Source organism: Sorghum bicolor, chromosome 5 (genome assembly GCF_000003195.3).
Source record: "Sorghum bicolor cultivar BTx623 chromosome 5, Sorghum_bicolor_NCBIv3, whole genome shotgun sequence".
NCBI classification, from domain to species: Eukaryota; Viridiplantae; Streptophyta; class Magnoliopsida; order Poales; family Poaceae; genus Sorghum; species Sorghum bicolor.
In genome coordinates, this window is record NC_012874.2 from 69,276,714 (window position 1) to 69,420,892 (window position 144,179).

Here is a 144,179-nt window from a genome sequence, read left to right on the forward strand (position 1 = left end):
GTCTGCATAGTCATCAACTGCTCTATGGTCATGGGCTGATTCCCAGGAGGAGGAGGGTTGGCATTAGTTCCGCTCTGATCATTGTTGTTGTTGTTGGACTGCCCATTGTTTCCTCCATTGGTGTTGCTCCTGGTGTGGACAGGCATCTGATGTATAGAAATAATATAATAAAATCAGATGCAATTCATATGTGTAAACCTGAGCTGTAATGTAAACTGCAATGTGAAAATCTTTCCTCACAGTATGAACCAGCTGATATTCACTTTCCTTTCTCAGTTGATAAACACAGTATTCAGAACAGATGTAATATATAGATACTGAACTGATCATGATAAAGTAAGACTGATAAGATAAAGCGATTATGAAATATGATAAAGCACAAATAAAGGAGACTGATGATAACCCAAACTAACTATCTCATATAAACTTAATACTTAATCTTGTTCTTGATGCGTTGTGGTCATAACCCACAACTCATCGCACTCATTACAAAGAACCAAATCACACCATTAACACAATAATAAATCAAGTTCTCACACAGACCAAGCAAAGCACACTAAGCAAACCACTAAGCAATAGACTCGCATAACTAAGATCGTGCTAACGTTCTAAGCGTGGCACTATTTATTACTAAGCTGGGAATAGCTCCTATTCTATAGTAGTACGAGCGCTGGCATCCCCATAGGCTGGATCTTCACGAGGCGGAGAGAAAGCAGGCCACTTAGGTGAAGGCGGTGGCACTCCAGTGATCTGAGCCTCCAGCTGCGCTATCCTCTTCCTGGCGTCGTCCAGCTCCTTCCTGACTTGCTTCAGCTCCACTAGTGAACTGTTGAGCTCGGTGTTAGTGACCGCCACCAGCTTGACAGTCCTGTGCACGCGGGGGTCTTGCTCATCAGTGGTGGAAGCAATAGTCATTGCCAACTCTCCACGGCGACGGCGAGGGTAGTAGCGACGCTCATCCTGGCTGATCTCCTCGAAGAAGTGATCACGGTATGCGTAGAAAGCCTGGCGAGCAGCATCATTAATGCCCGCCATCTGGGTAGACCTCTCAGCCACAGCTTCATGTATGGACATGATCCTCAGTGCCCTCAACGTCGGGTTAGGCCTGCCGACGTGTGCCCAGACCTTCCAGTACGCCGGGTAGTCTGGGTGACTCCAGTGCTCACTGCGGTACTCCACTGAGAACATGCCATGTCCCAGCTGCTGGTCAAGGAGACGCTTCAGCTCGCTGTGGAAGAAACACTCTCCACCATCCCTGGTGCAGACTGTCACAATCCACCCATCATCAGCAGCAAAAAGTCCATCTTGACCTCCAGGTCCTCCAGGTCCACCGGGTCCTCCGGGTCCTCCAGGTCCTCCAGGTGCATCCTCATCATCATCATCCTCATCATCATCATCCATGTCATCATCACCGAAGGGATCATCTCCTCCAGGTGCCCAGCAAGGCGCCCTTCCATGCACCACCAGAGCTTGAGGTGGTTGCTGTCCTTCATAGGGTTCCGCGTCTTGGAGGTTAGTACCGTCATCAAGATGCTGGTTAGGCTGGAACACGATGTTATCCACGCGACCAGTCAACGAGAACTCCACAGCTTGAACGGGGCGGAAACGGATAACGCTCTTGCGGCAGGTTAGATGGCGAGTCATCTACTTATACAAAAGATCATAGACATGCATGAAACGGTTAATAGATCATGACAATGATGGATAAATGAATAACATAAATGAAGGTAAAAGTGTATGTGTAATGAAGATGAACCAAGATTATACAATGGATGGACAGTATGAACTTTGGTGGTATTTATGGTAAGATATAAAAGCAAGTAATGAAGGTATAAAGTGAAAACAAGGTAATTAAATTTATTGTCAAGGCAGAGATAAAACATAACTCAAGTAATAAATGAAAAACAAGGAACAAGAAGGTAATATGAGTAGAATGATAATAAATGACAAGGTATAAAAGAAAGGTTCAAATAACAAGTAGTGAAAGTTGAAACAAGAATATAAATGCAATATGAGAAATGGAAAGCAATAAATGATAACAAGGTAATAAATGCAGGAAGTAAGTGAATAAACTGAACTGTTAGTAAAAGTAAGTAGATAAGGCTAATAGATAAAGTCTAATGAGACAGGTTAGTAAGGTAGTTAATAGATCCAATGGTGTATTCCACCCAAAAGGGACAATCTAAACGGCTGTTCCTAGCTAGGCTGCGTGATCCTACGGTCAACACGGCTTTGGTACCACTTCTGTCACACCCGGATGTAAGAGAGCATTCGGGTGCCAAATCACATGTGCGCCAGGATCTCAAATTCACACACATGGACCGACTTCATCAATGGTACAAAACACAGTGTTCAAACGAATTACATAAATGAGAGTAAATGTACCATTATTACAAGCCAAAAGTTATCAAAGTGCGGAGGGGAAACATAAAACTAAACTGTTCCATAAATAACGGGGAAACTAAACGTTGACGTAGCGGGACCACCTTGCCACAGGAAGGTCGACGGCAGAACCACACGAGCCTAACAACCGGGAGACTCAGGGTAATCCTCAGGGAAATCACAATTGTACTCCTGATCGTCCGAGCAACCTTTAATGATTATAGCAAGGGTGAGCTCATGTCGAACTCAGTAAGCACAGACGGAAAGTAATGACATGCAAGGCTTAAAACAATGTAAAGCTGACTCGGTTTGACTGCGGTAGCATTTTAGCTGATCACTTTTAAGTATAACAATTACTAGAACAACCTATTACTAAATATGAGTAGCATAAACCCAACCCTTATTTAGTATAAGTAGTAATTAGCATCTTTTAAAAGACTATCCTACTTATTATAGTAATCCAGGGATTAACCCCTATTATTAACACAGGATAGCAATCCTGCCAACACGGAATAGCCATTCCGCCAAAACACGAGGTAGCAACCTCGCCAAGTTCCATCTCCAAGTATCCAGTGAATCCAATTTGCTCATCAAGTGAGGGTCTGGGCCGCTCGTGACCGTGAGCACGGCTGATATATCAGTTTTACACTCTGCAGAGGTGTGCACGTTCACTCCAAGTCGTGATTCCCATTTGCCCGGGGTCGCGACTCCCCAAAACACTGCCAAGGTGAGCAGGCAGGGTTTCACTACGAGACCTTTCACAGGGTCCAACTAATAGGATGCCACTCGTAAGTTTTTGCCGGGGCGCGCGGCAGCCGTGCCCATAGCAATGGGACCCCGAACTGACCGACCTCTTAATATGAATACCCAAGCTACATTCCTTACGCCTACCCGGAAAGTAACACCCTACCAGTGGAGGTCCTGCTAATTAGTCAAGCCAGAGCCCATATAGCTTGGAGCTGCACTGTAAGTCCCAGGGGGCCGCTCCCTGACTAAGTCCTTACGGAGAGCAGAGACGGGTACGCCCGGCAAACCGGACCACCAACGGTACCCGCTCCCCCTGTCACCACCATCTTCACGATGCTCGTAATCATCCAACATCGCCATCACCGTAGTGACCAAAGATTCAGCACAATTTAAGCATCAAGTTGAGTAGAGACTAATACTTGTTTAGGCATGTGTATAAGATGAGTAGAGCAGCTAAGCAGACCTAGTATAGCCTAGTCTACCCAAATACATAACCCCAGGTGAGCAAGGAATAATAAGTAAAGCTAGTCATGTCCTTAGGGTTTGCATTCATTGGACACATGCATATAAAGTAAATGACATTAATGAGTAGGTTCAAAATGATCAAACGGTGTCTGCACTTGCCTTGATCGATGTCGGGTTGCTCGAACTCAGCGGGATCCTGAACCTCTTCCTTCACGAACGTCTCGTTGGCTAAACGCGACAATCATCAATCATAGGAACAATACATGCAAGGAAACAAACTTAATCAGAAGCAGTACACCAAAGCATGCGAAAGCATAAAGCAACTGCGCTACTGTATCCTACTCGATGAAACGAAACCATAGCGACCAGAATCACCTAAATCGGAGTTACGACGCAAAAGTTATGGCTAAAACAAGTTAAATGGCATTCCTGTAGATAAACTGAACTATTTTTCGTAATAAAACTGATTAAAAACTGAATTAAAAAGCATTTAGGATTAAATATATAAATTCTAACGGGTGCAGGGGCTAAACTGTAAAAGCAGGGGCATAAATTAAATAAATCTAAAACTAAATGGAGCGCGGGTTGATTTCAAAGAAACCCAGGGGGTTTTTTGCAAAAACGCAGGGGCGCGCGGGGACCGTGGCCGTCCTGGCCACGTGGCGGCCGGCGGTTGGCCCGGTCCATGGCGGCGCTGTAGACCGGGGGAAGGGGAGCGGTCCACCGGTCCATGGTGGACCGGGGGAGGCGCGCAGGGCGGCATGGACCCGGTCCACTGGACCGGCCGTGCGGGGGCGCTGGGCCGCGGTCCACGGTGGACCGCGCGCCGGAGCAGGGGCGGTGCGGGCGCAGGGACGGCCGGCGGGCGGTGGTGGCGCCATTGGCGCCGCCCGGAGCTCCCGGCGGCGGCGCTACAGGGCTCGGTTGGCCGAGCAGGGGGCATGGGCGGACGCGGCTTGGCGCGACGAACGCGATGGCGTGCATACCTTCGCGAGTTGACGACGGTGAAGAGAAGCTTGTCGGCGGCGCTGCGAGCTTCGGCAAGAACGGCGGCGGCGCGGATTTCGAAGCTAGGGTTTAGGGGCGCGTGCGGGCGGCCGAGGGGTGCCTTAAATAGGCTAGGGTGGTCCCGGGGTTCTCGATCCACGCGCGGCACGGAAGCCGAGAAGGAGGCGGCGCGGCGGTTGCTCACCCCGTCCGAATCGGACGGAGGTTGAAGATGCCCCCCCCCTGACGGGTGGGACCCACTCGCGGGCCCCACTGTCAGCGGCTGCGGGGCGGGAGCTGCTGCTGCGCGGCTTGGGCCGCGGGATGGGCCGCGCGGCCTGCTGGCTGGCGCGAGGGGAAAGGAGAGAGAGGGGGGGAAAGCCGGCCCAGGGCGTTTGCCTCGCTTCTTTTTTTTCTTTTTTTTTTAAAAATAGTTTTCTCCTATTTAATTATTTCTCCAACAAAAACTACAAGCATCAGCACACAAATCAAACAAAAATAAATGCAGCGGCATGAATGCATATGAGCAAGGTTTCTACCTTATATTTAATTTTATTTAATTTTGTAAATTATTTAATATTTCTCAAAAATTCAAATTGAGCCAAAATAAAATTAAATTCAAACTAAATTTAAAATTCAAAAATTTGGAGTGTTATAGACGACGAACTCGTGAGCCAAGGCCGGAGGGTTTTGTTCTTTTCTTCTCCCAGTCGGGTAGTGCTCCCTCTACTGCTCTGACGCCGCCTGCCTAGTGGCACAACCGGCTCCGCCCCCAAAAGAGACCTAGCGGCATCTCTTCCTGATTTTAGGTATGGCATGGATTCTTCCTCCTCTCATTGCTCTGCTCATCTCAGCAACAAACAAGTGCCCTGGCATTGTGAAATCCCCCATCTTTTTTTTTGTTATTTAGCCAGCCCTCGATTGTGTGTGTTATGTGAAATCCCCCATACTTTTTTTGTTATTTAGCCAGCCCTCGGTTGTGCGTTATGATAGATCGAATAGGCTCGATTTTGTCTGTGCTGCTCATACAGGAGTCCTATTTGTTTACTCACCTAACCGTTGTTAACAAGGAAGTAATATCTTTGACGACATATGGCGTAAATAAGATTGAGTCGGTGAGATGAGTCTTAGGTTAAGAGGAGTCTTATATCTTATATGTATAAGATCTTAGATAATGGAGGGCTCATATAGCACGTCGCTTAGATGGAACGGTCATTATGTAATAAGGAAGAGCCTTCTTTGAAAAACTCGCTCTTTTATAGTGTGATGATGATGATGATACTGTATGTACAAGTTCTAAATCTAAACCCGAGCTGACGATATCTAAATCTAATCTATACCAATACGCGTTAATCTTGAAGCGTCTAAAATTTCTGCGCCGATTTTCTTAGTGCATCCAGAATGTATCAAAAAACCAAAAATTGACCGCAAGCTCATGGTCTCTTGTCATCTATCTCTCCTTCACATTCCTTCGTGTTGTTGTTTGGCGCCACCGCCTTGAGCTCACCAGAAGTCCAGAAGAGGCCAAGTGAGGTCCTTCCACCGCCATAGCTGCTTGCACCTTGAAATATAGGACAAGTTAAGGTTGACAAAGAGGTGAATTGACATTACAAACCTCATAAAACTAACAATGTCTCAATGAAAAGGGGAACCACCAATTTTCGCAAGACTAACACCGCCCCATCTCCCCGTGAGGTGGCCCAGGGCGATGCGCCTCCGCTGTCGATAGGGCTCCCGCCTCGGGCTCTTCCTTGGCTGCTGCCGCCGCTTTTTGGCACGCGGTGGTGGTGACAACAATGGCGCTCAAAGGAGTCAGCCCATCCGCAATAGTCTTCAAAAGTTTGAAATGCGCCGCATATTTTGGGTGTATATACTTGCCATGAATTTTTCACTGCCTTTAAAGTAAGTTTAATTTTGAGTTTGAAAAATCATTAAAATGTATTTTTAATATGTTTAGCAAAAAAGTGTTAATTTAAACAATAGTTTCAAAAAAAATTATAAAAACATCCTCTAAATATCTCTAAATTTTTATTTAAAAAGTTTCTGAAAGTATTTGTTTTTTACTTTGAAGATTGGGTTCAAATATGTTCACAAAAGAGTATATTTTCGAAATTAGTTTTACAAAATTCTAAGTTTTTTCACAGTTTCGGTTTAAAACGATTTTGGTTTAAATGAAACCCCTTTTGTTATTCTATTTTTTGAATATTTTTTTAAAAAAAAAGTACACTTTTTCTCTTTTAAATTTTTTAAAAATTTGTTTTTCCTCTCTAAACTTCAAAATCGAACAAACCATCTGTTGTTCCAGTTGGGTCTGGTGGCCTGTCACGGGGTCTTGTTGTTTGGGTGCGGCAGCCCATGCATCGACAAGTACGGAACTGGTGATAGCGAGGTGGGCACACTATTTTTGTCACGTTGCAAGGGTCCGTGTCCCACTTATATTCACAATAATTGTTTGTGTTGTAACTAAATGTAGGCAAAGGCTATTGGTTGGGGGGCTCCCACCTAGAGTTCAAATTCTGGGTGCGGCACTTTATTCTGGATTTATTCTAGGATTTTCTGACGCTATGCATTAAGTGGTAGGCGACGTGCCCGTCGACAGCGAGGCGCCTGTGGTGACTTCGTGAACTTCAAGATTTGCTGGCTTAGTCCTTCGAAGGTGCTCATAGGGATAGGGTTTGCGTACGTGTGTTCATAAGGGTGAGTGTGCGTGCGTGTTGAGTGTCTGCGTTGTACCGTGTAATCTCAAAAAAAAATGTAGTAGTAAAAATGCTATATACAAGTATGGATAGCAGAAACAATATGAAATGTTCGTTCTGACATAAACCAACAATAAGAGCTACTACGACAAAATTGAGAAAAAAAAAAAGAAGGCCTCCAACAAAATTGGTATCAATCTCCAAATTCCCTAGTACGTACAGTACGTCGTGCCCCGCATGCGTGTGCCATGCATCTCTCACGCGTGCCTCCCTTTAGGTCTTGTTTAGTTCACACAAAAACCAAAATCTTTTCAAAATTTCCCGTCACATCGAATCTTACGGCACATGCATAGAGCATTAAATATAGATAAAAATAAAAACTAATTGCACAGTTTATCTGTAAATCACGAGATGAATCTTTTAAATCTAATTACTCTATGATCGGATAATGTTTCTCAAATAAAAACAAAAGTACTACAGTTCTAAAAACCGAAAAGTTTTTCAAACTAAACAAGGTCTTACAAGGGCAGACACGAAGGTGTTCGAGGAGGTTGGAGGGAAGAGTTTTTGCTGCTGCTGTTGGTGCCTAGTAGTGGGCGCGGCGGTGCAGTCAACGAAGAGGTTGTTGTGGCCTTGGAGAGCTTCTGCCAGTAGGGCGGCTAGGCTAGGCTAGGCTAGGCATTGAGGAGCGCGCGCCCTCCTGTATCCGGGAGATGAAGGCCATGTTATCTGACTAATTATTATGATCGACTATTTTATGATCTGACTAATTTTTATGCATCTTTTGTGATGTCAACAATTTTCAAAAAGATTCTAAGAAAAAAAGGTAATTAAGGCCAAGTTGAAGTGAACCAGTTTGATATCAGGTGCAAGAACCTCAAGCTTACTGGAATTATATGTACAAAGACGACGACAACGACGACATCTAAATAAAGGCTGCTGAATCTTTTGTCACTACTACGGAATAGACTTTTGATACACACTTTTAGTCCTGCTCTAAATTGAGCCCGAGATTAATAGATATTTAGTTCCGGTTGGAACCATCGACCGGGAATAGAATCTTGTGCCCAACGGATATTGTAGCAGAGACCTTTAGTTTCGGTTGGTAAGACTAAAAACCACCATTCAGTCTCGTTTGGTGTTACTAACCTAGACTAAAGGTCCTCTAACTTTTAGTGCCGGTTGGTAACACCAATTGGGACTAAAGGGTGACCTTTTAATCTCGGTTGAAGTCACTAACCCGGATTAAAAGTCTCCAAATCCGGGACTAAAGGTCCCCCACATGTAAATTCAAAGGGAGAGTGTCCAAGACATTGTCACATGTAGTACATGTAGTGTGCAGTCGAGTTGGTAAGGAAGATACGTGCGAGACAACAGGTCTTGGGTTCGAATCTCACACACGCAAGAGGGAGGTATGCATGATTTAAATTATTTTTGAGTTCCCAAGATGGGTTTTAATCCCAGTTGCATGACCGAGACTAAAAGCCTGGACCTTTAGTCCCAGATCCCCAATCCCAGTTGAGAAAACCGGGACTAAAGGGGTTTCTCAACCGAGAGGTTTTGGGTTCAAATTTCACACACGTAAGAGGGAGGTCTACAGGATTTAAATTATTTTTGAGTTCTCAAGATGGGTTTTAATCCCGGATGCATGACCTAGGACTAAAGCCTGGACCTTTAGTCATGGATTCCCAATTCCGGTTGGGAAAACCGGAATTAAAGGGGTTTCTCAACCGGCATTACAACCCATCTATCTAACCCATCTATCTACTAGTGTGTAAGGATTTCAATGGACCTTCCAAGATCTATAACACAGAACTCATTAAGGTTGATTGATTTCGTTTGGGTCATCCTTAGTCTAGGGTGCTTGTGAACTTTGCGTGCACGCGCGCGCGCGCGCACACACACACACACTATATATATATATATAGTGTTCGGTATTATTTAAGATGTATGTCATTATGAAACAAGTGTGCTCTTGTGCATTATTTAAATAATGAGCTGGCATTTACAAACGTGGAATTGATACTCAAATCAAATCAGATGAGGGCCGAGCAGATCTCATGGTCCATGTAGAGTCATGGGTTAATAGTAAAACCAATATGAAATGCTTGTTGTGACAGAAACTAAAGCAAGCATAAGGATGAAGTTAAGAGACAAGTGTGCTCTTTTGCATTTTAAAAAACGTGCTTGGTTCATGGAGCCGTGTCCAACGTGAAGAACTGAAAATTAACAATATACTGAGAAATCAAATCAGATAGGGGGTGGAGCTAGCAGATCTCTTAACTTTATTTTGGTTGGAGCCGGTGGAGAGGGACATTATTGTGAGTGCTCCAAGAGCATTAAAAAATTGTGCAGGCGTGTCCAACGTGAAAACGATACTGAAATAAAATCAAATCAAATTAATCAGATGGGGGCAGACACCTCTTATTTTCAATTTTGCTAGCTGGACCGGTGTATAGATGGCAAAACAGGCTGCATGACACTGCACTATTGGGCACGACGGCTTAGTCTGTCGTGTCATCGTGCTCAGGTCGCGCCCCAGCCACAACACTATAGGGGCAGTCCGAAGTGGCTACTCATGTCGTGCCTAACCGTGTGCCAGTGTTAATGAGACAGAAGAAAAAAAAAATAGGTAGCCAAATTTGTTAGGCTAATATAAGTAGGAAGGGAATTTGTTGGGCTAACAGAAGTAGATAGTCCCATAAGCCATAAGTAACGCGTTGAAGGGTGTTTTTTTAGCCTTCACTACCTAAATGTCAGATAGATAATGGGTTTAGATAGCCTAATGGGGTTGCTCTTAGAATATTTATATGCTCTCTCATCTATGTCTAATAGTCCTAAATTTTTGAAGGCCAATCTTAGTGGGAGGTTTCACTTATTAGTATCCAAGACGTGACACCCATCATAAAACAGGGTGACATGGGGTCTATCAGTGCACAGTTTTGTTGCATAGCTTCACAGGGATTTTTTAGCCGTTCGTGGGTCCCATCGTTTCTTCCCCAAGCTCACATCACAGTCGTTACTCGTGCCACGTCCCTTAGAGCTCGTACCATGCCCTGCCCGCGCCTAGCGGGGGAGGAGAGCTCTGCTCGTGGCGGAGGAGCTCCGCCCGTGCTCGGTGGCCTCGGCTCGCGGCGGAGAAGCATCAACCACGCCGCGTTTCCTCACTCGCGGCGGAGAAGCTCCACTTGTGCCGTCTGCTTCGTTCGGCTCGCAGGGGAGGAGCCCTGCCTGCGCCTGATGGCCTCGGCTCACGTGGAGGAGCCCCGATCGTGCCTTGCTTCCTCGCCGGTGCCTGGACGAAACGCCCAAACGTCCTCAATGGTGGTTTCGTCTGGTTTCCAATGTTTTGAAAATGATACTCACTCGTTTCATCCCCATGCATGAAATGTTTCTCTTCTCTCTCTTTCTCAATACATGCAAAAACTCTATTTCGGTTGATGTGGCACCCTATTTAATGTGCATAAAAAATCCATAAAACATACATTAAGACAGGCCTAAGGCCATCCAATGGTCAGGAAAGATCAGGGCACATCGTTACTAGCGTCACACAATTGTTTTCTATGTACTACTAGACTGTACACGCGTGTTTAGATTAACCTAGAGCTAGGGTTAGTACCACACACAAAAATGTCTATAAATATCTTGGCGTGCTAGCAAGCTAACAGCGCACACACAGACACACACTGAATCACACGACAGGATGGTGTTCTCGGTGTTGCTTGCTGCTTACGCACTGGCATTGCTGGCGTTCACCATCGCCACTCTGCATGGATCCATGCAGAGGCGGAAGCCTATTTCCAGCAGCGCCGCCGCCGCTGCTCCCAGCAGACCGCCGCCTCCTGGCCCCGCCGGCCACCCACTCCTCGGCAGCCTACTCTACGTCATCGGCCCTCTCCGCCACAACCCTCACCGGAGCCTCGTCGCCCTCGCCGAAGCCTACGGGCCCATCGTGTACCTCCGGCTCGGCCTGACCCGCGCCATGGCCGTGATCTCCTCCGCCGCCATCGCGCACGAAGCCCTCGCGAAGAACGACGCGGCGCTCGCGGCCCGCCTCGTCCCGGACAACGTGCGCGCGCTGTCGTACGGCGCCACGTCCATGGTCTTCCTCCCGAGCTCCGACCAGCTGTGGCGGCAGCTCCGCGTCCTGATCGGCGCCGGCTTCTCCTCCAGCCACGGCCTCGAGGCCATCCGCCCCGTCCTGGACCGCCGCGCCCAACAGCTCGCCGAGCACGTGAGGGCGTGCTCCGGCTCCGGTGCCGGCACGCCGGTGAACATCCGGGAGGCCGTGAACGGCACGGTGCTCAACGTCGTGTCGAACGTCCTCTTCTCCGAGGACGTCGTGGACCTGCGTGATGACCAGAAGCAGGCACAGTCGTTCAAGAGCCTCGTCGTGCCCGTGCTCGAGGAATGGTCCAAGCCCAGCGTCTCCGACGCCTTCCCTTTCCTGGCGCCGCTGGAACACCTCCTCGGCTCGCGCCGCCGCATCTCCACGCACCTAGCCAAGCTGTTCAGGTTCTTTGATGAAGTGATCATTGAGAAACGGTTAGCTTCCGGCAAGAAGCACAATGACATCTTGGATATCCTCCTCTCCAAGATGGCCATGTCCAAGCTCACGCGCCAACAGATCACTACATTTCTAACAGTACGTATGCACACTTTGACTCTCCAAAATTTTTGGAATGTCTTATAATTTGGAATGGAGAAAGTATAAACTTTGCACGATCCCTGCATCATGGGTGTATAGGATATGTTCATCGCGGCGAGTGACACGAGCACGGTGACGGTGCAATGGGCGATGGCGGAGCTGCTTCACCACCCAGACAAGATGGCGAAGGTGAAGGCTGAGCTTGCTGAGCAACTAGGGTTTAAAGGTTTCGTCACGGAGAGCGACCTCAGCAAGCTGCCGTACCTCCATGCCGTGGTGAAGGAGACACTTCGTCTCCACCCAGCAGTGCCTCTGATACCGCGTGAGGTGGTTGCAGACGACGGCGTGTTTCTAGGTGGATTCCATGTGCCGAAAGGGACGGGCATCGTCGTCAACCTGTGGGCGATTGGAAGGGACGAGAACGCCTGGCCTCGTCCCCAGGAGTTCATCCCGGAGAGGTTCTTGGCTGCTGGCCAGGAGGTGCACTCGTCAATGGTGAAAGAGGCGTATCGGCCGTTTGGTGCCGGGCGAAGGGTGTGCCCTGGAATGGAGTACACCGCCAGGTCTGTGCCGTTGCTGTTGGCATCGATTCTGCACAGAAATGAGTGGAGACTACCTGCTGATGGTGATGGGGTTGGATTGGAGGGCATGGACCTCAGGGACCGCTATGGCACCGTGCTGAATCCCGCGACCCCCTTGCATGCTGTGCTGGTGTCTACCGTGTGATGTGTTGGTCTACATGTAACACATCGTAAGGGGGAAAAATAAAGTGGGAACAAGTATGTATGTCTATATATGTTTTGTACCACAGGCAAATAATAGATGTATATCACGCGTAGGATCCAGGAGGCTAGCACACAAGACGACACATATTAATACTTGTTTATTTAGGTAGATAATATGTGTCCTATATAATCCAGTGTATGATGATGCTTGTATTGCTTATGTGGTGTACTGGTTAGGGAGGGTGTGATTGTGTTGTCCCTTCTTATATAGTTAAGAGGGATAGTGTTATAGATGAAGTCCCTTCTTTATCGCTTTACAGGTTACTTTTGTAATTGGTTATAGTATAATCTCAATCTAGTCGATTTCAAGGAGTCATGATTAGTCAATTTCATCTATATCTATCTATTCCTCGTCCACCAACTAGATGATATGCTATCAGGTGAGATTTGTCCTCATCCAGTTGACCCCGCTACCCTAGTCCTAGGATGCCGGTTATGGCCTCGGTGAGGGTACCCATGGCCCACGTGTACTTGTCAGTGTTGGTATTTCTTATGCTCGAGCAAATTAATTCTATAAACATATGTAAATATATTGTACCATTAACACACTTTTACTAAATTTTATTTTTTGCACCCCATGCATGTATGGATGTAAAAAGATCTTTGTGGTACCTATAACACATTTTTTATTTATTTCCCACTCACCTATGTTGCCTATGCATGCAATGCATGCAAAACAAATATATTGTCACTATCAAGATAAAAAAATATCGTCCAAACTAGTCATGGTGATTATTGACTACATGGGTTCTAGGTATTCACACTGAATGTAAAGTTGATATATAGGTATAGATTTATTTTTTTCAACATCTTATTTAATTTGGTCATCATTAAAGTCTTTTTATTTGTTCTATACGATTCCATAAATTAAAAAAAAAACCTTGTTTTTCTAAAACCCACAAAGCCCTCCTCTGCTCTCCCTCCCTCTCTCACTTTCCCCAACCCCGCTCCAGATCGAGCACCGATCTAGGGTTCCACCTCGTCTTCCGCTCGCCGGCGAAGAACCAGCCGTTCGGGACCCAGACGCAGCCAAGGGGAGATGAAGCTCGCGGGGCTCAAGTCTGTGGACGGCGCCCACGAGGAGTCCATCTGGGCGGCGGCCTGGGCGCCCGCCGCCGACCACCGCCCCACGGCGGTGCTCCTCACCGGGGCGCTCGACGAGACCGTCCGCGCTTGGCTCCCCGACGACCTCGCCGCCTTGGGATCCCCCGCGCGCGGCCACGCGCTCGGAGTCGTCTCCCTCGCCGCCCACCCCGCCGGCGCGCTCGCCGCCGCCGTGTCGCTCGACAGCTTCATCCGCGTCTTCGATGTCGACACGGGGGCGTCCGTCGCCACGCTGGAGGCGCCGCCGTCTGAGGTCTGGGGCGTCCAGTTCCACCCCATGGTGAGCGCGTGGCTGGTTCCCCTCTAGTTGGGACTCTGTTTTTTTTTAAAGGCAAAAATGGTTGCTTTGTTGCGATTTCTGCTCGAATTTAGGTTGAAATCCATAGGAGAATGAGCCAAATGTGCGGGATTTTATTAGATGTGCGGTGATTCTAGTAATTCCTGGGCAGAGTGCTGCAAAAGTGTTGTCCTGGGTTGGATTTTGTGGGTTCTATAGTTATTGTTAAGTGTGGTAGCTCAAATTGATAATGATTGGAGTATTCCTTAGATGGCCTGGTTCATTGTAGATTTCAGGGTTGAATCCCATCATAAAAATGTGGCCTTGAATACATGACTGCCACTAGTAGTGTTTTGTACAGTTAAGGAAAAACAAAATTCTACATATGAATAAGCTCCCTTTAATTTAGTACAATCGCAGGGCAGTAAAAGTGCTGTCCTGTTTTGGATTTCTTGAGTTTGCAATTTTACTTATTGTGAAAAACTGAAAATTTAACAGAGTATTCCTCAGATTGCTTGTATTTTGTTGTATTCAGTTTAAAATGCTAATTCTAGCCTTGGAAGTAAGAAAATTAAGATCTTGCACACTGAAAATAAATGGTCGTTTTCAAGCTTCCCCAACTGTCATTCATGTATTTTTTAGGTGAGGCCTGTGGTTGGTACATAGGGAAGGCAAGTATGTCCTGTTACTTGTTTCTTGCTTTGTTGTTGCCACCAAATCAAGACACTTCTAGCCCTTCACTTGTTTGTTGCCAGTATTTGGTCTGCATTTATTGACATCCCCCTTTTTAGTGTTTTTGCAATCACTTGCTTGTACTGTTGATTCTACATTCCTGTTACATAGCTAAAAAGTGGTCCTTACTGAAAATAATATGCAATTGTCAACTTATATGCATTGATGCAAGGTTTGTGTAGACATCTTTGCGACAGATTATGTGCTTAGATTTCTATGGTCGTGCTGCATCAGGTTCCATTATATATCTGTTTGATAAACCAGTTTGAACTATTTCACATGCTGTCAGTACATTCAGTTGGTAAAAGCTTCAATGTTATCGGGTTGGATTTGATTTGGGAGTTCATTTTGCCTGTGGACTGTTTCAAAGCCCTTACTATATTTAATTAGGGCCTGTTTGGATCCAAGGGCTTATTACTAGCTCTAAAAAATAGCCCAAATTTGCTCTAGTGCATCCAAACAGGAGGGCTAATAGGTGGGCTAATTTTTTAGACAAGTCTTCAACTAATTGTTAGCCAACTAGCCAGCCAAGCTAATTTGGGCTAAATTTTAGCACAACTAGTAACTAGCCATGTGTATCCAAACATGCCCTTAATCTAGTTTTTTGAATACTTCTAATTTGTATTTGTGTTGAAATGTATTGAATTTTCCCCACATTTGGACAGTGTTATACCACTTCAAACAATTGATTTGGAGAAGTAGGAGTAGTAAAGCTGATGTCATTTGAGTTCGATATTATCTTGATGTGATTCAGCTTGCTACACTATAGAAGTATAAATCATTCTGGGATCATGTGCCAGCTTATCCTGAACCTTGTTCAAACATGAAATTAATTTCCCTGCACATGGTTGCCACAAATGCATATTGATAGACATGTTTATGATGTAGAATTTGATGTATACACAGTGGATGTGTGTTAGTGGCTGTTCATTCAGTTCTTTTCTCCTGAAATGCCTCACCTGCCACTGTTTGATAATATTAGTTTGGATATTCTGTTTTGGCTAAAACTTAGACAGCTGATTGGCATATTCTGTTGTACTTGATTCCAGGTAATAAAAGATGATGGCAAATCATGACTATGCTTCTATCCTGTTACATCTGATTTGTCAAATTGGCTGTTCTCTCTTCAGTTTGGTTATTGACAGGTTGGGGTACACCATATTCTTTTCTTTTCAGGGTAATGCTCTAGCTGCAGCTGGTGGTGGCAGTGGATCAGTGAAGCTCTGGGACACAGAGAGGTGGCAGCCAATTACCAGCCTGACTGTCCCACGTCCAGAGGGAGCTCGCCCTGACAGGACAGGCAGTGGCAAGTTTGTCCTTTCAGTTGCCTGGAGTCCTGATGGGAAGCTCTTAGCATGTGGGTCCATGGACGGCACCATTGCCATCTACGACGCTGTCCGCATGAAGTTCCTTCACCACCTCGAGGGCCACCACATGCCGGTGCGGTCCATGGTGTTCTCCCCAGTGGATCCCCACGTGCTCTTCACGGCCTGCGATGACTGCCACATCCACATCTACGACGCCAAGGAGAAGAGCCTCATCGGTGCCATGTCAGGCCACGCGAGCTGGGTGCTGAGCATCGACGTGAGCCCCGATGGCTTGGCGGTGGCTACGGGATCCAGTGACCGCACAGTCCGGCTCTGGGACATCAACATGAGGACCTCGGTGCAGACCATGAGCAACCATTCTGACCAGGTCTGGGCTGTGGCCTTCCGGCCGCCAGGTGGGGCGGGAATCCGGGCTGGGCGCCTAGCTAGCGCGTCGGATGACAAGAGCATCTCCCTGTATGATTACTCATAGGTTTTCTTTACCATTGCAACGCCTTTGTGGTACTCTGTTTCCAACCAGAGATTCGAATTTGGCCATGATGGTTGGAAGAATTGTTGTAGCGTACTGATTGAGGTGCTAATTGCAAGCGAAGCTAATGTGTTCCGTGTTTGACGTAATTGTCCTGGGGTTGTTGAGTTGCATGCTTGTCTCGAATTTTTTTTACAGGTGATCCATTTTCGTGGTTCTTGTCTGAAGGGTGATTAAGATGAGACTCTATATATTTGCCACGGTTATGTACTTCTGTGTATTTGCACTGAGTTTCTTGCTAAGTACATCTGGAATGCGGTTTTCCTACCATCCCCAGGTGTTTATCTCGACAAACGATTACTAGTTGTTGTCAAAGAAAAAAAAAACCCCCACTATTCTAGTCCCTTATTGTGTTACCTAAAAGTAACAGGCTAAAAAAACATTAATCCCTCATATGATGTATTTCCTAACAATAATTTAATTCCCGTCATTATCTTTTTTTAGCAGAATTCCCGTTATTATCTAAAATAAATTTTATTTAATTCCACGTTTGCGCAAAGGAGGCCTCCGATCGGCCCGCAATCAGATCAGTTTCCATCCGGCCCGTATGAGCTTCTGGAGGCCCAGAACACGATTATCTGCCCCAGTTTGGCCGGTTGAATCAAACAACATTGTTTTGTCCAAACTTTGGCACTGCCCTATTTGGTTATGGCCAAATTTTAGGCCTTGTTTAGTTCACCCAAAAACCAAATTTTTTTCAAGATTTACCGTCATATCAAATCTTTTACGGCATATGCATGGAACATTAAATATAGACAAAAATAAAAACTAATTACATAGTTTGCCTATAAATTATTAGATGAATCTTTTGAACCTAGTTAGTACATGATTGGACAATATTTGTCAAATAAAAACGAAAATGCTACAGTATTGAAATTCAAATTTTTTTCAGAAATAAACAATGCCTTGGTATCGTAGTCTATGACCCGCAAGATTCGATGTGATGGAGAATCTTGAAATTTTTTTGGTTTTTAAGGTGTACTAAATAAGGCCTAACTTCTTCTATAACAATCCTAAAATTTGTTTAAGGACGGAGGGAGTAAGTGACGATCAAACATGTTCTAAAAAAACCAATCGGAAAACGAGAGTCCAACTTCACACAACAAATAATCCGAGTCTGACTCGGACCATAATTCACCCAGTATATAGGATTTGTAATAACAACATGATCTGGCCTTCTCCCCGTTCCGTCTGCTTCGACTCGGTGCAAAGAGCGCAGCGTCCCGGAGGCGAAGGATAGGCCACCGCCGCAGGACAGGAAGGACCTCGATCGCCCCCGTCCTCGCCGGCGGGAGAGCATCAGTTTCCCCGCCAGAGGAGCTCACGCCGCTGCCATACTGACGACGACGGAGAAGGTGATGGTGCCAAAACCCTAACCCCAACCGAGCTTTATTTTTCCCCCCCATTGATTGATTGATTGATCTAGATTTATTGATTGTTCTGATCAAGCTGAAAGCTTATGCGGATGGAATTCTACGGATTGGACTTACATAAATGTTAATTAGGCTCAAAACTTGGATTCAATTTCCTCCAGCCAGCCTGAAAATTTCGAGCCCACATCTATTTCTGCCGAGAACGAAGAAGAGTTGAAATTGAATCGAATTTTAAAACCTTCTGAATCGAATTTTAAAACCTTCGGATGTCACTAACAAGCAAAGCACCCACCTTTTTTTTCAGGGTCATGAAGGTGCTGCAGCCTGGAGAAGCTGAGTGCCTTCCTCCCGTGCCGCGATCAAGTTGCAGTTCCCATCTGTGGTCAAGCTTGAGCACAGGCTTAGAAAATTCCACACCTCTCCCTCCCCGAGTTCGCGACCTCCTAATAAGGCCGAGCACCAGCTCAGATACAGAGTCAGGAGATCCTGGATGCCTCTCGTTCCAACACCGCTGCATTGTCAACCTGGCTAAAACTTACCTCCCTGTTCCGCCTCCGCCGCCGCCTGCTCGGTAAGACAACAATCCATCTTAATTTATAGTGTAATCCTCATCCGGATCACACATTTATTTGTGGTTGGTGTGAGTATATTGACATAATTTGTCGGCTTTGGGACTTGTGAAGTGAGTTAACTAATTCGTTAGTGTCCTTTGCGTTGGGCACTGCCTGCCATTAGTCTGTGCCCTTGTGCTACAGTTAGTTATCTCATTTCTACTTTAATTTGTGCGCCATGAATGTAGTCTTAATTCCACTTGAAATACCCAACTTTTGGGACATATATACATGATGGTTTAGTTAGTTAACCTAATGTACCTTTGACTATCAAATCTTAAGATATTTAGACTAAACATAAGAATTCTTATTTCTTCTCAGGGCAAATTTTATAAAATACCAGGTACTTTGTCATTAGCAGAAATACGCCCCACTCTCTTTGCAAACTGTCACTCGCTGTCTATTACTGGGTATTGTTTGGATTTAATGTTATGCTATCTGTCATCACCAATTGAACACATCGGCATTAGCATGGGAAACTAATGAGCTGGGAAACTGTCAATTATAGTGCCTGTGTGCGATGGCAAGGCAGAAAGTAGTAATGATTTGGGCCATGGAAAGAGAGTTACTGATGATTTGTGCAATGGATTGACGTCATAATGGTTATGTTTTGTAATTCTGTATGTCAGTATGTGTTTATCTCGTCATGCACTCATAATAGGATGTAGTTGATCATCGTACTCCATCTGTTTTTTATCAAGTGTCACATTTGGTTTGTCTTAAGTCAAACCTGTGTATCTTTGAACATCGATTTCAAAATTATATATTTTCATGTCATAAGATCTATATATTTAGATTTATTATGAGAAATACTATCATAATATGTAATTCATGTATTTTGAAGGATTTTTTAAAATGGTTGGTCAAAGATTGCAATGTTTGACTTAGGACAAACCAAATGTGATGCTTAATAAAAAATAGAGGGAGTATCAATTCAGGACGCAAAATTGTCATATTACCATGAACATCTGTAGCTGAGCCCCTCCTAATCCACTTTGGAAGCACCCTATTTGCATCTGGCATTTATTTACATGTGAGTGGATAACTGATGTACCCACTTCAGCAGAGATCCCTCTAATCTCATTTGTTAAGATAACGACAACTGTTAAAACTGCTCTACTCTGTACTCTTCTGATCAAATGAATTTTGCAAAGTACCAGTTTTTCTTTAAGCTTATGCATCAGTGCCACTAATGCCATAAATAGTACCAAGTAAACAAGGCACAATGTTTGCGCCATGGGTACCATATATATACATTCTACAGCATGTTTTCTATCATTTCATTACTGTGGATGGGAAAGTTATATATTTTCATATTTCTCTGACAAAAAAATATTTACTTGCATGTTGATATATATACTAGTTCATTAACCCTTATTTAATGTATATCTGTCTATTTGTTTGTGTTTCAATTTGACATTGTTGTTGGTGCAGGAAAATCAATCCTCACAAAAAATATCAGTACCTTCTCACTGCACGTCCAGATATTGTTCTCGAGAAATCAAAGAGATTAGGAAAGGATGCCTTGGCACATTACAACAGAAGGAAAAAGGTGTGCTGCTCATTCTATTCACTTTTTTCAAGAGAAAGAACATATGAGTATTATCTATATTGATTTGGTAATTTGTGATTCATTATCTGCTTAAAAATTTCTTGTGCCCAGATCAAGTTTGAGATGTTGGATGTCATGCCTGTGGTCCAGATGCCCGAGTCAGGTCGTTTGTATACACATATTAACTTCACAGCAAGGTCCAGCAAGGAGGGTTCGAAGGAACAGCTTTTCTTTGCTGAGCTTTACAACTGTAGCAAAAGGAGGGATCCAAGTGGCTTCCTTGTGACTTGTTGTGAACCACTGGGTTCTGATGCTACTGGTGAGTTTTTTCTTATTTCTTACTTTGCTGCTTATATTTAGTTCAACAGTTTTCTGTGTAAACTAGAAAGTGTTTCCTCTAGAGCCTTAATTAATAGGCAGCTTCAGTAACTTGATATAAACTAAACTTAGATGCGAATATGCAATCTGTATTGTTTTATGGAAGATAGGGGTATAGTAGTGAATTCTTAGCAGTTAGGACGTGCAGTTTTTTGATTGATCTGTACATGTCCTTGATTCTGATATTGGCAGGTTATCTGTCTTACGTAATATATGGCCTTTTAGATTGATATGCTAACTTACAGAAAAAAGGATTAGCGCGGTTGGGTGCGTGTGGATCTTAGACATGAAGTGGCTAGAATTCTGAGAAGAGATGAACTGCTAAATTCATAATGTGTCATGTTGTGGTACTGAACTCTTGGACCAACATAACAAAATTGAGATCACAATCAACATATGCATGGTTTTCATGTGTCGTAACATATATCTCAGCAGGTCAGTGTACGTTCTGAATAGGAGGTGTTTGTTTTCGTTTGTTTGTAGTTGGACACAAAGGATTTCAGCTTGATGGTTCCACGGTGGTGAGGAAGAACACTGACTTCGCACGCTGCTTTGCATGCGGTCCAAGGATGCTGCATCCCAGGGGTGACAAGTACATTGCTGGGCACTGCAACGTTGCTCACATTTACACCAATACATGCTAAAGAGACGTTGTATTTGTATATGCCCTTGTTTTGTCCTTGTACTGGGTGATACTGACCACTGTTTGGGTACTGGTGAAGCAACAATTTTTGTCCCTACCGAATTTGCATGCTATCTGTATGCATGCATTTCCCGTCCTCTTTGTGTATTTCCCAATACTATTTATTTAAGATGGTGAAACAGCATGCTGGTGGACCTAGGATTTGATAAATACTAGAGCCAAATTCTTATTTTTGCGAGACCGCACTCACATACTCAATCCTAGGAATGCATGCACGTGCAACCGCAACCCCTATGAGCCTCTCCGAAGGAATTGAGCTAGACCGACAAATCTTAAAATTGATGAAGTCACCAAAAACGCCTTGCTCAATGGGCACGTTGCCTAACACTAAAAGATATAGCACCATGTCAATTCAAGGACTTAAACCTAAAGTGGACAAGTTTCACCACAAAGAACCTAACCTATACTCTGTTCACACTAAAGGCCAAATTCTAGCATGAAAAAGCTAAAAACTACACCATATTCTTCTCTATATAACATACTAGTATAATGTCCGTGCTAACGCTAGAAACATTTCACGGGTTCAATGCAAGAATAGATGGATCAATGTGTCCATCTCCCTCCCCTAATTCTTCAACTCTAGTAGCATTAGTTAACCTTGCTCAAGCAAAATCCACAATGATGATTTTTCTATCTACTCTTCCAATGCAAATACCCTGTGTACACTTGTAATACCCAACCTGCATGTACATAACACAAAAATGTCAAATGAATTAAACTCTATCTCAAACCCACATTAAACCCAAAGAAAATAAACCCACATGTCACAATTACTCACGTCATTTGGCACTTGAAGAACCCTCGACAAATGGAAGCCAGTCTCCATACTAGTGAGCTTTGGCCTCTGCATTGACCTCACCTCCCTACTACGTGCGACTAAAGGTTCACCCCAACGAGATATATATGCTACCAGGAAAGGGGTCAAGCTAGCCTGAAATAGCATATGCAGGTGGGTAGCAACACGCGGAGGAAAAAAAAGGAGAGAATCAGATGGTAGATGGGGGAGAAGAAGGGAATGGCGACTGGGGTTGGTGTGTAGGCTAGCACAATGCAAAGGATAATGATGATTCATCAAAAAAATGCAAAGGATAAAGGAAGGGCAATTTGGTCTTTTTGTGTGGTGTCTCCATGCTGGCAAGTCTAGTAACATCATAATATTTGGCAAGAAACAAAGAAACCTATGCTCCCACCGATGGAAAATATGTATGCGTTATTCTAATAAAAGCTTTTGAATGAGCAACGACTGTAAGAGGGGAAAACATTAAATATCTCAACTGATGCCCCTCTTGTTGGATTTTGGGTGGGACAAAAATTATTGTTTCATACGAACATAACATCAACTTATCAATTCAATGAAGTGGTAGTCAGGTACACAAATTTTAAGAAGTAGAACTCGGAGAAAACACAAATTTTTGGTGGCAATAAGAGAATCCATATAAATTATAACGGCATTCACAACATTTGTGTCGACTACATGGGTTCCGGGTATCCTCACCTTAAAGAAAATCACCCAAACATGAGGAGGTGGCTGAATCCAAGGATTCACTTTGTGTGATATGCTGATTACTAGTCAAATGTAAAATCCACCGACATTTTGCTTCTTTTCCCCCCTTTCCTCTAGTATCTTGCAAATCCTCTCAGGAAGTTGCTCCTATGTGGGCTTGACTATATATGTTTATAGGATTCTTGGGGTTGGTGTGGTTGCCCTTCCTACCAACTATGGTAACCATGCATCTTTCAATTTTGGGCAATCCTTAAAAAATTATTTATTCAAATCTGATCCCACAACTATAGGGATAATAGAACGCTTGGAATGTACAAGGATCAACACATGGAGAAACTAAAAAACCATCCTAGTTGGTTTCAGACTGTGTAGTCTGATTTCGGTAGTAGATTACCTCTGAAAAAGCAAAGAATGCCTCCTGGGAAGGAGCACGCCAAGGAGATGAACTCCACAAACATTGCCAAGGAGAGCTTGTAGAATAAATATAATGGGTTTGAAAAAAATCTCAGGTTTATAAAAGATAAAACTAGTATATTTTTATGCATTAGATTGTGTCATGGACCATCACTATATTTATAAGGTGGGCTGAATTTATCCCCTTTAGAGTCATTTACAAGTCAAGTTCCATATGGTTCTTCAAGTTACACTCATACTAGGCAAAACCAGTCAGACCGACTTGCCCATAAACAGAACATAAGGCCAATTTTAGCAGTGAACAAGAGGCCACACAGGAGATGAGGCTCCTTCCACAATGGTGCATCATTTGTCATGTTTGCGCGAGTTTAGTGTTGGCAATGGGTAAATCCCCATCGGGTATGAACTCCCCAGACCCATCCCCGTGACAACAATATGACACCACGGGTATCCCCATATACAGTGATGGGTGGGGGAATTTCCCCAGACCCATATCCGGGTGGGTAAATTAGACCCGGCGGGTCACCCATACCCGCCAAACATCAACAATTCACAAGCACCAGTCACATAGTAGCAATTCACAAGCATCGTCACATAGCCATTCACAAGCATCGTCACATAGCCACCTCACCATATACCTAGCAAATAGCAACATAATAATTTCTGCTACAACCACTAGTCACAACACCATAATAGTTCATTGTCCATACAAATCACGTAGTAGAGAATAGTACTTTGCTAGCACTACATAGGGTTTCAGTGTATGGACTGCCGGTGGACTGGTGGCTGGTGGGCTTCTTTAGTTTTGAGCTGGGTATTTTTCACCCATGGGTAAATGGGTATGGGGACTACTAGAACGTCACCATACCCGCGTACCCAATGGGTGAAGAGTTTGCTCCGTTTGTGTACCCATGGGTACTGGTTTCACTCCATATTGGTACCCTAATAGAGTAAATACCCATCGGGTCGCGGGTCATGGGCCCCCATTGACATCTTTACGCGAGTTGGAGGATAGTCGTCTAGGAGTGGCTTTGATCTCATGCTGCTGTGCTATTAGCTCGTGCCTGGCTTAAACACTACCACTACCGACTGATCTACTGCAGTAACATATAAGGAGACCTTGCGATCAGGGGTGACAAGCATCAATGACCGTAAACACGACTAATGACACAAAGGCGTGAATGCGACGGGAGGATAACCTATTCCCAATGCCTCTCACGCCCATCAATGTTGAGTTACTGTATATTCTAGAAAGAAAACTATACATCTGCAACTAGGTATCATCATCCACTTCAAGTTTCATATATATATCAGAGAGAGCTCCTGGAGCTCCAAATGTCCTTGCGAGTTCCGAAATTTTTGGTTATTTACTTGTGTTTATTATTCCTTGTCATATCAACTTCATTCAATACTTTTTTCTTCATTTTAATGAGCACATGGCTAGTAGTATATACTCTACCTGTATATTAACCCTTTTCTAAGTGTATACGTTTTTGGTGTTCCTTTTTTTTCGATGGCTTCAATGCTGGTTCAGTAATTGGTAGGCTGTACAAACTTCTGCCATTACTAATGTGTGAATTGGCAGCGCACCTCTCCCTTTTTCTGAAACAAAAAAGTACTAGTACCCTGGTATTTCTATGGTGCTTTGTAAACAACAATATTGAAACTGAAAACAGTCAGCTAGTGATACGTCAGTTCCTATTGCATTCTCTCTTTCCCTCAGCACCGGTAGTATATGTTCTTTTTTCAACAGCACTTTTGGTCATGTTTAGAATAGGGAATTTCTCTCCGAATTCGTAGCGTTTTCTCATCTTTATTTGTGCTTACAGCTTGTTGTATGAAGGGTGATTGCTCTAGGAATTTCCATGACCATTTACATCAAATTCTGATTAATTCATAGCTATGTGGATCCCAAAACTCATTCGAAGCATATACTGATTTACTTTTCAGATGATAAACATGCCTTTATGCTATGCAATTTATTAGTGATTACTGATTACATTCATCATCTATATTAATATGTGAGCTACTTAGTCATGTCTACCACAGATAAGTTACTTGTTGAGATTCAACGGAAAAATGCATACTTTAGCTGTCCATCATCTCATCAATCAATTGGCTCAAAAATGTCGGTAACCTGCTCCCCATATAAAAAGTTGACTGCAGTATATATTTGCCTAAAATGATCAGAAGCATTTTGAATAATAATTATGTCTTTCTTTATGAACTTCTACTTCAAACAAGTTAGATGGTAGCTTCCATCTAGTTGCTGCTTCTTTTCTAATTTATTAGCATCACACATGAAGAGCATGGAGGCACCAGCTCCAAAATGGCTACTCGTGCTTCTCAAACTATCTGAATTTGTATTGATTGGGGGAGGATCATCATGATTTGTCAGCTGTGGAGCCCTGGCAGCATGAACACACACAGTGGTTAGTGGTGGCTATGCTCGCATAGTATATATAGAGGCTGCATTATGGTGTGATGTCAAGCATTGTCTCTGGCAGTCTGGCTGAGTGGTAGAAACATGATGGCGGCCATGTGTTGGCTTTGATTGTAGTAGTGGCTTGGGAGGGCGTTTGGAGCTATGACGACAACGTGTGATTTGCAATATTTGTGAAAGTCGTGCTTGGTTTTCAGCCGGGCTGACCACAATGACGTTCTTGAAACAAGCCGCAGTTCCTCTTGAGGTCCTTGTTGAAACACCGCCATCCCTTGCACATAGTTTTGGGCAGGTAACCCTTAGTGCCTTTTGGGGTTGCTTTTCCTCATCAGGTGTCGTTCTAGGGTCCAGTTTTGGCCTCTCTATACCAAGAAGCCCCAGCTCATCCGCAGCGGTTGCAGTGCTCTTGGTCATCTCTATGATGGTGGGTTGGTATGGGGGATTGGGGGTTGAGTAGATTCATCTCCTGTCTTGCACTCTCCCTTTGTGCTCCCAATTTATGTCGGTGTCTGGTGTGCAGTTTGGCCATGGGCCTTACAGTGATCGGTCACGCTTAGCGGCGGCCAGTGTGGTGCTTGTCTTCTTCCCCGGCTGTGTTGTTGAGTTGTTTCAGCATACCACACAATGTTTACTTGTTTTTCTATTATCAGTTTTTTATTATTAGTTGCCTTGTCTCTGAGAGGGATGTAATCTTGTTTTTTCATGCCATTTCAATAGAAACACACATTTCGGCTAGCTAGAGTTCCTTAAAAAAAAAGGGAGTAGATGATCAAGTGTTCAAGTTCCTCCTTCTTGGTCTCTCGGGCTCCAGCGTAGTCGGTGGGGCTGGCCTGGGATCAATCACCGTGTCACCGATCATGAAATTCCATGCTTCGGAAAACCCTGCGTTCAAGGGTAACAGAGCACCAATGATTGTCTCACCAAGCTGCTACTGCACTCTAGTCCGCCTCTCCAAGCTGGAACAACACTAAGGCGTGGGCACGATGGGAGGATAACCAATTCCAAATACCTGTCATATGCCAATGGATCATGTATCCTAGAAAGAAAACCATATATCGGCAAGTAGGTATCATGATCCTGTTGAAGATCATATATAAAGAGAGGTCCTGCAGGTCAAAATGTTCTCATAAGTTTCGAAATTGTTGGTTATTTATTACATGTGTTTAGTAGGTTCCTTGTCCTATCAAAATCATCCAATATTTCTTTTCTTGCATTTTAATGGGTACACATGGCTAGTAGGTTCCTTTCTTTAATCTTCTGTTGGTACTCGTACATGTGTATTTGTCCTTTCTAAAAGTAGATACTTTTTTGTATTCCTTTTTTCTTTTGCATAGATGGTTTTCCAGTCATGGTTCGGTGATTAGCAGGTTTTACAAAGTACAATAAACTACTGACATTCTAATGTCAATTGCCCGACCACCTCTCCCTTTTTCAGAAAGAAAAATACTAGTACCGTGGTATATCTTTGGTTCATTGTAAACATCATATCCAAACTGAAAACTGTCAGTTAGTGCTACTTGGGTTCCTCTTCCATTCTCTCTTTCCTTCAGCACTGGCAGTATATATGTTCTTTCTTCTGGAGCACTTGGGTCATGTTTAGAAGAGGGGTTGCTGTAGGAATTTGTAGCATTTGCTCATCTTTGTTTCTGCATATGACCTGTTGTAAGAGGGGTGATGGCTGTAGGAATTGAATTTCCATGATGATTATTTACTTCGAATTCAAATCAAATTCTAGATGTACATGTTTGGATCCCAATACCTCCGACGAAGCAAATTATGATTTACTTTTTGGATGATAAACATTACTTTATGGGATGCAATTTATTATTGACTACATTTAACTTCATGTCCACCACATATATATGTTACATGTGCGAAGTGGTAAGAATACACTATGATTGTTCATCATCCCATCAATTCATTGGCTTGAAAATGTTGGTTACATGCTCACCATATATGAAGTTGACTGTAGTTAATATTTTTCTAAAAGGATTAGAATATTGAACATTAATTATATGTTACTTTCCATACTTCTACTTCAAACAAGTTAGACGTTAGCCTCTACTTGCTGCTTTCCTAATTCATTCACATTACACATGAAGAGCATGGAGGCAAGAGCTCCAAATTAAATGACTACTCATGCTTCTCAAACTACCTGAATTTGGACATGTCTTTAGCGAGCATTGGAGTTAACGTAACCTTTTTCTCCAGAACAATTATTTCAGTTTGGAAGAAAAGCTTGCTTCTCTAGAACCCAAACAATTAATGAAAGTGGAAGAAACTACCTCATATCTGTAGCTTTCACCCTTGTGGGAACCCAACCAAGAGGCAAGAGGATGTATGATACTGAGATGCCTAATATGATAATGCAATTGTGTTGGTAGCCACCTCCTAGTTGGCGAGGAGATCAAGCTAGTGCTGGTGAAAGAAGGAAGACTGAATTAAGTGAAATTATAGTGAAAAAGGCATCTGCAGACTGAAGTCCACCACCTGATGTATATTATTGATGGGGCATTCAAAGCATAAACAAAATTAAACATGGTGAGATGGTGGATCGGGTGCAGTGGAAAATCACATGACATTTGACTTGTAGCACGCAACCATGCATGTCTTACTTTTTTTGCTATTCCTCTCTATTTTCTCTGATTTTTGTATAACATTTCTAGTGTCAGGCCACTTTACATACTCCATCCATAAAAAAATGAATTCTAGGGGAACTAGGTTGCTGACTCATAGCCTAGAAATGCTTGATGTCTAGAGGCTGTTTGATTTTGACCATGGTTATAAATGGTTTAGATAGTAATGGGTTATCAAGGATACTTGCCAAAGTGGTACTGGCAATGTGCTGAAAATATATTTCAGATAATAATGAGTGCTTCATGCGGTATATGTTTGCAGGGTGACATTACTTCACACTTCTTCAGCTTGGGCTGTACTAGATGTACAATGGCATTAGTCTCACTCGCCATGAGAGAAACATGGTCTCGGGACTAAGGACATTATTCACAGATCAAAGGCATTAATATGTCTACATTTACTGTTGGGCCAAACTACCTCTAGTGAGAAGACAGTGCAAGAAAGATGAAGCATTATAGACAGTACAAAGAGTCGACCAGTAAGCAGCAAGTGGCACTCAAACATCACAGTGGCACGCAAACAGGTCCTTGACATGCTTCTAAGAGCTTAGCAGTGAGCGGCAGTGTGTCACTGTCGCACCCAAATAGGATAATTTGATAATGGCAAGTTGCACATCTATCCATGTGGTCCTAAAAAATTAGTCGCTCACAGTTACTGCAATATGGTAAGCCTATACTTTGCATAGATTTGGAATGCCAAAGCAGATACCAAGACAAAGTTCTTGTTGCCTCTCATGCTTATGCTCATATATCACGGGTGGTATGACCATGCTTGTATATATATGGTCTTGGTATATTGGAGTTTTCCTAAGCTTGGTCCTGGTACAGTACAAACTGTCTCAAGTCTCAAAATGAATTTGTAATTTTGTACCAACTCATGGGTGTGGTAGCTACACATATATAGGGTGGCTAGTAGCAGAGTTGATATGGCATATTGGGAGTTAGATAGGTAAGGCTGTTTAATGATTTAATTCACAAGCTTCTGTACCATAAATTTTGTACAGAACAACAAATAAACACTGTATTAATTCACAAAGCTTTATTTTCATTAATTCATAAGGTAGGTATATATGACCGCCCAATCAACAAGTACTAATTCACAAGCTTTATTTTTCATATATTAGCCTTTTTTAAAAACTGGTTGTTACTCATGTGTACTACTGTGTCCCCATCTAAAATGTTTTTCTAATGTTCGATGACCACTTTATATTGCTAGGTACAGACCACATGATGACTTTAACGTCCTTATAAAGACCATGGTCCTTTTCTTGTTTTCTTGGTGCTCTTTGTGTGATACGTAATTGGAGATTCAGGACTGATCAGGTCAATATATAGGTGGCCTGCTCTAATGTTTTTGGCTGTAGCGATTTGACACTGAATGCATGCAGTTGCATACACACGCAATGAATCTTCTATTGATCAACAGAGGTGTAGTATGCAATAATGTAGTCTCTAGGAGAAGGACGCAAACAAATATATCAGAGCTATCTAAAATGTGGATTTTTGTTGCCATCCAAAGCGAATTGAGTGGTGCACCTAGAAGCATATGGTGTAATGGTGACGTCAGGCAAGACATGTTGCCAGGCATGGAACACTGAGTCTTGCTCTCACAACAAAGACTAATCATATAGGGATTCTGATTTTTTTTTTCACGGGAAGGTTAATTATATAAATAAATTACACGTAGAAAAAACTAAATTAAAAAGATATTCTATCAAGATTCTTCATTTGTCTTCTTTTCTAGTGACTTTCCTTGACGTATCCAACGATCAACCCCAGTACATTGGGCATGCTGCAAGATCAAATGTTCTGGTACCAGTCAAAAATGCATCTCAATTGATGAAAGAACATCGGCAGCTGCATTGCAAGGTACAACCTAAGCTGCAGATTCATCAATCCAACCCTTTATTCATCATGTTGAATGCCTGATTTTCTCTATGTGGCCATCAATGATGAAATCAATGACCTGGAGTCATTGTTCTTGTGATAAATGCCTAGAAGCACCCCTCCCCTTTAGATAATAGCCACAAATTATATAGCCTCTTGCTGACAAAACTAACACGTGTAATGATGATCTCATTGTGGCGGTCACTAAAGTCATAACAGCTAACAAGTTGTCAACTAAAATCATTAATTTTTTCGTTTATATTTATCTAGATAAACCTAAGAAAACTAGTTCTAAAGAAAGGAGGGGTGGGTCCTCTCTCCTTGCCACTCGTGGGTTGCTAGAGAGGAACAAGTAGAAAGGCCCTAAGTAGCGATAGCTTCGGCAGCAAGGAGCAAAGGGAAGCAATGACTTTCTCCTGGGGAGATGGTGGCTATATAGGAAGAGAAAAATTAAGGGCCTATTTTGGATCCACTAGTACTAATACCTGGCTAGCTAATCGCTACTAAATATTAGCTAGCTAATTAGTGGTTGGCAACTACTGTCACGTATTAGTAGCCCAAAATCTACTAGTGGAACTAATAGCTAGCAGCCCCATTAGCTAATAGTCATAATAGCATGTCAGTTTGGATCTCCTACTAGTAAATTTAGCTGCTAACTATTAGCATTAGTGGACCCAAACAGACCTAATAAAATTGTGTGCCACAAAAGGATTCTAAAGACCGTAGTAGAAGGTTCTAAATTATGCACCAGATGTACACACTACTACACATGAACTCTAAAGATGAATATATAGTTACCAAATCACTATATGATCTAAGTGGTCAAGCATCTCCGTGGCCTCTCAAGTTCTAGTGTAGTCAGCATGGTTCTCCTGTAATCCATCACGGATGAGGAAGAAGCATGTGGGTGTGCCTCTAGACTCACCGGTGGGTTGGCATTGGGGATAGGAGGCACCCGTAGCATTTGTCCATCACTGGTCATGCGTTCACACGTACGAGGACAGTCGTCTCGTAGTGGCCTTGGCCTCATGCTGTTGCACTCTCTTGACATGACAAGCATCAAATGACCGGCTAGCCAAGCTGGTACAGGTGTAGGTGATGGGGCTGTCTCTCTAAGGTGGAACGACACACAGGCATGGACGTGACAGCAGGATAAGCTATTCCTGATACCTCTCATGCTCAGCAATGTTGATGGTATATCCTAATTTCTAGAAAGAAAACCATACAAATGCATAGACTATAGTAGGTATATATCATCCTTCAATTCACAAGTATGATATATATAGAGAGCTCCAAATGTCCTTGTGAGTTTCAAAATTGTTGGTTCATTACTTGTGTTTATTATATCCTGTCCTATCAACATCATTCAATATTTATTTTCCTGCATTTCAGTGAGCACATGGCTAGTCGTAGCATCCTTTCTTTTTAACCTCTGTTGTTTCCAGCACATATGTACCTTGTCCTTTCCTAAGCACATTCGTCTTAAGTGTTCCCTCTGCTTTTGTGATTATGCATGGCTCCCAATGCTTGTTTTATATAGCAGGTAGTACAAATTTCTGCTGTTTTTAATGTTAGCACTTGTCCCTGTACAGAAGTGGCAAATAGTAGTACATATATATATATATATATATATATATATATATATATATATATATATATATATATATATATATATATATATATATATATATATATATATATTCAAACTGAAAATGGTCTTTCCAGTGCTCTGTTGGTTCCTATTCCATACTCTTAGACTAACTAGGTATCGCAATTGTGCATCACAGTAGTAGTATAGAGATTTATCCAACTTAAGTACTGCATAGTTGGCAGTAACTGATTCTCAATCTTTCTGAATTTGTATTGACATGTCTTCACCGATTCACCAGAACATTGTCCCAGTTTGGAAGAAAAGCTATCTTCTCTAGAACCCAAGTGGAACAAAATACCTCTTATTGGTACTTGCTCCCATATAGGAACCCAACCAAGAGGCTGTATGATACTGAAATGCCGGCCTGATCACGCAATTGTGTTGGTAGCCGCCTAGCCAGCAAGAGCGAAGCAAAGTGCAGGTGAAAAAAGGCAGATTGTGAATTATTAATGGCATGCTTCGATCTTTTGTCGGATACTGTACAGCCTTGCTGAGCTAGGAACTAGAACGAGCAGTGTGTTTGGATATCTTGCCAACCTTGATTTCTGTGTATGTAAGCTTTTCGTTGCTGCCTTAGGTGAGCTAAAATGGCTCTCCTGGGCTGGCAAGTGCCTCCTGGATCAAAATGGGATGGTTTGGTTCGGCCCAAATGGTCTTCGAACTGGCCCAAAAAATAATTCAAATGGGCTCCATTTTTGATCCACTAAGGCAGTTAGGGTTATTGGTTCCCAATCAATCGAACCTTTGGATCGAGTGGTTCGATCCGCTCCCGTCCGTCCGGCATCGGCCCCGGCCACCACCCTAGTTCTTGGCGACCGTGCCGCCCACCACCACCCCGGCCACCCTAGCTCCGGCCGCAACTCCGCCCGCCCCCCGCCTCCCTGCCTACCAAGGTCGTCGATGTCCCCGCTCCCCGGCCTCACCGCGGCGCCTCTTTCCTCCTCTTGCCTTTGTTGCGCAGGCTGAGAAGGAGATCCAGGCAGCCAAGCTCCACATTCTCTCCGCCAAGCTCGCCGCCACACGCCGGCTCGAGTGCCGCCGCCTCCTCCTCGAGCGCCGCGCCACCGACCTCGCCTCCTGCGCTCTCGCGCGCCGCCCGCGCCGACATCGACGCCGCACACGCGCGCTGCCGCCTCATCGCCCGCGACCTCAGGTAGGCAAAGGCAAAGCCACCCACCCGTGATCCGATCCGATCCGCCCATCTCACTTTCTCTTCCTACACCCTGAGACTCCGGGCATTTCGTTTTTGGTTGTTAAGATTCAAACATCCGCATGCTCTGATCGGGCGCGTAGCTCGGTGAGGGGCGAGATCGAGGAGGCCGAGAGGAGGGAGCAGGACTGGGACCGCTTCTACGAGGCCAAGAGGAAGGAGATGGAGGAGTTCCAGGCGGAGTCGCGGCGGTTCGAGGCGGAGACTCGCGAGGAAGTGCAGAGGCTGAGGGATTCGGCATCTCAAGTATGGTCCTGATACTTGCATCCATAAACTATGATCTATTGAGCTCATCACGGTGTTCCTAGCTTGTTTATCCTAATTAATTGCAACTGGTTGCTTGGGATCTGGGTAAAACAGGTAAATTGTTACTGGTTCTGTTCGCTTGGGCATGCTCAAATCAAACGGCAATAATGGTGCAGAGGTGTTTAATATGCTTTGGTCTGATCTATCTGGCCAGTAGCCCATCTTATCCGTTCTATTTTTATGCCGGCCGGCACGGCCCTGCTACTACTATGTAGTTTATGATACACTTTCTTGGTCCATACATGCATGTAAAAGCTTCATTTGACAACAAATATGTACACATGGGTGGGTTGAACCATGATATTCATTGGTGCACCGCGGGTTAGAAATTTATTTAAATGGTGCAGCTGCTGGTGCTCCATTTGACAACAAATGGATCAGTGGATTGGTTGCGGTTCGACCCAAGGTTGAACCACCCCCATGTTTACTCCTGGATACAACAATTATAGAGCCCCTTCGTTTTATATTTATACTGGTAGAAAACCCCCTATGTCACCAGGATGAGTGCTGAACTGGTGCAATACAGCAGCACGCAGCGCCTGTGATGCCCGGGCGCCTCGACAAGGATGGAGGGCGCCTGTGCGGGCCAATTGTGCATGCAGCGACACCTGAACCGTGAGCGACCATGAGTTCCACAAGAACAGCAAACTGCCCTAGCTACCATGATCCTGCAGGAAACATTTAAGTTGTGCCGGTTGATGTTGTAGTTCCGGTTGCACTTGCACGCATGGATGAAGTCACTGCAAACGCTGAAGTAGCCCGTGCCTTGGCGTCAGGAATAGGAGGCACCTGGTGTGTCAGTCCGTCACTCTGCGTGCATGCTCACCAACGAGGATAGTCGTCTCTCTGTGGCCATGGACTCATGCAAGTGCCCTCCCGCTTGTAGTGACATGACAGGCACCAATGGTCAGCTGGCCAAGCTGATAGTGGCAAAACATCATGGACCGTCTCACCAAGTTGCAACCGCACAGATCCGTGGACGTGGCAAGAGGATAACCTATTCCTGATGCCTCTCACGCTCAGCAATGCTTATTTGTGTATCCTAGACGAAACAAAACCATACATACATGTAGGTAATACATGTATCATCATTCAATTCAAGTATGACGATATTTATAGAGAGAGAGATAGCTCCTGGAGCTCTCAATGTCCTCATGAGATTAGAAGTTGTTGGTTCTTTACTTATGTTAATTACACCTTGTCCTATCGACATCATTCAATACTTCTTTATCTCCATTTTAATTAGCACACATGGCTAGCTAGTAGGGTCCTTTAACCTTCTGTTGTTTACAGTACATGTGTACCTCCTAAGTAGATACGCTTTTAATATTCCTTTGCTTATGTGATTATGCATGGCTCCCTGCTGGTTATATCAGCAGGTTGTACAAACATCTGCCACAGTTTCTAATGCTAGCACATGTCCCTTTTCAGAAAGGACAAATGCCAGTACAATGGTATTTAATTTATATAGCCTCATTTGCTGCGGCTCCTGCACCGGCTTCTCCTTTGGATCCACGGATGGAGTGAGTAGTAGCACACCAAACAGTCTCACACAGAGGAGCGTTGGCCGGTAAAGAATGGAGCTGAAGCCGTTTTCGTGGATACGGAAACTGGCTCTGCATGAAGTGCTCTGGCTCTGGCCATGGAGCTTTGTGTGGAGGAGCCACACCAAACAGGCCCTATATATGGTGCATTGTAAACATCAGATTCAAATTGTAGCATTACTGCTAAATTTAATTGTTCCTATTCCATACATTTTGCCTAAATTTTAGAAGAGGGGTTGCTCTAGGAATTTTTGTAGTATTTGTTGCTTGCTGGTTTTCTTAGTGGCTAGCCAGATTTTAAGAGGGGTGATTGCTCTAGGCATTTCCCTCACCACTTATTTCAAATTCAAATTAAATCCTAGCTATTTAAATACCAATAACCCTTAAAAACATACTTTTGGAGGCTCCCAATTTTATTTTCAGAGATGCAGTTCATAAGAAACCTTGTCCCATACGCACATGACCTGCCTATAAAAAATGTGATTGTTAGAGACGATTGCCTGCCTATGTGTGCTGCCTCTGAAAACTTGCCTATTTTTAGAGGCAAATCCTTACGTGATCCATCTCTAGAAATAGAGGCTTCATGCCTATATGTAAACAAAACTTAATTATCTACCTCTAAGCTCCTCTCTCTCTCTCTCTCTTCCTATGATTGTAGAAAATTCACATTTTATGGAATGGCTAGTTCAGCATGCTCGGACTATTTCTACACCTCCAAATTAGATTTCAAGTGAGTTGTAGACTGGGGAAGCTAGACGGATCGGACTTGCTACACCTGAAAATACATTTTAACCATATCCAGGATTGAAACCATCGCTCCATGCCTTTGTGGGCTTTTTCCAACTTGAGCCCTTATACATACCATCGCGTCACAAGCTAAGTGATATCTTTTCTGATATTCCACAAAGCATATCACACTTGTAGATTTGGGCTGGCCCAAATAAAAATTTCAAATAAATCCCAAAGACCCACTCATACATAAATAGTATGGTGAAGGACTTTAGTAGGAGTGAGGCTAATTAAAGAGTTGAGCTGTCTTCATCTAGTTTTTTTTTTATAAATGTAACTGTATTACCAGTTAAGGAAAATGTACAAATACACGTACAAACACAGGTACATACGAGGAGGATACATGGACAGTTGTCTCACCCCGACTTACACAAAGGCCCTTGGAAAAATAGCAAATTGCAAAAAAGTCCATGGACCAGTGTTTCCCGTCATCGCCAGAAGCTTCCGCCATCGACCGCTGCCGGATCCCGCCGTCGAAGAAGCCGCCACCCTGGCAGGCCTAGATCTGGAGAAGCACCATCACAATGGAGCTTTGAGAAGAGCCGTAGAAGCCACCCGACGCGGACGCCAGGATGATGATGATGAAAAAGCATCGGCCGGGGACATGCCCCGTGCTCCTCCAGACTTGGATAGAAGCTCATCGACGACACGCGTCGCAAGAACACAAGCACAATCCACTCTCAAAGCAACCACTTCTCTCACAGCTGTCAAAGCATCCTTGATGAAGGCCACCACCGAAGCCATCACCATCGAAGTGACGAAGCCGCCGAAATGACACGGACTCCTGTACAGACGACCTCCACGCACTCTTCGCCGGCATTGGAGCGGAGCGCCACCAAGAAGGAGGAGTGTGAGAGGACCTTATTCCAGCAAGGCGTCGCCTCGCCGCCGCCGCCACCGGACACCTAAACCTAGACCTCCTAGGACCATCCCCCCCCCCCTCAACCAGCGAGGGCACAGCAGTCTCTACCACCTCCAGAAGGCCCGAAGGCCGACAGAGGCAAGGAAGACCGCCGGCCTCACCGGCGGAGACCGGCACTCTCCTTTTTGCCTCTCCCAAACAGTAGCGGCTAGAGAGTTCGAGAGGGGTCGTGCATCTGTCTCCATCTAGTTGAAGTTATTGGGGAGAGGAAAATGAAGAGATACATGCGCTCACTCGCCTCACCAGGCCATGATGATGGGCGTGGACGCGCAATATCTGCGTGAATGGTCTAGGGATTTCTTGCTTTGATCTTCCTTTTGCTATTCGATAGTTTTGCATGCATGGAGAAATTTGTGCTGGCCTACAACTATTCTCGCATTAATGGTGACTGCACTAATTGCTCTAGTCGACTAACGATAGGTCAATCACCTTGGTGTTTTGATTGTGCGGCTAATTACTTTTCTTAGCTGCGACGCATGTATAAATTGGGACAAGACATCGTGCTCAGAACACACAATTCATCTCCTCTTTTTCCCACTGTGCTGTGCTGCCGCCGTCTTCTCCATCCCGTCGCCAACGTGTCATCGGCGCCAGAGAGCATGTAAAATTCATCTGTGATTCTCGTTTGAAGTATATTGATGGTATAGCTGTTAAAAAAAACTAATCTCCCGGTGCTGTGGTTGGGCCCAACAAGGTTTTTGCTGAAGTTAATACACCATATGTATGGACAAAAAATTACAGATGAATGATGAGATAGATGACAACAAAGGGGTATCATTACAAGATAGCTAAGCCATATTGGGACAAACCGATGCCTCACCGGGGGCTCAATGATCCTTCTGACCAGGCAGAAGGACTGTCAGGAATAACCCATTCTCCATGCAAGTTGGTGTGCGTTGCAGAATGGTTGCCAGGAGGAATCCATTTGTCGTAGGATCCAGTGTAGGTTGGCTTCTTTGGGGTCGGCAGCTGTTTTTTGCCACTGAGCATCTGAAGAACATCCGCCATGGTGGGTCGATCAGTCCGATCTTGCTGAGCACACAGAAGCCCCACCTGCACGTGCCTTCTAATTTCCATTAGCCGGGGCTCCTTAAACACTACCCGATCAAACTCCTCGTCTATTCGTCGAGATTCCCAAGCCGTCCAACCCTGACATGCATGTGAAATAAACACATTCATAACATTTTAATGTCTTAGAGGCTCCTTAATTTGTTATGCATTACCATGTATTTCTTAGGTGACTTAACAAATAACCTTTATAATAGGGTGCCTTTTTAGTTCTCTTCTTAGTAATTTTGTATGCTCTTAATCAATACGTAGAGAAAATGGATGTTATGAGTAGCATGACAACATCTAATGCAACGTGTAGTCCTTATGTTAAATTACGGATTGATATTTCCGAGACAACGACAACTCCTTTCTCTATACTCATCATCTCTCTCTCCACCATGCCTTTCAAAACTTTATATGTCAATATGCAAGATCTATATAAGGTAACCACTGTCTATGTTCTTAGAGCAACTCCAACTCCAAGAGCTTGGTTATTCTTGTTGTGGAGGCTATTTTAGAATTTACGTAGCAAAAAGTATGCTCTAATAGATGTATTATCTGGTTTGTAAAATATAAAGTTGGCTATCCTTTAATTTTTGGTGGCTATATATAGCCAACCACTGATACTGGCTATCTGATTTTATAACTGGATATCTGATTTTGTAAAATAGCAAGACTGTTATGGACTTCTTTTTTAAGAAGTTTTTTAGTTTACAAAATAGCTAAACAATAGAATTTGGGATTATTTGGCTACTAATTTTAGCCAAGCTCTTAGAGTTGCTCTTACATAAGACTTCATTCTATCTTTGGAGGGCTCACTAAGAAACAGTGACTGATCCTTTTTTTTTGCAAGTAATAGCTTATCATCCAAATTACAGTGACAGTCAATATTTACCCATCGATGCAAAGGAAATTCACTACGTCTGCGGATACCACTGATAGCCTCCAGGAGGATGATGCCAAAAGCATACACATCACTCTTCTTTGAAATAATACCATCTGTTGTATGCTCTGGAGCTATGTATGGACTGAATGGTTAAGTAAAAAACGAAAGACATCAAGAAAGATAAATAAGAGAACATAATAGACATATAGAATATGATAAGGAAAAAGAATGGACCAAAAGAATATGCATGAAATGTATTCACACAAACAGAAATATTTATGTGGAAGAACCCTTACAATGTGCCTGCTATCTTGTTGTTGTCAATGGTTTCTGTATCATCTTGGTGGGTACACCTCGAATACGCTTCGGGCCTTGTATGGCTTTGGTGCATTTTTCGTAGAATGTTGGTATCATTCAACACTTTAGATAGATCAAAATCAGTGATCACAGGATTCATCTCTGAATCCAAGATGATGTTGTCTGGTTTCAGATCCAAATGGACAACGTGTTGCTCATGTAGGTAATGTATGCCCTGAGCTATCCCCTTAATTATCCACATTAGAGAGAACCAATGATAAAGCAGCTGGGGTCCTGCATAATTCAAATCTATAGAACAACATGAATGAGGAGAGAAGTCCTTTTTTACAGACAAATGAAATGGCATTGTATTACAAACTCTGAGTAGAACAGACCCTACATCATGAGCACAGCAAGATATGTGCAAATTACATAGAATTGCATCCAAGTTCTTGATTTGTCCTCTCTCATCTACAACCTCCTAAGTTGCTTGACAGGAGCTGAAAGTTGCAGTTGCACATTGAATCAAATCCAAGGGTCCATGGTGCTAAACCCCAGGGCGGATTTCATTCTGGCCCATGACAATTTTTGAGTTCAGCTAAGCCCACCCAGGGTTCTTACCCAGTCCATTGAACCCCTCACCCCAGCCCAGGAATCACCTCAGAAAGTCAATAGGCATGGAAGAAATCCTTATCTAACGTGAGCGCACATCACAGTGAGGATTGTTTTCAATTCTTGATTGTGCTAGTTCAAACTTCTAAAACAGCTTTAAGAAAAATAAGAAATAATCAAAGCATTTGGTGGGATTCTCGGGTTTTCAATGATAATCTGATTGTAAGCACAAACAAACTAGGCCATAGTACAGTGTTACATCAAGCACCAGATACTCAATGGTGATCAAGCCATTAAAAAAATGTTACGTCAAGCATCAGTCACTCAATCATCAGCACTAGTGCTTAACTACTGATGATACATATATATATAGATATAGATTACTTTTCTTTCTGCAGCTTGACGCAAAATGTTTATTCTGTGAGCCCCTACTTGAATGACATCATCCATCATATGCTATATTTCATCTGAATAATGATTTCAGTTCTGTTCAACTGGCAATGATCAAGTCAATAATCTGATAGACATGATAGCACAACAAATGTGGAATGATTACTGATATGTTTAAATGCTTCTCTGTTACCTGAAGATTGATTGATGTATTAATTCAGAAAATCAAATTCATTTCTTTTTATATAATTTTCTTGATCATTAATCTTTGCATCCGCATTAATCTATATATATTTCAAATTGTCCTGTTGATTTTGCTTCCTATCTAGGGGACACAACATCTTCTATTGCAGTAAGTACTAGTGTTCACTCCACTAATGCACTGAACATTTTTCTTTGAGAAACTCGAAATATAAGAATGGTTGCAAGATCCAGCACCTCAGAACCAAATCAAAAACATGTTTGGAGAAGAATAAAATCCAGTGGCAGCATCCTAGAAACAGTCAAACATGAAGCCTGACCCCCCCCCCCCCCCCCCCTTCGCCCCCATTGCCCCCAAGGGACCAACAAGATGACTTGGAAACCAAACCCTCACCAAGGGACGACAAAAACTCCCTCCCCCGCTTTCAAACAGATATGCAAACAATAAAAGTATTACTAGCTTTCCAAAGACCTCATCAAGGCTTGGAGCTAATCCAATCATCAAACAGGAAAATGGAAAGTTGAAGCCCTACTTGGTTGCCACGTAGAAGAAGTCACCAACCAAATATAAATTATTTGAACAGAGGGCAGGTCCCTGTTCCTTCTCACCATTGTGAGGTCATTAGATTAGGAAGAGACAGGTATCAAATATAATGGGTGGGGTTGATGAAGGGCCTCAGAGATGGGGGCTTTGCCGTAGGCTGTTGCAGCTTACCCGGAAAACATTGTGTAAGTACATCTTAATAATGATGATATGATTTCTATTAAGCTATTTCATTGATAACATACCTTGTTCATAAATAAATTTGCGCAAGGTTCCCTTTGGAATGTATTCTTCGATCAAAATGTATTTTTGTTCACTATTTTGACCAACTCTGCCTTTTGTGTATCCCAAAACTTTTGCTATATTTTCGTGCTGAAGCTTTGAAGCAAGAACATATAGACTATAACACTTGTTTGCACATTCCAAGGAAGTATCATGAAAAATCTTAACAGCAATCATGTTCCCATCATCCAGTACGCCCTGAAAAGTGTTATTCGTGTTAGTAAAAACAATAATGAAACACTTATGTATATACTGATAAAACATAAAATCTTACTATACAACCAAATACAAGCTGAGTACAACCTTGCATCTATGGCACCCATTTTAATGAACTTCCATCCAAGTGATTTACTATTGGTTCCTACAATTAATATCCTTTTTTATTATACAAAAATCTCTACAATTAAATGTTTAAAAGTTAAAATAAATTTTGTAGCTCGTAGGTTATAATAGCTCAAACCCTTTTCAAAATCAAAACTGAACTTCCAACTATTTTGCAAATGTCACCACGTGCATTTTATGAACTTCTCTATTCTTGGTGTCTCTCTAAAATCTAGAAATGCCGAAAAACAAAAAATTGGAATGGCAGAACAACCAAGCCTTGGGTTGTAGTCCGGTCTAACACTCTATCCTCTCTCTCTCTCTCCCTGACCTTTTTCTTTTGGGAAAAATCCTTCTAAGCCTATTTGACTATACCAGTGTACCCAAAGTATGATATTCCTTAATGGATTAGAAAACCAAATGTTCAAAGTCATCTTTTTTTACCACCCTAAGTAGTTTCAATTGTGATTTTATCCGACATAGCGCCACAATTGTTTTCCAAAATGCTAAATAGAATGTAGTCGACTAGTTGTTTAGCCATTATTCATGTAAGTGAGCTAAATTGCTAACTAAAATAGGATGAATGGCTGAATGAATGAAAATGGTGTACCATCATGTTGCGTTTATGTGGTATACATTAGTGCCACATTGCCTCTCCATACTAGTGCAGAGGGGTGTTTAATTTCTTTGGGCCTTGAGCAGAGCAAGTCTGCCCAGGCATGAAGCTAGACCCTAGGCATATGAAATCCAAGGCTTATGTGATGCCTTTGTGGGCAATGCTGGCCAGCCATAAAGCAAACTCGGACATCCTAAAAAAGGGGAAGTCCTCTTCTCACCTCTGCAAGCCTTTAGTATCCAAATCCTATCCACTACAAATGTAAGCTTCGAAGTCCATGGCATTTTGTCTAGTGCATGGTGGGTGCATTATCTACTCAACCAATTCAATGTGGCCACCCTGCACAACTCATAGCCGATCTCTTCCATTACGAGTTGAGCACTACCTAACCTCCGTAGTTGCACCACATCGTTATCTACAACAAAACACTCAACCTTAGCTTCATACCAAGCACCTCTTCCACTCAATATGCTTGGGCTCCTATCATGGCACATGCATTGCCATTATGGATTGGTGACTCCACTACCCTTGTGTCGATTAGACCTATGCATTGACTTTGCTACCCAAAAATTACTCTCAAAGGTAATTATGGCTAGAAAATTGACCAAGTGCCACCATCCTCTAGTGTTATGGCCAAGCCCAACACTCTTTATCCTATTCAAACTTTGGTGGGTCACTTTATCCCCTTATCAGCCTAGGGATGCAATCGCAACTTAAGCCATGGGCCACTTATGGGTTGGCCCCAAGAATTATATCCTAGAGGCACCACACATTTGACATTTAGTATTGCAGGCACTAATTGTGGGCCCTACTAGTAGTAGCACACAAAACTAGGGAATGTTGACTGCACCTAGTTTGTGTTTCAGAATGCTGGCCATTTCAATTGTATTGGACTACCTTGAGGCTGCAAGAATCTAAGGCAGGTAACTCTACACTTCATCCATCCTCCGAAATCACATTGATCACATCCAAGGCATAGCATAGCACTTAGTCTTCATCTTTGTGAGATCTAGGCCTTCTAGCTTGATAGCTTGACTATTGGGCTTAGTGACCTTGTAACCTTGGTGGTGCTAGAGCACTTATGTTCTTGGTGATTATATGGAAATGTCTGTGACACTTTGAACATGGCATGGAGAGATAGAGAATTGGTGTGCAGGAGACGAGGAGACCCCTTTCTTAATTAGTTCAGAAGCTCCATAGTGAAGATGGACTTCGTGACCAAGAGAGTCAGGCAACACATGGTAAGCCTTTGGCTTGTCCAACACTACGACAAGAGTAAGGCTTGGTGACTACGAGCACTACGAGCATATCCTTTGTCGAGGTCCAACATGTACTAGAGGTTGCATTAACATGAATAAATGCTTGTCTTATGACTTTGCCCTTCTAACTCATCCTATTTACTTACCATGTTTATGCTTCTGCTTGTACTGGTCTAGTGTGATAGTTACCTTCTAGATTAGCTTAGGCTAATTGTGTAATGTCATATATAAAAATTACTTAGTATTAGAAGGGCTAGTTGGCTAAACATGGAAATAACATAATCCTCATTAGAGTGCGCTTAGGGAAGACAATGATTTAACCCTAATATAACACATAACTAGCCATTTTGTTTCTTGGATTATTTTGGCTTTGAGGGATGTCAGTGGCGGTGTTGCACAACCTCATATACAATGTTGTCTCCTTGGCAATCAATGTGAAAAAGAAACATTTCACTTACTATGAGAAATCTTTGGAAGTATAATTTTTCTAATACTTTTTACACTATATTTTTAATGGTACAAAAGTTGTATGATAATGTAAAATAAATCTTTAAAATGAGGGAGTATTGAAGCAATAGGAGATAGATCAAATACCAAGCAATGGTCTATGTGTGTGTGCGTGCATGCGCGCGCGCGTGTGTGTGTGAAAAAACTAATTGCGGTATTAGAGCTCTCATTAAATATGGTTCTAGACATGGGATTAGTGCTAGTTGCTTGTTGTTCACAGATTAATTTATCACATACAGTTTTCAAGATCTGTCCATGTTGGCTCTAATGGGTTGGTTTCGGCAGTGTGGCCCATTAGTGTTATGGTTACTTATAGATAAGGATCTCTTGCTTAGAGTAGCATCTAATTATGTAGTGTTATTGTCTAAAGGTGATTATTGGAAATAATCATCTAAACAACTCAAGAAAAAATTAGAATAACAAGTATATGGAGTACCTTGTAGACTGTGCAAGATCCACCTCGGCCAATGATGTTGCTGGTTGAGTATCCATTTGTTGCAACCCATACTTCAGATGGCATAAACTTTCTTAAGGATGCTGAGGAACCAACATACATAGCGCCAAGGTTGGTTAGAATTTAGACTATTCAACAGTGCAAGGAGGGTAGGTTTCTTTTTTTATGAAGCAAAGTGTAAACATATATAACAAATATCCAATAGATACCAGTGGCCCTATATGGACACTTGCATATCTAAATGAGGGCAAAAGGAGCATATATAAGGCCCATACATCCTTTAAGTTACTAATTTTACTGTGCATAGATCATATCTTACCTATAACAGAAGTAGTCTGCTCGCTTCCTCCAGGTACATTGCTTTGCTCAACGTCCAGTGCAGATCTGCAATTGCCATTTTTATGTGGCAAAAGGTAACACAGATTTTGGAAGCTGCTTGCCAATAGTTTCGTTAACTTCTACATCCATTTGGAATTATCGGAAGATAATGTGTACACCCTCATCCGAGTTATATATATTGTTCAAATTATGCGGTTAGCTCAATAGAAAATTGCAATCTCATTAGCTTAAATTTTGATAGAGCCGCTGCATGTACACATTCATTTGAATATGATTACTCCTTTCGGTTTTCTAAAGGATGTTGTTTCGGACAGCGATACAGTCTCCAAAAAACAACTTTGGCCATTACTTTTTGCTATAAATTAATTATAAAATATAGTCTATATATTTTTATGAAACTATATTTTGAGATGAATCACTTTCATATTTTCAAACTTAACCTAAAAAAAATTATTTGTAGTCAAAGTTTAAAATGTTTGACTTAAGACAACCTCAAAACAACATCCTTTAGGAAACAGGAGGAGTATAACCTTATATATTAAATAAATATACACTATTCAATGTTTCCGACCTACCAGAATCTACACATGAGGGGAAGTATAGAATATAAGAAAATTGCTCTCTTTCCTATATCAGTTTTTTTTGTATTGTTTTCATATATGGACAGATGGTTTCTGAAAATCACTAGCCATTTTTGGATTCTCCTAACAGCATTATTTTTGTAGTAAAGTGTTAGCATTTTAGTATTTGGTAGTAGTGATAACTCCAATATTAACATACCCATATGCTTTACTTCGGTTTCTTGGATCATATATAGTGCCAACAAATAGAGGTATATATATATATACTTGCACGGTAAACATCTGACCTAGCATCATTAGTTGAATGCCTGCTATGTGAATGTGATATCTCCACCATTCCTGTATCCTGAAATGGAAAATATATAATATGCTTATGGTATCACGGTGAAGTTTAGACTGTAAGTCAGTTTTTTTAGAGCTATGTAACAAATGAAATCGTGTGCATCCCTAGATGACTAGATTCACCACAAGTTATTAGCTATGTATTTCCACTTAACAATGTTGATTTACATAGTTTTTACGTTAACCCTATTCTCTTCCCCCCTACTCCTCATCCACCAATGGCAATGTTAGGATTTGGGGCTGGTTGTTAGGGTTCCGGGCTCGCAGAAGTCCCACTGCCTCAAGCAAGAGGGAATGCCAGCAGCGGAAAGGTTGGATCAGGTACAATAGCAAAAGGTGGTAGGGTTTGCTCGGGAGGTAGGCACACGTAGAAGATACTGATGGCAATGGTAGAACCACTACAAGAAGTTTCATATTTTTCTACCAGTTTTTACATGTACCCTAGAATTTTAGAACCTAGTGGTGTGGACAGTTTCATCATAACTATAATTTGTAGCGTCTTGTCGATGGCCAAAAATGGTGTAATGAATTAGGCAAATTTTCTTATGGGACACTGAACAAAGGTGGAATTGGTCAATCTACACAACCAACACCAAAATTTCCTAGGTCCTATAAAATCATGATCATTTGGTTTATGACCACTACTACAAAAAAGATTTACCGAACCCTTTGAAAACACCCTCCGAGACAGACATGATTTTCAACCGCCTGGCATTAACCGAGGCAGTCATTTTTTACTAACCGAGCTCACAAAATTGATTAACCGAGACAGGCACCATAAAAATGTCTGCCGCGGTTAATACATATTACTGAGGCGGACATTATAAAATAACTGCATCGATAAATCATTAACTGAGGTGGGCACTGTAAAATAACCGCCTTGGTACATCAGGCCCAGCCCACGAGCCCATATCAGCACACAACTATCTCCATATATAAGTAGCACTTAGGGTTTCTCACTCTCTAGTCATTTGTCTCCGTCCCTCCCCGTCTCCATTGCGAGCGCCCCGGTCTGTCCACGACTCGCGAATGGCCCCCCTCCCACGCGGTCACCTTCTCCACTACGCGTGATCGCCCCACTCTTCTCCGGAGCTAGCGGCGCGCATGCGGTGCCCCTCCTTCTCCCCATGGTCTCCCCCTCCTCTCCGCACGTGGCGCACAGGCGGTGCACCTCTTCTCGAGCCCACCCTCTCCGGCGTGGTGGCACTCTCCTCCATCTCCCAGCACAATAGCGCTCTCCCTCTCCCTACGCACATGGAGGCCCCAACAGCGAAGGGTGGGCTCACGTGGGTCATGGGCACGCGGATCTGTGCAGCAGCAACTGCTGCTTCTTCTTCAGTAGCAGATCCGGTGCCACCACCTCCACGCCACCCACTGCGCGCATCGTCATCAACAACGCAGCAGATCTGGCAGCAGTTGCTCCTCCCCCATGCAGATCCAGCGAGCTCCCTCCGCCCTCCCTCTCCCTCGGTGGATCTGGTGACCATGGTGGTGGCCGGCCTCGAGCGGATCCGATGGCTGGCTCCCTCTGGTGGCTAGCCAACGAGCGATGGCAGCAGCGGCGACGGTGACGACGACGTGGATGGGCTTGGCGGGTCCATAGATGGGCTCGCCGGGCCTATCCATGGATTTTATCTTTTTTGTATTTTATTCGATTAACCAAGATGGGAAGCAAAATGCCTTGGAAAATACCTTCATTTACCGACATTTTTGTTTCTCGCCTCGGTTTAATCCAAAATGTCTGCCTCGGAAAAAGTTTCTATACTTGTGGACGCTGCAACTAGTAGTTATCTCAATACAAGCTATTATGGTGGCCCTTGTCTACGTGTGACCGGTCAGCTAGCATTGGGGGAAGAAGATAAAGACTTAGACAAATGACATTTCACTAACTTTCCCTCTTCTTTTATCAAATTAATAAAATAGTTGTTGTATGTCCAACAGTAAATGATCACAATTTTATAATGGTACCTAGTAAATTTTGGTGTTGGCGGCATGGACTAGCCAATTCCACCTTTGATCAGTGTCCTAGAACAAAATTTGTCAAGGAATTAAATATGAGTGTGAAAGGACCAAATTTGAATCAAATGGGACAGATTTGGATCAAATTGGGCAAAGTCTAGACAAATTTGCCTAGGTCAGTTTCCAAACTGGCCTAGGCTGGTTCAGTATGTCGTGGGGCCGAGGGCTACCAAAACCCACCCAAGCAGATTTCGGCAGCTTAGTTGCGGGGAGAGGGTCATTTGCAGCAGCAGTTCTAGCACTCAAATAGGGATCCTAAACATGGTCCCTACTCTAGTTTTAGAACCAAAGCACAATATCTTAGGGAAACAAGACCCTAACTCAAGTCCTTACTTTATGGAGCCCCCCTTCCAAATCTCCTCCCTTAGAGTATTTCCAGCAGTTCCTCAATACAACTCCCTCAATAAGATCACCAATAATACTCCCAATATGTGGGACCCATCTGTCAGTAACAATTTATTTGTTTCTTTTTTCTCTTCCCTCGGTTCGTCTTCTCCAGCATCGCATAGGAACGACATTGCCGCCATGCAGCGTCGCCTCCACTCCCCACCACTGAAAGCCCTAGTTTGGTTTTGGATAATTGATGAAACTCTAGTACTAACCTCTATACTAAGTGTGTGTAGACTTAATGAGGTTGGTACATGCCAAGTGATGGAGCAAGAGATGATCATGGTGATGATGGTGATGACCACAAGATGATCAAGTGCTCAACTTGGAAAAGAAGAAGGAGAAAAACAAAACCCTATGGAGTTCAAGGGAAAGTATTGCTTAGGGTTTTGGCTTTAGTGATCAAGACATCATAGAGGGTGTGATCACATTTAGGATAGATAGCCGTACTATAAAGATGGAAATTCTTTGGCTAAAGCAGTTATCAAGTGCCACTACGTGTCATTGTTCATGTGCATGTATTTAGAACCTAGTGAGCTAACTTAACTCCTTTGAAGAAAATGATTGTGAAAATGCTAACACACGTGCACTTGTTGGTTTACACATTGTGGTGTTGGGACACTTTGAGAAGGAGGTGGAGTTTGAAGGGTAGAGAGAGGATGGGTTCCTCTCTCCCTCCCGCCGATCTTGCGAGGCAGGATTCGGCACTTTTTAAGAAAATGAAGTTCATATTTTCTATTGCGCCGGTGGGAAATTTGGAGAAGTCACGGGAGTCTCACCGGACGCTGGCCCGGAGGCACCGGACGCAGTGCCTGCACGTCCGGTGTGCTATCTGCTTCAAGGCTGTTAGGGTTAGGCACCGGACGCAGGTCAAACCCTGTTGGCGCGTCCGGTGCTGCCTGACTTCTGCGGGAGTCTCTGACTGAGAGCACCGGACGCTCAGGGTGCGTCCGGTGGTGCGCGTCCCGTGTTTGCGCATTTTGCAGTGCTCTACGCTCAGGAGCGCGTCCGGTGTGTGGGTCCGGTGACCCCGCGCGTTTGCAGACCTCTCTGGGTATAAGACAGGTGTGCACCAGACGCGTTCGGAGCCAACTTGAGTGCGTCCGGTGGTTTGCAGGTGACCGTTAGAGTTTGACGCGTGAGATTCAAAGAGCTGACATATGGCTGTTTCTGGAGCACCGGACGCTCTGTTCCAGCGTCCGGTGCCTCACCTGCAGCGAGTCCGGTGACCCCGATTTTAGCCCAGTGAAAGAGCCAACAGCTCTATTTGTTTGAGGGGCTTATAAATATGTGTTGGCCGGTTTGGGGTTCACTCTCTTGGCATTCTAGCATACTTGACATCCTTGTGAGCCTAAGCAAACACCTCCCACTCATCTTCTTCATAGATTAAACATCTTTGTGAGATTGGGAGTGATTCCAAGTGCATTTCCTTGAGTGATTGCATCTAGTGGCACCTGGGGATCGTTCTAGCTGTGGTTTTCTTATTACTCTTGGTGGTTGCCGCCACCTAGACGGCGGAGGAGCATTGGCACGAGTTGGTTATTGTTCGTGGCCATCTCCCGGAGATTGTGAGGGGTATTGTACCTTCCCCGGTGGAAAGCCGAAAGGTAACTCTAGTGGATTGCTCGTGCCATTGAACTACCTCACTTGTGGGTAGGTTCTTGCGGTGTTCTAGTGAGGATGAGGTTTGTGCTATACCTCTTAGCCGTCGAACCACCAAGTGTTGGTCGACACAACGGGGACGTAGCGTGCCGGCAAGCACGTAAACCTCAGGAGAAAAATCGGTGTTTCAATTGTGATTGATTGACATTCTCCCGGTGCTTGTTTATTGATATATTGGTGATTGGTTCATCCCCTACACGGCGGTATAAATATCTCTTCCTCTCCTTTTACTTACCGCAAAGTAGTGTAACTAGTTTAGTTGATAGTCTTGCCTTGTGTAGTTAAGCTCACTAGTGTAACTTGTAGAGACCTAGAGCTTGTGTGCATAATGATCATAGCAACTAGAATTGTTGGATAGGTGGCTTGCAAACATCCCTTTAGAGCTAGAACAAAAAGCTTCACTTTGTTATTTACTAACCTCTTGCTCTAGTGAGTTTGTAGAAAGTTTAAATAGGCTATTCACCCCCCTCTAGTTATATTAGGACCTTTCAACCACGCAACTTGAAGGCCACCATGCAGTTCCATCTCCCCCACCGCGTAGCTCCACCTCCCCACTGCCTTCATGCAGCTCCTCCTCCTAGCACCTCTGTGCAGCTCCTCCTCCGGCCCTGTCCGCAGCGAGGTCCATCGAGCTCTGCTGCATGCTGGTGGCGAGGTCTCTCGGGCCAGGTCTCCTACGTACTCTCCTAGCTCTGCTCCGCCGAGGTCACCTAGGGCTCCAGCACACGAGGTCTCCATCGGCGCAATAGATCTCCGGCCATGGCGAGCTGGAGCCATAGTGCACGGCATGATGGGCACGACGAGCTGGAGCTATGGAGTGTCAGTCCTTGTAGCCATGGCGAGCTAGAGCCACGAAGTGTCTGTCCTTGCAACCATGGCGCACGGTGAGCTCCGGTGTGGGCACTAAGGAGAGAGGTGGAAAAAGTGACAGTAATTGTGGAGCCCAAGTTATTGGGGGAGCTACAACTCCCCTTCATTTGAGGGGAGATGAATAAGATATTAGTGGCCACCAAAAAAAGGAAGGATTATTGGGGCACTACTGGAGAAGAAAAAGTAAGTTGTCTCCCCCAATATGATAGTTTTATGAGATGATAGATGGGATTGGAGGACTACTGGAGATGCTCTTAGCCCCATCTTCCAATGGTGCTCAGGGAGCTCCCTACTTTTTAAAAAGAAATCCTGTGCACCAACACATTCTCGTGTATTTTTTTTTATCCCAACTCTCTCATGTGCCATCGTCCTATTCCTTCCCCCCCCAACTCGGCTCCTCTAGAGAAACCCCTCGGCCCAGCATGACACTCCCCTCATTGGTGTTTGTCCTATCCTCAGCTTGCCGATGACCATCCTAGAGAGATCCATTCAATGTGGCTCCTCACCTCTCATTGAGGCACTTATCCCCGACATGGCTCCCTTACATGTGGCTCTCCTCGTGCCTCAGTGCTCCTCCCCTCCTCTCCCCTGCTCCAACAGCTCAGCCAATTGGAACGACGTTGGTGGATATGATAATGATAGGTAGGTCCTATATACCAGTTTCTACTGAAATGGATTTGGCCTGATTTGAGGGCTCATGTTGATGTAGATGCAAATAAAACAAACCCTCAAGTGAAGATCCAGCAAGCTTCCTCCTCCCTCCCTCTCCCTTGGTGGATCTGGTGACCCTGGTGGTGGCCGGCCTCAGGCAGATCCGATGGGCTGCCTCCGTGTGGTGGCTAGACAACGAGCGATGGCAGCAGCAGCGGTGGCGAAGACGACGTGGATGGGCTCGCTGGGCCTGTCCATGGATTTTATTTTTTGTTTTTTATTTGATTAACCGAGATAGGAAGCAAAACACCTTCGAAAATACCTTCATTTACTGACATTTTTGTTTTCTGCCTTGGTTAATCTAAAATGTCCGCCTCGGAAAAATTTTCTATAATAGTGGACACTGCAGCGATTATTTTAGTAGTTTTCTCAAATACAGGCTATTATGGTGGCCCCTGTCCACGTATGACCAGTTTGCTAGCATCGGGAGGAAGAAGATAAAGATTTGGACAAATGACATTTTACTAACCTCCCCTCTTCTTGTATCAAATTAATAAAATAGTTGTTGTGTTGTCCTACAGTAAATGATCATAATTTTATAATGGTACCTAGTAAATTTTTGTGTTGAGGTACGGACTAGCCAAACCTTTGATCAATGTCCTAAAACAAAATTTGCCAAGGAATTAAATATGAGTGAAAGGACCAAATTTGAATCAAATAGGACAAATTTAGATTAAATTGGACAAAGTCTAGAAAAATTTGCCTAGGTCAATTTCCAAACTGGCCTAGGCTGGTTCGATATGTTGTGGGGCTGAGGGCTACCAAAAGTCCAAAACCCACCCAAGAAAGTTTCGGCAGCTTAGTTGTGGGGAGAGGGTCATCTGCAGTAGTAGTTCCAACACTCAAATAGAGATCCTAAACATGGTCCCCACTCTAGTTTTTAGAGCCAAAGCACAATATCTTAATCCAGCAAGACCCTAACTCAAGCCCTTACTTTATAGAGCCCCCCTTCCAAATCTCCTCCCTTAGCCCAAGGTGGTCAGGGAGCTCCCTACTTTTTTAAGAAAATTTCCTATGTACCAACTCATTCTCTTGTCTTTTTTCATCCCAACTCTCTCTTTGTGCCACCGTCCTATTCCTTCCCCCTCACTTCAGCTCAGCTCCTCTAGAGAAACCCCTCGGCCTAGCATGACTCCCCTCATTGGTGTATGTCGTATCCTCAGCTCACCAATGACCATCCCAGAGAGGTCCATTCAATGTGGCTTCTCACCTCTCATTGAGGCACTTGTCCCTGACATGGCTCCCTTACCTGTGGCCCACCCCGTGCCTCAGTGCTCCTCCCCTCTTCTCCCCTGCCCCAATAGCTCAGCCAATTGGAATGATGAAGGTGGATATGATAATGATAGGTAGGTCCTATATAGATCTGGCCTGATTTGAGAGTTCATGTTGAAGTACATACAAATAAAACAAACCTTTAAGATTAGGTGAGCCTTCAAATTAATAGTAGAGGCCTTGATTTGAGGACTCCTAGTAGAGTTGCTCTTAGTTAATGGAGACAATATAGATCAAAAAATGGTTCATGGAAGGGGGCTGGGGCTGGAGCAGCAGCCGATTGTCCTAGGTAGAAATAGTCTCCTATACGAGCATTTTCAACAAGGATTCTAAACACAACTCTTACTCTACATTTTGGTGTCATAGAAAGAAAAGAAAATCCAAGAGACTCCAACTCAAGCCCCTACTCTATGAAGACCCTCAATCATCCCCTCAGCAACTCGTAAGGTGCCTATGGAACTCTCTACTTCACATGAAAATTTTCTCTCCTCACAAACTCACTCCCCTACCTAAGACAGCTCTCTCGGCGTTTGCCGACACTCATCATACTCCGGCGAGTCCCATTCAAATCTCACGGTGAGCCACCCAATCCCACTACGGCTCCTGCCTTGTGATCTGTTCGGTACTCTATGCTTCTCATGGCACATGCCCCCATAGTTCCACCGATTTGAGCGACAGAACAATAAGAGAGCAGCCCCAGTGTAGTGTATGGAACTAAGGCCTTTGTTTTAGATGTGAATTTTTTTTTTTTTGGATTTCGCTACTATAGCACTTTTATTTGTTTGTGGTAAATATTGTTCAATCATGTACTTACTATTACTAGAGTCAAAAGATTCGTCTCGCGATTTACAGGCAAACTGTGTAATTTAGTTTTTGTTTTAGTCTATATTTAAGTCATCATGCATGTGCCGTGCGCAAGGTGAACTAAACAAGGCCTAATTAAGGCATAGAACTAAAAGGCCTCGTGAATTTGACAACCCTGAGTTACTAAGGACTCTGTGGATCGAGTAGATCTATCTATCTAAAAAGAAAAAGAAAAAAACAGAGCTTGAGCAAAGCAGGGGAGCCTTTGCAATGGTACCTGTCGAAGCCGAGGCAGAAGATAACCACCGGTCTGCATGGTTAGCAGCAAGATGGTGGTGTGAGCGTTGATGGCGAAGGACGCGAGCATGACCTTGTTGAGGATATCGTCCTTCACCGCGCGCAGCTGCCTCGCCAGGTTCCTCGCCCCGAGGAGGCGGCGGACGATGCCGCTGGTGGTCCGGCGGTCCTGGTCCTGGCAGGCCGTGACGAGCTCCAGTGCGCGCTGGAGAGTCTCTTCCAGCTCGTAGAGGGCGACGCCCATGGCCGGGCTGTCGTCCATGGCGCCCGTCTGCTGCAGCTGCGAGAGCACGGCGCTGAACCTGAGCACCCGCCTCCGGATCTCCTGGCACACCACCGCGTTGCGGCGGACCGTGTCCACCGCCGCCTTGATCCTCAGCCCCACCTTAATGATCCTCTCGAGGCTACCCACCGGATCGGCCATAGTAGCTAGCTAGGGTGCATGCAGTGCAGCAGAAAGAAGAATCATCGACAAACTGCGCTCACACCTGCTCCATCGGTTAGCAGCAAGCTAAGCATGATGCTTCCTGAGACTCGAGATCCTCCGAGTGCTGCCTAAATGAGCACTTGTATTTTGCCTGGAAGGGTCGAAACGAAGACTTGCGGTCGTCGCATATTATAGTTTCCGCGTGGCCCCAGCCACTGCAAATTTTTCGCTTATCTGTAAAAGTCATGTCTGATAAATCCGGTTTAGGTTTTATTCAGTTCGTAAAAATTTTTGTCCAATCATAGAGTAACTAGTCTTAAAAGATTCGTCTCGCGATTTACATATAAACTGTGCAATTAGTTTTTGTTTTCATATATATATTAAATGCACCATGCATGTGCCGCAAGATTCGATATGACTGAAAATCTTAAAAAAATTTGGAAACAAAACAAGGCCTTATAAGACAAGTAAACGGAGCCTCGAAGCTAAAAATACTGGCGAATATATATGGTTTATAAGACAAATGAGGTGGCCTTGTTTACTTTCCGAAAATTTTTGAAAAATATTTAAGATTTCCTGTTACATCAAATCTTGCGATAAATACATAGAGCATTACATATAGATAAAAAATAACTAATTTTACAGTTCACATCTAATTTACAAAACAAATCTTTAAAACCTAATTAGTTTATGATTGAATAATAATTATAAAATATAAATAAAAATACTACAGTAGCATGTTGCAAAGTTTTTCAAGAAGTAAAGAAGGCCCTAGTCTCTATCAGACGTGTGGAAAAACCATACCTAGCAGCTGTGGGGGGCCGCACGAGTCAGGGACCCATGCTTCCCTGTCCAACACGACGACGGCCACGATCTTGCTGCCTGCCCTCTTGAATTCAATGGTATTTCTAGAATATCCAATTTTTTAGGAAAAAATTGTATATATAGTGTACTCCCATCATTATTTTTTAAAAAAAAGTAGTTTTAGAATTTCAGACAACTTATTTAATCATTCGTCTTATTGATTTTTCATAAATATTATATATTTTGTTAAGATTTATTATCATTAGAGATACTTTACAAATAATTTATTTATTTTATAATTTATAAAAAAATAAAATGAACGGTCAAATATAATCTCTAAAAGTAAAAAATGTCCACTCTTTTTGGAAGGAAAAGTATACATGTATGTATATTAATTTGGAAAAAGAAAAGAGAAAATGAAGATAAAATAAAAATCCTATGAGGCTATTCAACCCAAAATCGTACATTCTTGAACCCATTTCCCTCCCCACCCAAGGGCCCAACAAGGCCCAATCTCCCCCCCCCCCCCACCTTCATTTGATAAGAGAGGGAAATTTTGAAGGAGAAATTCCAAGCTATGAGTATCTTTTTAGCCTTGTTTAGTTCTAAAATTTTTTTTGTTTTGAGTATTGTAGCACTTTTGTTTTTATTTGGTAATTATTATTCAACTATGGACTAAATATGATCAAAAGATTTATCTCGTGATTTACAGGCAAATTGTGTAATTAGTATTTAGTTTCGACTATATTTGATGCTCCATACATGTGCCATAAGATTCGATGTGACAGGTAATCTTGAAAAAATTTTGGTTTTAAAGTGAACTAAACAAGGCCTTAGATTCACTAAACAACGTACGTTGCAAAAGTCTTTTGTAACCCAAATCGTAGCACCTTGCGGTTCCCAACTTACCAAAAGGCAGAAGATACTTGACTCTGAAAAAAGCACCCACCCATCCGTCTCATGCTTCCCTGTATATATACGTATTAAATTTAAAACAACAAAAAATATTTCAAAAATTTCAAGCTTGCATTGGTGTTTATTTCGGAGTTAAGAGTAACATGACACATTCAAAGTTTAATAAAGCTGATGCTTGGTAATCAATTTCAGCCTACCGTAATATCAAATACAACCATATAGTGTGCAGAAGTCCAGGTTCAAATTCAAAACTTGACTACTTTTCTTGTGTTTTCAAGACCTAATAACAAAGATAGTCAAAGCCCAGCTTCTGGAACCGACATTTGCATTTCGAAGGTGTCCTCTGTCCTGTGAAGATTTTGTTTCTTTTGCTAAAGAACATCACATGTTATTGGTCGGCATCACTTTGGGCTAAAAAGGGCCTAATCTCTTGGATGATGGCGCACCAACGAGCATTTCTAAGAGCATCTCCAAAGGTTTTGCATTTGAGGTTTGCATTTGAGTAATTTGCTAAAAAGCTCCAAAAAAGGTATCCAACGGTTTTGCATTTGGAGTTTGCAATTTGGGCAACTTGGCAAATGAAGGAGCAAACTTGGCAAAAATGCCAAGCTGTGGACGACTTTGCAAACCCGATCGCACGAGCAAAATCACGCGCGAAGAAAGCGCGCGCGCCTGGAGACCTTCTATTTTTATCCTTTGTCAAGTCCATATGCCAATTCCCTTGGAGATGACCTACTTTTTATGCTTTGCATTTTTTTGGGGAGTTTGTAAATAACAACAAATGTCAAGTCAATTTGCCAAAACCTTTGGAGATGCTCTAAGGTTTTGTATAATTGACTTGGCATTTGTTATTGTTTATAAACTTCCAAAAAAATTTAAAGTCTAAAAATAGGTCATCTCCAAGGGTTTTGGATAATTGACTTGGCATTTGCCCAAGTGGACCCGGATGTTATTTTTTTCTGTGTGGCGCGCGGTCGACTTCTTCGCGTGCAGGTACCCGCGCCGCCAGTTGTACCAGCGGCACATGGGGAGGGAGTTTTCTGCGTGATGGAGTCGGTCACGATCGGCAGCGGACGACGGCGCGTGGAGGGCCGGTGCTTGCGATGGAGTCCCTCGCGACTTCGATCGGCTGCGGACGGCGGCGTGTGGAGGGTCTGGGGTTTCTGTCGCGATCGATGGAGCATATATGGCGCGAAGAAAAGTCCGGATCATGCAGGGGACCGTGAGACGGCGCGATCGGGCTTTTGCCAAGCCGTCCGCAGCTTGGCAATTATGCCAAGTTTACTCTCCCATTTGCTAAGTTGCCTAAAATGCAAACTCCAAATACAAAATTGTTGGATACCTCATTTTATGATTTTTGACAAATTACAAGAATACAAACCCCAAATGCAAAACTGTTGGAGATGCTCTAGCACTAGTGTCTAGCTCTGCGTACGCAGTTGCTTGCTCAAGAAGTATAATTTTGAGGATTCTTTTTTACATTTGGCATTAGCTTTGTTCTAGGTAAAATATTTCTATCTTGGCCATCAATTTTTTCTTTCAAAAAAATTACATATTAACAACACAAGATTTATGTTTTTAGGTTCACTGTAATAAAATTTTTTATAATATACAGTTTGCATGTTGTGAAAAGTACATTAATTTCTTCAAATTCATGGTCAAATATGGAAACATTTGACTTAAAACTAAGCTAATACAAAATGTAAAAGAACAAAGAGAGTAAACACAGAGAAGAAAATGGACGGTGATTATTTTTTTACTTTATTAATGATATACTTCATGCATGTTTACTTGCTACGATGGTGTGTCATATCTTATCTTATACTCTTATAAAGGTAAACCCCACTAGAGATTTCTTTCAACATACACGCTATCCACATCAACAATCCACTAAAACTTGCAATTACCACCAACTAGCACATGTAATTATGATAGTCATATCTTCATCTACTAGCATGTATTTAGCTATGTTTATATTGATGTGTCAAACCATTCAACAAAATTAATTTAAGATAGTTTCATTCATACCACTAGAGATTTCTTTCAACATGCAAGCTATTCACATCAACAATCCACTAAAACTTGCAATTATAACTAACTAGCACATGTAATTATGATAGTCATCTCTTCATCTACTAGCATGTATTTAACTATGTTCATATTGATGTGTCAAACCATTCAACAAAATTAATTTAAGATAGTTTCATTCATATAACTATAATATAAATAGTCTACTTTATTAAATTATCTAAAATTTCCGCAGCAACGCATGGGGTATTCTCCTAGTATATTATATACATTAATCATTAGTAGGATTTGAACTTAGTTACCATATATAAGCCTTAATTCTTGCACACATGTTAAAGTTTATACTGTTTCCCCTGAATTTGCCATGTTCCGACCCCCCACCCAAATCACCATTTCAATAGCCCAATGTGATAGCCCATAGGATTCATCATGTTTTTCAGAAATAAAAAATAATTTATGGTTGTGTCCACAATTATTACATGTTGATATATTCCATGCCTTGTTAGATGAATGATTGAAATTATCATAAAAATTCATTTAATACACAATCTAACAAGCCTATGCTTCATATGGCTGATCATACATAATAGATGTTTGGACAGTAAAAAAGAAACCAGAAATATTGATGGCCAAATACTTAGAGCAACTCAAAGACTCTATTTATATCATCCTTAATTAATTAATAGAAACAATGATTTTAGTAAAAAAAAAGTACGCTCTAACACATCGCTAATTTGGTCTCAAATGTAGGTATCTTTTATTTTAGATTTTCTCGCTAGCCAAAGATGTAAAGTGATGTTGGCTCTCCAGAGTGCGCGCAAGATATCATGATACTATAAAAGGGTGGATACAGAGAGTGATCGATATCTATTCAAATGACTTTCAAAATGATAATTTAGCGAGTGACTCTTGAAGATGCTCGAGCTTGTTGTTTTAGCTTTTTAGTGGTTTATGCTAGTTCAGAATATAAAACAATCAAGCCAGCTATTGAGTTGGTTTCTGAAAATTTGTTTTGGGGAAGTAAATTAAAAGATAAAAAATGCTAAGGGAAGTTTTCTAGGATTTTCGTGTGCTGAAAAGCTAAAAGATTATTACAAAAGTTAAAAGCCAGTAGCCAAAAGTTAGAAAAGGTAGCTTTTAAGCCAAAGGCCTAAAAGCTGCAACTCAAACAAATAGACTCTTACTATCTCGTATATGGTCATCTGTGACTTGGCATCATTGGCAAAAGCACAGTGTGATAGCCCATAGGTTAATATGAGGATTCATCATTTTTTCAGAAATTAAAAAATTATGGCTGTACCTAGGGTTATTACATGTTGATATAAGTCAAAAGCCAGAAGCCAAAAGTTAAAAAGGGTAGCTTTTGAACCAAAGGCCCACATACTGCAACTCAAACTAATATACTCTATCTCATATATGTGGTCACGTGACTACGCATCATTGGCTACTCGACCAATATGAGTTTGGGAGAATATTGCTCAATGGATTTCATGCCCACAATATTGAGCTACGAAACTAGACTCATTTTTTAGATGGAAGTGCATAACTGGTAAGAGCAGCTACAGTAGCTAATCAATATATCCCTAATATAGTGGTATTGGTGGTCTGTTTTTTATTTTAGAGGAGATATGCAACATATCACCAATAATCTCTCCTAATACATGAGACCTACCTATCATATTACAATTTTTTTTCTTTTTCTTTTGTCTCTCGAACAGACATCTTCTTCCTCACCCCATGTTACATCCTCTACAACCTAGCCACGGACATGATGCCTCTTCTCTCCACCCCCTCCGCCATGGCCGCCTCCCACAAGTTCCTCCTCTCAGCCATCACTGCCATGGCTGCCGCTCGTAAGCTCCTCCCAGCCATGGTGTCCCAACATCACCTACCTGTTGTTGTCATGCATGCACCTCTAAACCTCGTCGCGCCATGGGGACTAAGCAGCGTATATGAGGTGGACCTTAGATGCTTGGTGGAGGAGAGCCTTGTGCCTTAGTGCCAATCTCGTTGCCAATAGCAAGCTCCACATGTGGATTTGCATTGCTCCAAACCTTTGAAGGTGGCAATGGTTGTGGGCTTAGAGGACAGAGGGCATGGTGGTGTGATGCGGGAAGAGAGCAGGGTATATGAGGTGGACCTCAGATGCTTGGTGGAGGAGAGCCTTGTGCCTTAGCGGCACTCTCGCTGCCAACAGCAAGCTCTATTGCATTGCTCCAATCCTTTGAAGGTGGCGATGGTTGTGGGCTTAGAGGACAGCGGGCATGGTGGTGTGATGCGGGAAGAGAGTAGGGTAGGCAAAGTGGTAGTTATTATCGGCTCCATGTTGTTGTGGGAGATGTAACCCCTTTTTGAGAGGAGATGAAAAGTTTTTTGTTGGTAAACAAAAAAGGAGAGCTATTGGGAATTATTAGGGCAATAAAAAAGACAATCTTTCTAATATGTCAGATTTGGGAAATGAGGGATGCTACCAGGGAAGTGGTGGAGATGCTCTAACTTACCCTCTTGTGAGTGAAAAATGGATGTGTACCATTATATTTTCATTAAAAGACGTTAAGTTTAGCAATATATCATCAAATATAACTTCTTGGTTACACCATAGACCTATTGGATGTCTAGAGATTTGCTTTTCTTTGTTGGAGTCAACTCCATCGGAGCTAAGTCTCACAAGACCCAGATGGGAGCATTTTATTTCTATAATTTCTCAGCGATTGGTAAATTCAAAACTAATTTAACAACCTTCTTAATAAAAAATTATTAAAAATATACAAGTTTTTTTTTTGCCGTGAACAAAAAATATATAAAAGTTTTCTTTGGGAAATTATAAAAGTTATCAGAAATTCATCATTCACATGCCGGTAGCCCAGAAGGGGGGAAAAAAAAAGTGTTTGAAAATGTGTGTGCCAACCTCCGCGGCAGCGGTAGGGCCCACCGCCATACACCCAACGAGGCCAGCCAGCGAAGAAGGGAGAAAGACACATCACCGCCCTCCACTTGCTTTCCTCCTCCCACCGCGTTCCTCCTCTTTTCCCTGTCCCCGACCCGATCTCCCATCCCACCGCGTCGGATCTCTCTCTCCCTCTCCTCCCCGCCCCACCGGTCACCGGCGCGGCCGCCGCCGCCGTCCCGTTCGCGAGAACCATGGACGGCATCGAGGGCCTCCTGGCCCGCGACTTCGGCGTGCGGCCGCAGGGCAAGGCCGCCCCCATGGCCGGCGCCTCGTCCCGCTCCACCGGATCCGCCTCCGGCGCCAGCGCCAGCGCCAGCGCCGCCGCATGGGCCAGCTACGGCAGATCCACCCCGGCCCCCTCCGCGGCCCCGTCCTACGACGACCTCTTCGGCGCCCCCGCCCCCACCGCCTCCGCCTCCTCCTTCGACTCGCTCTTCGACTCCTTCAAGGGCCCCACCACCGCCACCAAGCCCAGCGCCCCCGCGTACGACGACGACATCTTTGACGCGGTCCCGGGGCTACGGTCCTCCAACTCCGCCTCCTCCGCGCCGCGGTACGACGACGGCGTGTTCGGCACTTCGTCCGCCCCGGCGTACGACGACGTGTTCGCCACCAGCGCCCGGTCCGCGGCGGCGGCGCCGCCGCCGCCCGCGTACGACGACGACCTCCTCGCGGGGTTCGGGAGCGCGCCGCCGCGGGCCGAGGAGAGGAGGAGGCCGGTGGCGGACGACGACGACGACCTGCTCGGGGCGTTCGGGAGGACCCCGGCTGAGGAGAAGAGGAAGCCGGTGGCGGCGCGGGAGGACCGAATGGGGAGTGCGGGGTTTGATGATCTCATCCCTGGGTTCGCTGGGAGCAGCAGCCCGCCGAGGAGTAGGTGAGCAGGCTCTGACCTTCCTACATTTGGATCTGCGTTTGGTGTGGTTGCTAGTTCAGTTGGATCGGACCATTTGGGCAATGTGAAGGTGGATGGATTAAAGTGAAATGTGCAAGCTAGATCTAGTAATGTCTCGAGCTGCCTTTTACAATCGTAGAGCTTTTGCTTGTCGGTGATTAGATTAAGGAACTTTAGCTTGTGTTACAAGCTTTCGTGCATCAATTAGAACAGCTGAGATAAAAGAGATCTGTGTACTATAACATAGTGAACTTGTCGGTGATTAGATTGAGGAACTTCAGCTTGTGTCACAAGCTTTCGTTCATCAATTAGAACAGTTGAGATAAAAGGTATTCTGTATACTATAACATAGTGAGCTTGTCATGATGGAACTTGGAGAAGGAAGCGGAGAGATCAGTGCTCACTTGCAAGTACTATGGCAGAGATCAGAGAAAACCTCACATTTACCTGATCTATATCCTGATATTTAGACTTGTATTTGTGGCTTGGGTGATAGTTCTTAATTTCTAGTCTTATCACTACACATATTTTTTCATCTTTAATTATGCCCCCTTAAACAATTTGACCCAGCACCCATATGTTTATGATGTTGAACCAACTACCATTCTTTTGTGCCATAACATATCATTACATAGGCTAGTGTCAATGTATGAGAAGCGTTAGAATCAATATAGATTGTGCTCAACTCCTGCTCATGGCACTTCACCACTTGAAACGTGAAAGTATTCCTATGGATTAGAGAATCCTGTGACAGTTCCTTGGTAATTTCCAGAAAATCTTATGATTGTTAGAACATATCGGCACAACTCATCATAATCTGTTCAGTAGGAAATGTTGTGCCATTTGTTTCATGTCGTTAAGTATAGCTGTATAAGCCCAGCGTACCCTGTGTTTCCCCATATTTCGCCCATTGAATCTCTTTTGTGTTTACATATCCATGGGAGTATTGAATAAGGTGTGCTACTGTGCTGTTGTGGATATCACCACTAACTTGCCAGGTTTATGCAAATAGTAGCTCATTTCTTCTAAATCCTATCAGTAATTCGTTTTAGTCCTGACAATTTCTTCTGATCACTATATTTTTCAGGAAGTCTAATGACGATAACAAAATGAAGCCACCAATTCCAACTTCTAAACAGACAGCTAGCATGGCAGATGATCCATTCGTTGTTCTAGAAACAGCCTCTGCTTCAGGCTCTTCATATACATCCCCAGGAAGATCCACAGATACTGTGGAAGATCTGGATAAGTCTGCAAGATTTGATGGCAAAGCTGCCAATAATATTGCTGATGACGATAGTTTATTCGAGGAATCAAGTGCTTTTGATCAGGCTCCAAAATCAGACCCTTTGTTTACCTCTGAATTCAATGGTCATGCCAAGGACACAGACCCACCAAGCGTAGCTCGAGATTCCAGTCCTCTACACCATTCAATGGACAGAAATCCAGCACGTCAATCTTCTATGGAAGACTTTAGTAACACCATGCCCAATTCACAGTCTGCAAGGTATTCTGACATTCGTGGTAATGATATGGAGGATCAGTCACCAAGGTCTACTGAATCTGAAGATGATATATGGCTTACAGTTTCTGAGATTCCCCTTTTCACAGCGCCAACTACTGCTCCACCACCCTCCAGATCACCACCTTTTCTTAAACGAAAGCCACTGGGAGCAACTGCAAATGGAAAGGAGAATGGACATGCTCGTCAGTCTAGCCAAAATCGCAACTATTACACGGATTTGCCAAAGCAACCAGAGGTTTCTTCTATAGATGACGTGGAAGGTTTTGCCATGGGCAAACCTCAAATGCCTGCTTATGACAACAATGCTTTCGATGAAGACTTTGAAAGAAGCTCATCAGATCCTGAAGAGAGAGACAGGCAGGAAAGATTGGAGAAAGAAAGGGAAATGAAGCAGAGGGAGGAAATGGAGAGAGAGCGGAGAAGGCTTGAAAAGGAGAGGGAGTTGGAACAACAGAGAGAAAGAGAGAGAGAACGGCAGGCAGTGGAGAGGGCTACAAAGGAGGCACGGGAGAGAGCAGCTGCTGAAGCTCGTGCAAAAGCTGAAAGAGAGGCACGCCAGCGTGCACAGCGTGCTGCTGTGCAAAGGGCTCAACAGGAAGCCCGTGAGAGGGCTGCAGTTGATGCGAAAGAAAGAGCAGCTAGGGTTGCTGCAGAAGCAAGGGAGAGAGCCGCTGCAGAAGCAAGGGACAAGGCAGCTGCAGAAGCCAGGGAGAAGGCAGCTGCTGAAGCCAAGGAGAGGGAGCGGACTGCTGCTAGGGAGAGGGCTGCAGCAGAAAGAGCTGCTACTGAAAGAGCTCAGCAAGAAGCAAGGAAGAGAGCTGAACGAGCTGCAGTGGAAAGAGCTGCTGCTGAGGCTCGAGAAAGGCAGGCAGCTGCAGCAGCTGCCGCCGCCGCTGCTTCAAGAGAAAAGCAGAGCACACCAGATGATCTTGAGTCATTCTTCGGTGTAGGTGCTCGTGCCAACAGTGCACCAAAGCAGAGGGCTCCAACACCTACAGTGGTAATTATATCTGTCAAAATATTCACATAAAAATGATTGTGTGCAGCTCAGCCTGTTACCTTTTGCTAACATTGGATGTTATAGGATTCTATGTTCGGCTTTGGAGCTCAAGGCACAGGAACCACTAATGGATCACAGAGAGCAGCATCAACTTCGGCTCCTGTGAGAAAAGTGGCATCAGCCACAAGTTTTGGCGATGATCTGTCTGACTTATTTGGAGGTATTATATTATCAAGTCTTCCCCAAGTAGCATTAATTTTATGGTTTTAAGCTTCTGATGATGTTGTGCTCCTAATTTACTGCCATACTTATCTGTAATCCATTATTTTTTTCTTTTGTATTTCCAGCTCCTGCATCTTCTGACGTATTTCAAGAAGTTCAGGGAGAAAGTGAAGAAAGAAGACGGGCTAGGTTAGAACGTCATCAGAGGACTCGTGAACGAGCGGTAATGTTCTGCAATTTCAGAATACAAACAAAAAATGTTCATTATCACCTATGCAATAAGTGCATTGCCTATGGTCTAGCTTATTCCTATGCAATCTACCTCTCCCTGTTATTACAAGAAACAATAGCTACTCCATTCTCACTTCTGGTTGTTGTTTATTATATCTCCAGGCTAAAGCTCTGGCTGAGAAGAATGAACGAGATATGCAAGTACAGAGGGAGCAGGCAGAGAGAGATGTATGTGCTTCTCATATCTGGATCAGCTTGATTATGCTTATTTTAGTCCAAGGCAACACTCAACTGTCCACATTATGCATAATTGTTTTCACTTTTTCATAATCTTATCATCATTTTCTTAGTCAGTGATCACAGCACGCCTTGGCCCTTTAGCTACACTTGTTTGGTTGCTAATAGTCCACTTGTTTGTTTGGGCATTCTGAATTACAGAGAATTGGAGACAGTCTAGACTTCGAAATTAAGAGGTGGTCTGCTGGGAAAGAGGGCAACTTGCGTGCTTTGTTATCAACTTTACAATATGTGAGTGGCTGATACTTTTGCTACTAGAGTGTGAAGTAAGCTACATTTGTTTTTGTGCGGTTGAATGTTCTTTTGGGCCTTTTTTTTTGGTTGGTTGGTTATGTAAACATGCTCGATATTTTCTTTTGTTCTATAGATACCATTGTTACTTTGAGTCTTTCACCCCCTTTTTTTGTTATGGTTTACTTAGCATTCTTTTGGTATTAGGTATACTCAATATGACCAAATGGTCCTTGACTAAAATGGTACAATTATTTATTTTATTGTTGAGCCAACCTAATTCATGTATTGATTTTGATTCAAGACCAACACATGGGGACTGGGTTTGGATTTCTGGGGGTTTTCCTTTTGGTTAATGCTTTTGGTGGCTTGATATAATGTTTTGATGGTCTACATTACAATGATAAATTTGGTGAAGTTTCCTAACTTCTGAAAGCAATTCATTTATCTGTTTCATTTGTCAGCAGTTTATTTGAACTCTGTTAGCATGCAAGTCTGGTAAACCTAACATTAAATGGCAAGAGCTCTGAAAAAATGAACTAATGAATGCCACATTGTCAGAAGGGTCATAAACATATTCCATTTACTAATATATACCTTCTTCTGAAACAGATACTTTGGCCAGAATGTGGATGGCAAGCTGTATCCTTGACTGATTTGATTACTGGAGCTGCTGTTAAGAAGCAGTACAGAAAGGCGACGCTATGCATTCATCCTGATAAGGTGCAGCAGAAGGGCGCAACACTTCAGCAGAAATATATTGCAGAAAAAGTCTTTGACATTCTTAAGGTACGTGTTCAACATCTTTGGCAACATTTATAATAGTATAAAAGGGCCAAGTACAAATTCTTTTGTATAGGAGAAGTATACTTACTGTGATATCATAGGGTCATTGGAACTGCTTGTGTTAACAACTTAACAAGAGTGTCTTATCATGCATGGCGGTTCCTGAAATAATTTAGCATTGGATTTACCATTGGTGATTAGGAGGGGTTAGTGTCATTCCATGATAAGTTGTGCATTTGTGACCAAGTTCTGGGAGTCCAGTTCTTACATCTGTGGTTCACATCACTGTGGGTCAGTGTCCACAGCCAATCGAATTGTTAATTCCTATTATCCGACATTTCTAAATTTAAGTAAAACCTTGCACCTTTTGTATTAACAGGAGGCATGGAATAAATTCAACTCTGAAGAGCTATTTTGAAGCAATCTCTGTGAATATAAATATATGGACAGCTTAACTGTAATACGAACATGAATTGCCGGAGTGGCCAAGGCACAGATGAACAAAGTGAAAGCTCCACCTCAATTACCTTGGATTCTGTTCAGTTGCTCGTGTTGTTGCCCTGATCTGTACCTGTTCACTCCAAATGTATATGCAGCCTTCTACTCATCTGAGGGCCAATGGCATGTCTTTTTTTTTGGATAGTTTTTACAGGGTGGTTTGGACCACATTGTAATGTCTTCTTAATACTATTTTGTGTACAATGGACCACAGAAATTCAAACTACACTTGCTCTCTAGCCTTGTTGATTTTCTACCAAAAAAAGGGATGTACAATGTACAGATTGTACCATAGTTGATTGAAATGTGATTTGGTTTACTTAACATGTATCTCCAATGTATAGATGTCATATGATGATGCCTCTGCAGAGTGCACCCATTGCTGCTCCCGTATTACTGGGACCGGAACAAGGACGCGACGGAGTGCGTGTGCAACCCGCCGTTTCGGTTTCGCACAGTACCAGGTGGTGGCATGAAAACGGATCGGATACGGACGGATATCACGGATATCATATTTGTTTTTATATTTCTGGTCGGATTCAGATTCGAATACGTATAATATCAATAATGTCGGATAAGATATGATTGGATGTCGATATCATAAATATACGATTTAAGTATTCGGATATGGATACAGTATCAGATGTTGAATATTCGGACTCGGATATTGACAGATTTGATACTCTCTAAACAAATTTGATCTCGAATACGGTTAAACAAATTTGGTCTCGAATACGGTTAGAAAATATTCGTACCGTTTTCATTTCTAATGGCGACCCACGAGCCGGCAGCATATTTTTTTCCCCCCAATGTTTCACCTGCCACAGAAAGCGTTTTTAGAGCATCTCCAACAGTTATGTAATTGGACTATGCATTCTAGAAATTTATCAAAAATCTTAAAAATTGCTCTCCAATAGTTATGCATTTGACTTATGCATTTTGGCAAACTTGGCATTTGATGGACCAAACTTGGCATTTTTGCATAAGCACAATGGCTTGGCAATTTTGATATCCTGAGTTTCTTAGACTCTTTGTCGTGCGCGACCTCCCTACGCGCTGCGGTAGTTTTCCGCGAGGACTCCTCCTCCCCGCGTGAACTCGCGCGACGTGAACTCTGCGACCTGCGACTTCGTGGACTACTGGCGCGCGACGGAACTCTAGCGAATTGCGACTTCGTGGACTGGCGGACCGGGAGGCCGCAATTCACAGAAACGGCGGTGACTTGCGACTTCGTGGATTGGCGGCGACGGGCGACGGAAATTCCCGCGTAGAGGAAAAATCTCGCGTGAAGTGCGCCAAGCAAAAAAAGATCCCGGACAAAAATAGTTGGGTCCACTATTTTAGGAAATGCCAAGTCAAAAATGCCAAACACTTGGAGATGGACTTATTTTTTCTTTGGCAAAATGTTTAGAGACTTGGCAAATTCCAACAAATGGCAAATTCTAATTGCATAACTGTTGAAGATGCTCTTAGGAACCGCCAATCAAAAGCCATCGAAAATTAATTAGCCAACTTCACTAGCGTCATTTCTAATAAAAATATATCTGATTGATGGCATGAAAGATATGGTCACGTTTTGCAACATCGTCCGACATATCTGGATCCAATCACATCGATGGTTTCGTTTATTTATTTGCCCCAACATATCTCGTGACGTTGTTGCGCCTGATCCGTTGCGTTGCATGCAGTCCGCGTCCATGGAGACGGCGGCGGCGGCGGCTCTCCCCGACGACTTGCTCGCCGGCGTCTTGGGCCGTCTCCCGGCGCGGAGCCTCGCGGCGTCGCGTGGCACCTGCAAGGCGTGGCGCGACCTCATCGACGAGCGTCAGCTGCTGGTCCGGTTCCGCCGCCTCCTCCCGCACACGGTGCGCGGCCTCTTCATCAACTACCAGGACTACTACAGGCCGCACTTCTTGTCCCGGCCGACGCCGACGTCGTCGCCGGAAGCTGCAGCCGACGGCGGCCACCGCCGGATCGACGCCAATTTTGATTTCATCGAGCGAGAGGACCCCTACAGCTGGTACGAAGTCGCGGATCACTGCAATGGCCTCGTCCTCTTCACGGAGGGCCATGGGGAGGTGCTGCACGTGTGCAACCCCATCACGCGGTGGTCGGCGCGCCCGCCGCCGTGCCCTGCTGGAACCTACGACTTGTACTACAGTGCCGGGAACTATGGCCGCCGCGCGTTCCTCGTCTTCGACCCTTTGGTGTCGCCGGAGTACTACAAGGTAGTGTTGACCCCAGCGGAACCAGGGAGGGAGCAGATGGAGAAGGACGGCGCATGCCGCCGGACGGAGTGGCCGCCGTCGGCATGGGCATCTTGGCATGAGTTCTCGTCGGCCACCGGGAGGTGGGAGGAGAAGGTGTTGCTCCGGGAAGGTGAGGCGGCGGCAGGGACGGCTGGGGACTTGCTGCTGTACAAACACCGATGGGGCTTCCATGTCGACCCGCCATGCCGCTATGCTGCTTACTGGAAGGGTGCACTCTACGTACACTGGCATGGTGAATTTGTAACGAGGTAAATTAATACTCCCTCCATTTCAAATACTTTTGGAGAGTCAAAGTATTTTTTTAAGTTTGACCAAAATTATAGAGAGAAATACTAAGATTTGTAACATAAAGTTAGTATATTATAAAAATATAATTAAGAAAGAAACTAATGATACTTAGTTTGTATCATAATAATAATAATTTATTATATAAATTTGGTCAAACTAAGATAATTTGACTCTCAAGATTTTTAGAATGACTCAATTTGAGATGAAGGGAGTATATATATATAGGATGTGTTTTTTCTACACGTGCGTGTAGTTACTCTCATGTCTATATCTCTAGATTTAAAGTGTATATGACCGGACGAAATGTATATAGACAAAGTATATGATCATACTAGACCGTCTAGGGTGATATGTATGTTAAGTATGCATGCATACATAGAGCATGCAGTTATACTTATTGTATATAATATAGTAGTGACATTTTAGTAATATATTTAAAAAATGAATTTCTTTGAAAAAAATTCGCGTGGTGAGATCTAGAGTAACCGATAAACAAGTATGAACACATACACAATATGGTTTATTGAAGATGAGAGTAACTACACGTACGTGTAGAAAGGAATTTTTATCGATCGATGTATTAATTTTTTTCTTTTTATATATATGTATGTGTGTTGTTTTGCAGAGTATCCTTGGTGGATGATAAGTATAGAGTGATTAAATCACCACTACAACTTGCCGAGTGCAAGAACGATGGTGTACGGTCTTTTCTAGGAAGATCAGAGAAGGGGGTGTACATGGCAGCTATTACTCAAGAATGTTTGCCCATACTTCGAGTTTGGACTCTCAGTGAGTCATCCGGTGGCCATATGGAGTGGGTGCCAAAGCATCAAAGCAACCTGAAGATCAATGCACACTTTTGGTGCGTGCAAAACAATAATTTCGATGAACTGAAATATTGGAATTTGGATCTTGATCCAGAATATTCGATGTTCGGTCTTGATAATGGAAGGAAGAACCAAGATGTATCATTAGAACAAAATGTTTCCTGGAACTCCGACGACGACAACATTGTCGACATTTCAGATGACAAACATGAGATTCACCCATATGTCAACTTCCTTGGGTTTCATCCCTACAAGGAGGTTATTTTCTTAAGTAGGGACAGTTACGCAGCGGTGGCTTTTCACTTGAATAGCCCCAAGATTCAGTATTTAGGAACAGTACATCTAGCGGGTACCTACAATCGTGGCATTCGTGAATCCTTTGTGTATACACCCTGCTTAATTGGAGATTATTAGCAGTCATGTGTCTTACTGGCCTTATGTTCTTCTGAATAATCCTTTCGTGATATCTATCTATGTAGTTTATTTATTTATTTATCATGTGAGTCCTTCAATGTAATTGGTCGTTGGAACACTACTCCTTAATTTATTTTTAATACTGATACTGAATTACTGTTGTGTCTTGGAACATTTTGTCAAGAACTGCTATTTTCGTATTTTTGGTGTGTCTAACCTCTTCTCTCTACTTGAGCATCAAGGCGACAAACATACCTACCGCAATGGTGATGGGCATTTTGGGATAATTAGGCCTTATGCTTTGCCAAGAGCTTGAAAGATTAAGGAAAACTAGAATTGCTTCTTCATAATTCATTGCTTAATTCCCAAAGAGTCTAATTACACGCCTATATATAGTCAAGAGCCCAAACTAACTTAAGCAACAATACTCCTTTAATCTAGGAACTAAATGGAGCCAATTGCTCCTTAATCTTAGAGAACTAAAAGGAGCCAATTGCTCCTTAATCTTTTGGAACTAAAATCTAAACTTCCTCTTTAGCCACTGGTTGCCGGCCGGGCCTGCTCCTGGACACGCCTCTGCGCTTGACACCTACATTCAGAAAAGGGATCTTATTATAAAAAATAGAAATTCAGTCAAAAATAGAAAAAAGTTTAAACAACACTAACAATTGATTTATTTAGTGACCAAGGGAGTACATATTAGAGAAATAGTTCGACCTCTACCAACTGAAATCCTACTCAAAATTTGGATTTATCTTGGGAAATAAGGCCATTGTCGTTATCATTTTAAACGCTATTTGCTTTAGTGAAGTGTGAATCCTTGCATAAACTGATTTTCTGATGAAAAAAAAAAAAACCCCAAGGATTTCAAACGTCCACACTGTCTGTTGGTAGCTTTACCTCATCCACGTCAGGTGTGAGCACATCTTCTACTACTCCACCGTGTCCCCACATCTTCTTGGGGGTGTGACCATTATTATAATACGCATATCATATCTCTCCCATTCTCGTTACTTGCCATGGGCCCGCGTGTCCCGCGGCGGCAGGGCGGAGGTCGGCACAAAGAGCCTGCAACGCGCCCCGCAGCGGCCGCGCCGGAGGTTGCCGCGCACAGCACACAGCGCGGCGGAGCTCGACCGCGCTATTGGCAATCGAATCTTCGCGCAAACATTAAATATAGATAAAAATAAAAACTAATTAGACAGTTTAGCTGTAAATTGCAAAACGAATCTTTTGATCGTAATTTGTTAATAATATTTATTACAAATAAACGAAAGTACTACATTAACGAAATCTAAAAAGTTTTCACATCTAAATAAGACCTCAGTGTGTGCTCGTGCAGGATCCGCATCCTTTCTCCAGCTAAGAAGACGACTTTTACGATGCTACTTCAGACGGCCAGCGATTCAGGTCTTGTTTGGTTCCCTTGCTAAATTTTAGCTAGCTAAATTTTAGTCACTTTAGTAGCTAAAGTTCTAAACACATTGACTAAAAGAAGTTAAAATTCTATTAGTCATCCAAGAGTAACTAAAATAATTTTAGCTAGCTCCCCTCGCTCTAGAAGCACGAGCCAGCGATTCTCCGACAACAGTGTACTATTAGAAAAAAAGTAGTTAGCGCTAGTTTCCTTTTATGGATAGTGTTTACGCGTCTCTCTCTTGTACATTTCAGGCGGATGTTGCACGTTCTTTTTTTTTTTTGTGCGCCACCGCGATGACGCTACTAATTGACGAATGATCACTCAAGCTAAATAAAGCAAACGATTTTCTCACCAATTAAAACTTTTCATTTTAGAAAAAAAAATCCACATCTTTCCCTTTTACAAAATACTCATCCCGTGCACCTCTATTGCCTCTCCCGCTCAAGTTCTTTTTTTTGTCTATGATGTTAAAATGCTATAACTTTTAAATGGTGTTTCTATTTTTAATTTTGACTGGATCAATGTGTTCTACCCTATGAGACGAATAAAACTAAACTCCACTTACATATGTTTCAAAGGATTTTTTTTCTACTAAAAACTTATATGTACTAACTTAAGATATATAATTTAGAACATATAGAATACACCATTTACATGTAATAGCTTATATGTACCAAATAATCAGATATAACTTAGAAAATATAACATAGAACATATAACTTATAATGTATAAAATCTTGAAAACACAAGAGTTATGAAATACATCTTATTTATAAAAAGTTATTAAACACAAAGGAATGAACTTAGTTATAGCTTATGACGAAACTTCCAGACACAAAAGTTATTAACAGACAAAGGAATGAATTAACTTATAACTCACTTTTGGTGACGGGTTTCTTATAAAGCCCGTCTCACAACAAAAAAGGCTAAGGCCCAGATGGCCCATACCAGGTTTGTAGGCGCGACCAAGTATAAAATGGAAACTTAGGGTTTCCTCTCCTCACATTCCTCTCTTCTGCCTACCACTCCACGGCAGGTCTCCCAACAGACCAAGTGCCCTCCCCGAGCCTCTCGCACACACATACACCGCTCTATGCCTCCCACTCCACGGTGGCACTCCTCCCTCCCCTTGGCGCAAAGAGGCCAGATTCGGCCCCCTCCTCATCTCCAGTGGTGGATCTAGTGATCTCCACCACGTCCACCTCTAGGTCCGGTGATCTCCAACATCTCCACCACCTCCAGGTGTAGATCTAGCCTCGGGGCTCGCAGATCCGGTGAGCTCGTCGGTGGAGGACGCACCCTAGTGGTGGATCTAGTGAGAGGCGGCGACAACGTGTGGATGGGCTTGGTGGGCCTATGGATGGGCTCGCTGGGCTCAACCATGGGTTTTTCTTTATTTTGTTGTTTTTATTTTATTAACTGAGACAGTCATCAAAATGCTTCAAAAAAAGCCACAATTAACCGTGACCTTTGGTCGAGGCGGCTGGCCTTCCTGCCTTTGTTAAAGTCTTTTGCTTGTCTCCGTTAAGTTTTACATAGTAGTGACAGTAGGGCGGTTTGCCAGAGATCTTTTACCAGCCATCGTGAGCTTTCGTTCCTATCTGTTTGTGCGGGCGCACTCGGGTGGGAATATTTGAACAGGGAAGGCGGCAATAGTGGGAAGTGGTTAGGCATAGTGCTTCATTGACCTCTGGGGAAGAAGGAGATGACAACTAGGGGTCCACTTGTCGGTGAGAGAAAGGAAGAGGAAGGGATGGATGCTGTGCTGGGGTCTTGTTGGGCCAAAGGCCTAGCGACGACCTATGTGGGAGAGGTATGGAAGAGGATGGGCTGTGCCTACGGGGCCTTGTGCCTGGTTGGGGTGGCCCATATCGGGAAGAAGGGAAGGGGCCCACGGCTAGACGCCAAGGAGAGTGAGAGGGAGGAGCTTGAGCCTGTGGGGTTTCTTCATTTATGGAATTGTTTTTCTATTTTTCTAGAAAATTAAACTAGGGCATTTGACGTGTGGCGATGTTGGCACACCAATGTGAACGTGCTAGAGCAGCCTCGACGTGCCGCGTGATAACCTCGGTGCAGGAAACTATGGTGCGATGGACTTGCTACTTCGGTCAGGGCCGACATGGCATGGTTCAAGCCTTCAAGGGGCTATATATAGTGTCATGTTTGGGCCATGACCTTAGCACGGTGACATGGCACGACACGGTATGGCAGGGCCGCCGTGCATGATAGTGCCATGCCACTTCATGCCGTGCTGTGCATGGGCGATCCGTTTGGACATGTATACAGTCCGCCACCAGAGGCGAAGCTACATGTTAGTTAGGGGGTGCAGATGCACCCCCAAAATTTGTAAAAACAGTGATTAGGTTCAAAATTTCACCATATATGCACCCCCTATGGAAGACGTCTATGCACCCACAAGCTAAGTGCACCCCCCTCTAATTTGCTCTAGCTTCGCCACTGTCCGCCACTGCCACTCCATGTCTCACACCTGTTGTTTGCACAGCACTCACCGACTACGCAAGTAATGTTGACTTTGTCCCTGGTTATCTAAAGATGAGGATTACTACTATATAGTTTTTTAGAGTGCGAGAGCATGGCAGTTCGTAATAAATTAAATGAAATTTGTGCACCGTCATCAGAAAACTACACCGTTATCTGGTGATAAGAAACACAGGAAATGGGTGGGATTTGACTCGACCGTGTCGTTAGACTTCCCATGGTACATACGCAAAATAATTGAGATAAGAAACACGGTGACTTCCCATGTTAAACACTATTCTTCTCCCATCTTTTGCTTGGTTATCACGTAGGTGAGCTTCACAGAGTTTAATTTTCAGCCAACACACAACCACCTTTATATATATATATATATCATCTTGCAAAGCTACAGCAGGTCCAAGCACACATCAGCCAGACAATGGCAATGGCAGCTCCTCCTCTTCTTCCCCTTTGCCTCGTCGTCATCCTCCTCGCCGGCACCGCCACCTCTGCAGCCTCGGCCAGCATATTCCCCAGAGAAGCGCTGCCAACAAAGTCCGGCTACCTCCCGATCCCAGTAGCCAACGCATCTCTCTACTACGCCTTCTACGAGGCCACCAGCCCGGTGACGCCGCCGGCCTCCACGCCGCTCCTGGTCTGGCTCGAGGGCGGCCCAGGTTCTTCCTCCATGGCCAGCAACTTCTTCCAGATCGGCCCCTACGTCTTCTCCTTGTCCGGCTCCGGCGACTCCATCTCCAACACCTCCTCCTCCTCCGCGTTCCCCTTGTCGCCCAACCCCTACGCGTGGAACCGCCGCTTCGGCCTCCTCTTCCTCGACAGCCCTCTCGGCACGGGCTACAGCGCGGCGCCGTCCCCCTCCGCCATCCCCACGTCCCAGCTCGCCGTCGCAGAGCACGTCCTCGCCGCGCTCCAGTCCTTCTTCATCTCTTCCCAGTCGCCGCCGTCCTTCCGCGCCCGCCCGCTCTTCCTCACCGGCGAGAGCTACGCCGGCAAGACCATCCCCACGGCCGGCGCGCTCATCCTCGCCACCAACCCGACACTGCCGCAGGATCAACCTGCGCGGCGTCGCCATCGGCAACGGACTGGTGCACCCCGTGGCGGAGGTGGGCACGCACGCCGACACCCTCTACTTCGCGGGCCTCATCAACGCGAAGCAGCGGCGTGTCGCCGAGGCGATGCAGGCGGAGGCGGCGGCGCTGGCCGTCGCGGAGAGGTGGCGCGACGCGGCGGCCGCGCGCGGCCGCGTGCTGTCGTGGCTGAGGAACGCCACGGGGCTGTCGTCGCTGTTCGACGTGACGGTGGACACGCCATTGGAGCTGCAGGCCCAACTGGCCGCCATCGCCGAGGAGTTCATGAACAGCGCGGAGGTGCGGGCGGAGCTAGGCGTCCGGGGAGACGCGCCGGCGTGGGTGCTCAACAGCCCGGCCGTGGCGGCGGCGCTGCACGACGATGTGATGAAGAGCGCCAAGCCGGACGTGGAGGCGCTGCTGCGGCTGCGGGGGCCGGCGGCGGCGGCGGCGTCCACGCGGACGCGGGTGCTGCTCTACGAGGGCATTCGCGACGCGCAGGACGGGGTGGTGTCCGTGGAGGCGTGGCTGCGGGAGCTGGACTGGGACGGGCTCGCCGCGTTCCAGGATGCGCCCCGCGTCGTGTGGCGGAGGAAATCTAGCAGCGCCGCCGGAGCCGGACAAGCAGAGAAGCTCGCCGGGTACGTGCAGAAACATGGCGCGCTCGTGCACGTGGCCGTGTACGGGGCCGGCCACTTGGTGCCGGCGGCGCAGCCACAGGCGGCGCAGGAGATGATCGAGGACTGGGTGTTCGACAAAGGCCTGTTCGGCGCAGCGGAGTAGAGCGATTTGTGATGCGTGGTGTCCTTGTGCAATTATGTCTTATATATATATATATATATATATATATATATATATATATATATATATATATATATATATATATATATATATATATATATATATATATATATACCGAGTAGCTACTCGCACCCGAGAGTATACGCACGCGAGGGGAGCTAGTCCCGCGCGGATCTAAGTTAACGGGGCGGTGCTGGAGCTAACGGGTTTGGATACGAATGTGGAGCGTGACTGTATCTACAGGAATTAGAAAAATGAGGCGCTAATCACGGGATTTGTTGCGTGGGGCTTTCTTGCCCGTAGTTCGTTTAGATATGTGTATATATCTAGTTTTTTAAAGTATGTATCGACGATTGGTATGATATTACTTTATTTAATCTAACCATGGTCAGGTTTCGTAAATGATGCTCATTAGCGTATTTGTACGAAGGTATTGCACACACGCTCTTTGTTAAAGTAGTATAAATAAATACTACTAGTCCAACATAGTACTATGGACCAATACTTTATATTAAAATAGTATGAACAAATACTGCTTCAGAAAACAAGTACACGCGTGCTTTATACTTTTAGTATGTACACATACCTCATACTCTGGCATACTTTTTGACATGGGTATCAGTACATACACCTTAAATTAGTGGTGTGCATTACTAATTAACAGAGTTTTGAGGAGAAAAAATGGTATGGTAGCATGCGTGCATAATTTTGAAAAGAGAGTATGCACAGACAAACTGATGCAATTCTCGAGGTGATTGCAGTAGCTCTATTTATAATGTACAGGCAAACTGATAATGCAATTCTGCTACATCTAGCGCATCAAGTATGAAGTGATACATACTCCAATCTGAAAAAAAGGGATTAAATGGTATTAAATACAGAAAAAGTATCAAGTGATACTCTAGTGATTAGTATAGATGCAGTATAAAGTGATACTCCAACTAAAAAATGAAGATCAAATGATCCAGAACATAAAAAAGAGTATCATGTGGTACTCCAATCTGTAAAAACTATAAAGGGATCAAGTGATACTCCAAGCATTTATGCTAAAGGAGTATTAGTATATTCTGAACACAAGCATCAAATTAGTATCATCTGAATTTTCTTTGATGTATTTTCCATTAGCATACAAGCATCAAACTCAAGTATATAGGTATACCTATAAAAGGAGTATGAGCGCATACATATATAGTGGGAGTATGAGTATATACATGTTTATGAGTATGAAACCATGCATGTTTATAGGGAGTATGAGTACATACATGTTTACTGGGAGTATGGATACATACATTGGTGGCTCAAGAATCATAAAAATAAAAAATAAATTGCACATGAACCTTGCTGCAGCTGGCATCAATTCCATGAGCAAGATGAGAAATATAGGCAACAGAAACTATTAAAATTTGTGGGCATGAACTATGATTGTGAAACATCCATCTATACGGCCAGCATCCAAAAGGCAAAAAGAAGAGCATAATACATGAAAAAAAAAATCCAAAACACATAAAAACTATAAGAATCGGATTGTATCTAAAAGGATCCTTGAACAAACCATGCAGGAGTATATGTAGATGAGGTGTATATTCATACTTGTTGCAGCCACACGATAGCATAGGAAGGCACCTGCATCAAAAAGACCTTGGCAGATCTAAAGAAATTGCTGGCCATGACAAGATTACTTGAGAAAGGTCGCTGCCGTAGCGACCATTGCCTAGGGAAACAGGGCCGCCGTGCAACAGCCTGCAGAGGAGGAAGCCTGCCATGGATCGTGGGAGAGGGTCGGCGCCACCAGATCTACCCTTAGCCGCAGATGGCCGCGTCGTGGCCCAAAGGCCGTCATACCGGCCGATGCTGGAGCCACCATGGTGGGACGGAGCCCCAACACCATAGGTGACGCAGGGGTCGAGCCTTGAGGTGGATCCGCTAGGGGAGGTGGAGGGGCGACCACGTCGTGGCCTTGTAGTGCAGCTGCACCGCCGACGGGCCGCATCCTCAGGAGGCGAGCCGCTTGTGGCTAGATCTGCTAGAGGAGGGCCATCGAGCGTGCTGAACCTGGCTGCGCCGCTGCTGTTGGGGGGAGGGCGTGGAACGAGGGGGAGGCTCGCCGACGCCGGAGGGGAGAAGGTTGACGCTGCCGCTGGTCGACGGGAGGTGCGCCGTGGATGGTGAGGACGAGGCCGGTGGATGACGCCTAAAAGGAAACGGGAAATTAAAATGGTTTGGCTCATGGGTATGCGGTTTGGCCAAAGTAGTGGACAGGTACCACAGCTAATGGGTTGACCCGGTATGAATTTCAATCCAGTGCCTGTCATCTGTGTACGGGAGGGAAGGATTCACGTGTGAAGGAAGTCGGAGTAGATACTCGTGCGCGTAGAACGCAATTTCCATATATATATATATATATATAGAGAGAGAGAGAGAGAGAGAGACATATGTATTTAAGAGCATCTCTAAAGGTTTTGCATAATTGAGTTGGCAATTAGCCAAAGTGGATCCGGCTGTGATTTTTTTTCCTTCGCGCGCTCGCAATCATCTTCCCGCGCGACTTTCCTTCACGCGCGTAAAGTCGCTGCCGGTTCTCGCGTTTTCCTCATAGTCGCGTCGCCAGTTCTTGCCGCTCCCCACCGCTCGTTGCAGGTGCCGCCGCGACGACTCGAATCAGACTCGTTGCAAGTGCCGCCGCGGTGCTAGCCCGACGGATGCGACCTGCCTAGGTACCCGGATCCTCTTCCTGCTCTGCTCGTATCGGGAGACGTGCCGCTCTCTCATTTGCCAAGTTGTCCAAAATACAGACTCCAAATGCAAAACCATTGGATACCTCTTTTACGATTTTTTTGTAAATTATAAAAATGCAAAATCCAAATACAAAACCTTTAGAGATGCTCTAAGACTGTCTCCAACAGCGTGACCCAAACCCAAAAAATAGATCTTCACAGTGTTTTGCGTCCCAAAAACGAGCTCCAACAGAGAAGGCAAAGAGAAGATGCATTTTGCGTAGCTGCCGACCCAGAAGGCAAAAATGCGTCACCGAGATGGACGACGCAAATCAACAGCATTCGTAGTGGTGGGCCCGCGGCAAGGCGTTGCCCGCGATGGGGCGCGGCCGGCTCAGCTCGGCGAGCCCGCGACGAGGAGCCGTAGCCGGATCCGCGGCGGGCAGACGCCAGCACGACGACGAGAGACCAACGACGCGACGAGGAGCGCGGAGCAGGTCGCGGCGGCGAGGCAGACACGGCAGATCTGACATGGTGGAAGAGCTCGTTGGCGAAGGACATGGCAGTGCTTGCGAGCTGCTGCTGCTGGTCCGGGTCTCCAGGACCGCCGCCATCTTCGCCGACGGCAGCGAGCTGCTACTGGTCCAGGACCGCGCCTCTACGACGGCGAGCCGGGGACCGCAGTGCCGGTGGGGGCCTGCGGATGTGGGCGCTTGGCCAAGGGCGCTCGCCGGCTTGGTGAGAAGAGAGAGCCGAGCTCAGCGAGGAGACAGGGGCAATGCGGCAAGCTTGGGGAGGTGAGTTTTCTTTTTGGGTTGGCTGTTGGAGAAGCCAGAGATTTAGGTAGCTGAGTCCTCTACTGTGTATGACCCAAACATAGAATGGGTACTCTATTTGCATGAGCGCTGTTGGAGATAGCCGAGATTCTTATCGAACACGGATTCTACTTTTTCATCTAATTAAACTCTCAACTTCCTATATTAACAAACTCTTTCTAAAACAACCAAGGGCGACAGCAAGGGCGGTAACGCCCCTTGCATGGGCCCTAGCCAGCCCGTTCTCGCCGCTGACAGTCATAGCCCGCATTGGCTGGGCGTGTGACTGTAGGGCTTCAACATTTTACAACTTTTGTCTGGGTCCTCCGAATAAAAAGGTGATTTTGGGTCCTCCATCCCAAAGTTAGACTACTTTGTTGTTGAGAGTTAAAATTATACTTAAACCCATAATATCAGCACCGTTTGGCAGGGCTCTGGTTACTTGCCACCGTTTAGCAGGTCTCCGATTTCTTGCGGTTCCTTGCAAGACTTGGGCCTTGTTTAGTTCCCAAAAAAATTTGCAAAATTTTTCAGATTCCCCGTCACATCGAATGTTTAGACGCATGCATGGAGTATTAAATATAGATAAAAATAAAAACTAATTGCACAGTTTGGTCAAAATTGACGAGATGAATCTTTTGAGCCTAGTTAGTCCATAATTGGATAATTTTTGTCAAATACAAACGAAAGTGCTACAGTGTCAATTTTGCAAAAATTTTTGGAACTAAACAAGGCCTTGGGAGAGCTGAAGTCGTTTCTATTTACACGATTTCCTCATCAACCTAATACAAATTATCCTAATATAAATTATTACAAAACTATCACCGGAGGTGTTTTTGTCAAACAATTTTCAAAACAGCTATAACTCCGCTAGAAAAGCTGCTCTACATAATGAACCTAAGATGTAACCTTTTATAAACCAGAGAAGCTCTACCAACAAGAGCCTAAGTGCAAAAAAAAAAAAAAGCATTATTTAACAGACCCACAAGTTCACGGAAAATTCAGCTCTACCTCGCATTTTGTTGTAATAAAATGAACTGTAAACAAAGTAACGGTAAGTTAATTATGCCAGACGTTTGCTCCCTTGAATTTCGCAATTTGAAGACAACTGGAGACGCATAAAAATTCTTGTGCTGTTATGCCATTCATCTCAATACCAAATCAACTCGACATACAAAGAAATTTCGGCGGCAGGAAAGGCACCTTCCATAATTCTTATGTTGGCACCGATCCAATTCATCGCCAGTCAACTATGAAAAAAATAATCTGTACCATACTGTCAACAACAGGATGAAGATGTTCTTATTTCATATCCCTTCATTTCGCATGTACAGGGGTACATAAAGACCTATAGCCATAGTCCAAGGACAATGGCCGCAACAAAGTTAAATTTGGGGAGGAAGAAAGGGAGGTTGGAGGAGGGCAATGGCGCCATTTTAGTTTAAATCTTAACTCTGGAACCTCAAACAGCTGGTAAACGAACTCTGACTCGGTACAGTTTTAATTACACCAGGGGGAGGGGACGACAGCCGGCCGGCCACGGCTACTGAAGGGGGAGGAGGAAAAACCCGACTGGATTTGGGGCCGGCCAAGTCGCGCAGACGCACATGCCATGGGGGTGTACTATGGCGGCTGTACAATATGGCACAACTCTGATCCTTCTGATTAGTTTTATGGCACAGTTGTGATCCTTCAGATTTTAAGCTCTCACCATCACATGAAGTAGCTCAGCGCTTTCTTCTTCCTTGACCCGCCTTCACCATACAGGTCATTCCATTGAAGAAGCTCGTTCATGTTTGCTGAATCAGACGAAACGCTAGCACAAACCTGCAGTGAGTAAAAGAGGTTAGGATGCTGCTCTAGAAACAAGAATGTAGGTTGTAGTTGGTTGCGGCTCTAGAAACAAGAATGTAGGTTGTAGATTTAGTCAGGAGATACGAAATGGAAGCAAATTTGGTGTTCTCACCTGCTCATGGGCAGATTTGAAGTCATCTATGCTAAGAGGACGGATGTCCTCGCTTCCATACAATGCAGGCTCTGGCCTACCTTCTGTTTTAGCCAAATTCTTCTCCTGCACACAATGGAATTGAACCCAATATTCATGATTTAACAGTAGAATGCATAATTCACACATCACTGCTCCACACTGCAAAGGATAATCGTACTGCCAAGTGCAACCAGAGCAACAGAGACAACATTGTGTACCTTCTTTTCCTTCTCCAGAATTTCTCGAATGGGATAATGCGCTGCGGTCACACACAGATTCTGAAAGCACAAACTCAGTGACAACCATGCAAAGGGTTCCTAGCAATTGCATGCATAAAAGCAAACATACCTTAAGGTCGCTTCCTGAATAACCATCAGTCATATTGGCAAGTGAGTCCAGATCAACATCCGATCCCAGCTCTTCTTTTGCCAAAATTACTTTTAGAATTTTCTCTCTATTTGATGCATCGGGTAAGTTTACCATTAACCTGAAACAATGAGTAAAATTGATGATAAATATGCATCCAACAACAGCAAATTGATAATCCCACCCAAGCAAAGAAAGTATTGCTACCCAACAGCAATAATTAGATAATCATGGCCCACTGAACAAAACTACAGTTACCAACTGGATAATCCCGCCCCATTGAATGGAACAATATTCACCTGCGGGGGAACCTCCTAATCACAGCCTCGTCCAGATCAAACGGTCTATTTGTAGCACCAAGAACAAGCACACGCTCCTTATCTTTAGTGCGCAACCCATCCCAATTTACCATAAATTCATTCTTCATCTTGCGCATCGCTTCATGCTCCCCTGGATTTTCTCTCCTTCCTAGCATACTATCGACCTGCAGAAAGTCAAAACAGTTGGTATACACTGTACCGATAGTGGTTTCTAATGTAAACTTGTGCGCTTGCATACCTCATCAATAAATATAACACTGGGGGCTATTTTACTTGCTAGTGAGAAAACAGCCTTTACATACTTCTCTCCTTCACCAAACCACTGAAAGTAAACGAACTACTGGTTAGCCTCAAGACACTAGTGAACCTCATCAGTTGCCCATTAGGTGAAATAATACCTTCGATGTAATGCTCGACATTGATATATTGATGAAATTAGCACCTGCTTCAGTTGCTACTGCTTTGGCAAGCATAGTTTTCCCAGTGCCAGGAGGTCCGAAAAGCAATATTCCCTTGCAAGGCTGCAAAGAATGAATTGAAGAGGCAGTTATAAGATCATGACCATAATAAATCAAGATAATCTACAAATGAAGTTTTAAACTCAACATATCTCAGATTAACTAATATACTAAGTAATAACACATTATTAAATACAGTATAGAAAATAAAGTGGCAAGGAATCACTGGAAGCCAAGAGTTCATGTAAAGAGTCAGCTCGTGACATTTCCATCAGCACACCACTAATCCATAAGCCTCAATCTTAGTCTCCCCAAGTATTTTGCCGCTCTTTAGAAAGATGAAAAACCTTATAGAAACAATACTGCCAAATTAACTAGAGGACTAGTGTATTCAGTTAACTCTGGAAGACCAAAGAAAACTGATGCTCCTTGGAGATTTTTATCTTGGCATTCATGCAAATTATTTCACAAATATTCAAGTAATACTATGAAATGGTAAAAAGGCATGACTATCTTAGCTCAGTTCAAAGCAAAATGTAGTAAAAATGGTTCCTAGATCGTGGATGCCACGCTTGAAAAAATATCAACCATATGGGCAACCCTAGTTGGGAACACTCTGACACCCCATGTAAGCGATTTCAAGCATAATTAGGCATGATGATGCTACCTTTGTTAACTGGCCTTTGCAGAACAATTCAGGTCTTTGTAAAGGGAGCATCACCAGCTCCTTTAACGTGTCCTTTACATTCTCCAGGGCTCCAATATCATCAAAGGTAACTCCAATGTCATTAGGTGGTATAACATCTGCCAAAAGCCTTTTCTCAAATTCATTCTCTGTGACAACATCCTGAGAAAAAGGACTTATAAGTAAAGTGTTCAGCAACTAAGTTGAGGAATCACCAGAAAGCATGCCAATAAGTGGGAGAGTGTACCTTCAGTGATTTTTTGGAGCTCTTGTTATCACTTTGCATGCTTTGCAGCATGTTGAGCCCATGCTTAAGGCTGTCAAGAAAATGATTCAAAAAACCACTGAGAACTTATTTGAAAGGAAACATAGGACAAATAGTTTTCAATAAGAAAAAACTTTTTTTACCTTTCACTTGCGAGTACAAGTTTAGCATCCTTGGAGTTGGACGTCTCAATTTTATTGTGCTTAAGGTGATAACTCACTGCGTACCCAACAATCTTGTCCACATCTAAGAAAGGTTGGAGTAACGAAGTTTAAATTGAAATTCTTTAGATGAAATGTAAATAAACCAAACAAAAGTACTCACTTTCATTACTCAGTGATTGGTCTTTGATGAATAATTTTTCAAGATCATTGCATTCAATTCCATTACGGCTCAGAAACTGCATTTCAGAGAAAGTGAAGAATCATAAAATGGTCTGATTAGCTAATCATAAGTGACCACGGAAAGTAGAAGCTTCAAGTAACCATGATAAGCCCAATGCCAGAAATGTTGGTTAAATGGCTACATCAAAAAGTTACTTCTATGAGGATGTTTGATGCTTTCAACCATAGTAACAGCAAAAGCATATATATATATATATATATATATATATATATATATATATATATATATATATATATATATATATATATATATATATATATATATATATATATATATATATAGGCATAAAATAATTGCATAATCATACAAATGGTGAAAATATGCATTCATACAGAAAAAGGCAACAAAGTATCAAACAGAAGGAATACCATCAAACACATGTAAATGGTCATTTGAGAATAATACACTCAGGTCATATTAGACAGGCATCACAGGCCCTTCAGTTTAAAGAAAGATACGCAGTTGACAGTGGGAAATATTAAGTTCCAAGGGGCAAGTATAATGTTGACTTCTATTCAGCAGCTTACCGTGCGAATGCTACCAATATTTGATTTGGCTTTAAGTGTTTCAACATCACGATCCAACTGCTGCTTCCAATCTGTAAGTAGAGCTTCATCCTGCAAATTTAATTCTTTAGTCTTTAGATAAAAAAATATACTTAATAACAACTAAATAATATACTTAATAACAACTAAATGAGTGTAGCAAGAGATATAATCACCTGCGGAAGCTGGATTGAAATTTTGTTTGGGAAAAGTTTATTTAGATGTTTCATTGCCTTTGGACTTTCTTTGCTTCTTTCATGCAACCTGCTACCGAAGCTATCCTGCATTTTTAATAAAAATCATATTAAATTAAAACAGTGCAAATCAGGGAGATAAAATCAATATCATGGTTCATCAGACTACAAAATTTATCCATGTATGTACATATAAAAAACTTCAAGAAGTATAAAGAGTAAGACAAAGAAAATTTACCGGGAAAAGGTCAAAAAGTGTCTGGCTGCTACTGGCAAACTTTGTGAAAAGAAAACCTCCAGGATGCGCCTGCAAGAAAGATCACTTCACTATCTTAGCAAACTTTTGCTAGAACTGAAGAGAGGTAACTGATAAAAATTAAAGAAGGGTTAACAGGATATGCCAACAAAGAACCCCTGGTGTGAAATCACAGCAATGCAAGGTAGAAAAAATAACTCAGCCTTGTTCATTTACAAAATGAATGCAGGAACCAATATGCCACAATACCATCACAACTTGAACCCCCCCCCCCCCACACACACAGTGCAAATTTGTTTAGTTTATCAGGAATAATGCATGTACCTTCTCTTTGCGGCTGTCCATCTGGGTGTGGGATCCTATAACAAGAACACCAGATGGAAGTGATTCAAGTTTGCTCCTCAAAGATGAAAGTGACTCTGTAACTCCAGTGAATGATTTCTCTACATCCTTAAGTAACACTATCAGAGGTCCAGATTTGTTCTCTTCTGAAATGACCTGACAGGAAATGAAAATCATACTATTATACAGAGTGCTAACTTCATATTCAACAGGATTCCTTGTCCTAAAAAGCAGCAGTACCTCTATTAACTCGGTCATAGCTAGCCTCTCAACTTCTTCACCAGCAGAAAAGTCTGGCCGCAGTAATTCAGCTGTGGAAATAATGTGTCCTCAGCAACAAATAAAAAGTTCAAATAACTGCCAAAAAAGTTTGAAATTCGGAAGTTTGAGCTAACCAGAGCAGAAGAAACCGTGATCTTCCTCGCACAAACCACCAAGATCATTACCATCAGGGATCTGCTTGTCAAATCGGACTCCAATTTTTGAGGATCCATTATCTTCAAAAGCAAGCATCACTCTGCCTCGATAACCATAACTTGGTCCCCTGGAGATCAATCAAATAATTTATAAGAATAAATGTATGTATTGAATGAATATGGTTGCTAGAAGAAACATAATGTCATCAGGAGAAAGAATATCTCATTTTCCAGAATTGTAAGTACAAAAGCAATCTCATAACTGGGTTCCCTATGAGAAGTCTCATATTCGAGTTATTCCTCTTCCTATAAAGCATTCCAAGTTAACAAAGTACCAAAGAGTATGAACATAATTGTATTGACAATTGGCAAGAGAATCCTTCCTGGTTAAGAGGCCTACAGAGTACAGACACGAATTCCATGGGAAAAAATGTTTCATCCAACCATAGTAAACTATAGTTTGTAAAGACTATCTGACAGATGGACCCCAAATAAAATGTTTCTTTCAAAAATGATGATGTGTCAGGTGCACAAGCATAATTGGTGGACATGTTATCCTAAACAGTGACGGTCACTTGTCATTTAGCCATTATTTGAGCGAACAGGACCTTTAAACTAGAACAACGGCTGTTTAAACAGGCAAAACAACCAATTAAACAGAAACTGTGTACCACCATATATCGTTTAAATGGTTTGTAAATGGGCTAAAAGATTGTTCGGGCGAACAGTATTTCACAAACTCAATCATAGTCCGTCAATATATGGGCGGCCCAAGCAACAGGTGGTCCCGCTTGGAATAGCTTTTTGCCAAGTTCAGCTTGATAAAAGGAAAAGGTATAGTGGGATGGGGGAAAACCCATCTCCAACTTGTAATACCAAGATTGAATCCAGAGGACAAGATTTTGTGCAAATGTCAATTGATCTCAGTTTGTAGCGCAATAGTTCATACCACTAAGACTATATAAGACCATAAAACATCTCTCGTCAGAACTCATACCAATAGAATGACAAAGGTCATTAAATACCATTTTATACAAAATTTAAGGCACAGGTTATCTGTCCCTGAAACTCTAATACCACCATGATAAACTTCCTTGCAGTACTAAAGCATGGAAGGCCTACTGGAACAAAATTCCGATGATAATAATGTAGAAGCCTAAGGATCAAGCATTGGATACATCAGAAGACAGGAATAATATTTGCAATCAATGTACCTTTGTGGCAACGTGGTTGGCTGAGCTGGACCCACATAACGCACCCTATCACCTACAGAAGATGGAGGCAAATCATGTTTTGAGAAAAATATAACTCAATATGTTAAGTAATAAAGAATAGCTAACAAAACCTTCTCTGAAAGTATAGCTCTTGGATGTAGCTGTTGACGACTCCTGTTTCGGTAGAGATGCAGAATGCAGAGTGGATGTTCCCACAATATCAGCATTCACACTGGAAGTTGGTGCAGCTGGCCTCCTGAAGTGAACAGTGTCTGCCAACGAAGAGCGATGCTTCTGATATATTGCAAACTTCTCGGCAGTTGTCTTATCCCCTGATTTATCAACCTTCCCAACATCTTTCTGGGATTCTGGATCCTTTGAAGGTGCCTACATGGATTTCTTGTTCAGAATTGATAAAATGATAATGGAACATGCAAAGATTCAAGGCTTCTTAGCTTCATATTCTTTACCAGTAAATAAATACACATGATGAGCTTACCCCAGGCAGCAAAAGTGAATCCACGACAAGGAGTCTAGCACCAAAATGTTTGGCAAGTGCCTTTACCAATGTTTCCTGATAAATCTCGGAACCTAAATGCATTGCCACAGAATAATCAGAGGAATACAAGAGCACAAGTACTGGGATAACTATCAAACAAGTATGGTCACTAGCATTATTCGAGAAAAGTATGGCAACAGCCATAACTCAAGGCCTAGTGACTCCAGTTTAAATCAATGGGAAAAGGTAAACAACAAAGTACAGGTCTCCAAACAGAGACAAAGTAAGTACCTGCTGGACCAGATAACAAAATTCGCTGATTTATTGATGAAATCTCAGCAAACTGCTTGATGAATTCCTTCTTTTCCAAGTGTATGAATGCACATGATAAGAGCACATTCTTTGTATTCTCACTGCATGAGATGAGAACCAATAAAATACAAAGATATGGACATGTGACAACTAAAAAGACATATCATGCTGCATCCCAAGGTTGGTCTGCAGACTAAGCATACACCATTGTTGGCAACCTCAAAACTAACCAAAGAAGAATAGACAAGTTGACTTAGATTTTTATAATGTAGCATATAAATAACAGATGCATATGCAAAAACTTCAAATAGACAGCATGATAAGAATATTGCATAAACAGAATAATGTCAAAGCAGCAAAGGAACACAAATCCAAAGCATGTCACCTGAGATAATAAGGAAAATTCTCAAAGGTAACATCAATATCACTTGGATTAATAATTCCTTGTTTCATCCCATCCTTAAAGGCTTGACATCTACTTGGAGGCACACTGGTTGAAGCGTTAAGATCCCTGATGAGATCCCTCTGATCTTCAAGAGCTTTAAAAAGATCACCAGTCAAATCGAACTCGGATATAGTTGATCCTGTAATCATCCTCAGAACTGGCCTTATCTTATAGGTTGCAATCTTACCGATTTCCGCACCAAGATGAGTATCAGGCCCAAAGCCATTTTGTTGACAGGTATCGTTCGTAGCATCATCAGGAGATATAGGGGCTGCAGCGACATCCATTGGAGAGTCTTCAATGTTAGAATTTACCTCATTAGCATTTTCCCCATTCTCAAATTCCTTCTCAGGACTCACAGCACGCCCTTTTGATTTATCAGAAGCAGATGATGCCACTGGCCGCCCTACTCTTTGGCTGTTCTCTCCGGCTGCCGCGGGAGGTACTGCTGCTACATCCTTCGTCTGATTAGATGTAGATGCCAACATCTCTGTACCAGCAACAGCTGAAGTGTCTCCTGTTCTCTTATCTGTACGGATGCGCTTTACGCTAGCAACAGGAGGTTCTAGAAGGCTAACAGCAGATGATGGCACCGTTTTAGGAACTTTTTCATTCAAAGGATGCTGAAAAATCTGTGAGTTGGTAAAGGAAAAACAGGTAACATATATGACATTTCTCCATTCTCAAAGTGCATACTACAGTTATGAAGAAAGAGATGTAACTGAAGAAAAAAATGTATGACTGAATGAACCAGAGATGCTAAAAGGATACATAAGCATGCTTGCCGCATGAACTGAATATGACTTCATCCCCTCCTGTAAGGGGAACTTTTGCGCCTGGACTTATGGACCTTCCATTTACTTGGACCATACCCTTCTTCCCTAGAACTTCTAACTCACATGGACCTCCTTGCTGAAAATTAAACATCAAAGCCAATGAAGTACTTGCAGACTAAAACTTGAGAATGTTCATGCACCCTGTGGAATGAATATGAACCATAAAAACAAGAACATACCTCAAGGCGCCGCACCTTGCAAAGCACTTTGCTAACAGGTTGGTCTTTCAGCCACAAATTGCAGCTTTTGCTTTGACCAACAGAAAACTGAGCCACACTGATGGGATGGTGAGGAGTCTGTAGTATAAATATGTTTTGTATCAGTATTTACAAATAGAATGTTTCATGCATTTTTCTACATCATGAACTGAAATCATAAACATCGACAGAAAAAACATATATGCTAAAAAAAACAACCAACAAAGATTGACCTACTAGCTACTTTAAATGTGAGGCCTTGACCAACTACTAAATAGTTAAAGTAGCACCAATAGATCCAGTGGTAATTGCAAAGGAATTCAAAAGATGCATCCCGTCAAGTGGATACTGATTTCTAAAAGTTCAGAATATCAACATTGCAGAAAGACATGTCAAGTTGTCAACGAAGACAAACAGCAGTGATTTCAAACAGATCGGATTCAGCCAACTAGGTAACCTTAAATATACATGTCTACGATACATGTGAATATTTATTAACTGATGACAAAACCTTGAACATATGAACGTGTAGTGAGAACAGGTAGCCGCTATGTCGGACAAGTTCCCTACAAGCTACAGAACAGAAAAAAGAAATTTCAATGGATCGCAAATCAGATGCCCATTGAACAGCTAAAAGTAGGCCCTAAATGGAGCTAAGCATCAAACCAGGCAATCTGATACCATGAATTGCAAATTCCCACAATCAAAAGCCTAGGCATAACAAATAGTGCAAGGAACTAGTATTGATTGGCTCCTGCTTCTAATGAGAGTACGCTGACTGAAAGAGCACAAGTAAACAGTATATACGGTAGCTAATATGCCCAACCTAAGACAATCAAAAGCGTAGGCATAACAAATAGTGCAAGGAACTAGTATTGATTGCCCCCTGTTTCTAATGAGAGTATGCTGACTGAAAGAGCACAACAGTATATATAAGGTAGCTAATATGCCCAACCTAGTAAGCCGACTGTTACCCCTTTTTCCCTCCTCCCGAAAGCACCTTTTAGAACCCTGCCTAGCTGTACTCAGAACCAAGCTCTAAACAGCAAGACTAATAATACTCCGTACTAAATAATCTAGCCAAACATCAAGTTGCCATCCAAAGAGCAAAATTTCATCCCTAACGTCTTAAAAATTGAATCTTTACGAAACCCAGCATAAAAATTGTGATCTTTAACTTCGACTCCTACAGCGTATACACCAAGATTATCCAATAATCGGATGCTGGCAGGTTGCCATCAGGTGACCGCACCTGTGAGCACTGGGAGAGTAGCTTCGCCCATGGCGCTGCAGGTTGCTGTTGCTCCGGCTCCTTCCTCCTCTTCGAACTCTCGGCGGCGGCAGAACAAGGCTTATCCGCTCCTTGATCTGCACCAAGACATCAAAACCCCATGAGCTCAATTCCAAACCCGCCTCCACCAAACCCTAGGATCCCAAAACACCCGAAAGCCGCCCACCTTTCTGTGCCACGGCCGCCGCGTCCTCGGCCGAGCCGGTGCTCCTCGCTGGTGCCGCTCCCGCCACGGAATCCTCCTCGGCCCTCCCGGGCGCGGACGCCGTCGGTGACCCCGGGGACTCCGCCTGGTCAGGGGCAAAGGTTCAGATCGGTTAGCCGACAGGTCAAATCGGGAGGCGACGACGCGAGATTCTTCGATCCGTGGGGGGGCGACGGTCTCACCTTGGGCCGCTTCGGGGGAGGTACGGACGAAGAGGATGGCGACGGGGAAGGGCGCTTCCCGGCGGCCGCGGCGGCGGAGCTCCGGCGAGTCTCCACCATGGCGTGTGCCGGAGGCGAGGGTTTCCTCTCGTCTCCTCTCCCCCTTCCGCTTCTTTCCCACCCCTCGAGCGAAAGGAGTTCTTTCGGCTTTTGGAGGTTTTTTTTTTCGTCCTCCGGAAATGGTTTTGTTAATTTTTTTGGTGTCAACGAGAGGAGGGGAGAGGAGGGGCCTCTTATAAGATTTTTCAGATTTCTTTTTCTTGCTGCCGAGGTGATATATGATTTGTACCGTTGTACTATAGTAATTTTTTATTTTTTATTAAAAAAAGTAATTTTTATTTTTCATTATAGAACGCATATTTTTTTCTCAGTTTTAAATTGTAAGATGTTTGGTTCTTCTACATTCGTAGATTTTACATGCACTTAGCTATATAATATGTCTAGATTCATAGTAAAAATAATGTATCTAGATGATTTGGAAAGTTGTGTATAGATTTGAGTAGCTTTGTGATTAAGCCTTGTAGTTAAGATATAATCGTATCTTTGGGATATTTAAAATATCTTCCATAATATTTTAATATTTTTTAATTGAATTCAGTTGTCGCGAATCTATCTCTAGCTTTCAAAATCATCTATCCTTTATTTTTGATTTTTAATTGGATACAGCTGCAAAAGGGCATCTACAATGAACCACCCGTCAAAGTGTTGTATTCCACATTGGTAACCAATAGACCTCTAGCCACGCATGCCCGCCAAATGTGTGATCTCTATGTGACACTTACTTATCAAACCATGAGTGTTTTACATGGCGCTAACCCGAGGAGTAAGATCCATGCACTACCTACGAGTAGAGAATGATGATCTCCACACGGCACTTGTCAATAGACAGCTAGATCTTACTAATCGAGCAATTAACAATGCAAGAATATCTACACATCCAGTCACCTAGGATAGTGAATAACAGATCGATCTCTAGACAACACTTACCGTAAGACAACCTGTATAGCATGTAGAGGCAAAATGATCATCACATGAGATTCGCAGAAAAGAACAAACTACATAGGTCACTTGCCAATGGTTGATCTATACATGGCACTTGCCAATAGAACAACATCCAAGTGGCACTTGCCGACAAACAAACTTTATGTAGTACGTACTAATGGAAAATCTTTACCTACAGCCAGCCAATAGAATCAACTCCAATGGAACGATCATCATGACTCTTGCATAGTACAGGGATATCCATCCGCCCATGTTACAAAGGTAGTGAATGCAAAACAAAATGATCTCCGCATAGCCCATGCTGAAAGAAAACCTCTACATAGTGCATACCAATAGAATGTCCACACCTCACATACCACCAGTGAAATCATTGTATGATACCTACCAATAGAAAAATATTTACATGTAGAATGGTCTCTACGAGGCACTTGCCAATTGAAAACTTTATACATATAGGAGATACTAGTGGAACAATCTTAGTAGGAGGCTTTTGAATTGAACAAACTCCATATTGTGTTTAACATAGAAAATGCCCACATGACACACTAATACAAGAATATCAATGTGCCCACTTCATAAAAGTAATGAAAAATAGAACTATGTTCATGTTACACTTCTCCATAGACAATCTATGTTCAGACTATAAGCCACATTTTTGTTACTCCCTCTGTTACAAAGTATAAGATGTGTTTGTCAAAACAAAGTATAAGATGTTTGGTTTTTCTACATTCGTAGATTGTGTCATGTAGTTAGCTAAATATATGTCTAGATATAAATAATGCATCTAGATGATTTGAAACAAAGAGAGTATATTAGTTTGCGTATAAATTTGAATAACTTAGTGATTAAGTCTCATAGTTAAGATATGATCATATCTTTGGGATTTTATTAGAAATGACTTCCATTAGATTTTAATTTTTTAATTGAATCCAGTTGCCATGAATCTATCCCTAGGCTTTAAAAACATCTATCTTTTGATTTCAATTCTTTATTGGATACAGCTGTAAAGGGTATCTACAACAAAGCAACCGCCAAAGTATTGTATTGCACATAACCAATATACCTCTAGCCACGCCTACCTATGAGATACATATTGGCACTTACTAATCAAATCACGAATGTTTAACATGATGCTAACCAACAGAGTGAGATTCATGCACCACCTACCAGTAGAATGATTATCTCCACACAACACTTGTCAATAATAGACAGCTAGATCAAACAAACTCTATATGATGCTCGTCAGCAGGACAAATCATTACATGACATTTAACAATACAAAAATATCTATGTGTCCAAACACCTAGCATAGTGAATGAACATATCGATCTCTAAGCAACACTTACTGTGAGACAACATGTATAGCATGTAGAGATAAAATGATCTTCGCATGAGATCCGCAGATACAAAACTACATATGTCACTTGCCAATGAATTGATCTATATATGACACTTGCCAATAGAATGATCTCCAAGTGTCACATGCCGACAAACAAACTTTATGTAGTATGTGCTAATGGAAAGATCTTTACCTACATCTAGCTAATAGAATCAACTCCCTAAGACACATAACAATAGAACGACCACCATGACTCTCACATAGTACATGGATATCCATGTGCCCATGTTACAAAGGTAGTGAATGCAAAACAACATGATCTTTACACAACACATGTTGAAAGAAAACCTTTATATAGTGCATATCAATGGAATGTCCACACCTCACCTACCAATGGTGAAATCACTATATTACACCTACCAATAGAAAAATATCTACATGTACATTCAAAATATAGTAAATAATTGAATGGTCTCTATGAGGCACTTGACGATTGAAAACTATACATATCAGATATACCGGTGGAACAATAATGTTCGTAGGAGACTTTTGAATCGAACAAATTATTGCCTTTAACATTAGGAAATGCCCCATATGACATACTAAAAGAAGAATACCAATGTACCCACCTTCATAAACGTAGCAAAAATAGAACTATGTTCATGTTACACTTCTCCATAGACAACCAGCATTCAGACTATAGGTCGCATATTTTGTTACTCCCTCCATTGTGAAGTATAAGATGTTTGGTTTTTCTATATTCATATATTTTGTTATGCACTTAGCTATAGAATATGTCTAGATACATACTAAAAGTAATGTATCTAGATGATTCAGAATAGAGAGAGTACATAAGTTTGCGTATAAATTTGAATATCTTTGTGATTAAACCTCATAGTTAAGATATGATCATATATGTGAGATTTTATTAGAAACTTCTTCCATTAAGTTTTAATTTTTAATTGAATCCAACTGTCATGAATCTATCTCTAGGCTTTAAAATTGCCTATCTTTTGATTTTATTTTTTAATTAGATATAGATGTAAAAGGGTATCTATAATGAACCAACCGTCAAGGTGTTGTATTGCACATATTGGTAACCAATAGACCTCTAGTCATGCGTCCCTACCAAATGCATGATCTCCATGTGCCACTTACTTATCAAACCACAAATGTTTAACATGGTGCTAACTAGTGGAGTGAGATCCATGCACCACCTACCAATAGATTGATGATCTCCATGCGGCTCTTATCAATAGACAACTAAATGTTATTAATCGAACAAACTCTATATGACACTCGCTAGCGGGACAAATCATTAGATGACACTTAACAAATACAAGAATATCTACGCATCCAACACCTAGAATAGTGAATGACAGATTGATCTCCAAGCAATGCTTAGTGTTGGACAAACTATATAGCATGTAGAGACAAAATGATCCTCGCATGAGATCCACATACAGAACAAAATTACATAAGTCACTTGTCAATGGATTGATCTATACATGACACTTGCCAATAGAATGACCCCCAAGTGGCACCTACCGACAAACAACCTTTATGTTGTATATGTACTAATGGAAAGATCTTTACCAACAGCTAGCCACTAGAATCAACTCCATAAGACAAATAATAATGGAACGATCACCATGACTCTCACATAGTACAAGGATATCCATGCGCCCATGTTATGAAGGTAGTGAATGCAATCCAACATGATCTTTTACATAGCACATGCTGAAAGAAAACCTCTACATAGTGCATACCAATGGAATATCCACACCTCGCATACATAGGTGAAATCACTATGTGACACCTTCCAATAGAAAAAATATCTACATGTACATTCAAAATATAGTAAATAATAGAATGGTATCTACAAGGCACTTGCCGATTGAAAACTTATACATAAGGAGATACCGGTGGAACAATCTTTGTAGGAGACTTTTGAATTGAACAAACTCCATATTGCCTTTAACATTAGAAAATGCCCCACATGGCATACTAATAGAAGAATATCAATGTGCCCACCTTCATAAAAGTAGTGAAAATAGAACTATGTTCATGTTACACTTCTCATCCATAGACAACCTGTGTTCAGGTTACATTGATGGAACAATCTTTCAATGAGATATGCAAATAGAACAAATTGCACAAGAGTCACTCGCCAATGGATGATGATCTATACTTGATCTTGAGATAATGAAAGTTCATCTAGGCCTCCTAGTAGATATTTGTTGTTGAATGGTAGAGCTATTAAAGTACTAACGAGTTTGGTGCACCTTGGATATATGTTTCATTGCAAATAATAGTATCAAACCTTTGTCATTTCTCAAATTGAAGAAATGGTGAGCAAAGTGAGAAGGCAAAAGAGAGAAGGTTACAATGGCTATTAATTAGCCCCAATGGTGGCTTGTTTGCATGAATGAAAAAAGGTTGATGTTCATTGGTATTGATCAATATTGAAGGATGAATCATTAGTGCATAATTGAGGAAATGACAGTGCAAGCAAATACAAGTGGCAAATGAGGCAATATGAAATTCATATGGTTTGGTATCAAAGATATCTTGCTCACTTAGACAAAGGAATTTTGAAAATGCATTGATATCGATCAAGTTATCTTGGGTCTGCTTACGCACAAGTTATCTTTTTGACACCCATGTGTGTAGACCCATCAACTTCCGCTATAAAAATTCTATTATATATGATAATCTTGTTTTATTCTATAAGGATAAATGACATGCATGTTTCCTCTATAGGATTCTTATTAAGCTAGAACATTTTTCTCTATAGGACTTTTTTTCTACTGACGTCAACTTTTTTGTTACCCTAAAAGGTTTACGACCCATAAAAAGAAGAATTTTGTAGTTTTTTTTGTAGATTCAATTTAACATGAAATCTATTTTAGTAAACAAGTTATGACTAAAGTACATTTTTAATTTTTTATTATAGGATACAGTTGTTGCAAAGTACTCGTATATGTTCCAATCTTTTGCACTCAATCCTATACACATGGTCATGGGTGTATGTATAGATCCCCTGATGAAGAGATGATATTGCGTACAAGTGTACAAACACTCTCTTTGCAGCTGCGCATGTGCATAACTACATACATAATTAAAAATGGCAAGTTTCCACTAGTATACAAATATCTTGATAGGTGTAATGAAATAAAAAACTATCTTGTGGGTGCCTACTAAATATCTGATGATGTATTTCCATCCTCACGGTAGTACCTGAATATGGCAACACCGCAACAAGGTCAAAGATCCTCTTTTGATTGCACCTACTTCATCTTCTTCTTCGTTGTGATGTGAGATGTGACAGCTTTATATAGGCACTGGCTTTTTAATTTGCACATCAACCCTCCACACGACACGTAGTAGCATAACCACCCTCTAGTGGGTACAAACATCTCCAATATAGATATAGAGCATCTCCAACATTTTTTAAATGAACTTGCTATTTATTGTTAATTTGGCAAAACTAGAAAATAATCACTCCAATAGTTTGGTAAATGGGTTGCCATCTTTTGGCAACTTGCCATCCAGCAGCACCGCGCGCCCATATTTGTTAAACTTGCTATCCAGCAGATTAGTTGATTTGGTTGTTGGTTGTGGGTCTTCTTTTTAAGTTTAGCAAGGCCAATTGGCAAACTAGTGGAGACAGAAGAAAATCTCACTTGTCATATGTTTTAGCGACTTGTCAAATCACAATATTTGACAAGTGAGTTTTACCAAACTATTGGAGATGCTCTATCAAGTAGAGATACCTTTTTCCAAATCTGTATTCCAATACGGATGGTAAGATACGAATGACGTCAGACATTATATGTGTACTCCTCTTGTCTTGTACTTAAGGATCCAATAGTAAAAATAAGGTCAATCTCAATGAAAGTTTTATGTAAGTTTCATTTGTATTAAATAGATTACCACATAGGTTTTTATGACATGGCGGTGTATTTAGAAAGAGATAGAGAAGAAATGAGTTTCATCTAGATAAAACTCTCTTGTCAAAAGACACAGGAGAGATGAGGTTGATGATTAAAATACCTTATCTTTTGATAAAAGATTTGAATCGCGGATCCTTTATATTATAATAGGACTAAGGGACTATATCTAAGTATCAAATAGATTTAGTTTAGTATTAGACATTGAGAATGTGTTTGGGACTGCTTCACAAATTCTGGTTCACAAACTTCACCATAGAGCAGCTTTAAAAAACTTAAGAGTATGTGGAGCACCCCTTGGTGCTGTTAGAACTCCAACTTTTTCCCCTTGAGCAGAGTGCATGGAGTTGAACCTATGTCTGGCTAAAAAAAATATGGAGTGGAGCTGGAAAAACATAGAGTGAAACAGTTTCAAACACCCCTTGAATATCAATACTCAAATATAGATAGGTCTAATCTCTAAATGGGGACCGAATGAGTACATATGGATTTTATCTATAAGGGCGTGTTTGGTTCCCGCACGTCAATCTCCTTGCATTGGGCCGTGCGTAGATTCCTAAAGAGAAGGTGTAAGAGCAATGAGCAACTATAATAGGGCCCTACTTGAGTCTTCAGAACCAAAATTAAGGGCTAAAGCCAAAAAAAAAACAATCTCCTAGTAGGCCCCATACTAGAGCCCTCAAATTTGAGCCCCTCCTCAAATCTCTCCCTCGGTCCTAGTTTTCCATGGGGGTTTGGAGGGATGCTAAAAGCCCAACCCGTAAGGGTCCATCCCTTGCGTTGTCGGGGAGTAATGCTTCCTCACTGTTGACCCTCCTCCTGCCCCGCATCACAATCCCGACAACGTCCCCTTCCTCACTAGCATGGATTCCATGGTGTCGGCCACCATCGCGACACTCACAACAACAATCACCATTGCAATGCCCATCCACCACCCAACGGCGGGCACACCCTATATATATATATATATATATATATATATATATATATATATATATATATATATATATATATATATATATATATATATATATAAAATATTTGAGGGCTTTTGCTATAGCCGATGCAAAGAGCTAGATCCTACAAAACGAGGGGAACCATCAAATCAAATCTAGATGCCCTGATTTGCGGGTTGAGCTCAAATTGCTCTTAGGTTTGTCACATGTGTGTTGTACCAGCTTGGCTCCGTTGGTGCAAATATAAGTACATACCCTACGTTCGCTCATATGTGACCAAATTGGCGGGCTTCATTGTTGAGGCAGGCCCAACCGATATATGTTTGTACTATAGACTGCATCCTAAATACTAAGGCCGTGTTTAGTCGTGAAGGAAAAAAATTTGCGACCTTATAGTATTTTCGTTTGTTTGTGGTAATTATTACCATAGACTAACTAGGCTCAAAAGATTCGTCTCGTAAATAACGACTAAACTGTGCAATTAGTTTTTATTTTTGTCTATATTTAATACTCCATGCATGCGATTCGATGTGACGAAGAATCTTGAAAAATTTTGAGTTTTTGAGTGGAAGTAAACAAGGCCTAACATCTTAGTTTTTTTCTTCCACTCATGCTACTCCACTAAAGATTCTTTTTTTTCAAAAAAATATGATTTCACTCGATGTGCTCGTCTTCTCATCTACTCTCTTTGTCCCAAAATAACTGTCATTCTCACTTCTCGAGAAATAACTTTGATTAAATATATATTAAAAATATTAATATTTATGTTACATAATTAATATCATTGGAAATATATTTAAATCTAGTTTTTTAATAAATTTATTTAAAAATACAAATGTTGCACGTATTTTCTACAAATTAAGTTAAACTTGTGACACGAAAATAAAAAATAACACTTAATTTAGGACAGAGTGAGTAGAATATATGATACAATTCCATCGTCCAATCAAACACACTCTCTTCACATACCAAGTGGAAAGCGTGGTGCACAACTCGAGTGAGATTGTTTTTCCCTTCTTAAATTTTAGCTACCTAAACTTTAGTCACTTTACTGACTAAACTTCCAAATACACTAACTAAAAAAAGAGCTAAAATAGTTTAGTGTCATTAATCACTCAAGAGTAGCTAAAATAGTTTTAACTGACTAAAATTTAGCAAGAAAAATCCAATAGACCCTAGGTAACCACAGGAACTCTCTGTTTTTTCTTTTTCCATTCCTGGAAACAATCCGTTGGATTCGGTTTCCTACGTCCGGGATGTCTGGAGAGAGAAACAGAGTTCGTTGTAGTGTCTTCGGTGGATTGAAAAAGTTCATGGGCCTTATTTATAGTTCTTAAAAAATTTTGAAAATTTTTTAGATTTTCTGTCACATCAAATTTTATGGCATATGCATGGAGCATTAAATATATATGTAAAAAATAACTAATTACACAGTTTACCTGTAATTTGCGAGACGAATCTTTTAAGTCTAGTTAGTCCATAATTAAACAATATTTGACAAATACAAATGAAATTGTATTCATTTTGCAAAAAGTTTTAGAACTAAACAAGGCCATGATTGCATCATCCGACTCTGCATGCACGTGCGAGAGAGAGAGGGAGCACGTTGACCTTAGGCATGCCGTGGCTATGTCCACTGCACCGTGCATGCCCCATATATACGTAGTACAATAAAAGATTGGGAAAAAATTGAGAAAAAAAAGATGTTCCTCCAATAATCCATATATATATGCTTAGGTCTTGTTTAGTTCGCGAAAAGAAAACATCTAAGTGACACATCAAATATGTTGAAAGGATGTCAAAAGAGATTTTCAGATACTAATAAAAATACAAATTACATAGTTCGTCTGAAACTTCGAGATAAATTTATTAAGTCTAATTAATCCATCATTAGCACATGTTGGTTACTATAGTAGTTATGACTAATTATAGACTAATTAGACTTAAAAAATTTTATCTCATGATTTATAACTAAACTATACAATTAATTTTTTATCTAGATTTAATGCTCTATATATATGTCGAAAGATTTGTTTTTTTTTTCTAAGTGAGAAACTAAACAGTGCCGTATTCTTAGCGCTTGTTCGGCAGTGGCCAGGCCAGGTTTGATTCCTAGCGGTACTCCAGTCAAGCGTCTCCGCTCCACCCGGAACAACGGCCCGAAACGGCCCGTTCCGGGACCAAAAAAACAAACAAACTGGGCCTTAGGAGGATGTTTTGTGTGGTGATGTGCGTGCGTGAGTTTATCAGCAAGATCACGAACCTTCAGCTACAGCGACTGGTTAAATTAGCAATAGAGGAGTATATTCTCTCTCTCTCTCTATACACACACACACACACACACGAGAGCCAGACCTCCTCGGTCGGTGTCCTGGTAAGGCAAAAAAGGTTCCGGTCTATTTTTCCTCATCTACTCCGTAATTAATAAGATAATTATCTTAGGTCTTGTCGAATAATTAAAATAGCATTTTTTTGTTTATGTTAGTCTTTTTTCCATTAGGAATTAACTAACAGAGTTGATGTCTTGAGCGGAGAAAACACAACAATATATCTATCTATATTTATCTCGTACTAATATATATTAAAAATCTATATCTATATATTTATATTCATATACTACATAATCTTTATCAATATCTATATATATCTCATATATCTAATATTAAAGATACTAGCAAACATGCTCATGCATTGCAACGGAAAAACAATATGTAATATTTATAGAAAGGTGATGGGAAAATGGTACCTAGTATCTGAGTTTGTATTCTCCCCCTATTTGTGTGTTTGTTTATTCACTTAGGTAGTTTTGGATTTTTTCTATAATAAATAAACATAGAAATAATAAATGTAGCATTACAAGTCAAATAATGCACAACTATATTGTTATTGATGGATCCCTAGGTTTCTTTTTTTAAACATAAGTAAATAAATGAGTTCTAGTTATTGAAGCGTGGAAACCTCTTTAATCATACAATTTGAAAAACAGTGGGATCCTCTTGCCTTTTGATCCCTTCGCGAGCATTTTTTGTTAATTATATAGATATAAGGGAGATAGCATTTCCTATATACAGTATATACATGCATATAAATAGAAACATATAATCCAGCCCCTACAAACCAACACTAGTCTTTTCGACACACTTTGTCCTCACTCATGTGCACCCGGAAAATACTTTCCGGTCGGTCACTCATCCCTAAATTTCTCTAGGTCAAGTACGTTTAACTTTAGAGTTCTTTGGAGATAGCTTTCGGAAAGGAAGTTGCAACTTATTGGTATGAGTATCATATTAATTCTATTAAACTCTGGACCGGGATGTTACAATATTATATTGCCTAGCCAAACATGCAGTAAACGTGTAGGTGCAGCACTGACTTGTCCATGGCTAGTAATATCGGACTCGAAAACAAACTAGAAAGTCTAGAACTTGAACTTGAAGAGAGAAAAAAAATCAAAAATCAAAAGGAAGCATTGATCCATCGATGTGGAATAGGATTTGGACTCAAAGACACCACATTCGCAATGGCCTAGTGACCGAGGCTTCTTCTAGATTCAGTTCCAATTTTTTCTATTTTATATCTATACTATTATTTCCTCTAAATCGAAAACAGCTGAAAAAAACAGTTGCAAAACATAACCTTAAACCATCACATATACCTGTTGATGCTCTTAAAGATAAATCCTGCAGCCTCATTCTATCTTTACTGGTAAAAGTGCCCGTGTGTTGCAATGGGTGAAAAGGTATAGCGTCATCCGGACGCATATGCTAGGAGGACATGCTGGTATGGCTATCTCCTACTCCGAACCAATCAATCGCCTCCAACACATCTATGTCCTTCCATAATATGACTTACAAACAATGCCAATGTGTATCCGTACGCCTAGCAGAAGGAAGGAGAAAGAGTCCAGCTGCATCACGCCTGGATAAAAGGATTATATCCCAAATGCTAAGTGCATCCCGTCGCTTGCTTTGGGTGTACGTGCGTCAAAGAAAAGAGCTTGCACATGATTTCGGTTAGGTCTCGTGTTCCTATACATGCCCGACAAGATAGCAGCAACGTATCTGCGTACATAGGTCTCTTGCCGAATGATTTTGTTCCGTTTTTGGGAAAGACCAGCCTCCTCCTGAGAGGCGCACACACACAATGTTTGATTAATTGTAATCATAGTCATATACAGAACCTAATATCTGGTGGACATATAAAGATATGGTGAACTAAAATTTTCACAATTTAATTTTTTATTATATTAGGTATATTTATAGAGGTATAAATATAGATATAGACTAGAGAGTGCCACGTCAGCCTTTTAATCCCAACCCTTGCTGGTGGTTATCCTGTTAGATGTTTGAGCCATGAGCCAAATAATTTCAAATAAATCTCAAAGACCCACTCACATATGCATGTATATACAAAAAGGTGGAGAACTTTAGTCTTACCTTGCTACTTTAAAAGGAGTGAGGCCAACTTAGTTGAGCTATCTCTATCTTGTTGAAGCTATTGGAGAGAGGAAAAGGACGCGCCTCACCTTGCCACGCCGGGCGGGGCTAATGGATGTGTGCAGACAACATGCGCGTGAATGGTCCGGCGATTTCCCACTCCGACCCTTGCGGGTGCGCGACTTCCTTTTGCCACTATGTTTTTTTGCATGCATGGAGAAAATTACGTTAGTCTATTTGGTAAACAATTATTCTCGTATTATGGTAAGTGCACAAACAACATGTAATTACCATAACGCTGTGATTCAGCGGCCAATTGCTTTCCTAAGCTGCACAGCGACGCGTGTATAAATATGGGGCGAGACGTTGTCCTCAGTACCAGGAGATTCATCTCTTCCTCGCCACATTGCTGCGCTGCCGCCGTCTTCCCCATCCCGTCACCGACATGCCATCAGTGTCGGGGAGAGCAAGCTCTGAAGCCTACGTCTCATCGCGTCCCTGCACGGGGTAGGGGGCGTATCAGTTTTTTGGAAAGCGCCATCGCAACTGCTCGCTGGACGTTTTCTTCCCTCTACGCCCGGCGTTCGCCGATCTCGATCGATGGTCTCTTTCTTCTTCCTCCGCGCTGACAACCCCACTGTAAGGATGTGTATCTTCTGTTTGTTGTTCATTCTCGCATCCTTTTCTGTTGCTAGCACTAGATACTATGACTTTGTCTCAGATCATAATGCTAGTCTTGATTTATATATCTGTGATACGTATTGTTGATTTTTTTCTGGTTGTCAAAATTAATCTATGTATCGCTAAATTACTTTTATTTCCAACATATCCTAGTGTTTGATAGTGATTAGTTGTAATCACGGCATTGAGAGGGCCTGGCTTCCAGCCTTCCACCGATAGGTCACTTATTATTAGCCACTGCACGTCATGCACTTCGTCTCCTACCTCTTGCACTGCCCATCTCACCACTAAACCTATTTATCAGGACAACAAGTGAGTTTTTCTCAGAATTTTTGTTTCATATTCTCCCAAGTAACGCATGTGTTGTCCTTTCGTGTCTCACACTGGTAGGCAGATGAGCAACCACACGATCTCTTCCATTTAAACCATCATTAGTTTTTGACTATGTAGTAAAAAAAAATGCGCCGTTCATTCACATGCTACAGTGCGGCCTAACACTCCCACCGTCAGTACGTACAGTCCGCATCTCTCCATCAAGGAACATACGGAAGACTTGAAAAGCAGCTTCAGGTTCTCCCTTAATGCAATATATACCATGTTACTTTTTCTGCACGCACTATCTGTAAAGTTTCAGAGGCGCAGGATAGTGGAACACCGAGTCCCTATCTTGGGATCACGATGAGTGCGTGTTAATTGATCGGTGAAACAGCCCCACCGGTGGCAGTACATATATAGATTACATTGTACCCGAATGTGCTACAAGTTAGGATCCCTAAGAGCAACTCCAAGAGAGTTGGTAAAAAGATGGCTAAATTCAAGATTTAGCCAACCTCTAAAATTGAAAATCATATAAAAAAACACAAATCTCCAACAGTCTTTCTATACGGCAAATCATATGGCTAACGGGACATGCAAGCTATATTTACCATGCGAGAACTCCGGAATAGATGACTTGCTATTTTAGCAAACCAAATACCATAGCTGTTGGACTCTCTTTTCTCTCCCAAAATAGGCAAATATAGAATACATAACATGGATAGCTCTTCTCTTGGAGTTGCTCTAACAACCTTGATATGTATAATAACTAATTCCTAACTTGTAGCTCAATCTTGGTACACGTCTGGTTTGTTACAACCAATTGCATGCCATGCAAGTCTATCTATTTTACACTCCTCCTCAATCACAACTTGGTCATGTTGAGATTGTACTTAAAATTCTCAAGAAGCCGAACTGACAATGGTTTCGTGAAACCATCTGCAATCTGATCACCTGAAGGCACAAAATCTATTTCCAGTAGTCCACGAGCAACTCTTTCTCTGACAAAATGATAATCAACTTCTATATGTTTGGTTCTTGCATGAAAAACAGGATTTGCAGACAAGTATTTTGCACCAATATTATCACACCACAGTTTTGCCGCTTTTGGAGTACTGACCTTCAATTCTTGAAGTAGAGTTTGTATCCACATCACTTCAGCTGTTGCATTAGCTACAGCTTTGTACTCTGATTCTGTGCTCGACCTTGACACTGTTCCCTGTTTGCGTGCACTCCAAGACACAAGATTAGATCCAAAGAAGACAGCAAAACCTCCTGTTGATCTCCTATTATCTCCACTGCTAGCCCAGTCAGCATCAGAAAAGGCACTAACTAAGGTAGAAGATGACTTGGACAGTTTTAGACCAAGTGATGTACATTGTTTCAGATACCTTAGTATTCTCTTAACAGCAGCCCAATGCACAGTGGTCGGTGCATGAAGAAATTGGCATACTTTGTTCACTGAATATGATATGTCAGGCCTGGTAAGAGTTAGATACTGTAATGCACCAACTACACTCCTGTAGTATGTTGCATCCTTAGGCCCGAGTGGAGATCCCTCATAGAGTGATAGTTTCTCACTAGTGTTGAGTGGAGCCGCCACTGGTTTACAATCAAACATCCCAACTCTTTTGAGTAAATCGGAAGCATACTTATCTTGTGTTAGCACCATTCCATTCTGTGTTTTGTTGACTTCAATACCCAGGAAATAGTGAAGGTCACCAAGGTCTTTTAATGCAAACTCACTTTGTAAATCTTTGAGCAAAGCATTTGTAGCTCTTTATGCAGAACTAGCCACAATAATATCATCTACATACACAAGCACAAACATGGTCAAATTTTCTTTGTTCAAAAAGAATACGGATGTGTCAGCTTTGGATACTTGGAACCCTAGACTTGTTAACTTGTTACTGAGTCTAGCATGCCAGGCTCTTGGAGCCTGTTTTAGGCCATAGAGTGCCTTATCTAATTTGCACACATAGCCAGGCTTTGTATGGTCTTCATAACCAGGCGGCTCCTGCATAAAAACTTCTTCTTCCAAGTAACCATGCAAAAAAGCATTTTGCACATCAAGCTGTCGCAAACTCCAATCTCTAGAGATGGCTAGTGACAAAATAATACGAATGGTGGAATGTTTTATGACTGGACTGAAGGTATGTTCATAATCAATTCCATACCTTTGCTTGAACCCTTTTGCTACAAGCCTTGCTTTATACCTGTCCAGGCTTCCATCCTTTTTCCTTTTGATTTTATATACCCATTTGCATCCTATTACATTCCTCCCTTTTTGAGGTGGAACCAGGTGCCATGTCTTATTGTTCATCAATGCTTCATATTCTGCATCCATCGCCTTTCTCCAATCTTTGTTCTCCAGAGCTTCCTCTGTGTTCCAAGGTTCACCAGATGTAGTTAGAAACGAGTATCTAACGGTACCATCAGTATATGCCTTTTCTTTCCGTATGCCGCTGCGAAGTCGTGTTTGATGCTGGTGGTGTGAAGAAGATGGCGCAGAAGGTCCAGCAGCTGCAGATGGCACAGAGACGACACCGGATCCTGTCCCCCCTTGGCTAGATGCAGGGGCTGTCGGTTCAGATGCGCTCGGAGTAGGCATTGTCGGGGCTGTGGCGACGGTACCATCAGGAGTAGGAGCCGAGCCCCCATTGGCTGGTGCATGGACCGGAGTCGATCTGCTGAGCGAGGTAGGAGATGGCGCAAGGTCAAAAGAGTCTGCCGAATCATCCCCGTGACTGACGCTTGGGGCCTGATATTGCATGTGCATCGCATCTGCTGTTTCGGCCGGTTCTTGTCCTGCATTTTCTACAGGACTGACAGAAACATGGTGAATAGTATTAGTCATATTGCCAACTACAGTTTCTGCCCCAGAGTTTGTCAAAGTTGGATGAAGGAGATCAATCTCTGAATGAAGACGGGCACCTGCATTTGGATGTAATTCAGAGAAGGGAAAAATGTTTTCATCAAAAATAACATCCCAGGATATATAGACCCTTCCAGTGGAAATATCTAGGCACTTGTTACCTTTGTGAAGATGACTGTAGCCTAAAAAGGCACAACATTTGGAGCGGTATTCTAATTTGTGGGCATTGTATGGCCTGAGGTTTGGCCAACATGCACATCCGAACACACGTAGGAAGGAATAATCGGGATCATTTTTGAATAGACGTTTTAGTGGCGTGGAATTATCAATGACAAGGCTTGGAGTGCGATTGATGAGATAGGTAGCAGATAGGAAAGCATCGTCCCAAAATTTGAGGGGAATTGAGGCGTGAGCTAATAGCGAGAGTCCTACTTCAACTATATGCCGGTGCTTGCGCTCAGCAGCACCATTTTGTTGATGTGTGTGAGGACAGGAAACTAGATGAGTAATACCTATTTTTACAAAAAAGGAATTGAGCGTTTGATACTCGCCTCCCCAGTCAGTTTGCATGGCAATATTTTTCGATTGAACAATCTTTCAACTAGAGCTTGAAACTCACAAAATTTTTGGAAGACTTCAGATTTATATTTTAGAAGATAAATCCATGTGAACTTGCTGAAATCATCAATAAAGCTAACATAGTATTTTTTCTGCCAACGGACTCCATGGCAGGACCCCAAACATCTGAAAAAACAAGTTCTAAAGGAGCATTGGAAACACTAGATGATCTAGAATAAGGTAGTTGATGACTCTTTGCCTGTTGGCAGGCATCACAAACTGACTCATTGGGTGACTCATCTAAAACATGAAAATTATTTGAACTAATAATGTGCTTCATGACACTTGAGGAGGGATGTCCTAGATGATTGTGCCATTTGGATATGGAGACTTTAGTAGCGCCATGAGCTTGTTTTATTCGAATGGCTGGAATGGGATAAAGACCCTGACGACATCTCCCTTTAAGAATGGTTTTATTCATAGCCTGATCCTTGATAGCAAAAAAATTAGGGTGAAATTCTAGAAAGGCAGAATTATCAGATGCTAGTTTGTGAACAGAAACAAGATTCTTAGTAGCTTGAGGAACATGAAGAACGTTATTAAGATGAATGTCACGATGTGGGGTATGAAGTGTAGTATGACCAACATGACTAATATGCATACCTGATCCACTAGCGGTGTGGATTTGATCCCCTCCATGGTACTTGTTCCTGAAGGACAACCTTTCAAGATCACTTGTAATGTGATCTGTGGCACCTGTGTCAGTATACCAGTTGGTGTCAACTGAATACGAGTTCATGGCGGCGGCTACCAGCTTCGGATCTGGCATGTAGTTTTCGTCAAATCGGTGCCAACACTTCTCAGCTGTGTGACCCCGCTTGTAGCAGACTTGGCACAGGGGGCGATCGTCATCTTCAGCAGGTGGTGACACGCGGTGAGTGTTGGTGGTGTTGAACCCACCGCGACCACCTCCTTTGTTGTAGTTGCCACGACCACGCGAAGGACCACTCCGGCCACGACCGCGTTGAGTGTTGTGGCTCCCTTGACCACCTTGGCCGTGACCTCCTCCTCTAGAGAGTCCACCACGGCCACGACTTGCTGTATTTGCCGAACCCACTCCAGGAACACCTCCACCATAGGTTAGATCCATACGAGTCTCATAATTTAGGAGCTGTGAGTAGAGTTCTTCAACAGAAACGAGTTCAACCCTAATTGTTAGAGCTGTAACAAAAGAGGCGTACTCTTCTCCAAGACCGGTGAGTATGTACTCCACCAGTTCTTCATCCTCGACGTGGCGTCCGGCCGCTGTCATCTCGTCGCCGAGCGCCTTCATCTTCGCGAAGTAGTCGGCGGTGGAGGAGTTGCCCTTCTTGGTGTTGGCGAGGGCGATGCGAAGGTTGACGATGCGAGCACGAGTTTGTGATGCATACATCTTCTCGATGGTATTCCATACCTCTTCTGCAGTCTCGCATGTGGAGACTTGATTCGCCACCTCCTTGGAGAGCGACGACAGGAGGAAGCTCAGGACGGTTTAGTCCCTGGCTTCCCATTCTTCATATGCCGAATTTGGCGCCTTGACTTCCTTCCCATCGGTGGTGGAGACCAGCTCTTTCTCTAGAGCTTTTTGGTCTCTGTTGATGTACCGATGGAGGCGAGCACCACGTATGGCGGAGCGAACTTGTGCCTTCCATAGTGCATAGTTCGCCTTCCGTAGCTTTTCCGTGATGACATGGCTGGAAAAGGGATTGGAGTTGTTGGAGGAGCTAGAGGAAGACATGGCGCTGTGATTTGGTGGATAATGGCTCTGATTACCATGTAAAGTTTCAGAGGCGCAGGATAATGGAACACCGAGTCCCTATCTTGGGATCACGATGAGTGCGTGTTAATTGATCGGTGAAACAGCCCCACTGGTGGCAGTACATATATAGATTACATTGTACCCGAATGTGCTACAAGTTAGGATCCCTAATAACCTTGATATGTATAATAACTAATTCCTAACTTGTAGCTCAATCTTGGTACAAGTCTGGTTTGTTACAACCAATTGCATGCAATGCAAGTCTATCTATTTTACACTATCGACATCTTAATTTTGTTGCATCCATGTCTTCTTTGCTAACAAGAAAAACAATATTTCCAATCCAAGATGCAGCTAGAATCCATGTACGGTCCTTTCCATCACTTTTCCGTAACGGTAATGATATGTGACGGCCGTCTGGAATGGACAGACGCACCCGAACCAACTCATGGTACTTACCTGCCTCTCTCGATCTTCCTTATCCTATCCTCGAGTCGTAACGCTCGTGCTCCCATTTTCTGCAGCACTCGCTCGCCCGCTGTGACGAACACCGTCCGCCGGCCGCCTCGCCTGTCCGCCGGCCGCCTCGCCCGTCCGCCGGCGCTTTCTCCCTCTTTCCCTCTCGCGACTTGCTACCCTATGCCCCCAGTGATCCGGCTCCCTCCCTCCCTCCGTCCCTTGCCCCTCTATGACTGTTGACGGTGGTTATACCCTATAAATCCACACTCAAAACACCGTCAACACGCCTCGGTTGCAAGAAAGATCAACATGTCATGAGCATATTTTATCAATAACCAGTTCCACTTGTACTCTTAGCTTGTTTATGCAGGACTTAGCAATTTAAGGACAAAACTGTACAAAACCAACATCATAACATTGAAGTGGAGATCAAATTGAGTAGGGCTGACGCCCTGGACCCACCAAGTGGGGGTCGGCCGACCCCTGAGTTGTGGGACCCAGGGGTCCCACCTACTCCACCGACATAGCCATGACACAGGGACCCTGTAGGTGGGCCCACCCTGCCAGAAGTGGGGTCGGCCGACCCCTACATGTGGGCCCCACTAGGTCGGTTTGCTCCCACCGACCTTGCCCACATGTTGCACGTGATGGTTTGCCCCTGCCGTCGATCATATGGCGGTTGTGAAGTCGGTTTGATCCAAGGGTGGAGAAGCAATGTCACGCGGATCAATGACGTGGCGATGGAGTAGCCCCTACTCCACCTCTCACTATAAAAGGCAGCCTCCATCCACCATTTCAAAGGGTGTATTCCAAGTCCAAGGTTCCAAATGTAGTCCCAAGCATACAAGCTTAGTGTAGTTAGTCTAGAGTGGGAGTTAGAGTCGAGTCGAGCGAAGCTCGGGGTCTCCGGAGTCGTCTTCTGGAGAGTTTGGTATAGCTCTTGTACCTTTTCTCTTTTGTAAGACTTTCTTTTATCAATATAGCATTCTTACTTTACTTTACTGAGTACTTACTTAGTGCAAGTCTTTTATAGTCTTGTTGTGCTCTTATCTTAGTAATATAGTTGTCTTAGTTAGAGTGGCGACCTGTAAACAACTCCTTGTGTGTGCATCATCGTCCGAAAGGAGCTTTAGCTATCAGCGCGTTAGCTAGAGTTGTAAGAGTAAGTGTAAGCGTGGTGCTTATACTTAATCTTATCTTTGATTACCGCTGGCCTGGACGGAAAGTAGGAGCGCACAGTAGGTGACAGATCGTGGGCGGCATTAGGTTCTCCTCACGTACAGGCTAGTTCTTAAAAGGTAAGGCGTCCATAAGCCCAATAGTCGCTTTCGGTAAGGGGTTAGGTGAAAAACCTTTTAAGCGTCTTACCAGCTCGGCTATCCCTCGCACACAGTAGTAAGGCACTAATCTAGCTAAGTCAGTTATCTATTAAGTTAAGTCACAGAAGTTAAGTTAAGATAAATAGGAGTCCTTTACTCACTCGTTGTCCTCCCACCTAGCTAACACTACCAGTTATCTTTAGGATCTTGGAATCACCACTACCCTTCCAATCATTTATTCGTCACCCCTATTCACTAGTTAAATACTAAATCTTAGTAGACACAAGGATCTCATTCCCCTTTTGTTAAACACTCTTAGTCGCTTTCCCTTGGGAAAATATAAATTACGATACCTCGGAATACTCCTAGGTGAAGTGCTACAGCGGTATATTCTGTGCGCTTGCGGAATCATCCAATAGTTAATAGAGTTACCCCTAACGACACTTCTAGCGCCGTTGCCGATTTCCGGTGGTTGCGTTAAGAAGTGTCAACAAGCATTTCTGGCGCCGTTGCCGGGGAGAGCGTCTGTCTAAGAGTTTTAACAAAAGAGAATCCGGAGTCTACTAACAATTTAGTTATCAATCAGTGTTAGGGGTTATCCCCGCCTGTCTTGTTTTGTGTTTTCATGAAACTAGCAGGTGAAAGAGCGGTTTCCAATCATCATCAAACTTTGTTGAAGATCATGAACAATTGATGAGGAGAACCAGATACCGTCAGATTTCACCTTAGAGGTTCACCTCAGATTAGAATCCGCTCCAGGAAGGATGTCCAGCACCCGTTATTAAGGAAGCTGTGGCCGCCCAAAAGGCCAGCTCTGAGTTCTCTGCGCCGTTGGCTGACTATGTCGCCACGGGTCGGCAGATTTACTTGGGGATGCGACTTTTGAGCTTAAGCCGATGCTTATCAATATGGTGCAAGCAAATCCACTCCATGGGAAGCCACATGAGGACGCCAATACTCACTTCCAACACTTCTTCGAGGTATCGACAGACATCCATCTCGTCTTTTTCTCCTATTCTTGTGATTGGGACAGGCGGAGCAATGGTTCGACGTCAACAAGAGTGAAGTCACCACCTGGGGGAAGTATGATAATGCGTTCCTCAAGAAGTTCTTTCCGATGGGCAAAACCAGCGCCCTTCGTAGAAGGCTTTCGAGCTTCCAACAACAAGCATTTCTGGCGAAAACACTTCAGTTGGAGAGAAGTCGTCGTCAAGAGGAAACCATCCCATCACGCATGACAGAATGACTACCTTTCAATCACAAATTGTGATGAATCAATCAAGGTATGTGAGAACCAACCCAAAACATTTTATGCATTTCAAATTCACCACATCATATTTCTTTTCCATCATATATCTAGTGCTTTCTTGGGTAGCTCCTAGCCTTGAGCGGTATTCGGGAGCCGTACCTGGTCTAGGTAGACAACAATTTTATTGTTATCTATCTATTCGCTGCTCTTAGTCTAGCTTTGTGGTAGGCGAAAGTTAAACGGGAACAGCCCGGCTCATATATCGGCTTTGTAAGTCGGTATGATGATGACCTTTGGTTGGGCCACGCTACAAGAAAAAGCCAAAGCCTAGAGTTGCACACATATCACTTGTTCAAATTCCAGCATTGAAAACCATAGCATGTTTGTTTAATCGCATTCAATCACATCGCTTGCATTGCTCGCATATATATAAAAAAATGGTTCTCTGATTTATCATTCAATATTCATACATCCATTTCAAATTGATCTCATGTCCCTCATGATCATGCTATTATTATCTATAGTAGTATGGTAGGGACTTGGACTAATCCCTGCAGGAATTCCTCAAAAATCTATGAGGGCAAGTCTTTGAGATAAATTTACAAATGAGGTAAAATTCTATTTGGTGAACCTTGAATGATACCTTGATCAAAAGAAACAAAATGGACCTCGACGGCATAGTGCAAACATCCATATCCATCTTCAAGATTGGATGATGCACAACCAAGCTCAATTGTCAATGGAGGGGTCCTGCTCCATGGACCTAAAACATGGAGCCCTTGCTGAAGGTAAATCAGTAGTTATCCCATATTTACTTTTTGCATTTCTTTACTTTTTCCAATTGCATGTTTACTTTGAATTTTGCATATTTCATTTCAACAAAATATTTAGCCATAGTGAATAAAATCTTGAGAGAAGCTTGGCATAAAAATTTGAGCTTCTGGAGCCTCCAGAGTGGGGTCGGCCGACCCCACTTTGGACCCATCTCCAGCATTTTTCATCTTTGCTAGCAACATAGAGTAGCAACCAGCACTTGGATGCTCATGGAGCTCCAATGTGGGGGTCGGCCGACCCCCATATTGGCCCCACTGGCATCCTGCTGGCCACCACTTGAATCACACTGAAAATTCTATGCTTGTTGCACCATCAAAAGTTTGAAAAAGAAATGGTCCCTTGATTTATCACTTTAATCATAAGATGCTCTTTCATCTTGGGGCCACCACTAGCTCAAATTTCAGAAAAGTGGTCTCCTAGACATGCTTTAAATCACTTTAAACACGTCTCCACTTTTTGCATTCATCTTTCACCTTTCACAAAGCACTAAATATGAGAATCTCAGAAAGCATTTGGCAACTTTTGGTCCACACTTAGGCTTTACTTTTCCAGACAATCAATAACATAATGTTTAAAGCTGAAAAGTGCCTAGGTTGGGGGTCGGCCGACCCCCACTTTGGACCATATTTCAAAAATTTTCAAACCATGCTGCTAGATTCCCTGCATAAAGCTAAAAGCAACATCAAGCAACTTGCAAAGTGCTTGAAGGGGGGTCGGCCGACCCCAATATTTTGGGTCCACCACTTGCCCTTCAAACCCTATAAATACCCTTGCATTGTGAGCTCAACTCCACATCCAAAACCACCAGAAACATTTCGAGCTCACAAGCATCCATCTTTCTTCTTTGCCTCAAGTCCTCTCTCAAGTTTAGTTTAGTAGCTTTCAAAACCCAAAAACCCCAAAAATAGTTTCCCTTGCATAGTAGAAGTAGGAGTTTGGTTGTTCTCACTTGTAGCAAGATGAAGAAGCAATTCCTCAAGGCCTACAAGAAAGCCATGGGAGAGAGAGCTCATCCCATAGCTCTCACCATAGAAGAGCGGAGGGAGAAGGTCACCATGGGATGGTACCTTATGCTCCTCCAACGAGGACAAGGGAGCCTGAGAGCGGCTTAATGCTGAGTCCAGATGAGATGCAAAGGTATCTCGCCCTCCGGGGGAGTTCCTTCTTGCACACCAACATCATCGACCCGGACCTTTTGGCCCACTCAGGTATGGATATTGAATTTGAAACTATCTTTAATGAAATTGGATGGACTAGTTTTTGGCAAGTTCATGAACTTGGCATAGAATTGCTTACTAAGGAATTTTTATGCACCCTAAAAGTAACCAACATTGGCATATCCTTCCGCATGTGTGAACAAGAATATGACCTAAACTGGAGCATGCTGAATACTGCCTTAGGGTGTGAATATGATTGTGAACTTGACTTAGATCAAGCCACGCATCTATTCAATAAAAATGACTTTTGGAAAGCAATTTCTAATTCTGATGACTGTTCAAATCCTACACCCACTGAGATTCATAATCCAACCCTACGCTTTCTTCATGTGTGGATAATGTGCACTATATTCCCTGGCATGGGAATTGGAACTTTGATAGATGATGAACTCCAACTTCTCTATGCCATGGTCTGCAAAATCAAAGTCTCCCCTGCTAACTACTAGTAATCACTGGATTAATTCTATAGGGCAAGGGAGACCCATCTTTTTCACATCTTTCATCACTCGTTTAGCTGAAACTCTTGATGTGTTTGAGTCACACCAATTTGAAAACATTGGCTATGAAAGAAATGTGATAGATGAGAACTTCTTCATTGCGGCTAACATGCTCATAAGAGCACCTGATGGTGAGCTAAGAATGATTTATCCGGGCTATACAACTGAACTTCCTCTCCCTTGTGAGAGACGTCGGTTGTATAGGGTTCGCACACTAACCGTCAGACTAGCCCGAGCGAGAAGTCAGAATGTTGCAGGTACATGTAGGATGACAAGGAGGATGGCGCAAGCCGCCCAAATGGATCAAGGAGGTCCTTCGCGCTTTGACGTCGAGGAGGGTGAGGAGGCTATGTCCATGGATGCTTCAGAATCCATGGGACTGCCACCTAATCCTCCACCACATACTCCTCGCCCAAGGGCAAGAGCCAGGCGTCGCCAGCCCTCAGGTATGGATATGCTAATTAATAGCATGGGTGAACTACAGATAGATCAAGAGGCGACCCTGCAACTAGCAAATCAGAATGTCCAACATATCCGACGTGTGCGCGAGGAAGATGCACAACGCTGGGCCGGATGGTTCCAGCAGTTTCCGCCGCCACAGTGAGCAAAGACCAAGCTTGGGGGAGATCCTCTCCCCCACCAAGGTAAGTCTTCTAACTTAGCATTATCTTGCATTTATTCTTAATTTAAAAAGAAAAGAATCAATAATTTATATCCTACTTAGTATTTCCCTTTTTCAACCACGATTAGTATTTCCCTTTATCACATGTGCTTCATGAATGTTTGTCTTCCTCATGGAAATGATGACTAGTTGCTTGTTACTATTTCTCTAGTACCTAGTACACAACTTAGTATTTCTCTAAGTATGGATCACTTAGCTGATTTAAACCACCATGAACCTAAAAACTTTGTGGGTTGCAAGTGCTAGAACTAAGTCTAAGTTGTTGTGGGACATGAGATAGTAAGACAAGAGCTGCTAAAATATTGTTCTAAGCATGCATGATTACCAGAGATTTATTTCTAAAATGATCAAAACCTTAATTGTTCCTCAATGGTGATGAATTCCTACCACAAGCCACATCTACTTTACATGATTGCAACCTCTCCACATAAGCTATTTGCTTTGTGTTGATTGTCGTCAAGTCTTGTTGACCCTTGTTAAGAGACTTTTCATACTTCTAAGATCAAGATCACGTACACACCACATATATATGCTACTTCTACACTGGAAGTACGCAACCACATGCCTTTCGCATCCACTAAATAGGTTGCTCCATGCTCTAAATATTAGAACATCTCTCTAAGCAATGTTTGGTAAATGAGACATCAAAAGGCTAGGCAAAATGAAATGAAAAGATGGACATGAACAAGTCCACAGAAAAAAAGAAGAAAACTGAGCACATGAAAGCTCATAAGAAAAAAAATAATAATAAAGAAAAAAAAATGCTAGCCATGTCTCAATAAAGGAATAGAGAGAGTATATCAAATAAAGGAGCAACCTAGCCCACCATATATCACACACTTGCACATCTTGATCTGGGGGTATGACACTTGTTTTCAAGGATCCAAGCTTTGACTTCGCAGCACATGCAAAGTAAGTATGCTATCTCTTTTCATCCCTACCTTGAGCTCCACATAAGCCTTTTAGAAGTAGGATGAATAGAGAAGGCAACTCTTATCATATGCCTTGGTGAGAATTCATACACCATTTGAGCGACATGAGAGAACCATATGAGGAACATTAGGTTTTCTTTTAAAAATATTACAAAACCTCTGGTATGAAACTTGCTAGGAATGAGAAAGTTAGTGCTTAAGTCAAACTGTTCTGTCTTTCAACCACCCAAGACAAAGGAAAAGCCATAAGCCCCATAAAGGACTAAGGTAATACGGGTGAGTTTACATAGCTAAATTTTTCATGCTAAGAGAAGAACTTTGTTGTACACATAGTACTCTTGAAATATGAACATAGTAACAATACCTGATCCAACCGAGGCTAAGTTTGATTGTTTGCTCGGGACGAGCAAAGGTTAAGCTTGGGGGATCTTGTTGACGGTGGTTATACCCTATAAATCCACACTCAAAACACCGTCAACACGCCTCGGTTGCAAGAAAGATCAACATGTCATGAGCATATTTTATCAATAACCAGTTCCACTTGTACTCTTAGCTTGTTTATGCAGGACTTAGCAATTTAAGGACAAAACTGTACAAAACCAACATCATAACATTGAAGTGGAGATCAAATTGAGTAGGGCTGACGCCCTGGACCCACCAAGTGGGGGTCGGCCGACCCCTGAGTTGTGGGACCCAGGGGTCCCACCTACTCCACCGACATAGCCATGACACAGGGACCCTGTAGGTGGGCCCACCCTGCCAGAAGTGGGGTCGGCCGACCCCTACATGTGGGCCCCACTAGGTCGGTTTGCTCCCACCGACCTTGCCCACATGTTGCACGTGATGGTTTGCCCCTGCCGTCGATCATATGGCGGTTGTGAAGTCGGTTTGATCCAAGGGTGGAGAAGCAATGTCACGCGGATCGATGACGTGGCGATGGAGTAGCCCCTACTCCACCTCTCACTATAAAAGGCAGCCTCCATCCACCATTTCAAAGGGTGTATTCCAAGTCCAAGGTTCCAAATGTAGTCCCAAGCATACAAGCTTAGTGTAGTTAGTCTAGAGTGGGAGTTAGAGTCGAGTCGAGCGAAGCTCGGGGTCTCCGGAGTCGTCTTCTGGAGAGTTTGGTATAGCTCTTGTACCTTTTCTCTTTTGTAAGACTTTCTTTTATCAATATAGCATTCTTACTTTACTTTACTGAGTACTTACTTAGTGCAAGTCTTTTATAGTCTTGTTGTGCTCTTATCTTAGTAATATAGTTGTCTTAGTTAGAGTGGCGACCTGTAAACAACTCCTTGTGTGTGCATCATCGTCCGAAAGGAGCTTTAGCTATCAGCGCGTTAGCTAGAGTTGTAAGAGTAAGTGTAAGCGTGGTGCTTATACTTAATCTTATCTTTGATTACCGCTGGCCTGGACGGAAAGTAGGAGCGCACTCCCTAGTAGGTGACAGATCGTGGGCGGCATTAGGTTCTCCTCACGTACAGGCTAGTTCTTAAAAGGTAAGGCGTCCATAAGCCCAATAGTCGCTTTCGGTAAGGGGTTAGGTGAAAAACCTTTTAAGCGTCTTACCAGCTCGGCTATCCCTCGCACACAGTAGTAAGGCACTAATCTAGCTAAGTCAGTTATCTATTAAGTTAAGTCACAGAAGTTAAGTTAAGATAAATAGGAGTCCTTTACTCACTCGTTGTCCTCCCACCTAGCTAACACTACCAGTTATCTTTAGGATCTTGGAATCACCACTACCCTTCCAATCATTTATTCGTCACCCCTATTCACTAGTTAAATACTAAATCTTAGTAGACACAAGGATCTCATTCCCCTTTTGTTAAACACTCTTAGTCGCTTTCCCTTGGGAAAATATAAATTACGATACCTCGGAATACTCCTAGGTGAAGTGCTACAGCGGTATATTCTGTGCGCTTGCGGAATCATCCAATAGTTAATAGAGTTACCCCTAACGACACTTCTAGCGCCGTTGCCGATTTCCGGTGGTTGCGTTAAGAAGTGTCAACAAGCATTTCTGGCGCCGTTGCCGGGGAGAGCGTCTGTCTAAGAGTTTTAACAAAAGAGAATCCGGAGTCTACTAACAATTTAGTTATCAATCAGTGTTAGGGGTTATCCCCGCCTGTCTTGTTTTGTGTTTTCATGAAACTAGCAGGTGAAAGAGCGGTTTCCAATCATCATCAAACTTTGTTGAAGATCATGAACAATTGATGAGGAGAACCAGATACCGTCAGATTTCACCTCAGAGGTTCACCTCAGATTAGAATCCGCTCCAGGAAGGATGTCCAGCACCCGTTATTAAGGAAGCTGTGGCCGCCCAAAAGGCCAGCTCTGAGTTCTCTGCGCCGTTGGCTGACTATGTCGCCACGGGTCGGCAGATTTACTTGGGGATGCGACTTTTGAGCTTAAGCCGATGCTTATCAATATGGTGCAAGCAAATCCACTCCATGGGAAGCCACATGAGGACGCCAATACTCACTTCCAACACTTCTTCGAGGTATCGACAGACATCCATCTCGTCTTTTTCTCCTATTCTTGTGATTGGGACAGGCGGAGCAATGGTTCGACGTCAACAAGAGTGAAGTCACCACCTGGGGGAAGTATGATAATGCGTTCCTCAAGAAGTTCTTTCCGATGGGCAAAACCAGCGCCCTTCGTAGAAGGCTTTCGAGCTTCCAACAACAAGCATTTCTGGCGAAAACACTTCAGTTGGAGAGAAGTCGTCGTCAAGAGGAAACCATCCCATCACGCATGACAGAATGACTACCTTTCAATCACAAATTGTGATGAATCAATCAAGGTATGTGAGAACCAACCCAAAACATTTTATGCATTTCAAATTCACCACATCATATTTCTTTTCCATCATATATCTAGTGCTTTCTTGGGTAGCTCCTAGCCTTGAGCGGTATTCGGGAGCCGTACCTGGTCTAGGTAGACAACAATTTTATTGTTATCTATCTATTCGCTGCTCTTAGTCTAGCTTTGTGGTAGGCGAAAGTTAAACGGGAACAGCCCGGCTCATATATCGGCTTTGTAAGTCGGTATGATGATGACCTTTGGTTGGGCCACGCTACAAGAAAAAGCCAAAGCCTAGAGTTGCACACATATCACTTGTTCAAATTCCAGCATTGAAAACCATAGCATGTTTGTTTAATCGCATTCAATCACATCGCTTGCATTGCTCGCATATATATAAAAAAATGGTTCTCTGATTTATCATTCAATATTCATACATCCATTTCAAATTGATCTCATGTCCCTCATGATCATGCTATTATTATCTATAGTAGTATGGTAGGGACTTGGACTAATCCCTGCAGGAATTCCTCAAAAATCTATGAGGGCAAGTCTTTGAGATAAATTTACAAATGAGGTAAAATTCTATTTGGTGAACCTTGAATGATACCTTGATCAAAAGAAACAAAATGGACCTCGACGGCATAGTGCAAACATCCATATCCATCTTCAAGATTGGATGATGCACAACCAAGCTCAATTGTCAATGGAGGGGTCCTGCTCCATGGACCTAAAACATGGAGCCCTTGCTGAAGGTAAATCAGTAGTTATCCCATATTTACTTTTTGCATTTCTTTACTTTTTCCAATTGCATGTTTACTTTGAATTTTGCATATTTCATTTCAACAAAATATTTAGCCATAGTGAATAAAATCTTGAGAGAAGCTTGGCATAAAAATTTGAGCTTCTGGAGCCTCCAGAGTGGGGTCGGCCGACCCCACTTTGGACCCATCTCCAGCATTTTTCATCTTTGCTAGCAACATAGAGTAGCAACCAGCACTTGGATGCTCATGGAGCTCCAATGTGGGGGTCGGCCGACCCCCATATTGGCCCCACTGGCATCCTGCTGGCCACCACTTGAATCACACTGAAAATTCTATGCTTGTTGCACCATCAAAAGTTTGAAAAAGAAATGGTCCCTTGATTTATCACTTTAATCATAAGATGCTCTTTCATCTTGGGGCCACCACTAGCTCAAATTTCAGAAAAGTGGTCTCCTAGACATGCTTTAAATCACTTTAAACACGTCTCCACTTTTTGCATTCATCTTTCACCTTTCACAAAGCACTAAATATGAGAATCTCAGAAAGCATTTGGCAACTTTTGGTCCACACTTAGGCTTTACTTTTCCAGACAATCAATAACATAATGTTTAAAGCTGAAAAGTGCCTAGGTTGGGGGTCGGCCGACCCCCACTTTGGACCATATTTCAAAAATTTTCAAACCATGCTGCTAGATTCCCTGCATAAAGCTAAAAGCAACATCAAGCAACTTGCAAAGTGCTTGAAGGGGGGTCGGCCGACCCCAATATTTTGGGTCCACCACTTGCCCTTCAAACCCTATAAATACCCTTGCATTGTGAGCTCAACTCCACATCCAAAACCACCAGAAACATTTCGAGCTCACAAGCATCCATCTTTCTTCTTTGCCTCAAGTCCTCTCTCAAGTTTAGTTTAGTAGCTTTCAAAACCCAAAAACCCCAAAAATAGTTTCCCTTGCATAGTAGAAGTAGGAGTTTGGTTGTTCTCACTTGTAGCAAGATGAAGAAGCAATTCCTCAAGGCCTACAAGAAAGCCATGGGAGAGAGAGCTCATCCCATAGCTCTCACCATAGAAGAGCGGAGGGAGAAGGTCACCATGGGATGGTACCTTATGCTCCTCCAACGAGGACAAGGGAGCCTGAGAGCGGCTTAATGCTGAGTCCAGATGAGATGCAAAGGTATCTCGCCCTCCGGGGGAGTTCCTTCTTGCACACCAACATCATCGACCCGGACCTTTTGGCCCACTCAGGTATGGATATTGAATTTGAAACTATCTTTAATGAAATTGGATGGACTAGTTTTTGGCAAGTTCATGAACTTGGCATAGAATTGCTTACTAAGGAATTTTTATGCACCCTAAAAGTAACCAACATTGGCATATCCTTCCGCATGTGTGAACAAGAATATGACCTAAACTGGAGCATGCTGAATACTGCCTTAGGGTGTGAATATGATTGTGAACTTGACTTAGATCAAGCCACGCATCTATTCAATAAAAATGACTTTTGGAAAGCAATTTCTAATTCTGATGACTGTTCAAATCCTACACCCACTGAGATTCATAATCCAACCCTACGCTTTCTTCATGTGTGGATAATGTGCACTATATTCCCTGGCATGGGAATTGGAACTTTGATAGATGATGAACTCCAACTTCTCTATGCCATGGTCTGCAAAATCAAAGTCTCCCCTGCTAACTACTAGTAATCACTGGATTAATTCTATAGGGCAAGGGAGACCCATCTTTTTCACATCTTTCATCACTCGTTTAGCTGAAACTCTTGATGTGTTTGAGTCACACCAATTTGAAAACATTGGCTATGAAAGAAATGTGATAGATGAGAACTTCTTCATTGCGGCTAACATGCTCATAAGAGCACCTGATGGTGAGCTAAGAATGATTTATCCGGGCTATACAACTGAACTTCCTCTCCCTTGTGAGAGACGTCGGTTGTATAGGGTTCGCACACTAACCGTCAGACTAGCCCGAGCGAGAAGTCAGAATGTTGCAGGTACATGTAGGATGACAAGGAGGATGGCGCAAGCCGCCCAAATGGAGCAAGGAGGTCCTTCGCGCTTTGACGTCGAGGAGGGTGAGGAGGCTATGTCCATGGATGCTTCAGAATCCATGGGACTGCCACCTAATCCTCCACCACATACTCCTCGCCCAAGGGCAAGAGCCAGGCGTCGCTAGCCCTCAGGTATGGATATGCTAATTAATAGCATGGGTGAACTACAGATAGATCAAGAGGCGACCCTGCAACTAGCAAATCAGAATGTCCAACATATCCGACGTGTGCGCGAGGAAGATGCACAACGCTGGGCCGGATGGTTCCAGCAGTTTCCGCCGCCACAGTGAGCAAAGACCAAGCTTGGGGGAGATCCTCTCCCCCACCAAGGTAAGTCTTCTAACTTAGCATTATCTTGCATTTATTCTTAATTTAAAAAGAAAAGAATCAATAATTTATATCCTACTTAGTATTTCCCTTTTTCAACCACGATTAGTATTTCCCTTTATCACATGTGCTTCATGAATGTTTGTCTTCCTCATGGAAATGATGACTAGTTGCTTGTTACTATTTCTCTAGTACCTAGTACACAACTTAGTATTTCTCTAAGTATGGATCACTTAGCTGATTTAAACCACCATGAACCTAAAAACTTTGTGGGTTGCAAGTGCTAGAACTAAGTCTAAGTTGTTGTGGGACATGAGATAGTAAGACAAGAGCTGCTAAAATATTGTTCTAAGCATGCATGATTACCAGAGATTTATTTCTAAAATGATCAAAACCTTAATTGTTCCTCAATGGTGATGAATTCCTACCACAAGCCACATCTACTTTACATGATTGCAACCTCTCCACATAAGCTATTTGCTTTGTGTTGATTGTCGTCAAGTCTTGTTGACCCTTGTTAAGAGACTTTTCATACTTCTAAGATCAAGATCACGTACACACCACATATATATGCTACTTCTACACTGGAAGTACGCAACCACATGCCTTTCGCATCCACTAAATAGGTTGCTCCATGCTCTAAATATTAGAACATCTCTCTAAGCAATGTTTGGTAAATGAGACATCAAAAGGCTAGGCAAAATGAAATGAAAAGATGGACATGAACAAGTCCACAGAAAAAAAGAAGAAAACTGAGCACATGAAAGCTCATAAGAAAAAAAATAATAATAAAGAAAAAAAAATGCTAGCCATGTCTCAATAAAGGAATAGAGAGAGTATATCAAATAAAGGAGCAACCTAGCCCACCATATATCACACACTTGCACATCTTGATCTGGGGGTATGACACTTGTTTTCAAGGATCCAAGCTTTGACTTCGCAGCACATGCAAAGTAAGTATGCTATCTCTTTTCATCCCTACCTTGAGCTCCACATAAGCCTTTTAGAAGTAGGATGAATAGAGAAGGCAACTCTTATCATATGCCTTGGTGAGAATTCATACACCATTTGAGCGACATGAGAGAACCATATGAGGAACATTAGGTTTTCTTTTAAAAATATTACAAAACCTCTGGTATGAAACTTGCTAGGAATGAGAAAGTTAGTGCTTAAGTCAAACTGTTCTGTCTTTCAACCACCCAAGACAAAGGAAAAGCCATAAGCCCCATAAAGGACTAAGGTAATACGGGTGAGTTTACATAGCTAAATTTTTCATGCTAAGAGAAGAACTTTGTTGTACACATAGTACTCTTGAAATATGAACATAGTAACAATACCTGATCCAACCGAGGCTAAGTTTGATTGTTTGCTCGGGACGAGCAAAGGTTAAGCTTGGGGGATCTTGTTGACGGTGGTTATACCCTATAAATCCACACTCAAAACACCGTCAACACGCCTCGGTTGCAAGAAAGATCAACATGTCATGAGCATATTTTATCAATAACCAGTTCCACTTGTACTCTTAGCTTGTTTATGCAGGACTTAGCAATTTAAGGACAAAACTGTACAAAACCAACATCATAACATTGAAGTGGAGATCAAATTGAGTAGGGCTGACGCCCTGGACCCACCAAGTGGGGGTCGGCCGACCCCTGAGTTGTGGGACCCAGGGGTCCCACCTACTCCACCGACATAGCCATGACACAGGGACCCTGTAGGTGGGCCCACCCTGCCAGAAGTGGGGTCGGCCGACCCCTACATGTGGGCCCCACTAGGTCGGTTTGCTCCCACCGACCTTGCCCACATGTTGCACGTGATGGTTTGCCCCTGCCGTCGATCATATGGCGGTTGTGAAGTCGGTTTGATCCAAGGGTGGAGAAGCAATGTCACGCGGATCGATGACGTGGCGATGGAGTAGCCCCTACTCCACCTCTCACTATAAAAGGCAGCCTCCATCCACCATTTCAAAGGGTGTATTCCAAGTCCAAGGTTCCAAATGTAGTCCCAAGCATACAAGCTTAGTGTAGTTAGTCTAGAGTGGGAGTTAGAGTCGAGTCGAGCGAAGCTCGGGGTCTCCGGAGTCGTCTTCTGGAGAGTTTGGTATAGCTCTTGTACCTTTTCTCTTTTGTAAGACTTTCTTTTATCAATATAGCATTCTTACTTTACTTTACTGAGTACTTACTTAGTGCAAGTCTTTTATAGTCTTGTTGTGCTCTTATCTTAGTAATATAGTTGTCTTAGTTAGAGTGGCGACCTGTAAACAACTCCTTGTGTGTGCATCATCGTCCGAAAGGAGCTTTAGCTATCAGCGCGTTAGCTAGAGTTGTAAGAGTAAGTGTAAGCGTGGTGCTTATACTTAATCTTATCTTTGATTACCGCTGGCCTGGACGGAAAGTAGGAGCGCACTCCCTAGTAGGTGACAGATCGTGGGCGGCATTAGGTTCTCCTCACGTACAGGCTAGTTCTTAAAAGGTAAGGCGTCCATAAGCCCAATAGTCGCTTTCGGTAAGGGGTTAGGTGAAAAACCTTTTAAGCGTCTTACCAGCTCGGCTATCCCTCGCACACAGTAGTAAGGCACTAATCTAGCTAAGTCAGTTATCTATTAAGTTAAGTCACAGAAGTTAAGTTAAGATAAATAGGAGTCCTTTACTCACTCGTTGTCCTCCCACCTAGCTAACACTACCAGTTATCTTTAGGATCTTGGAATCACCACTACCCTTTCAATCATTTATTCGTCACCCCTATTCACTAGTTAAATACTAAATCTTAGTAGACACAAGGATCTCATTCCCCTTTTGTTAAACACTCTTAGTCGCTCGGAATACTCCTAGGTGAAGTGCTACAGCGGTATATTCTGTGCGCTTGCGGAATCATCCAATAGTTAATAGAGTTACCCCTAACGACACTTCTAGCGCCGTTGCCGATTTCCGGTGGTTGCGTTAAGAAGTGTCAACAACGACCTCCATGCCACCCTATGCTCAACGCTCGACACTGCTCCATCTAAGACGATGAAGACTGCGGTGGCTCTGACGAGGTAAGGATGATTCGTCTCTAGATCTGAATCTGAGGGCTCCTCCTTTGGATTTGAGGGCTTCCTCTCCTCCTCCTCCTCCTCCTCCTCCTCCTCTTGCTATGGATCTAAGGAACACAAGGGTTCCGGCAAGCTCTGGGTTGCTATTCTCTCCCGTGTTGCAATAGGTGTTTTCGGATGTTTGAACATATGATTTTCGAATGTTGCAATGAGATTTTTCAGTCTTTGCAATAAATGTTTTTGTGATGTTGTACTACTACTGCTTGAGATGTTGCAGTACATATTTTTTGTTGTTATAGTAAATATTTTCCAATGTTGAAGTACATGTTTTTAGTGTTGCAGTACATATTTTATTGTTGTTGTAGTAGATACTTTTCGATGTTGAAATGCATATTTTTTAATATTGCAGTATATTTTTTCATTGTTGCATTAGATATTTTTCGATGTTGAAGTGTTACATCTTTTGGGACAGAGGCGTAGTGGGTACCGGGCGCAACGGAGATGGGGGCTCGGCATCATGCTGCGTGCTTTTTTGGTGTGGAGCGTGGCGTGGTGGGAATGGAGCGCAACAACCATGGGGCTAGATGCGGGAACGCAACCGAGATGGGTTTTAAGGCACGGGATGTGTCGTGGGCTGTCGAACGCAATTGCTGACGCGCGATCTCTTCGAGTGCAAAAGGCATCCGATGCTCTTGGGTGTATGCGTCCGGACGGGGGCTAGCATCTGAACGTCCGGGCGCTAGCTCTACTGTTTCCATAAATTCTCTGATCCCAAGATGGTAGCTAGTAGATACACAATGAATGAACTCAAGGATTCTCAAAACCAAAAGTTTGTGGAACTCTCATAGGCAAATCTCTTGGTGAAGACGCATCAAGCAACTGCCACATGACCATCAAGTTATCGCTGTCATCAAGAAGGGAACATGTCATTTTTCAGGGAGAAGGACAAAAAAAAAGAAAAAAAAGTAAAAATATGCTCATGTACTTATTATTAATTAGGTTCATGCCCGTGCGTTGCTACGGGACAACTAAACTGTTATGTTATAAACATACAAATCCCATGATAAGATAACAATATTATGAAATTAAATAGACGTTAAACTGATGCTATATATAGCTAATGACCCATACTAAGTTTAAAATTGTGTCATTTTTTAGGTACGCTAAGGACTGAAATTCAATCATACACAATGATAGCAACACAAATTGCTAAGTGAAGTAAAAGAAATCATTACTCAGGGACAATTTATTTTAGATGCAAATTTTTTATCAAATAAAGACTAATCTCCATTCTTTTTCTAGAAGAAAGAATATCAAGGATACTGCTAAGAGCCATTGTTGAGATTTTGCAACTATAAAAAAATGAGATAATATCATCCAATATGAACCAAACTGATAGTCAATGTTTTGACTCTAGAACATGCATAGAGTGATGTGTAATTTTTTCTACTTGTCCACAGTGTCCAACAACAAAAGAGAATTCAACTTATTTATGCCCTGTCTTCATGTTGAACCCTTCATCTTTTATGTTGGAGCTCTGCCCTCTCTATCGATCCCAATGGCTCAAGCTGTCACAATATCATGCCTATCATCGTACTATTCACCTTCGACCGCTAGCAAGCTGCCTCACTGGCAAGTATTTTGTTGTCAACATTTTCTAACGAATAGCTAAGAACATAGTTTTTTGGTGCATGTCCCACACAAGATCTGCTTGTACTTTGCCTGGAAATGACAAAGAAACATCAAGATCTAAAGAAAATAGAATGGATGATTCCATGATGCTAACAGGACTACAGCAATCTCTGAATTTTCTTTTATATTATTTGATATTGATAGAAAAATAATGGACAAAGAAATGATCACACCACTCATGTAGAGCTTCCGATGGTAGGAACGCTGTGCCCATTCCTTTGATTTCACAGATAGCCCACTACAGCATGTCTATTAATTAAAGACATTTTGATAAAGGCATTTTTCTTAAATTGCCTTAATTTTCTTTTGTCTAAAGGCATTCTTACGAAATGCCTTTGAAACTATTTTTTAAAGGCTAATATAAAAACGCCTTTAATTAACTAAGTATTAGAGGCAATTTTTCAAAAACGCCTTCAATTATCTAAGCTAGTTAGCTAGCAGTTCTATGCCATTCTACTTGTTGGTAAATGTCTGTTAAAAACTAGTTAGCTAGCAGTGAGAATATAAATAGAACTAGAGGATCAAAGTTTTCCTTTTAAACCTCTTCATCAGGTCTCTGTTTTCCTCACTAGTAGGGCAATAATAGGTGGTGGGAAGTGCCAAACTTGATGTTCTTAAGAAACATATGTAGACTGGTTTAGGTGCATGGAACTAAGTTTGTTTATTTTTGTTTCTTGGATACTAGTAGTTGGCTTTGTTACTATAGTATGGTCAGGATAATCTGTCACTGTAACTTTGTTTATGTAGATATGCGTTGACAAGAATTTATGTTGAGTAACTAATTCTAGAATTAATATGGCCATGTCGCTTGTCACTAGAATTTCTGTTTGAAGCAACATTCCTGTTTACCTTTTTTTCCTAATAAAAAATGTAAACCTATGTCTAGTAATTCTTGTCCAAATCTTGTGTATATACCTTCACTCATTGGGACATGTTTGGTTTCAAGCAGGAGCAATTGACAAGTGAGGACAACAGACATGTATATAGCTGGATGTGGGCATGTCATTTTCAAGCAGGAGTAACATAATTTGGTTCCTGAACATTGATGGCAGTACTGTGGCAACATAGTATATTTAGATGGATTTATATATATATATATATATATATATATATATAGCTGTGATGTGGACACTCTTATAAAAGGAGAAAGAAACTTGCATCAGGAATGGGGACCTAGACATCAGGACTTGGAACATCATTTGAATTGACTATTTTTCAACCTTATTAATTGTGTTTGGTTACAAATATAACTGTGTATAGCCTGAAAGGTTAAATGTTTGGATCATGTTGTTAACGTGTATTTTCATTGGTTAATTTCTCAATGGATGTTGCTGTTTTGATTACTAGCAAATTTCTACATATGAGTTGGTTTTGGAGGCATTTTTAATAATGCCTCTATCAGTGTTTGAAGGCTTATACAGAATGCCTTTAAAAATTATTATAGGCAGCTACAAAATGCCTTTATATGTTGATATTGGAAGGCGTTTCGAAAAAATGCCTCAAAAGACTTTTTAAGTCCAGTTTATAGCAGGCATTTTTAAGTATGCCTAAAAAGGTTTTTGAAGGCATTTTGATGCCTTTTAAAGGCATTTTTAAACACCTTCTATAAACAGTCATGCTGTAGTGGCCAACGTCATTGGCAAGGCAAGCATCCACATCATGGGCTAGTTATTAGCTCCCTGATCCAAACAGTCATTGGCAAGGCAAGCATCCACGTCTAGTTATTAGCTCCCTGATCCAAACACCCCTAGGAGGAGCAGGAGAGCACCAAACCATATTACATCAGACATATGCCAATAAATAGTTTAGAAATTAAGTGGAAACACTTCATATACAAATAAAGAAAAAGAATGTTCAGAGGTCCTAGTAGAAAATGAGATCCTGACACTTCCACAGGCCTTCAGAACATTATGCAGTGATCGAATTCACCAATTGATTAGCATGGTCTACATATTTATAGTTTCCTTAGCATAAAAAATATAACTAACAATATATTTCATAAAAATGTGTCAAAGAATCGACCTTAACACATGGAAACCATGCGAGTAGTTAGAATGGCTCGGAGCAACAAAAAACGCCCTTCAATACCATTGCCTTGTGAACAGAAAGTCTACTGTTAAAAGTTCAAGAAAAATAATTGGCAATGATTTATTTGCAAAGAGGGTAGTCAAACTGAACACATAAAAGCTGTTTACTCTACCAAACTGACAGGTTCACATCCTGAGCTGTTCTTCAGTTAATCGTTAGTTACCACAAAGCTACCTAATGAACACAATGGCAGGCTCACATTCTAAGGTGAACCCTGATCTTCTCTAGTGTTTCGTGCAACAACAGGTGTGGAAAGCTAAGCTTTTGTTTTCTTCTGTTCATCAGTGAGTCATCTGAACCACAAGGTACTACTTCCTTTGTTTAAAAAGTGGATAACATTGCCACTATGCCACATGTATTACATTGACAGTATCCCAAAAAATATCACTACTAACTTGCTTGGCCCCCCAAAACATATAACAGAGGATCTTATTAAGCACCTCAGACCAGTAAAAAAACATGTGTTGGCTGCTTTGAATTAGTAGAAATATCATATTATTGGATTCAATTTTAAACAGACATCTTCCCCATGTAGTTGCAGGCTGCATGAAAAATCTTCATAGCAGGAAGCAAGGAAAGCGAATGAAGTAACTCGAGGGAACTATAGACCACACAAGTTCAAGTCCACTAAATCAAGTTTTATTTTTGAAGACCAGTAATTGGACTTCTGAATCCACTACTACTGAAAATCATTTTTTTTATAGAAAAAATATATGAACTGTTACTGCTTGTGCCACTGCATTAGTTAGACATTACTCTTTCAACTTCGGAGTTCAGACCTACTGCTTTCCTAAACCATAATAGTACTTCTGAGCTTCTGCATGGTAATAACTAATGCACATATATTTGGGGTAAAAAATATTGTACCAGAGCAGCAGCAAGTCTATATTACCACAAAAACAAGATTATGTTGACTCGCAATTCAGAGTCTTGATATTTTGCTTAAACAAAACAGATATATCTATGAATTCTATGAAACTTCAGAAGTAAACCCGTGTAATGTTAAAAGGATTTTCATTGACGATACATATAGATCTGATTGCTCACTAATATGCCAATTTCAGAAAGTTGGACAAGCCATGTCTGCCACTGCTCTATTGCAAAGCTGCCAGATCTAAGGACATGGCTGCCATTTCTCCTATCCACATATAGTTCACAGTCAAATTGTGAATTTATTGCTTAGCATTCCATGGATTAAGCATTCAGTGGACCATGATTAAGTAGAGGCTAGTTTTTTAATTGCTTTTTATATGTTTGAGAATGCACTACTCCTCTGTCCATACAAACATGATTCTGAAAGAAGTTCAGTTATCAGCTTCGATTTAAGAATCATCTGGAAAGTTTTTTTTTTTCAAATTTAGTTCCCATATTTTATATGTGCCTCAAATAAGCTTTTCTTGGCTGTATATATCATTGGGCATATACCAGGAACTCAAAAATAAAAAAGAATTATGCTGATTATCCAGCAGTCAAGAATTTACCGCCAATATTTGTAGGACTGCAGCTGGTAACAAATGCCTAAATGGCAAGTGACAGCCTTGATGCCTATCTGAGGTGTGTTAAAATGTGGTTAACAATTAAAACAAAATGGTAGAATATTAATTAAATTGTCCAAAGGACTCTCAGCTTGTCTACAGCATTATGCTGATTTAGTCCACATCATAAACTGCATAATGTTTAGGCGATGATTCTAGACAAATCAGTAGCACTGAATTGGATTAATTAGCTTCTCACTGAGACATATAATAAGCAACAAAAAGTTCACTGAAATAAGCATCAAGATCAGAGTACCTCAGATATCTTTGAAAGGGATAATGTATACACTTGTAATTAAATCAGATCTGAATACAAATGACAGTAGGGTTTGAGTGCTCGATTTCCCACAGCCCGAAGGGTAGAGAAGGGTGGGCATATACCTGTTGGATGCTCGTCGCCGATGAAGGGCCCGACGAAGACTTGAGCAGCTGGTGGGTAACGGCGGCACCTTCTTCTCCGGGAGGCGTGAGGTGATGGCGGCGTTGATCCCCGCGAAGTGTGTTGGCGGCGCGACTGGTGGTGGCGGTAGACTTCAGGACTTGCGGTGGCTGCGGTGGTTGAGGCAGGGCCGCGCGATGTGGATTCCAGGCTCGGACTGACGCCGTGGTCAGAGGTAGAAAAGATGTTGGCCATGGATGAGGATGGGTGGAGCGGCGTCGGCTTCGGCGTTACAGGGCGCAGCACAGCGTTGGCGAACCGAGCCTCACACGGATTGATCCATGGATCGATGGCTGGGGAGAGCAGATCGAGCTGTTGCCTGCTAGATCCGCCCATCCACATGCCGTCGAGGAACTGCATGCGGGCGGCGGTTGCTAAGGGGTGAGGGCGGTCGAGCGGCCGGCGATCCCCAGCAGCAGTGCGCGGGTGGCGGTTGCGTAAGGGGGAGGGCAGTCGAGCGGTCGGCGATCCCCAGCAGTAGGGCGCGGGCGGCGGTTGTGTAAGGGGGGAGGGCACTGCGTTCGAGCCCGGGATATATTAGCATGCGAGGGAGGCTATTAGCGCGAGGGGGGGGGGGCGATTAGCGTGGGCTGACGATGACCTCCGGGTCTTTTTAGTTGTAGAGATTCGGTCATGTTTGGAGAATCGGTCTGCTTCTCTATATAACCACACATTTGTACGCACAGTAGTAGTAAGTGCTTTCTTACAATTTGACTCATATGCATCTTAAGTTTTTGTCCACTTCACTCAAACATTTTTACTACTAAAAACTTGAATGGAGTTATCCTCTCATACGTTTTCATGAGATCTAAAATATTATTTTCATACTACGGTATCCTAACTACATATCCAACTAATTTAGTCGTTATCCTCTCATATGTTTTTGTGAGATCCAAAATATTATTCGTACACTACGGTATCCTAATTAAATATCCAACTAATTTAGTCATTATCCTCTCATATGTTTTCGTAAGATCCAAAATATTATTCGCATACTATGGTATCCTAATTAAATGTCCAACTAATTTAGTCTTTGCTTATCTGAAATTCATGTCTCTGAGTTCCCACAGCAAAGCAGAGAATTCATCTAGGACATATATAATATAAAAAATATAGTCTAGCTATAAGTATGGACATGTATTATAGACATGCATGATCTTTTTTTTGTCTTAGGCCTGGTTTAGTTCTCCCCGAAATCCAAAAACTTTTCAAGATTCCCATCACATTGAATCTTGTGGCACATGCATGGAACATTAAATATAAATAAAAAAACTAATTACACAGTTTGTCTGTAATTTGCGAGATGAATCTTTTGAGCCTAGTTAGTCTATAGTTGGACAATAATTACCAAATACAAACAAAGTTTGACATATATTACATATATTAGTATATTTTTATATATATACTTCTTTTCATGCTCAACCTAATGACATATATTATATATGATAAATATTACTATATTTTTGTATATATTTGATCAAATTTAAAAAAGTTTGAACTCTCAGGAAATGAGACGTGCATTTATTTATGAACAGAGAGAGTATTTCTTTAACTATCCCCAAAATCACCTCCTCTAAGCTGCAGCTCCTTGAACACTGCTGACGATTCTGCCCACAGCTTCTTGGCTACTTCGGTGTCATAGGATAGTCAGGAGGATTTGATCGTTTTCCCTTTCCCAGCAAATAAATACTTCCGAGATTCTTCCTGAAAATAACAGCGACAGGATACAACTCATGGTTCATCATTCTGGTTGCAAAACTATGAAAGTTCTCCAGGATCTAGCAGCAAGCTTACATGCAGAGCCAAAGCAGCATCAAGGACAGCACACCAACCCCTGAATCAGGTTCATGCAGGAGTTTAAGGAAGCGCAGAGCCAAAATACGAACCAAGACAGACATTGAGGAAGCTCTCGCATGATCTTTGTTTCCACAACACCACGATCAGCAGCAATAGAAAACATATTTAAGTCATATGTGCAAAAGGAATCATGTTAAGTAACAACAGCAAACTGCTAGAGCTTATGTTAATTGGTGATAGTAATAAAACATTCTATCCTTCTGCAAGCCAATCATTCCCTAACATCAGTTTCCTCTGTGGGCTAGAGAGCAAATATCCTGGTAAACATAGCATGACTAGAGAGAAACGGTTTATTCAGAGAACAAAATATGCTCGCACTAGAGCAGCATGCGGAACCAACTACTTGTGTTTTATTCAGGGATCATGAATCCATATGCATCTAGCTTCAGTTGACTTTTATGGTGCTGTTTGGTTCCTACATTAAATGATAGTAGTACTGCAAACGTAAACGACATGAGATCCAGGATGCAATGATTACAGGACAATGGTTGGTTCCCATATTTTTTTGGTTCCATGGCTCATTCTGTGTAGTACTCCAACACTTGCCACACCTACTGTCTGGCCCCAAACAACACAGAGGTCACACCCGAACGATAGCAGCGGCGACAGCCTCTAGCTCTGCCATAGTCGTAGCCAGACTCAGAGCAGCCTACTCGTCGATCTCCTAGCATGTGTTTCCTAGCATCAACAACAACGCAGACACGCCCTCAGCCAATGCAAACACAGTAATACACAACATGGGTGAGTAGTTGACAGATTCAAAATGCAAAACATGATTATTTTGTTCTAAGAAATCAACAAGAAACATGAATCACATATTTGGAGAAAAAGGAGACAACCTTAACTTTGGAGAGTGACAACAACCTCCCTAGGCTACGACCAGAAGGATTGACAAGAAGCAGGTAACAATAGCGACAGGTGGCCAAGGACTCTCTGACATGCACACAGTCATTATCCACCCATATAGAGGATGTACAGAAACTCAAGAATGACTAGGAAGTACCACTATGATTACCTTTACCCTAAATCATGGTCGGCTTGGACTATGGACAGAGGAATTCAGTGTTGGTCAAAGTTTATGAAATGTTGTGGGGTGACCGTGGAGGGACTAGAGCTTGTTGTACGTGCTACTGTTGTAGTGGGGTCTGGACATTCATGGGTTGTTTTGGGTGCTGCGCGGGTACTTATGCTTGTCGTCAGAGTTTGTTGACAAGCTACGAGGGATGGTGGTGTGGACCTCGGTGTCGGTTAAGTAAAAGATTTTCCCTATCTAAAAAGATATGATTTTTCTATACAAATGATTAGTTTCTTTCGGTAAAGAAGTGGTAGTTATATTAGATAATTCTAACGACTACTTATTATATGCTTTAGCAGACTTGCTTGATAGCATGGTGCTACAGTAGGTGTTATGGGGATTTTATACCTAAATATATACGGTGCCACGTACTTCCTAGTATAGGCTAAGGATAACAACTATTGCGCCTATAGTAAATTTGAGTAATCCATATATCTTTGCACTTTAGCAACTATTAATTGAAACACAGTTATCAATCTTCAGATTATTTCTCTTAAGCATGGTCATTGAGGTAAGAGATATTGTTCGAGCCAACAAAATTAGAATGACAAATAGTGAAAGAGTGAATAAGAGTGAGGAAAGAGCAAGTGATCAATTTTCTCCCTTCTCTCCTCCTCACCTTCTCTTCTTTTTATAGGGGAGGTGGTGGAGAGGAAGTTCTCTTTTAAGCCCCTCGGTGGGGTTTGTGTTCAAAGGAATGCCACTAGGGGCTACAAATGGACCTCTAAGGGGAGTTTGTGTTTATAAAAATGCAACAAAAAGGTGCTAACACCCCCTAAATATTACTCTATGTGCCCTAAGCTATGTAATTGGGCCCTAAATATCATGGTGGGGGTCCACAACATTATGACACACCCCAACAATAGCCCCTCAACTATTCGGCCTTGATCGAAGGTCCAAAACCCAATAGTTGAATACAACAAGGTTTGGCCCTAATTACAAGTCAGTTTCGATACACCACTCTCATCTATACATCGTTAGTCTAGGGACTACTCTATCTCTATCTAGTCTTTTTCTTGTCTTGAGCTTCTTCGATGGCGCTCTTTGCACGTGCCCCTGTGGCCTTGTCCTTGGTGGCTTGCCCCTAATCATTCAACCTTTGTCGAAGAAGATATTGATGTTGTTGAAGTAGTTGAAGCAGTCAACATAGGTAAAATAGTCATAGATGATCATGAAGCATCTTGAAGCCTTCACTCACGGGCACTAGGCAAAGCTTTTGTCTTTGGGCGGATTGCTTGTCCAATGCGCTCTGCACCAACCCCTCTTGGTTGACGCTTGTGAGATTCTTTCAAAGATGGTGATGGCGATCGTTTCACTCCAAAATATTGCAAGGGTGAAGTCGATGATGGCTCCTCGACCTGGAGGTGTTGGCAAAAGTGTCGAAGGTGCTAATGGGGAACTCTTCCTAAAATGCTGATGACGCTGAAATAATTGTCTGGATTGATGAATTGTTGGGTTTCTAGAAAAGTTGATGACACCAAAAATATTGATGGCAAGGCGAGAGTGTGCAAAAAGGCATATCACCCCCTAATGGTAGCCCCTCGGCATCTCTGTTTGTCACAAGCGATAAAAGAGGCACTGTTACTTCTTCGTGTTTTTGCACACCCCGATGCCATCCCCCTTTTGAGGGGATGGACAAAATGAAAGCGCGAGAAGGCTTTGCTACCAGCCCCTTGGCATGACTTAGAGAAAAGTGGCCCCTTGGGCAAACCATGTTTAATATTTCATGCATGTGCCACAAGATTCGATGTGACGGGGAATCTTGAAAACTTTTTGGTTTTCAGGGTGAACTAAACAAGGCCTTAGGGAGAGAAGTTCATGAACAGAGGAACTAACAATGCTCTGTCATAAGTTCGCTGGGAGTCACAGATGACGTGGAGCGATGCACTTTTCTCTCTCGCTCTTTACACTTCATTCATCGAAAGGTTCTGGGATTTGAGCGGATGATGCGAAATTCTCTTCACAGCCCATCGCCGGACTGAAGCCTTTGAGAGAACACTTAGTTATTATTAACATGAGAGAACACTATTCACAATTTTGTAATTTATTTTTTTGCTACATTTTAATAAGCAATAAAATAAGAAACAATAGCTAAGTTTAGATTATTTTTCTTATATATAAATAAATTATAAAATAGTGAATAGTATTCTCTCATGTTAATAATAACTAAGTTTAGATTATTTTTTATTAAAATGAAGCACTATTTTGTAACTTATTTACTTATTTTTTTGCTACATTTTAATAACCAATTTAAGTTTAGATTTTTTTCTTGTATAGAAATAAATTACAAACTAGTGAATAGTGTTCTCTCATGTTAATAATGACTAAATTTAGATTATTTTTTGTTGTATTGTTTATTAAAATGAAAAAAATGTGACATTAGAGTTTGAACCTAGGCACTTGAAATAAAAAATAAGTGTCCTAACCAACTGGACTACAATTAAGTTGTGTTATTATGTACTTTGGAACAATAGTAGTTGTTTCATCTCAAATTCCAAGATAATATATGTTAACAGCTCGGTGCTGATGATAAGGGCGTCAAGATGCATGTCATGTCATCTCCATATATACGTTAGCGTAACGATCTTGGCGTCAATAGGATTGGTGCCATGTTGTGTAACCTTGGCATCAAGCTAAGGGTCTATTTTTTGAAATCATTCCGCTAAGGGCATATTTAAGAGAATCTTTTGAAAAAAAGACTAAAAATAAAAAAATGACGTCACGTCACCCCAGTAAGCTTCCCCTCCCTTCCGTCTCTCACTCTGCAGCAATCGCTTTGTTTTCTTTGTTGCTATGTAGCCTTCTACCAGTAGGTGCTTCTGCTTGTGCTGGTAATTTTGGAGGGACAGGGCCTCGGTAGATCTTTTTTTTAAAAGATCCGGTTACCCGGCATTATATATTAATAAGAAAGAGGAAGAGTTTGCAACCTTACATGTACGAGGTGCGCTAACTCACATGACAGACGGCCATATGAGGGAGAAAATAAGAAAAAAACTAATTACTCATAATATTTGAGACTAACCTTCGCTGTCTATAGATTCCTCTTCTCGTTGAGGACCAGTCCTAAAGCTCATCCTTTATTCTTGTCAACACCATGAGCTCTGTGCTCCTCCTAAAATTGAAGACTCTCACATTTCGTTCCTTCCAAATATGCCAGGCAGTTAGGATTGCCAGCAAGTGTGCCTCCTTGTTACCTCGTGCCGTTAGAACCAGAAACCAGTCCTCGAGATCAATACTCCCCGACCATTGATCTAGCTCCAGGTTTACATGCGAGCTCTCCACAGAGCGACCATGCTCCATACCTTCCTCGCGTAAGGGCATTCTGTAAATAGATGTGCAGCCGTCTCTAGATTTCTTTCGCAGAGTGCGCAAAAATAGTTATTTTCCCATCCTCTTAGCTGTAGCCTGGCTGCCGTCCAGAGCCGGTCTTGCAACAGCAACCATATGAAGAATTTGCTGCGAGGAGTGGCCCAAGCATTCCAAATGAGGTTTGGAAAATTTGAAGTTACATGACCTGGAACACATGTGTTGTGCTGAGATTTGCGTGGGTTCACTTCGAGGGGAAACGCCTTGCTAGCTGGCGAAATAGTGCGTGCTGTTTTCGGTGCAGCTTTTGTTGGCTTGGCCGATAGGCCGATAGCAGGAACTCAGTTCTTGATAATATAATGTCCTTTCAGAGCTTACTAAAGTCAGCCATGAGCTGGTGACTTCCAAGTTTTGAACTTGAATGCCGAGGAGTGATGTGCCAGCAGGGACGAAGCCAGGAAAAAATTTAGGAGGAGCTGATGAATAAAAGTTCGACATCAACTTACCTCTGCTATTACTCCTCGTAAATATAGATTAATGATGAAATTCACAAAATATATCTAAAAAATAAAGTGTTCAACCCACCCTACCTTATAAATTTGTGTCTAAAATTAGAAGGAGAGAACTAAAAATTCCACTGGACCAGCAGCGGTAGGGAGGGCTGGAGCCCCCCTAGCCCCACTGCTGGCTTCGTCGCTGTGTGCCAGGGAGGTTGACCCTTAGCTCGCTAGGCTCTTGCTAGATTGAATTTTTAGGACACAACTGACTAGAGGCTGCTACACACTTTTTAGGAATTCAGTTGCGCTAAGTAGAGTTTTCTGGGCTGTAGATTAATTAGTCAACACTAGAGAGTGGGCAGCTCTATCACATGTGATTAATTTTGTTTTTTTGGTCCTGTGTTTTCGCTGACTTGCTGCAGCACTCCAAATTAGTCAGCACATTAAGGGAACTTTGCAAAGTGTAAAGCCACAAAGTAAATAAACCACTGTATGAAGCACTACAGTTTATTTCAGTTAGTTTTGGAAGGACATTTTGCTGCTGAAGCTCTGCCGGTGAGCTTCCTCTCCTTCCCGTCTCTCACTCTGCTGCTGAAGCTCCGTGTCACCTCACTCAATCACTCGAGTTTCCTCTGGTTTCTCATTCCAAAACGTCCTTCTCATTTATCTCTTATTTCCACAATATTAGGTATTTAGAGATTCTGCGAGCACATGTGCCTGCTAAATTTTATTTGTAGGGTACATAGTAGAATTTCCTAGATTTTGGATCAACATCACGGCTCTTTCATCATTCATGTATTAAACACTTTGCTAAGCTGTAAATGTTACTGCATAGCCGTCAGGTAGAAATCAGGCTTCATGGTATTGCAAGGAAAAAACAATAGTTCTGCTACTATTTGTTTATTCATGATCTGCAATGGATTAGGCTGGAGTGTATACAATGTAGGCAGTATACACTACTATATAAAATATTTTCCGTGACCTTTCCAAAAAGCTTCGGAGGCGGGTAGATTTCTGAACCGCCTCGGTTAATGCCTCGGATTAACCAAAGCGATCACAAACAAAATAACCACCTCACAAAATTGGATTAACAGTCTATTAATTGAGACGAGCCTTATAAAAGGCCCGCCTTGAAAAATAGGACCATTTTCGGAGGCCGACCTCCTAACTTGCCTGCCTTAGAAAAAAGGTCGAGGCCCAAACAAGCCCAAATCGAGGCCCGATAAGCGCTCTATGTATAAATACGTAGCCCTAGGCTTTCATTATCACTCTCTCCTTCTCCCTGTCATGTGACCGAGCGCGGCGCATAACTCCCTCCCTCACGATGCGCCCCTCCTCCCTCGCGACTAGGGATGAAAACAGTACAGATATTTTCCGAGCGTATTCGATGCCGAATTCGTTTAGAGGGGTTCAGATCTATCTGTATCTGAGTCCGAATATTCAACATCCGATACCATATCCGTATCCGAATACTGAAATCGTATATTTATGATGTCGACATCCAATCCTATCTTATCCGATATGATTGACATTATCCGTATTCGAATTCGAATCTGACCAAAAATATGAAAACAAATATGATATCGCTAATATCCGTTCGTATCCGATCCGTTTTCATCCCTACTCGCGACTCACCCTTCCCCTCCCCTCCCTTCCCTATCCCGAGCAGCACCCAAGCAACGCCTCCGCCCTCTCCCTCTCTCTCTTCCTTGCTCGGCTCTCCGGCGCGGCGGGTGCAGTGCTACTCTAGCAGCAGTGTAGCAGGTGTGGCCCCTCTCTCTCACCACGGATTTGGCTAGATCCATGGCAAGCGCCCCCAGCGGTTGGATCTGATGGAGGTCACTCGTGCCTCAGATCTAAAGAGGAAGGTCATCGCGGTGGCACGACGACGTCGAGGTAGTTCCCCATCTTCCTCTCTTCACCTCCTCACTCTTCCCTCTTCTCTCACAGGTGAGCAGCAGCGACGCCCCTCCTCTCCTCCATCCATGGCACAAATCTGGCATGTTGAAGTCCTTTGACAGTAGATCTAGTGGGGAGGTGCCCTCTAGCGACAGATCTATCAACCCGCACCACCGTTCAGTGGCCCTAACAAGCGGTGGCATGCATGCGCGGATGCTGCAGCCGTGGATGGGCTCAATAGGCCTATCCATGGATTTCTCTTTTTTGTTGTTTTTTATTTTAGTAACCGAGGTGGGCATCAAACCATACATCGAAAAAGGTCCAATTTACCGTGATCTTTGATCCGAGGCATTTTCGTTGTCCGCCTTGAAAAATTAAAAAAATACCCACCTTGGAAAAGATTAATATGGTAGTGATACCGTATCATATTTTCACCTTCTCTTTATTATTTCCAAATCTAGGCCTTGTTTACTTCCACCCAAAAATCCAAAATTTTTCAAGATTCTGAATTTTTAGATGCATGCATGAAGTATTAAATATACACGAAAATAAAAACTAATTGCACAGTTTGGGCGGAATTGACGAGACTAATCTTTTGAGCCTAGTTAGTCCATATTTAGACAATAATTACTACAAACAAACGAAAATGCTACAATATCGTGAAATTTTTTCCTTCGGGAACTAAACAAGGCCCTAATGTCGATTTCAGTTCAGCATGCCCATGCACATTCATATCATTGAGTTACCCTTTTTAGTAATTTTTCTCCTACTTGGTTTCCTTGTTGTCAAAACTGCAATCTGCACTAAAATGAAAGCTTGATAATTCTAGTTTGTTGAATCCAATAATAACTTGCTGCTCGTCAGCATCCACAACCTCGCCGGCAATGGCTGTTGAATGGCTAACAAATTCGGCAAATAAATTTAAGCGAACAGAGTGATGATGACAGGGTGCTGTCAGATGTCCAAGAACTATGGTGCCACCTGGCAGGCAGCGGCCGTACGTTGGGCTTGTTGGCCAGGGGCTCGATTCGCCGTGACCAATACCGGCGGGCAGTACATTCAGTTGCTGAACGTGGCAGTTCGGCCAGACCTTAACCACAGATACGAATTTCCAATACTGATCCGTTGATTGATCGAATTTCCACACGACGAGCTCAATCCTTTTCCTTCCCAGTCGATCGCCAGCTGCGAAGATGGGCTGCGAGAGCGGATATCAAGGGCGCATCGGCGACGGCACGCTGAGCGAGACCAACATCTCGGAAATGGCGGCGGCTGGCATTACTATCTGCAGGGCTCGCAGCAAGGGTGATGCATCCATGCAAAATTATCTTGTTCTGTTACTATGAACTTGATCCTGTCAGTGCCTGCCTGGTAGTTCTATTCTATCAACTGCTGTAAACTGCGATGACTTGGAGAAATGTTATTTTTCGGCTGTATCTTCAGATGCTGACTCTGTTGCTTTTTCAGCTGGTTCATCAGTATGTATGTTGAAGTAGAAACATTGTTGTTCGGTGTCGGTGTAATGTCATTTTGTCAACCTTTACTTTGCTGAAACTAAGAGTTTCAGGTTCTGATGAGATATCAGGGTTGCCTTGTACACCTCCTACGAAAGCTCCAATTGCTTTTGTCTTATATGGCTGTGTTCGGATATGATAGTGTTCAGTAACTAAAGTTTGCACTGTGTTTCATGGAAGCAGGAGAAGGTAATGCTACTACTACTGATCTGTTCAGTAACTTCCATGCACTGTGCAGCTATGATTTATTCCCTCCATTATAAATTATAAGACGTTTTGTTATTTCTAGATATATAAATTTTGCTATGTATCTAATATATACAATTATATCTAGATACATAATAAAATCAATGTATTTAGAAAAAGAAAATGTTTTATAATTTAGAACAGAAGGAGTATGAGCGCTTAGCTACTTATGATTGTGCATGCTACTTGTTCTATGCTTCTCGGTTTTTCTACACTTGAGATGATGAAGAAGCTTTTTCCATCAACATGTATGCAATATGTTGCTGGGTTCCTTGTTGTGGAACCTGCCCACCCATGTTTAAGTTCTCGACTTGGCACAGGTGCTAGCATTTTCATGGATTTATTTAAGGATTTAAAGGCGCTATACTTTTAGTGGTAGGCAATGTCTCTGTCGACAGCGAGACACCTATGGTCACTTCGTAAATCTCGTAATCTGTCGACTTTGTGAATATCGTGATCTGTCAGTCCTTCGGAGGTGCTCATAGAGATAGGATTTAAGTATGTGTATTCATAGGGGTGAGTGTGCATGCGTTGTGATATCTACATTATACTATGCAATTCTAAAAAAATGCAATAGCTATTATTTTTTTCAGACGATTAATGAATTGATATCTGCTGGACAGTGGCAAGGTCACAATTTCCTAACAGAATAAATCGGTTGCCAAGCACTAGGCAGCGTCCTACAACAAAAATCACTTAGGAAAATTCCCAAACTAGTTTCAAAATTTTATGAGCTAAAATAAAATTTCTAAGAGTAGACTAAACTATAAGATTTTTAATCACATAATTTTTCTAAAAAATATTAAAAAATAGTTCTTGTTCGATTTATATATACCTCTTCTAAACTATCATCAATCTATAAGAGGTCTAATCTACCTCTTTCGTAGCTGACACAGCGCTATGTCAGACAAAACCACCGTCCAAAAATGCTTATGAGGTGCAAAAACACATACTCCATGAAGAGGTTATATAATAAAAATCCGGTTTCATATAAACGAGGAAGGAAACTGTACTATCGTCGGGCTAGTTCACTTCCATTTTTGGCCCAATCTACGACGTCACGGAGGCCCATCGGCCCAGACAAGGACGAAGATCTCCTCCTATGTGGCGGCCGCCGCCGCCTCCGTTGCCGCCGATTCCAGCCGTCTCGCAGTGGCCGGCAACACAAGCGCGCGACGCCGTGGCCCAATCAGCCTCCCACGCAGTCTCTTTCTCGATCTTTCCTGCCCCTCGGTCAAATGCCAGAAGGCGACACGCGGCCACGTCCAGCTGGCCACCAGCCACCGCCACCGCCACCGCCAACTCGGCGTCCGTGCCGTGCCGTGCCGCTGTTGATCACCCCCCCCCCCCCAAACCCTCCTCTCCTTGCTGCATTTCCTAGAAAACCCCGCGGAGGGGGGAGCAAAACCCCACTCTTCCTCGCCTCTGCCTTCGTCCGAGCGCGCCGCCGCCGCCGCAGCCGCTCCTGGTGAGTTGCTCGACGTAATCCGGATCATCTTACGCGGGGGAAGCGCCTCGGGGAGCAGTAGATCCGAGGCGGCCGGAATCTTTCCCCTTCCCCGCATCGGTGATTCCTTCGCTGGTGAGCATCTGCCCCCCCATCCAAACCATGTTCCTCACTCCTCATACCATCCAGACCCTCTGCTCTGCCTTGTCTCGAGTCTGATTGTCTGAAAATCCCCTGCTCTGTTCCGAGCAGAACTACCAGCAGCCAAACAGGCTGCTTAGGAGCAACCTTGGACTTGGACCTCACCAGCACAGTCACCTTCAAACCATGTCATTTTTGGTTCTACACTCTTAGCTGTTAGCTTGAGTAGGTGAGGAGAGCCGATTCTACATTCTTTTGCCATTCCTACTTTAACTGCTAAACCTTCCTAGTTTGTTTAGCCCCAGATAAGATCATGGAGCCTTTAATTTCTCTTAGGATCTTTAGTTGATCCGCATTGTTGTCCGTGTAACAACTGAGCATCACCTGCTCGGCTCGGAACAGAACAAGCTGCTTACATGCTACAAGACTATCCTTGCACGTCACTTGTAGCACAGCACCTTCAAACCTTTTCTTCTGTAGTATGTTTGTGCAATCTGATTCTATTTGCTTATGATATTCGTAGTTTAACTACTAAACCTAATTCGATTGTTATGTTACGCCTGCTGAGAAGATCATGGGAGCTTTCATTCCTCTAACCATATTTAATTTACCTACAGTTTCAGTTCCATTATTACACTAATACCTGTGTCTTCTATAATCTTGTAGAACGACCTACCAATTGATCACGATTAACAGCACCTGTACAGAGGTAGAGTCCCGGAGATGGCCGATCCATTGAGCATCGTGCAGTCGATCTTACAATTGGTCCTCATGGTCAACAATATGGTCGGGACGTTCCGCCACAACAAAGAGGACTGCCACATTATCACTGAGCTCCTGAATAGAGTGCGTGCTGTTGTGGAGGGGCTGAGTATTGCAGAGGACAATTCAGTGAGTGATGCATTGAGTGATGTGTTGAACGGCCTGGAGGAGGCCCTGAAGTGTGCAATGAAGGACATCAAGGCCTGCCAAAAGAAGAACATTGTGCTCTCCATCATCCAGGTTGACGACATTGCCAATATGTTGCGCCGGGTTCAGGATGATTTATCACGGAACTTGAATGTAGCAGCCTTTGCCATTGCTGCATATAACACCTCAATGTTGGATGGCATTAAGGAAAATGTTGCTGCTCTCCGTGCCGACATCGCTTCTAAGAGGTCAATACCAGCCATCGTTACTAAGGAAATACCTGCTGCTCTTCCTGATGGCGATCTGCAACGAGAGGTATCATTGTTGATTTAGCTTACCACACCGTTTGTAATATATATATTAGGTACTGATTTTGGAGTATGGCACCAAAATTTATTTGTCTTATTCTAATAATAAATGCTATACTTCATGCATGCTTGTGCTAATTATTACTGTACTTAAATTTTATTGTCTCTCGCTGTTTCAGATGGAAAGATTGGTGCAAACCATTGATCTCGGTAGTTATCAAAATGATAGAGTTAAAAGGGAGATAAATAAAACAGAATTTGCCAGGTAAGCCGGTATCTGCAGAAATATGCTCAATTGGCTTGCTGTGGAGATTTTTCCAAATATATTACTTATTTTATCTATTCTAGTCTGGTGGATTATCTATTTTAGTATGCTCACTTGCTGCATGCTGGGATTATCTAATGCGAATTTGTCCATTTTATTTACTTTTATGAATTTTGTAGGT

At 42.7% G+C, this 144,179-nt stretch overlaps 7 protein-coding genes, 1 long non-coding RNA gene and 1 pseudogene across 15 annotated transcripts in view; 6 read left to right on the forward strand and 3 right to left on the reverse strand.

The window, feature by feature from the left end:
• LOC8082073 (cytochrome P450 76M5) lies at positions 10,956-13,026 on the forward strand. Its single transcript, XM_002449896.2, has 2 exons — positions 10,956-11,922; positions 12,025-13,026. The coding sequence occupies exons 1-2, from the start codon at positions 10,981-10,983 to the stop codon at positions 12,649-12,651; spliced, it is 1,569 nt and encodes a 522-aa protein (XP_002449941.1). The 5' UTR covers positions 10,956-10,980; the 3' UTR covers positions 12,652-13,026.
• Positions 13,604-16,769, forward strand: LOC8070186 (WD repeat-containing protein VIP3). The gene is made up of 2 exons (XM_002449897.2): positions 13,604-14,094; positions 16,000-16,769. Exons 1-2 carry the CDS (start codon positions 13,750-13,752, stop codon positions 16,621-16,623), a joined length of 969 nt encoding a protein of 322 aa, XP_002449942.1. The 5' UTR covers positions 13,604-13,749; the 3' UTR covers positions 16,624-16,769.
• Positions 18,362-21,403, forward strand: LOC8070187. Its single transcript, XM_021461908.1, has 4 exons — positions 18,362-18,624; positions 20,099-20,216; positions 20,328-20,535; positions 21,078-21,403. The coding sequence occupies exons 1-4, from the start codon at positions 18,362-18,364 to the stop codon at positions 21,236-21,238; spliced, it is 750 nt and encodes a 249-aa protein (XP_021317583.1). The 3' UTR covers positions 21,239-21,403.
• Positions 37,219-53,906, reverse strand: LOC8070189 (putative receptor-like protein kinase At4g00960). 5 transcript variants are annotated; one of them, XM_021460874.1, is made up of 8 exons: positions 53,287-53,905; positions 45,230-45,288; positions 44,342-44,406; positions 44,005-44,105; positions 40,829-41,063; positions 38,836-39,130; positions 38,549-38,681; positions 37,219-37,752 (listed from the first exon to the last, which is right to left on the reverse strand). In XM_021460874.1, exons 1-8 carry the CDS (start codon positions 53,728-53,730, stop codon positions 37,420-37,422), a joined length of 1,665 nt encoding a protein of 554 aa, XP_021316549.1. In that variant the 5' UTR covers positions 53,731-53,905; the 3' UTR covers positions 37,219-37,419. The 5 variants fall into 5 exon arrangements, 4 of the variants coding, with proteins under 4 accessions (XP_021316549.1, XP_021316548.1, XP_021316550.1 ...); XM_021460873.1 differs by having other exon boundaries at positions 38,836-39,145; positions 53,287-53,904; XM_021460875.1 differs by lacking the exon at positions 38,549-38,681 and having other exon boundaries at positions 37,581-37,752; positions 38,836-39,145; positions 53,287-53,906.
• LOC8082075 (auxilin-related protein 2) lies at positions 60,455-66,439 on the forward strand. Its single transcript, XM_002449900.2, has 8 exons — positions 60,455-61,307; positions 62,413-63,850; positions 63,935-64,070; positions 64,198-64,295; positions 64,466-64,531; positions 64,742-64,831; positions 65,444-65,620; positions 65,997-66,439. Exons 1-8 carry the CDS (start codon positions 60,622-60,624, stop codon positions 66,033-66,035), a joined length of 2,730 nt encoding a protein of 909 aa, XP_002449945.1. The 5' UTR covers positions 60,455-60,621; the 3' UTR covers positions 66,036-66,439.
• Positions 74,252-75,695, forward strand: LOC8070191 (annotated as a pseudogene).
• Positions 76,191-77,959, reverse strand: LOC110435265. Its single transcript, XR_002452878.1, has 2 exons — positions 77,254-77,959; positions 76,191-76,548 (listed from the first exon to the last, which is right to left on the reverse strand). It is a non-coding gene; the product is annotated as an uncharacterized LOC110435265 (long non-coding RNA).
• LOC8070192 lies at positions 80,403-90,883 on the reverse strand. The gene is made up of 27 exons (XM_021461136.1): positions 90,651-90,883; positions 90,430-90,553; positions 90,225-90,340; positions 88,955-89,071; positions 88,711-88,851; positions 87,880-88,571; positions 87,474-87,595; positions 87,183-87,274; positions 86,815-87,070; positions 86,684-86,735; positions 85,449-85,597; positions 85,294-85,364; positions 85,036-85,209; positions 84,694-84,762; positions 84,438-84,542; positions 84,244-84,333; positions 83,636-83,711; positions 83,455-83,557; positions 83,294-83,363; positions 83,029-83,208; positions 82,302-82,424; positions 82,142-82,225; positions 81,883-82,067; positions 81,566-81,704; positions 81,436-81,495; positions 81,197-81,301; positions 80,403-81,057 (listed from the first exon to the last, which is right to left on the reverse strand). The coding sequence occupies exons 1-27, from the start codon at positions 90,747-90,749 to the stop codon at positions 80,944-80,946; spliced, it is 3,708 nt and encodes a 1,235-aa protein (XP_021316811.1). The 5' UTR covers positions 90,750-90,883; the 3' UTR covers positions 80,403-80,943.
• The window catches only part of LOC8070193, a 7,943-nt gene continuing 6,026 nt past the window's right edge, over positions 142,263-144,179 (forward strand). The window contains exons 1-5 of one of the 4 annotated variants that reach the window (XM_021460840.1): positions 142,264-142,510; positions 142,628-142,745; positions 143,183-143,740; positions 143,913-143,998; positions 144,178-144,179. The exon at positions 144,178-144,179 is cut by the window's right edge and continues 165 nt beyond it. The gene's annotated coding sequence lies outside the window, so the exon portion shown is untranslated. The other 3 variants (XM_021460838.1, XM_021460839.1, XM_021460841.1) reach the window with 3 other exon arrangements.

Coding starts and splice junctions, on each gene's coding strand:
- LOC8082073 (XM_002449896.2), top strand. CDS start 10,981: ATGGTGTTCTCGGTGTTGCTTGCTGCTTACGCACTGGCATTGCTGGCG. Junction 11,923..12,024: donor AGATCACTACATTTCTAACA/GTACGTATGCAC, acceptor ATGGGTGTATAG/GATATGTTCATCGCGGCGAG.
- LOC8070186 (XM_002449897.2), top strand. CDS start 13,750: ATGAAGCTCGCGGGGCTCAAGTCTGTGGACGGCGCCCACGAGGAGTCC. Junction 14,095..15,999: donor GCGTCCAGTTCCACCCCATG/GTGAGCGCGTGG, acceptor TTTTCTTTTCAG/GGTAATGCTCTAGCTGCAGC.
- LOC8070187 (XM_021461908.1), top strand. CDS start 18,362: ATGAAGGTGCTGCAGCCTGGAGAAGCTGAGTGCCTTCCTCCCGTGCCG. Junction 20,217..20,327: donor ATTACAACAGAAGGAAAAAG/GTGTGCTGCTCA, acceptor TCTTGTGCCCAG/ATCAAGTTTGAGATGTTGGA. Junction 20,536..21,077: donor ACTGGGTTCTGATGCTACTG/GTGAGTTTTTTC, acceptor GTTTGTTTGTAG/TTGGACACAAAGGATTTCAG.
- LOC8070189 (XM_021460873.1), bottom strand. CDS start 53,730: ATGGCCGATCCGGTGGGTAGCCTCGAGAGGATCATTAAGGTGGGGCTG. Junction 39,146..40,828: donor CAAATTTATTTATGAACAAG/GTATGTTATCAA, acceptor GTTGTTCTATAG/ATTTGAATTATGCAGGACCC. Junction 37,753..38,548: donor AATTTCCTTTGCATCGATGG/GTAAATATTGAC, acceptor CATGCATGTCAG/GGTTGGACGGCTTGGGAATC.
- LOC8082075 (XM_002449900.2), top strand. CDS start 60,622: ATGGACGGCATCGAGGGCCTCCTGGCCCGCGACTTCGGCGTGCGGCCG. Junction 64,071..64,197: donor TCTGTCTGACTTATTTGGAG/GTATTATATTAT, acceptor TTGTATTTCCAG/CTCCTGCATCTTCTGACGTA. Junction 64,832..65,443: donor TGTTATCAACTTTACAATAT/GTGAGTGGCTGA, acceptor CTTCTGAAACAG/ATACTTTGGCCAGAATGTGG.
- LOC8070192 (XM_021461136.1), bottom strand. CDS start 90,749: ATGGTGGAGACTCGCCGGAGCTCCGCCGCCGCGGCCGCCGGGAAGCGC. Junction 83,712..84,243: donor ATATTGGTAGCATTCGCACG/GTAAGCTGCTGA, acceptor TCTGAAATGCAG/TTTCTGAGCCGTAATGGAAT. Junction 81,058..81,196: donor TCAAATCTGCCCATGAGCAG/GTGAGAACACCA, acceptor TACTCACTGCAG/GTTTGTGCTAGCGTTTCGTC.